The sequence below is a fragment of the Hermetia illucens genome, chromosome 4 (genome assembly GCF_905115235.1).
Source record: "Hermetia illucens chromosome 4, iHerIll2.2.curated.20191125, whole genome shotgun sequence".
NCBI lineage: Eukaryota > Metazoa > Arthropoda > Insecta > Diptera > Stratiomyidae > Hermetia > Hermetia illucens.
In genome coordinates, this window is record NC_051852.1 from 66,276,784 (window position 1) to 66,420,962 (window position 144,179).

Here is a 144,179-nt window from a genome sequence, read left to right on the forward strand (position 1 = left end):
AAGGGACTTCATCAACTTGTCGTTGATCTTACTCCCACCCAATTCCTTCATTTCGCGCAGCAGTTGGCTGGGAGTCCGATCTTCCAACGTTAGGCCTGGCAGCAAGTGATCCAGTTTCGCTGACTCACTTACTGACAGGCACCTGATTAATTCGGTCTTGAGCAGTGAATATGAAGCCGATGTCACTACGTCAGACATCAGCACGATGGACTCCTCGTCCAGGCCGACCACCGCGTGATTAAAACGGGTCGCGTCCACTGTGATCCCGAACATCTGGAACGGTGCTTCCAAATGCACGAACCACAGTTCGGGGTTCCGCCGCCAAAGCGGAGGGACGCGCACGGCGAGGGCGGTCACTTGCGGGTCCGATGGACCTGCCGCGTCTTTGCCGTCAACCGAAATTTCAAAAGACTAACTATTACGTGAACTTGTGGGAAGGTAATACTGGCTTAGCCAAATCCCTAAACGACACAAATGACCGGACGAGCGAAAAAGGAAAGCGACACCAACGACGTACCCCAAAGTGGAAAGCTCGCTAAAAGAGCGGAGAGCAAGCGAAAAGATGCCGATGCAAACGCCTCGACGCCGTCTCTTGTGGCGATTTTGTTTTTATTCTTACCACCTTTTTAAAACAAAAAATTTTAATGAAATTATGAATAATAATAACGCGGCGCTGTGTGTTTTGTTGATGGTTGTGGCGGCGGCTACGGCGGTGACGCTGGTCTTGACGGCGGCGGCTTCGAACCCTGCGGCGATGGTTGTTTCCGATAGTACCACAGGTTTTGTGATTGGAACTGAATTACATTCTGATGTAGTGACCGTACATGTTTTTTTGACGTTAGAACGGAAATATGGGTCGTTTTCGAAAGAGGCGTCATAAATTTGGTTAATTATATCCAATGACAGTGGGGGAAAGTTGGGAATGCTTCTCCCACTTCGGAGTTTCCTTCCAAGATGGAGAAAGTGCACATTTAATACGTTTGCAATGATTCGATCAGCACCGTGCGCGATCACGTCGGGGTCACCAATTTAAGAGCTTGTATTCTTTTCCTTTTGACAAATTTAAGAGCTTCTATTCTTCGAAATAGGTTTCTGACAAATTTAAGAGCTTCTATTCTTCGAAATAGGTTTCTGACATGTTTTTCGTATTTTACGAAGTTCAATACAAAATTTCAAGAAAGTACTCTTATTATAACTCCGAGATATTAGAAATTAAACTGATTTCCGTCTCTAACTATTTTCTTTCTACACGAAACTCTTTTTTCTCACAATGACGGCAAACTATCGTTCTTCTTATTATTATTATTTTTTTATCTGACGTTTCTCGTCACCTACTCTGTTCTTCACTCTTGTAGCGAGGTCTGAACTGAGTGGAGAGTGCCGGTGACGTCATCTGTCCGCTGGTGTTCGCGATATTCGAAATAAATTTCCTGCCGCGCCACAGCTCTGATCGAATTAGCCTATGAACTGCTCTCATTGAAGTACTTTGAAGAAATATATGTAGGGGTTGCGCACTGAGTAATGACTTTGGGCGCACTCGACGTCCCTCTACACCGCGAGGCTCGCTGGAATTCTGTTGAATTTGGTGGCGCCCCTTGGGTCGTGATTATTGGGTAGTCTTTTGTGATTTTAATTTTTCTGCCAATTGTGTTTAAGATAAGTTATTGTGCGCGATAAATGATTGTGGTAGTTATCAAGTTGAAAGAGATATGACACCTTGATCTTCTTTCGTTTTCCGAAGAATGAAACAATTTGCGAAAAGTAGAGAAAATATCGTGAAAAGTATACGAAGATCGGTTTCAAAAACGCTTGCGTGTCCTCAAAATATTCAAACAAGATGGCTAAAGGCCGTTCTCTATACAAATGAAAAATCTCAAAAAAATCACAGTGGTGCATCTTTACGAAATGTAGGCCTCAAAATACATCCGGTTCCGATATCTTCACAAGTAAAGTTAATAATAGTATATTCCCACATTTTAGAAATTTGCCCGCCAATCCCCCTTATGTTCATCCCAGAGTGGCATGGGTGCAATGGATAACATAATGCACAACTTGATCAAGTTTGAAGAAAGTCCAACTATTATTAACAAAGTTATAGGCGGTGAAACTTTACCTTTTTTCGTGAATTTCGTGCATTCTACAACGTGTATGGCGTCATCATCACATATCAATTCATCAATACCATAACGAAGTGAGTTCTTATGAATGGGGTCGAAAAGAATTATTTTGTTTTAGTTCCTTAGTCATTTGTTTATGAATTTAAATTACTCCAAACAGACTTGTGTGTAAGTAGGTATATAGTACATACGCGCTAATGAAGTTTCCGAGTAGTGTCTAATTCAGATAGATATATTTGTACATTAAACGAACCGTATTTAATATACGTATATATATGTACATTTGTATGCTGTAATATGTACGTATGGCTTGTAGTTTGGAAAAATATGAAGGATTACGTTGGATTTGTAGCTATATAGGGATAGAAAAATGTGCGTTGAAGTTTCTTATATAAGATAAACACAAAACCTTTATACTCGAAGCGCGAGCTTCCGGCATTCCGACTTGTTTGTTATTTAATTTGAAGATGAAATTTAAGAAATAAAAAAAGGGTAGACTTTTTTTTCCACAATGGAGGCATGATACTTCAGACACTACCTGGCCTGCATCGTGGCAACAGCGTGACCGAGAAGCAGTGGCCAGGTATTGTTTTTTGCTTATACAGTGCAACTCGATTATAATGGACTTCAGGGGACCGACAAATTTAGTCCAGTATAGCCGAGTGTCCATTATATCCGAATGTATAAAAACCTAAATGAAGTTCTAGTTCTTAGTTGAAAAAGTATATGTAACTTTAGATAAAAAAAAAGAAGAAAATGTGCAAATATGACAATACTAAACTAACCCAAGACGGAGATTTTGGAGAAAATTATATTCGCAGTGCCGAAAATATTTTGAACACAATTTTTAGCACAGAAGTGCACCGAAGTCCAAGGCATTCTAGCCTAATACTAGTATCGGGCCAACCGTCAGAGTGAAGACCTCACTGACTAGATGTGAGCCATAGTCTAGAATCCGGCACCAAACGCAAAGCAAAAAACATCAGATCATATCTACATTTATTAGTAATAATCACATCACGTCATTGTCAGGAAGTAAAGTTTTCGAAAAGTTTCTTAAATAGATTTCGAAAAATTTGCTTTTTTCATTTGAACTGAATGCTTATTTGAAATTTGAATTTCTAGATCGTTTTCAATTTCATTTATCTTCGATACAATATGTGCAAACATGGCCAAACCATATGAATTATCGGAATTCCTTGAAAGGGATGCATCATCGGAATCCGATGGAATAATTGTTATTAAACCGGCGTGAGCGAAACAATTTCGAAAGTTGAAACGTCATGTCATGTTAAGCTTAAGAAATTTTCCCCATCTAATAAAGTATCTTGCATATCTAGTATTCTAAGTAACAATGTCTTTCTATAATTAACTTTGAAGCTATGAAAGACTCTTGATCCATGGTTGCATTGTTGTATTTGGACGCAAAAAAGCCAACTTTATGCTAGAAACCGTAATATCGGGATGACTTGGATAATTATCGATCAGCAATGAAATTTTGCACGTTTGTTTGACTAGTTTTAGATTCCATCTCCTCAGATACTTTTCGAACATAGAAGAAGTCATCCATGCCTTTTTATTAAAATCGTAATCAACTGGGAAGTTCTCAATGTGTTTGAAACATATTGGGTTTGAAATGTTCCTAAAAAGAATTAAAAAATTAAAATTTGTTTCGAAAGCATTGCAAGGAAGGTGCCTATAGCTAGCAACCGGCGGTTTTCAGTACCAATCAGATTTGTGCAAACCATAGCAGTAATGTGATTTTTCGACAGTTTTCCACCAGTAAAAACTTCGTCCCTAAATTTTAACATGGCTCTCTTTTGTTGAAACCATTGAAAGCATGTGGATGTAAGGCTGTCCTCAATTTTGTTGTTGCTAATTTGTGAGTTTAACTCAGTTTTAGGTGTCTTCAATTTGTTTGTTGCTAATTTTTGAGTTTAACTCAGTTTTAGTTTTCTCTCAATTGTTCCAAATTTTGGAGACTGTTGATTTTGGTAAATTTTTCTCTGTGCAAATGTTTCCCTGATTTTCTCTATAGCCGAAATTATTTTCAGTATCGCTTTGATTGTTAAAGCCTTCTTTCTTACCATTTTTTCACTTTTTACAAAACAATCTGATTCACAGCCGAAAGCTAAAGTAAAATCGGAAACGTCGGAAATACCAGGCAAGAAATGAGATTGTCGGAACGTCAGTTAAGATAAAGATATTTCAGATGTCAAAGTGTCGGTAAAAATATGTTTTAAACTAGTCCATTATAGCCGAGTGTTCATAGTAACCGAGTTCATCTTAAGCGAAGATTTTTCATAATTTCAAACAGATTTTTTCGGGATCAAGAAAAGACTCTATTATATACGGAAATCTATCTATCTTAGTATTAACAAATCTGTGGTCATCTTACCAAATTGGAATTTTGAAATCGAATATCTTTGATAATCTCTGAGACTTTTCTACCTATTTTCATAGATATGAATTTTATTCGTAGATAACGATGTTACCTAAAAATCACAATTCATAACTTTCCTTCAGCGATAATAGGTCCATACATACAAGATGTTTATTAAATTTTACCACACATTGTACCGGTTAAAGTGACGTCATCAGTAATTTGATGTTTCGTATTGATATTACCTTGTCTAGGCCAAGTTAAATGAAAATTCGGTACTATGTAGTTCTTGGAGAGACGGAATCATAGAAGAGATGGTAGCTTGAAGGATTCTCAACCCGAAACTTCCCGCTGAGTTCCCTAAAAGCATTTTGAACATGCCGTGACAGTTAAACGCCCGGGTTAAACCCGTTCGATTTGAAACGTGAATCAAAACGCTAAGAAGCAAATGGAACGGCATTCATCACGTTAGTGGTAGTAATCCTTCCGAGCGCCTAGTACTACGGGTGAAGCGAACCTGACGTTGATTGACAATTTGCTTGTGTTTATCACTGACGTTCGCCGTTGAACGATGTATCTCCCGCCGGTAACGAGTCGCGCGTTTATTGCGATGCAGAATTTAGATATTCAAATGCTAGCAACATGCAATCAACATGAAATTCGCCCATTTTTGCCTTCGCTTGTTAGAATGAGCCTACTTTTCCCAATGGAGACAACACGCGGAATGATGGAATGCCGGAAGCAAATACTTGTTCTTCTTGTCGGAATAGAAATAGTAAATAATATCGTTGCACTTTTGCAAGTGGACTATCATGAGTTGGAGGTAGAAGTGAAAAAAGAGCAAATGCTCAGACAAAAAATTGGTGTTACTCAACAGGATAGCGCCCATTTCCATGGATTACAAAATGGAATAGCTTTGGGATTCGAACGTGCGGATACCACTCGCAAAGTGCGAGTTGTACTCTCGGAGTTATTTTACTTGCAGTCACAGATTGCAGAGCAAAATCTACTTGGTCCGCGTGGTTTAAGTGAAAATATTATCAAACAGTCCGAGCTATTCGATAACGAGATTTATCTAGAAGAAATCACCGATATTATCTGCGTCGCGTTGGCAGAACTTCCATCATTGATAACCGTTCAGGAGCTTGTAGACACTCTATTATATGTAAACAATGGTGCAGCAATTATATGTTGGATTGTGGCGAATGCACCAGATACATATAAGGATGTCGTGGCGGCATTAATTTCAACTGGTGATGAAGACACAGCAGAAGGAAAACTCAAATTAACTGCGTTGTATGCATTGAGTGAAATGAACCCTGGTCAGGCGTTGGCTACAAGGTTCTTATGTATGGAGTTGATGCGAATGCCATCACTTATGCTCAAATTGAGTTTAAAAGACCCAAACGACTTGGTAATTTTATTCAGATAAGTTAGAAAAACCTGGAATTTTTTTTTTTTTTTTAGATTGCGTTTGTGTCGGGTTTACTTCTAGGAAATGATTCAAACGTAAGGTCATGGTTTGGAGTTTTCGTGAGGACTAGCCAGAAAAGAAAGGGCGACGCGTTGCAAATGGTTCGTGATGAGCTGCTGAAACAACTTCAGAATTTGGTTGTTTTTTCTCACAATGCAAAACTACCGGAGGATTACACCGTTCAGGCTGCCGCAATTTTACGTTTATATTCGGCGTTGAGGGGGATTGCAGGGATAAAGTAAGTTTACATTTTTCTTAAATTAAATTTATTCTCTTTAGTAAAGTCTCACTATATTCTGGAAATTGACTGCGAAATTTGGCAATGCTATTACGTGATGTATTCGGATTGTTTGCATCGATTATAACACAAGTCGTAAACCAGAATTACACCGGCTTATCATTTACTGGTTTATTCTGTTGGCAAGGTCGCAACAGTTGAAAGTAACACCTTTAAAGGGAAATCATTTAAATTGAAAACACGATAAATCATAGCACGATAATATTGTAGAAAACTGGTATTATGATCTATCAAAAGAAAGTATGTTATTACTTTCCTGTTGCTCCGTATTCTGGAAAACTGTATTGATTAATCTCAGTGCATTTCGATGGTAAAATTATATTACAAAACCTAACGTGACATGATCAATTTTCCTCAGGGGTATTAGGTTTAGTCCAGGTTCGAGGCATTTTATCAGCGTCCCAGGCAAGTTATTAGACCAGGCGTTCACCTTTGCACTGGAAGCAGGATGACCGTAAGTAGCAGACGGATGTTTATCTGAAATAATTAGACTGTTTTTGCTTTCTCGCTTGTGCTAATTATTTTAATTGCATATACCGATCTCCCTGGACTTGGAGCAATATCGAAATGTGGGTATATGCAAATAAAATAAATAATACTAGCGAAAATGCAGCAACAGTAATTATTTCAAATAATTTAGATGCTAAAAACATTAAGGGTGTTTATCGTTTCACTTTAGTAATCTGAAAATAACGTGAACGCGATTTTTAGCCAGAACGAAAGCACTTGGTTTGCAACTATTACACTCATTCTCGGCTGCCTTAGGAAGTCGTCAGTTATTCGTGATCCAGCGTCCAGGTGATGACGGATCGTATCGATTGGAGGAGTGTTCTTGATCAAAATACCCTACTTTTTTCAATATAGCCAGCAAAAAAAGGAGATGTTAACGAACTCCGGCGCTACAAGTTATCATCTAGTTGTACCTATACTTTCGTCAGCCGCTCCTTAAGTTTATCGTGGCATGATGTTGACAGAATGTCGTAGTATCCTCTAACGTTGACTCATTCCATATATCGTAGTTTGGGTTCTATGTTCCAGTTTACATGCATACATTTTTTCCCATATCTCCCAACAATTTTGGATTTACAATTTATTTCAACTGCTGATCTTTTATTAGAACCTTCTATTTATCTTCCGGGTTGTGACAATTTCGTCAGATGCCGGATTTTCCCTAATACTAACACTAAGTACCAACTATTTAGGTTCGGACGACTCTACCTACTTAAAATATAAAGGGGCACTAGTGGTGGTGGCCGGTGGTAAGTCAGTAAGAGAATCCTTCGAGAACTCCCCGCAACATTGATCACGTATGCAGAATGGTATGTAACCGACAATATTATGAGAACAACAACCACTTTCTCGAGACGTCAAACTTCTTTGATTTCCCGAGCCATTGGCTCAGTTCACCTGCGTATTTCTGTTCAATGTTACTAATATGGAGGATAGCAACATCAATAATATACGAGGAGCGACCTTTCTCGTTAGCTAACACATTAGGCTGTTGTGCAGTATGTGACGATCAATTAGAATTTGATGTATGCAAGGTTTTGATGAATTATTTTACACACAGCATTATGCCTGTTTGTGTATTGCACCGGTGCAGTTACAATGCAGCCAGAAATGAGATGGTCCAAAGTCTCTAACGCAGAACCACACACTCTGCACTGGTCGTTCTCCACCCGCTTTCTCATTATGAGCTTTTTATAAGCTCGGGTGGCGATCACGCCGGCTTTAATAGTACACATGAATTCCTTCGTTTCAGCAAACAGCTCTCCAGCGTATAGCCATCTGTTTGACAAATGCAAATCGACAAATGGCTGCCAAAGACAATTCACGTGTTTACCGCAGTGTTTTGTATTCGTAAATACGAATAAATTCATACGATGATTTTCTATGAATATGAATTCGAATGCATTGTTAGTTGCCTGGATAGCGAATATTAGCGCCTTAGTGATCGTACGTATTTATGGTGGAGACGGGTTCCTTGCAGAATTCTGAGGTATTTGTAGAAGTCTGTCTCGGTCATAGCTAGGATGTGGAGGTCACCAATACTATGTGCGGCACACAGCTGGATGGCTTGGATTCGACCCTTGTCTAGTCCAAATTCCATCCGAATATCGCGGTTGAAGATGTCTACTGTTCGCAGCAAACTTTTAAGGTGATCGTCAGTACCAGGATACAACTTGTCATCTAAGCACATCCAGTTTGTCAGCTCGCACTTAGCACATAGGCCATATTTTATTGCAAAACCATGCCCTCTATTATCATTCAGTAGTTATGAAAGGGGGTTCAGTGCCATGCAAAATCAAAGGGGACTCAACGAATCCTCCTGGAAGATGTCTCTCCGTATATGGATAGGTTCTGAGATATTAGCACTCTTAGATGAACCCATTGATAAGGTGGTATTTCACCCTTCGATGACTGTCGTCAAAAATTTTATTATAGACGTAGGACGTCGATTAGCCAGGTATGCGGTACGCTGTCGAAAGCTTTGGCATAATCGATATAGCAACTAAAGAGGTTTCTTTGGCCCCTGGTGGTGGAAATTCGTCTGGCCGACTAATGACCTGATTTATGCTTTGTGCTAACCGACTGTTATACTGGTAAATTTCTTATACCAGAAATTTAGCACCCGATCCAGATGAGGACACCTCCATTTCTTCGTACTGTTTATGATTCATCGAACTTCCTCTTCGGTAACATCCGCAAAATGCATGCCTGGCGTCTTCGTCGCCAATCCACTCAGTATGCCGGGTGGGTAACCCCCAAAGTCCACCCCAATATTGTTTCGTTTCCGTCACCGAAAACTACTATCTGGACGCTCTGTTGGGACTTTGAGTGATCTGAAAAAACTCCACTGGTTCCTCCTGTACGTTGCAATACGGTCGCAACCGACTGCATATGACAGAAAGTGTCTGCTTATGACAGAAAGGGCCTGCACACCAGTGCCCAGAATTTCAAATAGGGGTGTTTCACTGGGGATGGCCTAGTTTCTGTAAACCCTCTGCACTTTATTTGTCGTCCGTCTGCTGGCATTGCCAGAGCTGATTTGAATCAGTCTAGCAATACTAGCATACGAATTTTCCATGATGGATCTCTTCGGTGACTCAAAACAATAACGCGATAGTGAATCTTCTGATCGTGCAATCTGGCAGCCGCAACTGCACCACAACACACAAGTTATTGTAGTTGCCGCAGCGACATATCAGCATACAGTCGGAGTTGCTGGAGATTCATAGAGCCTGGGAATATCTGGTCTATGCAACGGATCCATTTCCATTTGGAATTCGTGCCGAACCTGAGCGGAGACTTTTGCTGGGCGGTGGAGAAGGGTGTTTTGGCAATTACTGAAACTGGTTCCTGCGGTATGGCGTGGTGTTGTTGATGCCGCCGCCTCTTCCCAATCGACCCTTGGTCACCAGTTTCCGCGATGATCTCGAGACGAACACGCTCCTTGATGGCCGGGATTGTGCCGCTGCGTGTAATAAAGTGTAATAAAACGGTACTGGTTTGCGCTGCACAGTCATGTGCGCGAATTACAGGAAACGATCGACGAATCTCTAATACAACGAAAGGTGGTACGATGTGGTTACCGCACCGCCGATATTTCGTATTAAGAGCGAATGCTGAATAGATTCGTTTCCTCAGTCTACTTCATCCATTGCCTATGCGGACCTGCTGTATTGGTTGCCACAGATTGTGGCGAAACAGCTGCAGCTGGCTCCTGGTCATCGTGGCGCCTAGACGTCGAACCGCCCCACGATTAGTGGTTTGGACGCCGTGCTGTCCATTATGGTAGCTCGACCCAGTCACTAAATCAGGCGACTTCCGACGGTAATCCGTACCGGACTTTCAAATTCTCCTTCTTATTTTCGGAAGTAGTTATACCTAACTAGCAGGTGTGATGATAGCTTCCTCAGTGAGTAATCTGCAAGATTGCAAGTTGCTGCACTTTCCTCACTTTCCCCCTGAGAAGCTGCATATTTGTTATTATTATTTAAAAAAAAACCAACTTCGAATTTCATAATTAATTTTACATAATTATAGTACGCTTCATATTTCAATAGTTTACAAAATTTTTCTTTTACTTTTTATGAGCATTCTGTATCATATTTTATGTACTATTATTATTCGTTTGTTTGGCAAATATTTGTTTCTAGGTTTTCTAAGGTCATGTTGGAACATACTTATATCATATATTTTATTAATTGTTTAATTTGATTCAACCGCCGCGGTGGCATCTTTATTTCGTCAATACCTGGCGCTATTGACCTCAATACGGAATCTGGTCCCCGATGAACGACCCACAAATTCAACATGTTTTATTTACAACTTTTTCTAGACCACAGCGCTTATCTCATGTAGAAATCGGATCCTTGGCAGAAACAAAGATTGCTGCCGGCAAAATGAGAATACGCTGTCATGGCATTACGTGGTCGAAGGTTTTGCTATTGACCTTTCACGTCGACAATATGAGGAAGCATGCTGCTAGAAGTATTTGCCTTATTTTTACATCATCATCAACGGCGCAACAACCGGTATCCGGTCTAGACTTGCTTTAATAAGGAACTCCAGACACCCCGGTTTTGCGTTGAGGTCCACCCATTTGATATCCCTAAAAGCTGCCTGGCGTCCTCGCCTTCGCCATTGCTCCATCTCAGGCAGGGTCTGCCTCGTCTTCTTTTTCTACCATAGATATTGCCTTTATAGACGGGCTGGATCTTCCTCATCCAAACGGATTAAGTGACCTGCCCACCGTAACCTATTGAGCTGGATTTGATCCACAACCTGACGGTCATGCTATCGCTCATAGATTTCGTCGTTATGTAGTCTACGGAATCGTTCATCCTCATGTAGGGTACTAAAAATTCTTCGGAGGATTCTTCTCTCGAACGCGGCCAAGAGTTCGCAATTCTTCTTGCTAAGAACCCAAGTCTCCGAGGAAAACATGAGGACTGGCAAGATCATTGTCTTGTACAGTAAGAGCTTTGACCCTATGGTGAGACGTTTCGAGCGGAACAGTTTTTGGAAGTTGAAATAGGCTCTGTGGGCTGCCAACAACCGTGCGCCAATTTCATCATTGTAGCTGTTATCGGTTGTAATTTTCGACCCTAGATAGGAGAAATTATCAACGGTCTCAACTTTGTAGTCTCCTATCTTTATTCTTCCCGCTTGACCAGTGCGGTTTGATGTTGTTGATTGGTTTGTTTTCAGTGCTGACGTTGCCACCATATACTTTGTCTTGCCTTTGTTGATGTGCAGCCCAAGATCTCGCGCCACCTGCTCGATCTGGATTAAGGCAGTTTGTACGTCTCGGGTGGTTCTTCCCATGATGGCGATATCGTCAGCATAGACCAGTAGTTGGGTGGACTTAAAGAGAATCGTACCTCTTGCATTTACCTTAGCATCACGGATCACTTTCTCCAGTTAAAGTGGACGCATAATAGGGCATCCCCTTGTCGTAGACCGTTGTTGATGTCGAATGGTGTTGAGAGTGATCCTGCAGATTTTATCTGGCCTCGCACATTGGTCAGGGTCAGCCTAGTCAGTCGTATTAATTTCGTTGGGATACCGAATTCTCTCATGGCCGTGTACAATTTTACCCTGGCTATGCTATCATAGGCGGCTTTAAATTCGATGAACAGATGGTGCATCTGTTGTCCATATTCCAACAGTTTTCCCATCGTTTGCCGCAGAGAGAAAATCTGATCTGTTGCTGATTTGCCTGGAGTGAAGCCTCTTTGGTATGGGCTAATGATGTTCTGGGCGTATGGGGCTATCCGGCCTAGCAAGATAGTGGAGAATAACTTATAGATGGTACTCAGCAACGTGATACCTCTATAATTGCTGCACTGTGTGATATCTCCCTTTTTATGTATGAGACAGATAATGCCTCGTTGCCAATCGTCAGGCATTGATTCGCTGTTCCATACCTTGAGCACAAGTTGATGAACCACTTGGTGTAACTGGTCGCCTCCATATTTAACCAATTCGGCTGTAATTCCATCGGCTCCTGGCGACTTATGATTTTTTAGCCGATGAATTGCACGGACTTTTTCTCCTAAACTTGGTGGTGGCAATATTTGTCCGTCGTCTTAAGTTGGCGGGACCTCCAACTCGCCGATGTTCTGGTAGTTCAGTAGGTCATCAAAGTACTCAACCCATCGCTCTAATATGCCCATTCTGTCGGAAATCAGATTTCCCTCTTTGTCTCGGCAGGATGAACATCGAGGTGTATAAGGCTTCATCCTGCTGACTTGTTGGTAAAACTTCCGCGCCTGGTGCGGTTCCTCCCTGTACTTTTCTAGTTCACAGACCTGTTGTTTCTCCCAGGCTTCCTTTTTAAGGTTTTGTGTAAACACAAAACCTTATTAGAATCGATTCGATGTCTGTCTATCTGTCTGTCTGTCTGTCACACCCGATTAATTCGGAAACCGCTGGACCGATTGTCACGAAAATTGGTAGGAGTATGTGATCTACCGTTCCCTTTACATGCAGCAACTGACGCCATTTTGTGTTAAGTTTAAGGGGGGCTCCCCATACATGTGAAAAGAGGGTGCAACATTTTTTTTCATAAAATGCGGCCATGTGGGGTATCAAATGAAAGGTCTCTGTTTCGGCGATATCCTAAACGGCCTCTTCCAGTGGACTACCCTGCTTTTGCGTTGGCCAAGCTCGCGCACTAGCTCCTGGATGTTTAATTAGAGGACCGTGGTTGCTCTCGTTCCGGGTTGCCGAAACTTAACTTCGGAACGATGGGGTAATCAAACACTACTGAAACAGAAAAGGCTAAAAGGTTAGGAATTATACTTACGTTGATTGGCTTGGATTAAGTTAAAGAAAACACTCGCGACTCCACTTCAACAAAGCTTTTATTTCTAAACACAATATTCCATTTTTTTCTTTTTAACAATTTTACTAATTAATTTCATAAGCGAGTTAAAGAAATTACCGCGCGAAATAATGTGTTCTCGGTTAGAACACTTTAGCTCTGTTCAGAGGCTTTTTGACTACTCAAAATTAAAAGTAATGCTATTCTTTAAGTCACCTATGTTTGACCCTTCCGTGTTCACACATTGCTTTGAAAGTGTTCTTGTACACAACACAATAACACTTGTTTATGATTATAAATTTGGTTGTTGGCGGCAAATCGACACCTGCTGTTGCGCTGCGAATTGCTGACACGGAAGAAAGTCATGTCGAGGCCAAATATACCATTTGGTAAGTAACATGCTGATGCAATGGCGGAAAAGAATCTCGTGATGTCCAAACATGCCATTTGCATAGCATGTGATGTAAAGACGGAAGAGGTTAAATGCGCAGGCAGACTGGGTTTCATGGGGCTAGCTCCAAAGATGCGGCTGCTGGAGAAAATCCGGTGAAATCGCTTAAACAGTCTCAATTAGTACTTTTTGAAACTGGTTCAATATTTGATATTGGGTGAAACATAGTGGAGTGAGGGCTCAAAATATGACCATCAAAAAGTGTAACAGGTCTCGTTCTCAGAACCTATCCAACCGAAAAATCTGAAAAAAATCGCAGTAGTGCATCTCTACGAAATCTAGGCCTCAAAATATATCCGGTTCCGATATCTGCAGAAATAAAGTCAATAATAGTATATTTCCACATTTTAGAAATTTATCCGGCACCCCCCTTATGTTCATCGCAGAAGTACAAAATTTAGCATAGGTATAATGAAGAATATGGTGCACAATTTGGTCAAGTTTGAAGAAAATCAAACTATTATTAACAAAGTTATAGGGGGTAAAACTTTACAATTTTTCGTGAATTTCGTGCCCTCTTCAACCTACATGACGTCATCATCACATATTAATTCGTCAATACCACAACGAAGTAAGTTCGTATGAATTGGGTGGAAAAGGATTATTTTGTTTTAGTTTTTTAGTCATTTGTATATGAATATCAATTATTCCAACGAGACATGTGTGTATGCAGGTATATAGTATATGCGTGCTAATGGACTTTGCGGGTAGTGCCTAATTCAGATAGATATAAGAAGTAAATCGGAAATATGGGTACGATCAATTTATATACGTGCCTATATGTGTACAGTATTCGAAAATAGGCAGTTTGTTTGTTTAGGGTGAACGTAACATCTACGGCTGTAATATGTACGTATGTCTCGTAGTTTTGTAGCTGTATACGGATAGAAAAATGTGCGTTGAAATTTCTTAGATAAGATGAACACAAAACCTTTATACCCGAAGCGCGAGCTTCCGGTATTCCGACTTGTTTCGTTTGTGAAGTCGCTTCTCCGCTCGATGGAGTTCGTGATAAGTCTCTGCGGGTGCCCGCGTTCTTTGAGAATGCAACATTACTCGGTATGCGACATTCTTCCGTTCCGACTCCTTTTGCGGCTGGGGCCAAGTATGTTTGTGGCCGTATCCATGATAACGTTCTTCAGGTGGTTGTGAAGATCATTTGTTGATGCTTCATCTCCAGGTCCTCTGTTGACTGCGGTTATTGCGGCATCCATTTCCCTCTTATAGGTGTCGCGGAAAACTGTGTTGTGGATGGCTTCAGTGTTCAATCTTACCTGATTGTCAGAGGGGATTCTAGGTGGTATTGTTATTCGAGCTTGGAGCACCATGCAAAGGAGATAGTGATCCGAGTCTATATTGGCCCCCCTATATGTTCTGACATTCATCAAGGCTGAGAGGTGGCGGCGTTCGATCAACACGTGGTCAATTCGGTTGAAAGCGGTCCCGTCTGGAGAGGCCCATGTATGTTTGTGGACCGCTTTCCGCGCAAACCAGGTACTTCCAACAACCATTTCGTGTGAATAATCTGCAGTCCGTTATCATTTGTTTTTTCGGGTAAGCTATGGGAGCCAACGTATCGCCTGAATACCGGCTCTTTCCCTACTTGGCTGTTAAAATCACCAAGTATGATTTTAATATCATATCTGGGACAGGCTTCGATGGTTCGTTCTACTGCCCCGTAGAAGATATCCTTCTCGGACTCTGCAGTCTCCTCTGTAGGGAACGTTAATGAGGCTTATATTTCTAAACTTGCCGCGCAAGCGCAGAGTGCATAGTCGTTCGCTTATGTTTTCAAAGCCGATAACAGCAGGTTTCATTTTTTGGTTGACTAAGAAACCTACTCCGAGCACATGGTTTACTGGATGACCGCTACAATATATGGTGCAGCGGCTCTTTTCCTGGCAACTGGTCTGTGTTCATCGCATCTCTTGTAACGCTGTTATATCAGCCCTGTATTGGGACAGGGTATCGGCTAGCTGCTCATCAGCTTTATCTCTGTACAGGGAGCGCATGTTCCATGAGAAAATGTGCAAATCCTTAATCCGTTGTCTTTGCCGGGTTCGTCTTTGTAAAGTCCATCCTGTCCGAGGCCCCTTTTGTGGCTTCGTAAGATCGGTTTTCCGTGTAGGATTGTCAGCCCTACCCAACCCCCAACCTGGAGGACCAGTTGGTACAGTTTGTCCCGTTTTTAGGCGCGGGAGACTCGCCTTCATCCTTCTCCGTCTGCAGCTTTTCGTCAAGAAAGAGCTCCCAGCGGTCACCACGTGGAGGTGGAGATAGGGTTTGGTAGTAGAGCTGTTGGTGTTGGTTCAGCGGGCATTTCTCAGGTTTTTTGCTCCTTCGTGGGTACCAATCCACGTTTCGCCCCGGGACCTATACTACCCTTTGACCACCATCACTTGTCGCAGAGCGAAAATCTGATCTGTTGCTGAGAAGCCTCTTTGTTCTGGGCGTATGGGGTGATCCGGCCTAACAAGATAACGGAGAATATCTTATAGATGCTCTCTCTATAATTGCTGCACTGTGTGCTATTTTCCTTTTAATGCATGGGACAGATAATGCCCCAGGCAGGCATTGATTTGCTGGATTGGAGTGGTGGTTTCGGCCATATGCAGTCAATGTGAGGAAGAGTCCGCCCTGCACTTCGTATGTAGCTGCCCGGCCTTCTCAGACGAGGATATCTTGGTAAGGTTTTTTTAAACGAATAGTCTACGCATTCTCTGTCTCTGGAGAAAGTTTTCGGATTCTCGAAAGCCTGCGAACGCCGTAGGCGAGGGTGTTGAATAGGTGGTTTCCGGGCATAGTACAGTGGGCCTAAGAAAGATTTAAGTGCTTGGAGCTGTGGCTTCCCCCATTAAACCAAACTAGATACATCTGTTCCGGTATCTATTAGGAACGATAAATGCCTATTTAATTTAAACATTGTTCTATTGTCAGTTTCTATTTGTTTTAATTCTGAAGGTTCTGTATGTCCTCTCCGGAACCTAAAACGTTTCCCTGGTTTTAATTTATACGAACGTTCTGTTTGTGATTATTTCCATTCTTCGATTTTTTAAGGGTTTGTGTCCGTCTGTTTGCTTGTCACATGCATTTTTCTCCGAGACGCGGGGTTTTCTCGAATACACACGGTGTGTCCAAGTCGTATGGTCTCCCAAGTTTCACCAGTGTATTCCAGGCGGCAGAACTGGCGATATTGGAAGTCTGTCGATGGTTGGAACGAGATTCGAGCCCCAAGCGTAACATAGCCATTCTGACCGACAGCCAAGCGGCCATCAAGGCCTTGTACTCAGCGACGGCATCTTCCAGGCTGGTGGGGCAGTGCAGAGACGCGCCGAACCGTCTGGGCGGCACGCTCAAAGTCATTCTCCTCTGGGTTCCCGGGCATAGAAACATAGAGAGGAATGAGCGGGCTGACGGATTGGCCAGGTAAGGCTCTGTTCTTGGCAGTCTTTCGGCGAATACAGTCGGTGTTCCGCTGGCAGCTGTTGGGGGCCAAGTCTGCTCGCACTACCTAGCAGCCGCGGGCCTGAGATGGCGAAGGCTTACGAGCTGTGCCAAGTCAATGAGAATTTGGCCTGTTTATAACATAGCTCGATCACGAGAGCTCCTGTGCCAGATGCGTGTCAATGCATTCAAAATTACGGCGGTCTGCACGGGGCACTGGCCCATAGGGGACCATGCCGCTAGGCTCGGCATACCCCACAATTCGCATTGCCGAAGCAGCGGAGAAGGAAGGGAAATCATCATGCACTTTCTTTGCGATTGTCCAGCTCTGGCTAGAGTCAGTCTGCGGACACTGGGTAAATCATTCTTTGGGGGCCTTATAGAGCTGCAATTGGCTGCAGAACCCTCCTTAAGTTCGCAGCACCACGAAATTGCAGTAATGTAGGCTATGATATAGAGCATGATCCTACCACATTTGCTAAAAATCGCACTATTAATGATAAAGTAAAAAAATAGGTCAAGGTTTTCACTTCTTTAAAAATTCAAGAATTCAAAGTGGATATAAGGTGCGACGTACTAATGGGACAAATGCACACTCAAATATCTTCATAAAAGAAATACAGAAAACCTTTCATACCTTAGGGGCCCAGCTTCCGGTTTCCTGACTTTTTTTGTCACCTTTATTTTCGTAATTTTTTGCTTGGTTATTTCGATACTTGTTAAAGTTGTATCTAGTATTATTATGGTCCCTATCATTTCTATTTTTCCTTTTCCAAGTGCCTTTGATTTGTAACATAGTGGATGTGGTTGTTTTTTCCGCATTTTCTATTTCTTGCACTAAGGACACAGCATCAATGAAAGTCTTTGGCCTAGCAGAAAATGCGGTATTTACGAGTTGTTCATTCAACTCTTTTCAAAGTTTTGTGTAAAACAGCACCTTATTAAAGTCGACTCACTGTATGTTTGCCTGCCGCGCACTTTTCTCCAAAACGGCTAAACCAATCCAAACGAAACTTTGTGGACATATGGGAACTATGAAATGCCGCGCATACAGTGGAGGCGCCCCATACATGGACATTTTTTTTCACTGAATATAGTGAAAAAATGTAAAATTTTTTTTCACTGAATATAGTGAAAAAAATGTAAAATTTTTTTTCACTGAATATAGTCATGTGGAGTATCAAATGAAAGGTCTCAAAATATATCCCATTCCGATATCTGTTCAAATAAACTTACTAATTGTATATTACCAACTATTAGAAATTGACTGAAAAACTCACCTTAAGTTCATCCTAGGAGTACTAAATGCAGTATGGATGAAATTATCGCGCACACGCGCGTAAAATTTCATGGAAATACAGTTCTTCGAAACTTCGATCTCTGACTTTGACCTTTCCTATTGAGGAATTTGCTGTCGCGAGTGTCAACGATTGCGGTGTAAAATTATGATGTCGGTATATCGGGAGAACCGAAACTTCAACGTCTGTATCGACTAGGTAGTTGCGTCGGCTCAAGGAGTCGTAGATTGCCGTGGTGCTGCATTTCGAGTAGCAGTCATCAGAACTCCCAACAAGTCTGCTTTATTTGGTGAAAAGTTGCAGGGGCTGGTACATTTTTAATGTTTTGTGTGAAACAAAACCTTATTAGAATCGAGTCGATGTCCATCTGTCTGTCACCCCCGATTTATTCGGAAACGGCTAGACCGATTGTCACGACAGTTGGTGAGAACGTGTGGTCTGTAAATCCCTTTACATATAGCGTGCAGGGTGAGGTATCAAATGCAAGGGTTTGATTAGTGATTTTCGTACCAGTCCCATATTTGATATCACGAGAAACCTAGGAGCGTTATGGCTTAAAATAAGACTCCCAAAAATTATAACAGATCTCATTCTCAAAACTTATTCAACCGAAAAATCTGAAAAAACCACGGTGGTGTATCTAAACGAAATCTAGGCCTCAAAATACATTCCGTTCCGATATTTGGACAAATAAAGTCAATAATTTTATATAAGGTGTCCGGATAGCTGAGTGGTTAGAGCACATGGCTGTCGTACGGAAGATCGCTGTTCAAATCTCACTGGTGGCAGTGGAATTTCTATCATGATTTGACGTCGGATATCAGTCGATTCAACTTTGAATGAGTACCTGAATCACATCAGGGTAATAACCTCGGGCAAGCGCAATGCCGACCACATTGCCTCCTATAGGGTCTTGCACTCCTGTATTGTACCGTTAAGGCTCTGATCCGCTATTAACATAGTATGCTGGTCCAAAGCCCAGGTAAAGGAGGAGGGTTTAGGCACTTTGTACTATCCTCAGTAAAAAATAAAATGTTGAGATCAGGGAAAGAGATAAATAGAGTATGGTTGGAGTTATTCCACTATGCTACATCCTACCTGACCTCATTTGGTGACAGGTCTTGCGACAGGCTGACCAAGGAAGTGCATACCATGTCATTAGAAACAACATGATCGCCCCGGTTCTATCGAGAAATGGGCAAGGGTTCTTGACGCATGGAAGGCGTCAGGTCGTAAGCAAGTTAGTCCAAACAAAACGAACAAAACAAATACGTGTCTGCACGCTAAATGTTGGTACCTTAACTGGAAAAACCGAGTAACTCGCAAGAGCCCTTCGGAAAAGGCGCATTGATATCTGCGCTCTGCAAGAAACCCGATGTTCTGGTGCCAAAAGCTGCGAAATTGAACGCGAACAGCGCCTATAGACTCAATATGGTGTTGGCATTGCCATCTCAGAGGGTTTTCGTGATGCCATTAAAGAAGTCGAACGATTTGATGATCGGCTGATGAAGCTATTCACTTCTTCATCGCGTACGCACCACAGGTCGACCTGATGCCGAGAAAGATGCCTTCTGTCAACTTCTCGATGGAAAGACTAGTCACGTGCCTGCTGACAACTATATCATCATTGCTGGCGACCTTAATGGTCGTGTGGGTGAAAAGGCAGACGGTAACAGGTGTCATGGGCGAAATGGGTACGGAGCGCGCAATGAGGATGGCGAGCGTATAATCGATTTTGCGGACACCCATGACCTTGTTTTTTCTTTTTTTTTGAATACATGGTTCATCAAACGATTTCCTACATTTTATAGTGGGGCAGTAAACCGCAAATCGACTATATTCTCATAAGACACCGACATTTTACCACTGTCACTGATTGCGAAGCCATCGGACCTCAACATCGACCGTTGATTGCCGTCCTGCGAATGAAGCCACCGATAAAACAGCGTGAGGAACGCACTGGCCCGCGACGCAATAAATGGTGGCGATTTGATGAGAAGAAAGAAGAAACGATCTCTCTCATACGATTGCCGACCATTACGAATGTGCAAGAATCGTGGAACCAAATGAAAGATACGATCCACAAAGCGGCCTCTGCAACCCTCGGAGTCACCAAGCCGGGTAACCGGTACATCAACCGAGATACTTGGCTTTGGAATGACGATGTTGAAATGAAGGTCCGTGAAAAGAAACGCCTCTACCATAAATTTCTCGACGATAAAACGCTGGCCAATTGGCAAATTTATAAAAATGCCAATCGGGAAGCAAAGAAACCAGTCGTTGTCACCCGAGCGGACCATTACAAAAATTTTTACGATATACTGCACACTCGGGATGGCGAGAGAGATCTGTATCGACTTGCCAAAAGTCGTAACGAATGCAGATATCGAATGCTTCTGTTGCGTTAATGACAAGAACGGCACTTTGCTTATCAACCGTCGAGCCGCAAGGGACAGATGGCGAGAATACTTCGAGCAGATTTCAACTGAAGGATTTGCTCATCCTCTACTTCCATAATCGTTGCCGACATATGGAGCACTTCCACCTGTCTGGGACTCATCTGAAATGGCAAATTGGTCACGAAACCTTACCAGGGGTATACTGGTACCATGGGAACCGGGATAGCCCCTGGACTCTCATACTTCCGGTGAACTCCTGTTGTATGTGAATACAGCTCGGTTGTTTGCGGTTGGCCCCCCTAGTGGGAGTTTCATGGTGGTTGTGGTTGTGCTCAAGCGAGAAGAGACCTTCGGGCCTCGGCGTGGTGTTGCGTTTCAACACGGGTGCCGTACTCCTTAGTTCGGTAGAGATTTAGGTAATTCTTGCATCCACCAGTATGAATGCTAAGCCATGCACTTGGTATAGACTGGCACCGTTGTCGCTTGTCTCAGCGGGGCTCTGATTGTGGTCACAAAATCAATCCGTGTTTGAAGAGGACCGTAGGATTAAGTCTCCACGGCAGGTACCTACGTGAAACACTCATGGACTTAACTGTTAGAGGTGGGACCCAACACTGTGGTTCAGTGAATTCTTTAATCGGGTTATTCAGCAAGGAAGAACACCATCTGATTGGCAAGAAAGTAAAACTGTTCCAATATGGAAAAAGAAAGTTAGTCCAGCAGAATGTTCAAATTACCGTCCGCTTCTGTTATTTTCGAATACCATGAAGATTTTTGAAGGCATTCTTGACAACCGTATTCGCGAAATCGTTGAAATAACCGTGAAGCCGGATTTGTCAACAACTGCGGAACTACTGAGGCAATACACGCTGCGTGGTTACTCACAGATAAACACCGTGAGAAGCATCGTCCTCTTTACATTGTATTTCTGGATCTAGAGAAAGCGTTTGACCGTATGCCAATGAACTCATCTGGTATGCTTTACGACAACACTTAGTGCCAGAAAAACTCGTGCGCTGGGTTCAATTGTTCTACCACGATCCGAAAAGTAAAGTTCGAAATATGGCGGGTGTATCAAAACCACTTCGTGTCTCTGTTGGTGTTCATCTTTTTATGGACACTGTCACACGTGATATCCAGCGCCCTACACATTGTTTTATGCAGATGATGTTTTCTAAGCATCTGATAGCAAAAATTATCGCTAGCAACTTGTCCAAAAAAGGAATGATCGCCTCATGCAACACGGTCTCAGATTGAATCTAAACAAAACAGAATTTTTGACAACCGATCCCCATGAAACAGGCACAATCACTGTCAGCAATTTAACTATCTCTGGTCAACGCTATCAGCCAATGGAGAACTGCGTTATGAAATTGCTTCACGCATTAACGCAACCTGGATGAAGTGGCGTTCCACAACTGGTGTTCTTTATGATCGACGTATCAACGAACGCCTCAAATAAAAAATTTACCGCAATGTTATCCGTCCTGTCGCTCTCTATGGGTCTGAGTGTTGACCAACTATAAAAGACAATGAACGGCGTTTTGCGGTAATGGAGACGAAGATGTTACGTTGGACTAGTGGTGTCACACGTTTTGATCACATCCGAAATGAGAATATCCGGGATCGTTATGGGGTTGTACCGATCGTGGAAAAGTTGCGAGAGAGGCGTCTTCGATGGTATGGTCACGCAATTCGTGCTAACGAGAATTCACTTACCAAGATTGGTCTGAACACCGAAGTCGATGGTAAACGACCAAAAGGCAGGCCGAAACAAGGCTGGATGGGATTTAAAAGCCTCGAGACTGTATCCAGAACAGGCATTTGATAAAATAAAATGGCGAAACAGATCACGACAAGCCAATCCCGCTTGTGAACGGCATAATTGTGGGAAGTTTGAAGAAAATTCAACTATTATTAACAAAGTTACAAAAGATGAAAATGTCATTTTATGTGACTTTCGTGCATTCTAAAACGTGTCTGGCGTCATCACTACATATCAATCGGTCAACACCACAATAAAGTGAAGGCATATGAATGGGGAGTCGCAGGGAAACAGTTCATTTTAAGTTTTTAATCATTTATATACCAATACCAATTACTCGAGACGTATGTGTTTACCTGTAAATATATGCTAATGACGTTTTGGGGTAGTGCCTAATTCAGATAGATATATTTGTACATTAAATGGTAGTCAATATACTTACTGTATATGTCATATGTTTGTTTTTGTGCATAAAGTAAATCGGAAATATGTATACGATCAATATACGTGCATGTATAAGTATAGTATTTGGTAATAGGCAATGTTTGTTTGTTTAGGGTGAGTATAATATTTACGTCTCTAATATGTACGTATATCTTGTAGTTAAAAAAAATAATATGAAGGAATATATCCGGTTTTCAGCCATATAGGATTGGAAAAATATGCGTGGAAACTTTCTTACCAAGCTTGACACAAAACTTTTATACCTGAAGCACGATCCTGCGATGGAACCAGCATCCTCCGGTACTTGCCGAAGGTCCCGACGACTAAGCGCCCTATGCTGGTGCGAAATTTAGCACTCCTATGGTGAACTTAAGGGGATTTCTTCAATTTCTAAAAGTTGGTGATATACAATTAGTAAGCTTATTTGAGCAGATATCGGATTCATCATCATCAACGGCGCAACAACCGGTATCCGGTCTAGGCCAGATATCGGATTAGAGCATATTTTAAAGCCTAGATTTCATATAAGTGCACCATCAGAAAATTAGTCATGTATCACTTTAAATGCAGTGCATATTTTAACTCCTTACTTGCGCATTTTACAATATACTAAACTAATATCAGCTTCGGAAAGTACTAATTAAGACCTTTCCAGTGATACCCCACATGACTATTTAAATTTATGTCATTCACTGTATGCGTGGGATTTCATAGTTCCAATCTGTCCACTAAATTTCGTCGGATGGGTTTAGCTGTTTGGGATAATAGTGCGTCTGACAGACAGACAGATGTTGATCGATTTTCATAAGGTTTCGTTTTACACAAAACTTCGAAAATATCATATACATAAAACGTAAGTGGCTTTAATAATTTTGTCACCTTCTGTAAGACGTGTATGACCACGTCATCATTTATAGTGTAGTCATATTTTCGTTTAGTTTTCTTTTTATTGGCTTTAGTTGTTTGTATATCAGTATCAGACGGACATACGTATATGTTAATGAAGTTTGTGGATAATGTCCAATTCCAAGGGATTACTATCTGACGTTTGCTTCCGTGTTGCGTATGTCCCTTCTCGCAGAGCTGGGAGCTGCGATCGCCGATTTCAACACGCTTTTTTCTCGGCTGTACAGGTCATCGGTCACGTTCCAAATGGGCATTATAAGATCTGACTGTACGCCGTGACAAAAAAGCAATTGTTATTGCGCTGGGCAGGGAAGCGGAAAATGCTGCAAAACGCAAGAGATTTCAGAAAGGTATAGATCATCACGAAAGAGCTTGCATGTGGTCGCAAATCTTCCAATGGTGTTGTAAAGGACGTCAACGGTCGACTTCTGATGCACGATGATGAGCAACTGAAGAGGTGGAAAGAACACTTCATCACGGTTCTTAACCGTATCACTTCCGGTCAAGTTCCTCCTCTCGTGGAGGAAATGACTAATAATGATAGCATGTGGATACGGACTGTTCTTCCAAGGAGAAGAGAAATCACTGAACTGAAGAGGTGGAAAGAACACTTCACCACGGTTCTTAACCGTATCACTTCCGGTCAAGTTCCTCCTCTCGTGGAGGAAATGACTAATAATGATAGCATGTGGATACGGACTGTTCTTCCAAGGAGAAGAGAAATCATTTCGGTCATCAATGCACTCAAAAGGAGCAAAGCCGCTGGACTGGACAGAGAGTGGAAGAAGGGGATGATGGTTAAGATCCCAAAGAAGGGGACCCGTTTTGAGTGTGATAATTCCGCGCGATCAATCTGCATATCTGGGAAGCATGGTTCCTGCTGACGATGGCAACGAACTGGATGTTGCCCGGTTAACCTCAGCAGGACAGTCAGTGTATCTTCACCGCCAGCAAATCGATCAGTCAGTTGATTAGCAGTGTTGATTTAGTAATTTATTCAAACGTTATCTTAGATATGTTTTTTGAATACCGATTGTCACGAAATTTGGTGAGAATATTTGGCATATGCGCCCCTTGATATGCAGTGAGTGGCGTCATTTTGTGCTTAGTTACATGCGAAAGGGGGGTGTACAATTTTTTCACAGTATATAGTCATGCGGGGTATTATATGAAAGGGTTCGATTAGTACTTTGAAACTGATCTTATTTCTGATATTGGGTGAATCGTTTTGAAGCGAGGGCTCGAAATGTGTGCTACCAAAAAAGCAAACAGGTCTCGCTCTCAGCACCTATCCAACCGAAAAATCTGTTGTCTGTCTGTTTCTCTGTCACATCTGATTTATTTGGAAACGGCTAGACCGATTATCACGAAAATTGGTGGGAGCATGTGATCTGTTGTTCTTTTATATGCAGCAAGTGGTGCCATTTTGTGTTAAGCGTGAATATGTGAATGGAGGGTGCGAAATTTAGCACTCCTATGGTGAACTTTAGCACTCCTATGGTGAACTTAAGGGGATTTCTTCAATTTCTAAAAGTTGGTGATATACAATTAGTAAGCTTATTTGAGCAGATATCGGATTCATCATCATCAACGGCGCAACAACCGGTATCCGGTCTAGGCCAGATATCGGATTAGAGCATATTTTAAAGCCTAGATTTCATATAAGTGCACCATCAGAAAATTAGTCATGTATCACTTTAAATGCAGTGCATATTTTAACTCCTTACTTGCGCATTTTACAATATACTAAACTAATATCAGCTTCGGAAAGTACTAATTAAGACCTTTCCAGACTTTAAATTTATGTCATTCACTGTATGCGTGGGATTTCATAGTTCCAATCTGTCCACTAAATTTCGTCGGATGGGTTTAGCTGTTTGGGATAATAGTGCAGACGACAGACAGACAGATGTTGATCGATTTTCATAAGGTTTCGTTTTACACAAAACTTCGAAAATATCATATACATAAAACGTAAGTGGCTTTAATAATTTTGTCACCTTCTGTAAGACGTGTATGACCACGTCATCATTTATAGTGTAGTCATATTTTCGTTTAGTTTTCTTTTTATTGGCTTTAGTTGTTTGTATGTCAGTATCAGACGGACATACGTATATGTTAATGAAGTTTGTGGATAATGTCCAATTCCAAGGGATTACTATCTGACGTTTGCTTCCGTGTTGCGTATGTCCCTTCTCGCAGAGCTGGGAGCTGCGATCGCCGACTTCAACACGCTTTTTTCTCGGCTGTACAGGTCATCGGTCACGTTCCAAATGGGCATTATAAGATCTGACTGTACGCCGTGACAAAAAAGCAATTGTTATTGCGCTGGGCAGGGAAGCGGAAAATGCTGCAAAACGCAAGAGATTTCAGAAAGGTATAGATCATCACGAAAGAGCTTGCATGTGGTCGCAAATCTTCCAATGGTGTTGTAAAGGACGTCAACGGTCGACTTCTGATGCACGATGATGAGCAACTGAAGAGGTGGAAAGAACACTTCATCACGGTTCTTAACCGTATCACTTCCGGTCAAGTTCCTCCTCTCGTGGAGGAAATGACTAATAATGATAGCATGTGGATACGGACTGTTCTTCCAAGGAGAAGAGAAATCACTGAACTGAAGAGGTGGAAAGAACACTTCACCACGGTTCTTAACCGTATCACTTCCGGTCAAGTTCCTCCTCTCGTGGAGGAAATGACTAATAATGATAGCATGTGGATACGGACGGTTCTTCCAAGGAGAAGAGAAATCATTTCGGTCATCAATGCACTCAAACGGAGCAAAGCCGCTGGACTGGACAGAGAGTGGAAGAAGGGGATGATGGTTAAGATCCCAAAGAAGGGGACCCGTTTTGAGTGTGATAATTCCGCGCGTTCAATCTGCATATCTGGGAAGCATGGTTCCTGCTGACGATGGCAACGAACTGGATGTTGCCCGGTTAACCTCAGCAGGACAGTCAGTGTATCTTCACCGCCAGCAAATCGATCAGTCAGTTGATTAGCAGTGTTGATTTAGTAATTTATTCAAACGTTATCTTAGATATGTTTTTTGAATACCGATTGTCACGAAATTTGGTGAGAATATTTGGCATATGCGCCCCTTGATATGCAGTGAGTGGCGTCATTTTGTGCTTAGTTACATGCGAAAGGGGGGTGTACAATTTTTTCACAGTATATAGTCATGCGGGGTATTATATGAAAGGGCTCGATTAGCACTTTGAAACTGATCTTATTTCTGATATTGGGTGAATCGTTTTGAAGCGAGGGCTCGAAATGTGTGCTACCAAAAAAGCAAACAGGTCTCGCTCTCAGCACCTATCCAACCGAAAAATCTGTTGTTTGTCTGTTTCTCTGTCACATCTGATTTATTTGGAAACGGCTAGACCGATTATCACGAAAATTGGTGGGAGCATGTGATCTGTTGTTCTTTTATATGCAGCAAGTGGTGCCATTTTGTGTTAAGCGTGAATATGTGAATGGAGGGTCCAACATTTTTTTTCATAAAATGTGGTCATGTGGGGTATCAAATTAAAGGGCTCAATTAGTACTTTTCGAAACTGGTTCCATATTTGATATCGGGTGAAACATAGGGGAGTGAGGGCTCAAAATATGACCCTCAAAAAGTGTAGCAGGTCTCGTTCTCAGAATCTATCCAACCGAAACGCGAAATCTAGGCCTCAAAATACATCCGGTTCCGATATCTGTACAAATAGATTTAATAATAGTTATTCCCACAAAAAAGTGAAGCGATGGCGGCTTTACGCTTTCTTACCAGGGCAGAGGCAAATCGTCAGACGCTGCCTCACCTCTGCCCTGGAAGCAGCGTGACCGTAGCGGCTCGCAGATGTTGAGTGCTCCTTTATATAATTCGTAGAACACGACATGACTACGAATTATATTGAGCGCAAATCCGCCTTATTGACCAGAGCTTGCCCAGAGCCATATTCGTTTTAGGAATGATGTCGTGCACTACGAATTATATAAAGGAGCACTCAACATCTGCGAGCCGCTACGGTTACGCTGCTCCCAGGGCAGAGGTGAGGCAGCGTCTGACGATTTGCCTCTGCCCTGGTAAGAAACCGTAAAGCCGCCATCGCTTCACTTTTTTGAGAAGTTTGGGTGCAAGCCCTAAGCGAGGGGTCCGTGGACCAGGAAAGAGGGAGTAAGTCGCTTCCCATTTGGTCCGGTCCTGCATTAAGTTGATGCGGACTTAGGACCCCATCATTCCTAAAACGAAGTTATTCCCACATTTTAGAAATTTACCTGGCAACCCCCCTTATGTCCATTCTAGAAGTAGAAGGGATAATATAATGCATAATTCGACCAAGTTTGAAGAAAATACAATTATCATTAACAAAGTTATAGGGGATGAAACTTTTCCATTTTTCGTGAATTTCGTGCATTCTACATAATCTACATCATCCCATATCAATTCGTCAATACGACAACGAAGTGAATTCATATGAATGGGATCACAAAGAATTATTTTGTTTTAGTTTTTTAGCGATTTGTATATTTTTCTATATTTGAATATCAATTATTTCAAACAGACATGTGTGTATGTAGGTTTGTAGTATATGAGTGCTAATGAAGTTTGCGATTAGTGTCTAATTCATATATATATATTTTTACATTAAACATATATACATATGTATGCTTTTGTGCGCGAAATAAACGGGAAATATGGGTACGTCCAATTTACATACGTGCATATATGATGTAGATAACAGAAGTTAAATGAAATCCGTGTTTATATATTTGACCTGTTTATTTGAATCCAATATTAATCCTGCTTCTTATTATGGTGCTCACAATGGGAGAGTAGATTGACTTTTCCACCGAGTAACTGCTCTACTTAATCCTCTAGCAATTAGCTAACATTTAGGGAGTAGATCACCTCAGTAGAAAAGAAAGTTAAATAAAATAAGTTTCGATTGCAGAGAGGTGTCTGGAAGTAATTAGTTCCACCACAGCACTCCTCTGCTAGTGATTGAGTGCAAGGAGATTATGTTTATTTAACTAGTCATATTGTAACCTCAACTGTGAATTTGTGGTGTTATTATTGTTGAACGTTGGCATACGGAATTAATGAATTCCTGCCTGGTAACAGTCAGCAAATCTAACTCGTCTGTATGACTTCGAAATATTGCTGTTGTGGGTCTTTTATGTTACACCTCACAAAGCTTGCCTCCACTATTTCGAACCAAATTTCGGGTTCCTGGGGATTAAAGTCGGAAAATCTTGGAATGTAGTTTACCGCGGTCGGAGTATTACACGTATCTGCAGGCGTGTTACGTGCTCTCGGGATTCTGGTTGCCACTGCTTCCCTGCTTATCTTCAACCCGGAAATTCTCCTTTTGAACTCGGGGTCACTAGTTTGGGAATCACCAGGTGAGGTTGATAGCAGAAATTAAATGAAAGTCGTGTTTGTATATTTGACCTGTTTTGTTGTTTATTTAAAGCCAATATCGATTCTGCTTCTCATTGTTGTGTTCACTAAGTGAGAGCTTTGAGTAGACTGACTTTTCTACCGAGTGACTGCTCTACGTCACCCCCTAGCAATTAGCTAACATTTAGGGAGCAGATCACTCCAGATGAAAAGAAAGGTAATTAAAGTTCTAATTACAGACAAATGTCTTAGAAGTAATATGCATTGTCATAATTTAAAATGTAATCCATCTAAAATAGTCGTCATTTTTTTGATTATTGCACCTTGCCTTACCCACTCCGAGTATTCTATTTTCCCGGATCTAACAGCAGCAGTTGGGTTGGTTTTACATGGTTTAGTTTGTCGTTTTTCGGGAGCAGCTAAATTTGGTGGAAGCGGTATTTTATGTCTTAGCTTCTGTAATTCTTTCGCAACTTCACAGTCTCTGTAATTGTCTCGGTGTTGGCCCCTACAATTACATATTTTGCTGGGAAAGTTCTGTTTTTTGAAAATTTGGATGGATTCATGTTCACCAACGCATTTCACACAGTTTGGATTTGGGGGAGTGTGAGTCCTAGCTTACTGATTATTGTTTCTCCCTTTTCATTTTTCTTTTTTTCAATATATTCACAACGTCTATCTATCTTAAACCCCTTTTTCTTTTGGTTTTCTACAATGGCATTGGCATTGGCACGTTGGGTAGAATAACCTGGAGAGACCGATTTTTCGTACGTGTACCATTGGATTTTTTTCATTTTCAGCTCGTTCGAGAGGACTGTAATCATTTGTGCTTACAGTATGTACTTTCCAAACATTGTTATTTAGAGCTATTATTGAGTGCTCCTTTATTATGACTGCCGATAGGAGGCTTTTAATTTTCTGGTGCTTATCGATTCCGCTAATATTAATCGGCGGAGGAAGTTTCTCTTTCAATTTCGTTAGATTTTTCACTTTATCACTTTTCGCGGGACTTTGCCTAATGATTTCCGGTGACGAGCCTGCCAGTCAGGACGACCCTGTTTAAGTCCATCCAAATACTCACCTACGCTGACGATATCGACATCATGGGAAGAACGACCCGAGACGTACAAACTGCCTTAATCCAGATGGAGCAGGCGGCGCGAGATCTTGGGCTGCACATCAATGGAGACAAGACAAAATACATGGTGGCAAGTCAGCACCAAAAACCAACCAATCAACAACATCAAACCGCACTGGTCAAACGGAAAGAATGAAGATAGGACTTTGAGGAACTTTGAGACCTATCGAGGGTCGAACATTACAACCGGTAACAGCTACGATGATGAAATCCGCGCACGGTTGTTGGCAGCCAACAGAGCCTATTTCAACTTCCAAAAACTGTTCCGCTCGAAACGTCTCACCATAGGGTCAAAGCTCTTGCTGTACAAGACAATGATCTTGCCAGTCCTCATGTATTCTTCGGAGACTTGGGTTCTTAGCAAGAAGAATTGCGAACTCTTGGCCGCGTTCGAGAGAAGAATCCTCCAAAGAATTTTTGGCCCCCTACATGAGGATGGACGATTCCGTAGCCTACATTTGTGGATAAAATCCGGCTCAATAAGTTACAGTGGGATGGATGAGGATGATCCCACCCGGAAAGTCTATAAGGGCAATATCTATAGTAGAAAAAGAAGACGAGGCATATCCTGCCTGAGATGGAGCGATAGCTTTGGAAAGGTATATCCTGCCCAGCACATGTCCCTTCCATTCTGGAAATTTAGGGACTATACTTGTAAGCCAGTTCGCCGTGTCCTCCGTCGCGCAGTATAAGACCTGGTTCAATGTTTTTGCCGGTGGACACGAGCTCCTTATTCCATCCGTCACACATCTTCTGGCGATGAGGTCCTCAATTATTTCCTGCTCCCCTCGAGTGAGTATTTGTTCCAGAAATAGTTTCGACAATATGGCCACTTGAATGCTCTTCATCGCATTTGCATAGTTGATGGCGGGTCTCCTCTTGCATTCACCCCTGATCGCCCCTGATCAGGTTTGGTCACATGGGAGCATTTCCCTCTTGCGGGCTGAGTTCGGCTGCTCCTCGCTTGCTTGGCTCTAACGCTGAAAGCTTAGGTCTGTCTTGAGCATTATTAAGGACCTCCTATGGTTTCAGGCCGTATTTCAGATAATGCAGATACCATTTGGGGCCTGCACTACTGAGACCTGTTTCCTTCTTAACGTTTGATATGGTCACCTCAAACGTAGTTTTGCTGGTCCCTCCTTTTTGAGCGGGACCCTTGTCGGTTGTGCTCTCTGCTGTAGGCCAATATTAACCTCGAACTACTCAATGGCTACGACCCGCATAACATCCTGGATTGAGGGAGGTGTTTTTCGACTCCTCGATCTAGATTCATAACGTTTTGTTAATAGTATGGTCACCTCGTACAGAGTTTGCCTATCGCCACCCACTAACGGTCTTAGTAGACGAGGGGCTGGAGAGGAACACATCAACCCCGAGAGCGAAAGGTTGGCTCCCAAAAGGCTGTACTCCGCATCAGTCTATTCTGTCCTCCATTTTTCTTCAGGCTTGCGCCAGTTTTGGTTTTTCTAGAATCAATTTAAGGGCCCTTTTGATAAAGCTCTAAAATATAATAATATACCATTATTAACTTTATTTGAGTAGATAACGGAATGAGATGTATTTTGAGCTCGAAATTTGATATAGATGCTTCTTAGTGATTATTTTCAGATTTTTCGGCTGGGTCATAGTTTCCAATTAAGTCGCTTTTCAAAAGTACTAATTGAGTCCCTTCATTTGTACCCTACATTGCCATATTCTGATTAAACAATTTCACTAGCCTTTCACATGTATTGGGAGTCGTCTTCTTCTTCAGCCTTTGTCCCGTTCACAAGCGGGGTCGGCTCGTCGTGATAGGTTTCGCCATTTAGCTCTATCGAATGCCTGTACTGGGTGCAATCTCGAGACTTTCAAATCCCCATCCAGCGTATCAAGCCACCCTTGTTTAGGCCTGCCTTTTGGTCGTTTACCATCGACTTCGATGTTCAGACCAATCTTGGTAAGTGAATTCTCGTTAGCACGAATTGCGTGACCATACCATCGAAGACGCCTCTCTCGCAACTTTTCCTCGACCGGTACAACCCCATAACGATCCCGGATATTCTCATTTCGGATGTGATCAAAACGTGTGACACCACTAGTCCAACGTAACATCTTTGGTTCCATTACCGCAAAACGCCGTTCATTGTCTTTTATATAATAGTTGGCCAACACTCAGAACCATAGAGAGCGACAGAACGGACAATATTACTGTAAATTTTTGATTTGAGACGTTCGTTGATACTTCGATCACAAAGAACACCAGTTGTGGAACGCCACTTCATCCAGGTTGCGTTAATGCGTGAAGCAATTTCATAACGCAGTTCTCCATTGGCTGATAGCGTTGACCCGAGGTATTTAAATCGCTCAGTTCTAGGCAGATCACTGCCGCTGACAGTGATAGTGCCTGTTTCATGGGGATCAGTCGTCAAAAATTCAGTTTTATTTAGATTCAATCCGAGACCGTGTTGCATGAGGCGATCATTCCATTTTTGGACAAGTTACTCGAGATCATTTTTGTTATTAGATGCTAGGAAAACATCGTCTGCGTAAAGCAGTGTATAGGAGGCTGGACGTTGGATGTCCCGTGTGACGGTGTCCATAACAAGGACAAAGAGGAATGGTGAGAGGGCGCTTCTTTGATGAATACCAACAGAGACACGAAGCGGTTTTGATACACCCGCCATACTTCGAACTTTACTTTTCGGATCGTGGTAGAACAATTGAACCCAGCGCACGAGTTCTTCTGGCACGAAGTGTTGTTGTAAAGCATACCAGATGAGTTCGTGTGGTACACGGTCAAACGCTTTCTCTAGATCCAGAAAGGCAATTTAAAGAGGGCGATGTTTCTCACGGTGTTTCTCTGTGAGTAACCGCGCAGCGTGTATTGCGTCAGTAGTTCCGCAGTTCTTGACAAATCCGGCTTGAGTCACGGTTATTTCAACGATTTCACGAATACGGTTGTCAAGAATGCATTCAAAAATCTTCATTGTATGGGAAAGTAACCGGATTGGACGGTAATTTGAACATTCTGCTGGACTAATTTTCTTTTTCCATATTGGAACAGTGATAATTTCCTGCCAGTCAGATGGTGTTTTTTCTTACTGAATAATCCGGTTAAAGAATTCACTGAGCTACCGTGTTGGGTCCCAGCTCTTCGTTTTCCACAGTTCAGATGCGATGTCGTCAGGTCCTGTGGCTTTTCCCGATTTCATTCGTTTTATTGCCTTTTCGACTTCAGTTGCACTGACAGTTAACCCCTTCAGTGTTTAACGTATTTACCTGTCGTGGAGTCTTAATCCTACGGTCCTCTTCAGACACGGATTGATTTTGTGACCACAATCAGAGCCCCGCTGGGACAAGCAAAAACGGTACCAGTCTATACCAAGTGCATGGCGTAGCATTCATACTGGTGGATGCAAGAATTACCTAAATCTCTACCGAACTAAGGAGTGCTGCACCCGTGTTGAAAAGCAACACCATGCCGAGGCCAGAAGGTCTCTTCTCGCTTGAGCACAACCACCATGAATCTCCCACTAGGGGAGCCAACCGCAAACAACCGAACTCTACTCACATACAACAGGAGTTCACCGAAAGTATGAGAGTCCAGGGGCTATCCCGGTTCCCATGGTACCAGTATACCCTTGGTAAGGTTTCGTGACCAATTTGCCATTTCAGATGAGTCCCCGTGCAGACGCGGGTCTGATCGCCCTAATTAGCCTTTGGAGCATTCGCCTACTGCATGACGACCGGCAAATCAAAGTGAGTACAGCGTCTCCCATTGCCACTACTATGGAGGTTCTCCTCGGCCACTTGGTTTTGGTTTGACCGACAGGGTTGCCGCCCTGCCTTCCTCACCGCCACCTCTGAGCACCAATTGCGCTGACAGATGGAACTGCTCCAAATGTCGGCAATGATTATGGAAGTGGAGGATGGGCAAATTCTTCAGTTGAAATCTGCTCGAAATATTCTCGCCATCTGTCCCTTGCGGCTCGACGGTTGATAAGCAAAGTACCGTTCTTGTCATTAACGTAACAGAAGCATTCGATATCTGCATTCGTTACGACTTTTGGCAAGTCGATCCCAAGTGTCCAGTATATCGTAAAAATTTTTGTAATGGTCCGCTCGGGTGACAACGACTGCTTTCTTTGCTTCACGGTTGGCATTCTTATAAATTTGCCAATTGGCCAGCGTTTTATCGTCGAGAAATTTGTGGTAGAGGCGTTTCTTTTCACGGACCTTCATTTCAACATCATCATTCCAAAGTCAAGTATATCGGTTGATGTACCGTTTACCCGGCTTGGTGACCCTGAGGGTTGCAGAGGCCGCTTTGTGGATCGTGTCTTTCATTTGGTTCCACGATTCTTGCAAATTCGTAATGGTCGGCAATCGTATGAGTGAGATCGTTTCTTCTTTCTTCTCACTAAATCGCCACCATTTAAGGCGTCGCGGGCCAGTGCGTTCCTCACGCTGTTTTATCGGTGGCTTTATTCGCAGGACGGCAATCAACGGTCAATGTTGAGGTGCAATGGTCTCATAGAGAACGGCTTTGCAATCAGTGACAGTGATAAAATGTTGGCGTCTTATGAGAATATAGTCGATTTCCGTTTTACTGTTCCCACTGTTAAATGTAGGAAGATGAGACAATCGTTTGATGAATCATGTATTCATAAGTACAAGGTCATGGGTGTCTGCAAAATCGATTATACGCTCGCCAACCTCATTGCGCACTCTGAACCCCTTTCCCCCATGGCATCTGTTACCGTCTGCCTTTTCACCCACATGACCATTAAGATCGCTGGCAATGATTATATAGTCGTCAGCAGGCACGTAACAAGTCTTTTCATCAAGAAGTTGCCAGAAGGCATCTTTCTCGACATCAGGTCGACCTGTCTGTGGTGCGTATGCGATGAAGAAGTGAATAGTGTGATCAGCTGATATAATGGTGAGCTTCATCAGCCGATCATCAAATCGTTCGACTGCTTTAATGGCATCATGGAAACCCTCTGAGATGGCAATGCCAACACTATATTGAGTGTGTGGGTTACCAAAATAGAAAAGTTTGTAGCCATTTTTACCGTGTTCGCGTTCAATGTCGCAGCTTTTGACACCAGACCATCGGGTTTCTTGCAGAGCGCAGATATCAATGCGCCTTTTCCGAAGGGCTCTTGCGATTTCCGCTTAGGATACCAACATTAAACAGTTAGGGGACCAACATTTAACGTGCAGACACGTATTTGTTTTGTTCGTTGTGTTCGGACTAACTTGCTTACGTCCTGACGCCGTCCATGCATCGGCCCATTTCTCAACAGGACCGGGGCCCGTCCTGCCGCGTCGACTGAGGTGGACGCCCTAACATTTCTCCGAGGTTTGCGACTCAATCCGATCATCATGTTTGTAACGACATTGTATGCATTTTCTTGGTCGCCCTGTCGCGGGGCCAGTCACCAGAAGAGATCAGGTAGGATTTAGCATAGTAGAATAACTCCAACTATACTCTATTTATCTCTTTTCCTGATCTAATCATTTTATTTTTGTTTTACTGAGGATAGTACAGAGTACGTTGCCTCAAACCCTCCTCCTTTACCTGAGCTTGGGACCAGCATACTATGTTAATAGCATGGCGGAGTTTTCACATGTATTGGGAGTAACAACATAAAATTATGTCACCACTGCATATGAAGGGATTCACAGAGTGCATATTCTCACCAAATTTTGTGACTATAAGTTCGACCGTTTCCGAGTAAATTGAGTGTAATAGACAGACATACAATGACCCAAAACTAATAACTTACACAAAACTTTAACAAGGAAATTCGCTAGTACACACGCGAACGTGTGAAATAAAACCTTATTGAAATCGATTCGACGTCTGTCACTCACTGCAGAGTCGGAGAAGGATACCTTCTACGGGGCAGTAGAACGAACCCTCGAAGCCTGTCCAAGATATATCAAAATCATACTTGGGGATTTTAACAGCCAAGTAGGGAAGGAGCCCATATTCAGGCGATACGTTGGCTCCCATAGCTTACACCAAAATACAAATGATAATGGACTGCGGATTATCCAATTAGCAGTGTCACACGAAATGGTTGTTGGAAGTACCTGGTTTGCGCGGAAAGCGGTCAACAAACATACATGGGCCTCTCCAGACGGGACCACTTTCAATCAAATTGACACGTGTTGATTGAACGCCGCCACCCCCCAGCCTTGATGAATGTCAGAACATATAGGAGGGCCAATATCGACTCGGATCACTATCTCCTTGGCATGGTGCTTCGAGCTCGAATAACAACACCATCCAAAATCCCCTTTGACAATTAGGTAAGAGTTAACACTGAAGCCATCCACGACACAGCCCTCGGCGACACCTATAAGAGGGAAATGGATGCCGCAATAACCGCAGTCAACAGAGGACCTGGACATGAAGCATCAACAAATGATCTTCACAAGCACCTGCAGAACGTTATCATGGATACGACCACAAAAGTATTTGGCCCCAGCCGCAAAAGAAGTCAGAACGGCTAGTTTGACGATGTAAGCTAGCAACGGAACGGAAGGATGCCGCATACTGAGTAATGTTGCATTCTTAAAGAACGAAGAAGCGACTTCACACACGGAAAAAGGAAGCCTGGGAGAACCAACAAGTCTGCGAACTCGAAAAGTACAGGGAGCAACCGCACCAGGCGCGGAAGTTTTACCAACAAGTCAGCAGGATGAAGCCTTATACACCTCGATGCTCATCCTGCCGAGACAAAGAGGGAAATCTGATTTCCGACAAAATGGGCATATTGGAGCGATGGGTTGAGTACGTTGATGAACTACTGAACAACCAGAACTTCGGCGAGTTGCAGGATCCGCCGACTGAAAACGACGAACAAATACTGCCACCACCAAGTATAGGAAAAACAGTCCGTGCAATTCATCGGCTTAAAAACCATAAGTCGCCAGAAGCCGAATTGGTTAAATATGGAGGCGACCAGTTACACCAAGTGGTTCATCAACTGATGCTCAAGGTATGGGACAGCGAATCAATGCCTGTCTCATACATAAAAAGGGAGATATCACACAGTGCAGCAATTATGGAAGTATCACGTTGCTGAGTACGATCTATAAGAAATTCTCCGCTATCTTGCTAGGCCGGATAGCAACATACGCCCGGAACATCATTGACCCATCCTAAGAGGCCTCACTCCAGGCAAATAAGCAACAGATCAGATTTTCTCTCTGCGGCAAACGATGGGAAAACTGTTGGAATATGGACAACAGATGCACCATCTGTTCATCGAATTTAAAGCCGCCTATGATAGCATAGCCAGGGTAAAATTGTATACGGCCATGAGAGAATTCGGTATCCAGATGAAACTGATAAGACTGACTAGGCTGACCCTGACCAATGTGCGAGGCCAGATAAAAGCAGCAAGATCACTCTCAAGACCATTTGACATCAACAACGGTGTACGACAAGGGGATGCCCTATTATGCGTCCACTTTAACTTGGCCCTCGAGAAATTGATTCGTGATGCGGAGGTAAATGCAAGAGGTACGATCCTCTTTAAGTCCACCCAACTACTGGTCTATGCTGACGATATCGCCATCATGGGAAGAACCACCCGAGACGTACAAACTGCCTTAATCCAGATCGAGCAGACGGCGCGAGATCTTGGGCTGCACACCAACAAAGGCAAGACAAAATATATGGTGGCAACGTCAGCACTGAAAACCAACCAATCAAGAACATCAAACCGCACTGGTCAAGCGGGAAGAATAAAGATAGGAGACTACAAATTTGAGACCGTTGATAATTTCTCCTATCTAGGGTCGAAAATTACAACCGATAACAGCTACAATGATGAAATTGGCGCACGGTTGTTGGCAGCCAGTCAAAGGGGAGGAATAAAGATAGGAGAATACAACTTTGAGACCGTTGATAATTTCTCCTATCTACAGTCGAAAATCACAACTGATAACGGCTACGATGATGAAATCCGTGCACGGTTATTGTCAGCCTATTTCAGCTTACAAAAACTGTTCCACTCAAAACGTCTTACCATAGGGTCAAAGCTCTTACTGTACAAGACAATGATTTTGCCAGCCCTCATGTATTCCTCGGAGACTCGAGTTCCTAACAAGAAGGATTGCGAACTCTTGGCCGCGTTCGAGAGAAGAATCCTCCGAAGGATTTTTGTCTCCCTATATGAGGATGGACGATTCCGTAGCCTACATAACAACGAAATCTATGAGTGATACCAAGAGCGTCCGGTTGTGGATAAAATCCGGCTGAATAGGTTACGGTGGGCGGGTCAATTAATCCGTATGGATGAGGATGATCCCACCCGGAAAGTGTATAAGGGCAATATCTATTGTAGAAAAAGAAGACGAGGCAGACCCTGCCTAAGATGGAGCAATGGCGTAGGTCAGGACGCCAGACAGCTTTTAGGGATATCGAATTGGTGTACCTCGGCGCAAAACCGGGATGTCTGGAGGTCCTTATTAAGGCAGGCCTAGACCGGATATCGGTTGTTGCGCCGTTGATGATGATGATGAATGTCTGTCTGTCTTATCACATCCAATTTACTGGGAAACAGCTTAACCTATTATCACGAATTTTGGTAGGTAGCAACATTTAAGTTTTCCTTTTCTAGGTTTTGTGTAAAATAAAAACATTAAATCGATTCACTGTCTGTCCGTTACATGAACTTTTCTTCAAAATGGCTAAACCGAAACTTGGTGGAAATATGCGAACAATGAGTAACATAAATTTACTTGCTGTTTACATGCAAAGGGAGAATGTAAACTTTTTTCACCGTATATAGTCATGTCCAATGGAAGGCCTCGATGAGCACTTTCCGAAATTGATAATAGTTTTGACTACCCAACTCAAAAATCTAAAAAAAAATCAGGATGAGCTTATATGAAATCTAGGTCCTAAAATATGCCGCATACTGAGATCTGCTCAAATAAACTTACTAATAGTATATTACTAACTTTTTGAAGTTGCCTGCAAACCCCCCTTAAGTTCACCATAGGAGTACCAAATCAGTGCCAACAGCATAGAGAACAGCTTTACACAAAATATTGAATTTCATGAAAATCCAGCTATTACTATCAATCAAACTTATCAATTTCACGCGAATTTACTGCATTTTACGCCATGTAAATAAAATGGCGTGATAATTAACGAAGATAATTGACATTCGAGTGAAATACTAAAATTCCGTTTATGAAGAATCTACTTCTTGCCAGGCCTTTTACAGAAAACCTTATTAAAATCGATTCAATGTGTGTCTGTCTCACGCACTTCTCTCCAAAACTGTTAAGCCGATCCGAACGATCCGAAATCTCACGCATACAGTGAGTGACACAAATTGACTTTGAATTTAAAGGGGGCTGCGCATATATGTAAAAATGTAAAAAAAAATTTCACCGAATATAGTCATATCAAATGAAAGGTTTCAATTAATATTTTCCGAAACTGATATTAATTTTTGGAAAATTGCCCAACCCAAAAATCTTAAATACAAGTCGGGAAACCGGAAGCTGGACGCTTCAGGTACGAACGGTTTTGTGTATTTCTTAGTATGTAGCACGTAATATATGTATATATTATGTGAGAGTATCCACTTTAGGGTGATATTGACATTCATAGTCTTGAATTTACCAAGAAACTACAGCTTTGCCGTTTTATAACTGTGTTAGCAATAGTGCGATTTCCACCAAACTTGGTAAGATCATGCTCTATGTTATAGCCTACATCACTGCAATGGTGCTAGGTGCTAGGTGGTGCTAGGATGAACTTAAGGGGGGTTTTGCAACCAATTACTAAAAATTATAGTAATATACTATTATTACCCTTATTTGAACAGATATCGGTATGGAAGGTATTTCGTAGCCCAGGTACCATACAGTGGCAGCCTCCTGATTTTTTTTCAGATTTTTCAGTTGGGTAGTTTCTGAAAATGGAGCCGTTAAAGAAATGATCACTTTCAACTCCCCGCACCCTCCACCTTCCCAACAAATTTCAAAACTAAGACCGGCTTCGGAAAGTACTAACTGAGTCCTTTAATTTGATAAGCCACATGACTATATTTAAAAAAAAAATCACTGCAACTAAATATAAATATCACATTAAAGTGGGTAGTCAAATATGCTAAATGAAAATACATAACGGGCTACGTACAAATGGGATAGTTGTATACTCCAATATATTCACAGAAGAAGCAAACAAAACCTTTCATACCTGAAGCGCCCAGCTTCCGGTTTCCCGACTTGTTAAAATTTTGTGAAAAACAAAACCTTATTAAAATTTGTTTATTTTCTGTCTGTCACACGCACTTTTCTCGGAAAAGCTTATAGTGATTGATACCAAACTTGGAGAAAAGTTAGGAACTGTGAATGCTCACACATACAGTTACGTCATTCTCCATCGATTTTAAGGAGGGGTCCCCGTACATGCAATAGGGGGTGTACATTTTTTCACCAAATATAGTTATGTGGGGTATCAAATGGGAGGTCCCGATTAGTATTTTTTGAAACCGGCATTTAATAAAAAGGTAGGGAGTGCGTTAGGTCGAAATTTTTCACGGACCCATTCTCAGAAACACAAATCAAGAAGCTGCTATATGGTGCTTAGGCTCCGAAATACCCTCCATACCAATATATTTTCAAATAAGGCTAATAGTATATTACTATAATTTTTAGTAATTGAATGAATGAATGGCAATGTAGGTTATAACATAGACAATGATCCTACTAGTTTGGTGGTAATCGCACTATTACTAACAAAGTTATAGTAAATCAAAATTGTCGCTTCTGGTCCAATTTAAGACTTTGAATGTCAGTATCACGCGTAAGTGCATATTCTCACCCAATATATGCATATACATTACGTGCTAGGAACTAATGGGACAAATGTCTACTCAAATGTTTTTATAAAATAAATACGGAACACTTTGATACCTGAAGCGTTAAGCTTCCGGTTTCCCGACGTGTTTCCAATTTTCATTCGTTATTCAACCCTTGCAACTGGCAATTACAAATCGGAAAAATTAATTACTCACTTATAATTACGACTAATCAATTGTTATTCGTTAATGGAAATTGACAATTAGCCTTTCAACTAGTTTTGTAGAAATCGGACGCACGAAAATTATACCAGTTGAAGATCAAGGTTTTGTATAAAACAAAAAGTTTCTAAGGGCTGGTAATTTTTATCCGAAAACGACTCAATTTGTTATTTCGAAATATAACGGGCGGTGCGTGGTCTATGAAGTGGTTCACAAGTATTCAACGAAATGATTTTATGTTAACTTTCTTTCTGTGCGTTCTTTGCATGGCTCTTATTTCGTTTAATAGGTGCTTCAAAGACAATGTTGGAATATTGTTGCCGGCGTTTTTTATCTACGGTTTGTAAATAGGATTGCCGTCTTTGGATTTAAAATGTGTTTTTTGGAATGAGATGCGGAACGCATTTTTGACGAAGAAAAATAGTAAATTGTTGAGTTGTCGAATGTGAAAATTTCTCACCTTTTGTGTTAATGTGTGAAAATGAATAAAAGTTTTCGTAGCACCGGGAGAACTTAAATAGCTTGCTAAAATCCAACTGCAAAAAATGTCTTCAAACAACACTAAACATGAAAATTTCGCACGTTCGACAACAGTATTTTTGTCTGAATTTTACTCCGCCAGAAACACTAAAACGGCGACCCTTTTTAAGGTTTTGTGTGAAATACTGAATATGGTGTATCAAATTAAAGAGCTCGATTAGTACTTTTCGAAACTGATTTCATTTCTGTAATTGGGGAGATAGGCCTCAAAAAGTGAAACAGGTCTCGTTTTCAGAACCTAAAAATCTAGGCTCCAAAATACACCCCATTCCGATATCTGCACAAATAAAGTTAATAAAAGTCTATTATCATGTTTTTTAAATTTACTGGAAAACCGTCCTTAAGTTTATCCCAGGAGACATCGGCATAAGCGGTAATATAGGAAATAATTCTGAAAAGTTTGAAAGCAATTCGACTATAAGTAAGAAAGTTATAGACGGTGAAAGTTTCGCATTGCAGGGAAATTTATTGCACCGTAAGACGTACAGTACTGGGCAAAAAAATCCGATCAGTGAGAAAATCTGATTTTTGATAAAAAATATCGAGCTGATAAAAAAAGTAAATGTGAGGGTTTTTATGTATTGATATTTTGCACTAAAAATAGATGGAAAAAAAAACTATGTAAAATTTTTCAGGAGGGACTTTTATTCACAATTATTCTACTTTAAGAAAAATAGGTAAATTTGGTTTATGTTTCATATTAATCACAAAACTCGCATCACAATAATTTTTTTTTGTTTACTTAATAACTAAACAATAAACTCATAAATATTGAATTAGTATTTCGTTGCACGTCCTTTTTTCTTAATTACGGCTCTAATCCTCGCTGGTATTGGTATTGGTATTGGTCTTATAAAACAGGTGGAGCAAATAAAAAAAAAATATTACTTACAATATGGGACCTGTGAAAGGTCGCAGAATCGTCCTGAAAGATGACCCCACTTAAATACTGATATTGCTCTTCAATGCAAGGTGTCAGATGCTCCTCCAAGATTCGTTTATAGGCTGCACCATTGACTGTTTCATTAATTAATGAAAGTCCTTTCACACCATAAAACGAAAAGCAGCCCTAGATCATCCTGCTCATCCGCTGGTGTACTGTGATCTGAATACACCCCCCACTGAATTGCTCACCTGATCTTCTCCATACGTGGTGGATCCCATCCGACCCAAAAATATTAAATTGGGATTCATCGGAGAATATTACAGTTTGCCATTGTTCCAGGGTCCAATTGTCGTGGTCCTTTGCCCATAAATAGCGTAGCTTCCGCATTATTCCATTTAAAAAAGTGTTCTTTACGAGACGTCGGCCATGAAATCCGCCCTTTCTGAGTCTCCGAAGAACTGTTGATGCATCAATTTCTGTCCCAAAGGAATCCTTGAGCTCTTTTTTAAGGTCCAATGAGTTTCTGAACTGATCCCGCAGACAGAATTTCCGCGTCAGTCTGTCTTGGGCTGATGTAGTCTTTCTCGACTTTCCAGAACACTGTTTCTGGGCAGTACACCCAGTGGCCCGGAATTTTTTAAAAAGTCAGCTACACAACAAAGCCCACAACGACCGGTATTTGTCGTGTGCTATATTTTTTATGAAATAAGGCAGTTATTACTCCTTGGTCGATATTACGTTTTTACGTGTTTTTGCTATTTTTTTCAATTAGCGCATTTCAAAAACTTACCACTGCAAGAAACTACAATCTAACGGTACAAATACTTTCTTCACATTTGTATTTATACAACAAAAAAAAACTGCTTGCAAATCAAATTAAAGTAACGAACGAATCAGTGTCAAATACTCGAGGTAAACATATGCTAATAAAGCTTGCGGGTAGTAACTAATATAATAGACATATACACATAATATAATAGACTTAGACCCCAGCAGTTTTTAATTTATGCATATAACGGACATATGTATGCTTTTGTGCACGGAGTAAAGTGGAAATACATGAATATGCGTTAGATCAATTGAGCTGCGCGCATACATATATATGTATGCATCGTCAAGCGATAATAGACAATGCTTATTTATTTAGGATGGACACAGTATTTATGTCATTGATATAATATGTATATATGTGTATCTTGGGGTTTGGCAAAATATGGCGGAATATTTTGTATTCTTAGCTATGTACGAATGGAAAATCGTGCATAGAGAGTTTCTCACAAAAGATGAACACAAAATCTTTATGCACGAAGCGCAAAGCTTCCGGTATTCCGACTTGTTTTAAAAATGTGATGCTTCTAAAATCCGGAACGGTAACCATAAACTATCCTATCGAAAACGATCTGTGATCCGCACCCATTAACGTAAAAGAAATCTAATAAGTGCAAACGCGGCAATGCCATTCACAAAGTACCTATAGAATAACAATGGTAACAAATTTCAGAACATTTCCTAGTCCCAAAACATCTATGCTAATTTCTACACAATTTATAAGAAAATGACAAAAGCTTTAAAATATGCGCTTACTTTCAGTCAAATTCAACTTTTAATTATCAATCATTATCGCTGAATAATTCGTTAGTTAACTGGTTTTTCAATTAATTAATTTCCATGCAACTAACCGTCAATCAATTGAAATTGTTCGAACGGGTGAAAATAAAAAAAAAGTAGCACATATTCGAATAACAATTGAATTTTCAAACTTCCCAAAGTTATGCCTTACGTTATCCCTGATGCAAGTCCTAGTGTACTACGCTACACATGTCCCCCTAATATGTAGCGTATGAGGTTGACTCTTATGAATTCTTTCCATCAAATTATTTGTGTAAATGGCTTTTTAAAAAGTAGAGGGCCATCGAATTTTTCACTCTCTATACAGGGAACTTTGGCGTTAATGGCCAGATTTCCATGAAATTTGGCATGTGTATATATATTGCCCTCTATGCCAATTTCTAAAAGTTGGTAATATACTATTAGTAAGTCTATTTGGGCAGATATCGGAATGGGACCTATTTTGAGACTTAGATTTCATCTAAGCGCATCCTCCTGGTTTTTTCGAATTTTTGGGTTGGGTACTTTCCGAAAATGAATCTTGTCTCATCTTAAATCGTACAATAGATTTTGTTTTACACAAAACTTGAAAAAGATGAAATTAAAGTAGTTCCATAATTATAACCTAACTATTAACAAATTGATCCTTAAGTAATAAATCATAAGTTGCAACGATCAGTTAAATTGCTATGATTATTACAAACTTATTTAAGAAGGTCAAAGTTACTGTTAGCCAAATTATCACCTCCAACTTTTTTTTTAAGTGGAAACTATTCCGTTATCTCTTAGTTCCCTTCAGTAATAATTATGATTCGTCCAGATTAAACTTTTTGTTTCATTATTGAAAATGACCTAAAACGTTTTTTAAGTTTTTGTGAAACAATCCCCATGTCTGCGAAAGAGGGAACAATATTTTTTTTCATTTTTGTGGGGTATCAAATGAAAGCGCTCGTTGAAATATAGAGAAACATATCAAGGAATATTTTGAATGTTTAGCAGCGTACGATTGGAGAAAAGTGCATAGCAAGCAAAAATATACCCGCAGTGTCCCGCTTTTAGTATTCCGAGTTATTTTCACTTATCTAACTTTTAATCTTTCTGTAAATAAGTAAACCTCTTTTCACATGGCTCCAATTTCGCCAGTACTAATTGTAGCAAATTGCTTTTGGTTAGTATAAACCTATTACCACGTCAGCTGCTCCAACTTAGGGTAAATCCGCTATCGGGGACGACTATCACGAACTGAGCAAACAAACTGTTGCTTGTTGTATGAGAAAAACCCACGTTCTGTGTGTACTGTTGCTTGCCAGTTTGTACTTCACGTTTATTTAGACTTCTTCTGTATTCTCTTGCCTAAGAATGGTTATAGTCGTCACAATGAATAATAAGCGTATTATATGCTGTAGTATATTAAAAGAAAACTTTAACAAATTTGACTGACGCCGGCCACTTCCGACCTCTGAGGTGGTTGAGACAGAAGAGACTGGTTTATTTCCATGCGGTCTTTTCTGTCCCAACCAACGGCACTTTCTCACCGCTAATCCTCCACTCCCGTGGGGAGTTCTAAAATGAGTGGAGAGTTCCGCGCCATCTACTTGTCCGCATACACAACATTCGAAATAAATTTCGAATGCTGCGAATCCTGCCGCGCCACATCACTCCGCCCCCAGATGAAAGCTAGGGGGTTTCGGCAACCGACCCCGGAACTTTGTTCCCCGTTAATCCACAAAGCGGACACAACGCTGCTTCGGGGCGCACACGGGTTTCAGTCTGGACAAAGAGGCCGCCTTTTTATGCCCATTTCTTTCCTTACATGCCTGGAGACTTTACGCTTCTGGCATGCGTGGCACTCTCTGGCCCAGGAATTGATATCCTTGTTCATGGAGGGCCAGAAGTATTTTCCGGTGACTAACCGATTTGTTGTCCTGGTGCCTGGATGCGCCAAGTCGTGAACTGCGTGGAACACTTCCTGCCGAAATGTGACCGGAATGTATGGCCGAGGTCCCTTTTCCGAGTCTTCGCAGCAGAGAGAGAGGTTTGAGCCGAAGATGGACAACTCCCGAAATTTGTATTTGGGGTTGGATTTGAGGCTCTGAAGTGCTGCGTCATCCTCCTGCGCTTTGGCAATAACCGAGAAATCGAGTGAGGCGGGGATGTTAACCTCGGAGACCCGAGACAAAGCGTCACAACTATGTTGTCCTTGCCGGACACGTGCTGGATATCTGACGTAAACTGGCTTATAAAGTTCAGGTGTCGAAGCTAACGAGGGGACGCTTTGTCGGGCTTTTGTTTCAAAGCATACGTGAGAGGCTTATGGTCCGTGGACACTGTGAACGGCCTGCTCAAATACGCGGCGAGCAGTTCGCGATCGTAGGTACTGTAGTTCCGTTGAGCGGGATTCAACTGTTTCGAGAAGAAGCTTAACGGCTGCCAAACTTGATCCACCTTTTGGTGAAGGGCAGCACCTACTGCGATGTCAGAGGCATCAACAAAAACGGCTAGGGGTGCATCTTGCAGAGGAAATGCCAAGAGTGTAGCACCAGCCAGTTGCTGTCGGGATTTATCGAACGCGCGGACAGCCTCTTCAGACCACACAATCTCTCGTGTGTCTTTTGTTTTGGGTCCAGACAAGTACGCGTTCAAAACGGACTGGTGATGGGCGGCCTTGGGCAGGAAACGACGGTAGAAGTTTAGCATGCCCAAGAACCTCCTCAACTCCCTCACTGTCTTCGGACGCGGGAAGCTTGTGATTGCTTGCACCTTGTCTGGGTCGGGCTGTATTCCTTCAGGGGAAATGGAGTGGCCGAGAAATCTCACCTGTTTTTGAAGGAATTTGCATTTCTCAACGTTTAGGACTAAACCGGCCTCAAGGAGACGTTGAAAAATGCACTCGAGATGGGCTAAGTGCTCAGACTCAGTGGAAGAAGCGACCAAAACATCATCCAAATACACGAAATAGAAATCGAGGTTTCGCAGGACTGAGTGAATGAACCTTTGAAAGGTTTGCGCCGCATTGCACAATTCGAAAGTCATTCAGGTGAACTCGAAGAGTCCAAAGGGTGTGCATATTGCCGTCTTTGGAATGTCTTCAGGAGCTATTGGGATTAGGTGGTAAGCCTTGGTAAGGTCGAAAAGATGCGGCAATTCGTGAGGTGATGCGCAAAGTCGTGGATGAGTGGAATTGGATATCGGTCAGGAATAGTCTGTGCATTTAGCCTTCTGTAATCCCCACAGGGGCGCCATTCGCCATTTGGCTTAGGGACCATATGCAGTGGGGAAGACCAACAGCTGTTTGAGGGCCTGCAGAACAAGTTGCCTGTTGAACTAGTTGTTCAAATTCTTTCCGCGCAATAGCCAGTTTCTGGGGTGGTAGAGGACGCACCTTCGAGAAGATCGGGGAACCAGTAGTGTTAATGTGGTGCTGCACATTATGCTTCACTGGTCTTGGGAGACTACACTCAGTAGTAATCTGGCTGAACTTTTGGAGGAGTGTCCGAACACGAGAGTCGGTGATGTCTTCCAAAAAAAACGAAAGGTTATTGTCACCGTGAGATACCATTTGGCCCGACGAATTAAGGTTGGTCGTGGGGTTTATAAGGGACTTATTTTGCAAGTCCACCAGCAACCCATAGTGACACAAGAAGTCTGCGCCTAATATGGGGAAGCTGACATCCGCCAGGATGAAACGCCACGAAAACGTCCTACGCAAGCCAAGACTCACGTCCACTTGCCCCGTATGTATTGATGCGGGAGGAATTTGCTGCCGCCAGTTTGAGTGGCTGTGGATAAAGTCGATGATGCCGGGGTACGAGAAGAACCGAAACCTCCTGAGGAGGTCGAAAATAGTTAGGCGACGTGGCGCTGCGCTCTGGGTGGCCGTCGCCAAGACCCCCCGCGGACCTAGTTTTTTGCGAATTTACAAGGTAGCGTACATCTTTTCGCTTTATCTCCGAAGTTACGATGGTACCAGCAAATACCTTTGTCCGCAGGCTGTCTTGACGACCTGCTACCCGAACGCCCTTTTCGTGTGGCAGACCGCGAGACCGTCCAACGTCATCCGCATCTCGGCCACGCTGGCTGTTAAAGCGGCTATCTCGCGCCTTAAGTCGCTCACCTCATCCGACGGTGGTTGAACGGCCGCTATGGTTGGGCGTACGTATACCTCCTGCACCTGGTCGGCCGTCGCTGCCAGTTCCTCCAAGGAACCGGAGACGCAAGCTAGGATCGCCTGGGTGCCCTCTGGGAGCCGTCGCAGCCAGAGCGACTTGATCAGGTCATCGCCAATCGCCATCGCATCGACTCGCTTGCTGTCGGCAAGCGCCTGATCAACTCGCTCTTGAGCTGCGAGTATGATGCCGACTTCACTACGTCGGACACCAGAAGAATCGACTCTTCATCCAGGCCGACCACCGCATAGTTGAAGCGGGTCGCGTCCGATGTGATCCCGAACATTTGGAACTGCGCTTCCAAATGTATGAACCACAGCTCCGGGTTCCGTCGCCAAAACGGAGGAACGCGTACGGCGAGGGCGGTCACTTGCGGGTCCTGCCGCGTCTTTGTTGTTGAACGACATCTTGAGTAACAAAAAGTGTGTACTGTTGCTTGCCAGTTTGTACTTCACGTTGATTTAGACTTCTTTTGTATTCTCTTGTTTAAGAATGGTTATAGTCGTCACAATGAATAATAGGCGTATTATATGCTGTATTATATTAAAAGAAAACTTTAACAAATTTGACTGACGCCGGCCACTTCCGACCTCTGAGGTGGTTGAGACAGAAGAGACCGGCTTATTTCCATGCGGTCTTTTCTGTACCAACCAACGGCACTTTCTCACCGCTAATCCTCCACTCCCGTGGGGAATTCTAAAATGAGTGGAGAGTTCCGCGCCATCTACTTGTCCGCATACACAACATTCGAAATAAATTTCGAATGCTGCGGATCCTACCGCGCCACAAACCCTCTCTCTAACGCCTGCTGCTGGATCGTATGAATACTCTCATAGTAAATGCATGGAACAATTCTTCTGTGTCTTACACATTAGGTGCATGACACGCTAGCTGGTGGATCGTATGAATACTTTCGTCTGTGTTCTGCTGGATTAGCTGCTGTCGTATGAATAGAGCTGAAGACGTGGATGACGTCATCATCATATAAATTGAATTCGTGTGAACGGTGGGGTGCATGGAAACATTTTAGTTTTCCTTTTTCAAGTTTTTGTGTCTGTTGGTCTGTCTGCCTGTCATTTCCGATTTATTTGGAGACGGCTAAACTTATTGTCACGAAATTTGATGAGAATATGTGTTGGGATTAGGGGGCGCTCCCCATATATGGGAATGGGGTGCAAATTTGTTACTCTCAGAATACCGCCACGTGAGGTACCAAATGAAAGGGCTCGATCAAAAGGGAAGGGTTTGAAATACAGAGCAGTGAGGATTCAAAATGTGAGCCCCAAAAAAGGGAAACTTAAAAAAGTGGTAGTCGGTTGGCGAAACCGCAATTCGTTCAACTTTTGAACCGTTGTTCTGGATACTAGTGATCGTGCATTGTCGTGAAGGCGTATCACACCATCTCTGTTGACTAATCTCGGACGTTGAATACTCAATTGTTCGTGCATTTCCTCGAGTTGGACACAGTATTTCTGTGCATTTATCGTTTCTCCAGGTGACTAAAAAGAATAGTGGATAACTCCAGCTGTAGACCACCAAAAAGTCACCATTACCTTCTTCGGATGGAAGCTCGGTTTCGGCTATGCTTCGGTGGCTCATCAGCATCTAGCTATTGTGCTGATCGACGACGATTGTCGTATAATATGCACTTTTCATCACATGTCACCATTCTGTGCAAGAAGTGATCACTTCTGTTGCGGGCGAGTAAAGAACTGCAAATTTCCATTCGAAGCGCCATGTTTTGCTCAGTAAAGGCATGCGGAAACCATTTGTCGAGCTTTTCCACCTTTCCAAGTTGTTGCAAGTGCCGGGAAACTATCGAATAGTGTATGCCCAGTTTTTCTGCAATGTCTCTCACAGACTGACGTGTGTGAGATTCGACTAGCAAACGTAGCTCGTCGTTGTCAATCGATGGTCCTGGATGTCCACGTGGCTCACTTTGAAGGTTTACGTCGCCTGACTGGAATTTTTCGAACCACCGCCGTAAAACAAAACCTTATTAAAATCGGTTTACTGTCTGTCTGTCTGTCCGTCTGTCTGTCTGTCTGTCTGTCCGTCACACGCATTTTTCTCGGAGACGGTTATAGCGATTGACATCAAATTTGGTAGAAAGGTGGGAACTGTGAACGCTCACGTATATAGTGAGTTATATCCTCTTATGAAGAATTTAAGGGGGGGTCCCCATACATGCAAAAAGGGGCTGTAAATTTTTTTTTCATCAAATAGAGTCGTGTGGGGTATCAAATTAAAGGTCTCGGTTAGTACTTTTCGAAGCCGGTATTAGTTTTGACTTTTGCTGAAAAGCTGGGGAGTGCGGGGGGTTGAAAGTGGTCATTTTTTTAATGAACCCATTCTCAGGAACTACCCAAGCGAAAAATCTGAAAAAAATCGGGGGGCTGCCACTATATGGTGCCTAGGCTCCGAAATACCCTCCATATCGATACCTGTTCAAATAAAGTTAATAATAGTATATTACTATAATTTTTAGTAATTGACAGGAAAACCCCTCTTAAGTTCACCATAGAACCACAAAATTTTGCAGCAATGTAGACTACAGTATAGATCATAATCCTGCCAAATTTAGTGAAAATCGCACTATTACTAACAAAGTTATACTAGGTCAAATCTGTCGCTCCTCTGCAAATTCAAGACTATGAATGTCAATATCACTTGAAAGTGGCTATTTTCACATAATATATGCTAATGGGACAAATGCACACCCAAATCTCTTTATAAAACAAATACACAAAACCTTTCATACCTGAAGCGTCTAGCTTCCGGTTTCCCGACTTGTTTACCTTTTATTGACTGTTATAACAGCGATGGTCAAAACTGAAATGGCTCCTTAATTAAATGTAGGAGTATTTATACTTCATTAGCTGACACCAACAGCTCCAGCTGGTGGTGGTTTGATACAGCAAAATCGCAACTAACTTCACTTGATTGCCAAATCGGCCATTTCATGTGCAACAACCTAATACTAGACACATACGTGCACATAAGATGAACATAAAGCCGTTATACCCGAAGTGCTCAGCCGTTCCATATACTTTGCCTAATTTACATATCATCAATTGGAGCGAGTGCAGTTCGATACTTTTGAAATGAATAATTTATACTTGTTCAATTGGAACAAGTGCGGACAATGTAGTTTTGCTAGCAAGTGTTCCAAAGTTCTTTAGGGTGCAATGCACTCAACGCACGTTATGAGAAAGATGCTAGATTATATTTGTAGTTGCTCCTGGGGGCGCCGTAACTGCAAATCTCGTACCTAGTGTATCGTTTTTGCTTAGGGAGAATTGTAGATAAATTCCTTGGGAAGCACTTGCTGTTCCGGCGTGGAATCGGAACATCTTGCACACTCCCAAGATGACCGGAAAATGAAGGCTTTGAATTCTCAACTGACTATTAATTGTTTATTTACAGATTTTTATGAATTAATTTTGATTATTAAGTAAATACACTTTTTATGAATTGTCATGAAAAAAGCAAATTCTGTAACTTTGCTTATATTTTTGGTTGAATGGCCAAGTAGGTATATGTACTTACAGATACTAATAAATTCATTACCCCGGAAAATATGCATTGCGGGAATTCCAATAATTGTAATTTACAGTTCAATGCTCTTACATCTCATCATCATAGACTTTCCTTCGCTTGGTTTGTATTATGTAATCCTGACATAATCATCATTTGGCAGCTAAATGTCATGTTGAAGGTTGATTCGATTCATTTTCTGGTTGTGTACAAACGGTAAGCTGCACTGTCGGCCGCTTTGTAATCTTATCTAAGTAAAGTTCAGGGCCGTCTCTTCCTCCTCCTCACACTGGCTGCACATAGCCGAAACCACCACTCTAATCTCTTCCATATGGCAGTTTAAGGAGCAGTGTCCTGTTAAAAGCCCTACGAGGGTATTCATGTCACATTTCTTAAGGGACAACCAAAAAGCTGTTCTTGCGACCCCAGGTCTTTCACAAGGATTTTCACCTGCCAGAAAGCGTTCAAATTTATCCACTCGGTTGCGTGAATCCCTGCATTTTTACATCCCAGAGTAGACTTAACAGTGGATGGCCGGATGTCAAAAGCTGATTCTAGTCCCACCATTGTGGATCCAGACCGTCAGCGAATCAAACTGTCAGCCTCCTCATTATCAGCGATGGCTGAGTACCTCGACACCTACATCAGGAATGTTTTGTTCAGTCGGCCAAGTTTTAGCAGCACCTGATGCCAACTCCACACCAACTGGCTCGATATGTCGTTGCAGTTTAGTGCTGATAATGCTGCCCGACTGTCGGAGCAGATTCGAATGGAGCAACCCCTCCATTTTTGTCGCAGAGATTCGTTTGCTGCCAATGAAATTACATACAACTCCGCCTGGAATATGGTCGTCATTTTTCCGAAGGTTTGGATTCTCCGTGAAGACGTCGCCTTTCCACGCGCCAAATGAATGGGGGGTAGAATTACGATAGCTTCGAGTACTGCGGTCGGCGTACTACTCGTTGCTCTAGTAATACTGAGGCAACCGAGCATCTGTGTCTGCGTTAACAGCTTCTTCCTGTTAGCAAAGTTTAGTTTCGGCCACCAAAATGGGTTTGGTTATAGATGTATACATCCAATGTATCTCCACAATCCAATGTAACTCGCCGGTAATTATTACGGCTAGATATTGACTTTTTATGCTTAATTTAGCCGATGTGGTGTCGCTATCATATAGGTCGTTAACCAAATTAGCCTGAAAGTCTTTTGAGACTAATATGCAGGAGCGGGGTCCATCAGTTCCATTGGCATACAACAGGTCAGCATGTTGGAAGTTTACCCCCTTGAACATCCCACCAACAACCCACGTTTGTTGAATGAGGTATATAAATGTCTTGCAGCTATTGATCCAACGGCTGATAAGTGCAGTCGCCGCTTTACAATTCTGCAAATTTATTTGGGAAATATGGCACCTCATCTATGCTTCAGATGAAGATACTGATGGCTGTGCGTCCTCTTCAATGGTTTTAGGAGCTGACACTTGTAATTTCACGGTCCCTAGCCCAGCCCGTAGTGGACTCGACAGCTCGTTTGTTCCCGAACCTTCTTAACTTCGGGCTCCGGAAGGCCGATTGGCTCTCTCTCCTGTTTTGCTGCCTAACAGCATCCAGGTGGAGGTGTTGAGGTTATTCTGGACACCAAGTTGTTCCAGAACCGTAGCATTGCGCTCTTTTTCTGGGAGCCAGAATCTTTCAGGGTTAATCGCGCACCCTCCCACACTTTCTTGAGGGAGGAGCAATACTGCCTGAGCCATTCGTTCGGGGCTTCGTCGCCAAAGTTTGGCTGTAACATTTTACGGTGGACACCAATCGACTCAAAGCGCAGCTTAATGCCTTGCAAGGATGCAGTCCTTACAGCTAGGAGGAGTTTCCTCTTAAGCTGTTCACACTGTTCGGTATCGTAATCGGATGGATTAGTTTCATCATACAAGACCCATTCACCGTTTTTGATAACCTTGGCTGCAAATGAATGCCTATTCCTTGCCAGCCGAGCAATCTCTGCTGCCTTTTGTGCTGAAGAAGTGGGATCATCCGAGGACCGCTGCCGTTTCGGTTTTCCCTTAGCCGCAAGTGCACCGAACGTTCCTTTCCCCTCTACCTTGGCATAGCCCGTAGGCTGTAATTTGCCCGAAAGCGGTTTGTACGAAGGCGGCTTGACCGAAGGTTCTTTGCCTGAAGGCGGCTTGACCGAAGAACTGTTTGTTGTCCGCGGATAGGTGCTTCCCCATGGGCAAGACTTTACCCTCAGCACGTGGCAATGTTTAGGGGAAGTTGCTTTTCTCTACAGGAACGCTTAGGATGATTTGATGTCCACTTAGGTATGTGGAAGTCTCCTCTTTAGCTAAAATTTCAGCTGCTTTCGGAAATTTAGATTGTTTATCGACTGCCAATTGCCGTATCGTAGGTAATCGTATTGAATTGACAATGCTGAATGGGTTCACTTGCGCCAAAGTATTCTTTGGTAGGCACGATTTGCTTCATTCGACCGGGTTTGCCTATACATTCCTTTGATGTCTGCTGCCAGAACATAGCGATGTTGCCTCCATCGAATAAGCAAATGTACAATGTTTTGTTGAATGGTTGGCCTCATTCAATAATTTTCCACTAGAACTACCTTACGACGTATTGAACACAACGCATAGTTTAGTTGTAGAGCTGCTTTTTTCGTGACCGCATGATGTGGTAGATAATAAGCTGGTTCTTTGTCAAATTGAAGTGTTGTATTTATTTTCTGCATGTGCTCCATGTTGACATATTCATTTATGAAAGTTTTATATTGTTCATCAAGACCAGGATCTTGTGTGAATGCGAGAGGTTTCAGCGTCCTTTTCCTTTGACGGTTCATGAAGTAGTTGACGGTGGTTCTTCAGCGTGACAGAATTTTCGTAATGTCTCTTCTAAGATGCCTAATTAACTTAACGAAATCAATGTGCTGCGCGAGACAATCTGCACAAAAATAGTACACATGTTCGACACCAGCTGCTCAGCGTCTTTTTCAGTTGTGAAACAATTGATTTTTACTAATATGGCCTAATTATAATAACTTAACTAATGGGATGGTGGCCATAAAAAAACCTTGGATTTCGAAGAAAAATATGAAAGATAAAAAATTTACGGAATCTCATACAGATTGATCAGTCGCGATTTGTGTGGCAACGAAAGCAAGCTTAATCGGTTTAGTACTGATGGAATTAGATATGTTTGCCATCCAGGTGGAGCCTGCAACGATACCAAGTACCCATAAAGAAGCATAGGGATGGAAGCGTAACGAACTGGGGCTGATATCACTTTTGTGTGAAGTTTTCGGCCTAACAACATTTATTATAGGCTGCTTTTCTTGTAATGGTGTTAGTCCATTGATTCAAGTTGAAGTAGTTATGAGATCGCCAATGTATTGTGACTTTTTGGGAAAGCACATGTTATTATATGCTCATGAAAAGACGGGAAAATACTGGGTCTTCTCACAGAATAGCGGTTTTAAGTACACTTCCAAGTTTGTTCAGAATTGGCCAAATGACAACCAAGTTGCAAAAATAACTTGGTCTTCCTAAAGTCCTGGCTTGAATCTTATTGAGCATGTTTGAGAAAAGTTAGATTGACGTATTTGAGATCAAAACTTTTCTAAAACAGCTGAACTAATGGCTGCTCTCCAATAAATAGTCTAAAAATCTAGTTGATGTAATAATGAACCTAGTTCAATCTATTCCGCGAAGATGTGAAGCAGTAAGGAAGACTAAAGCCTATTTAACAAAATGTTACAAAAAATTACTGCTTTTTTTATATTGTTGTTGTAATCTGCTTCTAAAACAAAAGTTTCCAAGGAAAGATTTTTGTTTTTATTTTAAATTAACAGTAATCATATTTACTTTTAAAAGGATTAAATAGAGGCCTACTATAAAAAAATGTTGAAAAGAAGCGAAAAATACAAATATATTACGAGTGTTTGATTCATTTTAAATGAAAGTTTCCAAAGTTTTGACCATTATTGTACGTAATATGTGTGTACATATGTACATAAATCGGAAATATTTGAACGAATCAACTTATTTCAAGTATAGTGTTCGGTAATAGGCAATGTGTGTTTGTTTAGGGTGAGTATAATATATATGTCTGTAATACGTACGTATATCTTGTAGTTTGAAAAAAATATGAAAAAGTACTTTGGGATTTTAGCCATATACGAATGGGAAAATTTACGCAGAAAGTTTCTCACATAAGGGCATCTGTTACTAAGAACGTTTTGTTATTTTCTTAAAATATTTAATTTATTCGAACTATAAATCAGAAAGGAACAAATACATTTAAATAAATATCTTTAATGTAATAAAAAAAAACTAATAGTAATGTAACACTCCAACGCGATCAATTTTGTGACTTTACATGGCTGTGGAAAAATTAAAACTAATATTTTTTATACACTCCTCTGACGTGCTTATGTTCATAGTCATATTACAAACTAGGTTTTCACATATTTCCTACAATATTCCGTTCCATGAACCCTCCACATTCGGCCACGATTCGACTAGTATACTCGACTCCCATGTGACCGAACCTTTTAAAACACTCCAGAGGTGTTTGGTGGGGTTAGGCCTGGATATTGGATAGGCCGGTTTTTGTTCCGCACGCTTTGAGCCATTTGGTGGTCGATTTTGCTGTGCGCTGCGGATCATTGTCCTCTTGAAAGAATGTTCGGAGCATTATTCCTAAAACTTTCCATGGTGCCAAACAATTGATCTTGTAGAACCTTAATATAAGAGTCCGCTGACGTTCCATCTTCTTCAACCTCGCAGCACCTTTTCTTGTCATACATACCATACCATAATTGAACCTCATGCAAACTTCAGTGTGGGCTCTGGGTGATATGATTGTATTTTCCTTCAACAATTCCTCTACACTCATTCGCGGCTGTTATTTTGGTCCCATCTATAGCCTTCGCCCAGTCATTTTTTGGCGAAGTTTTGTATTTTTTCCGCGAACTTCTTCTTTTTCTTCAGTTTTTGCCCCGTTCACAAGCGGCGTGGGCTCGTCGTGATGAGTTTGGCCATTTTATTTTATCAAGGCTTTCAAGGCTTTCAAATCCCTATCCAGCGTATCAAGCCATTGTTGTTTCGGCCGGCCTTTTGGTCGCTTACCACCGATTCCCATGTTCAGACCAATCTTGGCAAGTGAATTCACTTTAGCGCGAATTGCGTGACCATAACATCGAAGACGCCTCTCGTAATTTTTCCACGATCGGTACAACCCCATAACGACCGCGGATATCCTTATTTCGGATGTGATCAAATGTCCAACGCAACATCTTCATCTCCATTACCGCAAAACGCCGTCCATTGCCTTTTATATTCGGCCAACACTCAGAACCATAGAGAGCGACAGGACGGACAACATTGTGGTAAATTTTCGATTTGAGACTTTCGTTGATATGTCGATCACAAAGAACAACAGTTGTGGAACACCATTTCATCCAGGTTGCTTTAATGCGTGAAGCAATTTCATAACGCAGTTCTCCATTGGCTGATAGCGTTGACCCGAGGCATTTAAATCGCTCAGTTCTTGGCAGGCTACTGCCGCTGAGAGTAAGTGTGCCTGTTTCATGGGGATCGGTCGTCAAAAACTCAGTTTTATTCAGATTCAATCTGAGATCATGTTATGTGAGGCGATCATTCCATTTTTGGACAGCTTGCTCGAGATCATTTTTGCTATTAGATGCTAGGAAATAATCATCTGCATAAAGCGGTGTATAGGACGCTGGATGTTGGATATCCCAACTTATCCCATAACAAGAACAAAGAGGAGTGGTGAGAGGGCGCTTCTTTGATGAAGGCCAACAGAGACACGAAGCGATTTTGATACACCTGCCACACTTCGATCTTTACTTTTCGAATCGTAGTAGAGCAATTGAACCCAGCGCACGAGATGCAATGTAAAGAGGGCGATGCTTCTCACGGTGTTTCTCCATGAGTAACCGCTCAGCATGTATTGCGTTAGTAGTTCCGCAGTTCTTGATATCTCCGGCTTGATTTACGGTTATTTCAACGATTCCACGAATACGTTGTGATGGTGTTGTACCATCCTGAATATCCCGATTAAAGAATTCACTGAGCCACAGTGTTGAGTCGCAGCTCTTCGCTTTCCAGAGCTCAGATGCGATGTCGTCAGGTCCTGTGGCTTTCCCTGATTTCATTCGTTTTATTGCCTCCTTGACTTGAGTTGCGCTGACAGGTGGAACTGCTCCGAATGTCGGTAATAATTGTAGAAGTGGATGATGAAGAAAACAAAAGCCAGATAAGGCGAGATGACCCCGAGGGTTGCAGAGGCTGCTTTGTGGATCGTGTCTTTCATTTGATTGCAAGATTCTTCCGTATTCGCAATGGTTAGTAATCGCGTGAGATCATTTCTTTTTTCTTCTTACGTAATAGCCACCATTTAATGCGTGGGGGCCAGTGCGTTCCTCACGCTGTTTTATCGGTGGCTTAATTCGCAGGACGGCAATCAACGGCCGATGTTAAGGTGCGATGGTCTCATAGGAAACGGCCTCGCAATCAGTGATGGTGGTAAAATGTCGGCGTGTTATGAGAATATAGTCGATTTGCGTTTTAGTGTTTCCACTATAAAATGTAGGAAGATAAGACAATGATTTGATGAACCATGTATTCATAAGTACAGGGTCATGGATGTTTGTAAAATCGATTATTATTATACGTTCAATGTCGCATTTTTGGCACCAGATTATCATGTTTCATGCAGAGCACAGATATCAATGCGCCTTTTCCGAAGGGTTCTTGCGAGTTCCTCGGTCTTTCCAGTTAGGGTGCCAACATTTAGCGTGCAGACACGTATTAGTTTTGTTCGGACTAACTTACTTACGTTCTGATGCCGTCCATGCCTTAAGAACCCTTGCCTATTTCTCGACAGGACAGGGCCCGTCCTGCCGCGGCGACTGAAGTGGATGTCCTAGCATTTTTCCGAAGCTTGTTACTCGATCCGATCATCATCTAATGACATTGAATGCCTTTTCTTGGTCGGACTGGTGCGATACCTATCACCAAGAGAGATCAGGCAGGATTCAGGACAGTGGAATAGCTCCAATTATACTTTATTGATCCCTGTTCCCTGTTCTGAGCATTTTATTTATATATCATATTACTGAGGATAGTACAAAGTATGTTGCCTCAAAACATCCTCCTTTACCTGGGCTTGGGATCAGCATACTATGTTAATAGCATGGCGAACGCCAATCGCAATCTCCCAACAGAGATTCCAGTCCCCATTGAAATCTGCAAATGCCTTTCACTACTACGCAGCATATCCTCTGTTTTCTTGGGAATATTGTGAATTACGATCTCCTATTCTTCAGTGCCTAGCGACGATAACAACCACCTGAATGATTAATCTTGAATTTAATTTATCCTTATCTTTATATTTATTTGATATTTTTAATTTGACACCTTTTACAAAGCGAACAGAATTGCTTGTATTTACCCCACGCGAGAAATTCACAAAGTTGTTCACGCGATCATTTGTCACAAAATACAAAATTAATATGTTTTTAGTTGTGGCTTAACTCAAGAATATGTTGATAATGGAAGTTCAAACACTACTAAGCAACAAAAATGTAATCTGTTATTTGTAGATTTGAACACATTGAAGCTACAACATTAGATAAAAATCATAACTAATTCGAAGGTGATCACTGGACGAAAGAAGTAACATCGATCTTACTTTGATTATGTCAATATGTAGATTTTGGTTAATATACCAAAATCTACCTTGCAAACTAAAAACAAATGGACACAATAAATATAATTTAACGTTAAGATCATGATAATATATTCTGTTAAGTTTAATTATCAATTTGAAATTTACATCCAGGTTTTTTTTTTATTTTTAGAGGGTTAACCCCTCTATTAAAACAAATCGGGAAAACGGAAGCTTGACGCTTCAGGTATAAAAGGTTTTGTGTTTCCCTATGTGAGGAGCATAACGTAGTTCTCCATTGGCTTATCGCATTGACCCGAGATATTTAAATCGGTCAGCTCTGGGCAGGTTACCACCATTGCCAGAACTCAGTGATTTAAATACATGGAGGGGCAGATTACTGCAGTTGAAAGAACTGAGCGATTTAAATATCTCGAGTCAATGCTACCAGCCAATGGAGAACTGCGTAATGAAATGTTTCAAGCATTAACGCCACCTGGATGAAGTGACATTTCGCAACTGGTGTTCTTTGTGATCGATGTATCAGCGCACATCCCAAATCTAAAATTTACTGCAATGTCGTCCGTCTGTCGCTCTCTATAGTTTGAGTGTTGACTATAAAGGACAATGAACGGCGTCTTGCAGTAATGGGGACAAAGATATTGCATTGCACTGGTGGCGTGACACGTTTTGATCACGTCTGAAATGAGAATATCCGCGATCGATATGGGTCTACACCGATCGTGGAAAAACTGCAAGAGAGGCGTTTTCGATGGTGTGGTCACGTAATTCACGCTAACGGGAATTCAACAACCAGTATTGGTGAGAACATCGAAGTCAATGGTAAGCAACCAAAAAGCCGGCGAAAACAATGGTCGCATGGTACACTGGATGGGGATTTGAAGGTCTCGCGATTACATCCTGATCAGGCATTTGATAAAATAAAATGACGAAACCGATCACGACGAGCCGACCCCGCTTGTGAACTGAAGGCTGAAGAAACAGAAGATGTGAGGAGCGGTGAGCCTGACAGTTCCGTGTCACATAGTTAAAAATTCTATTGGCATCTATTTTTTAGAAAGTAATTTAAATAAATCATTTGATGGAAAGCCCTGTATTGAAATAGTCAACCTCATACGCTTCACACTCTGAGTTTAATATTATTAGCAAATGCCAACAATTTAACCAACATCAAATATAAAAAGGGGCTAGGGAGAATTAGATTCTTCTTGAATGAAATTTTAATATTTCACTCGAATTTCAATTATTCTCGTTAATTATGACGTCAGCATCTTATTTGTATGGCTTGGGATGCTGTTAATTAGCACGAAATTGATAAGTTTGAACTGCTATAACTTTCCCAATAATAGTTGGATTTTCATGAAACTTGGCATGTGTATGCACGAGGCTGTTCTCTATGCCGGTGCAAAATTTAGTACACTTAGGAGTAACTTACGGGCAGTTTTTTAGTCAATTTCTAAAAGTTGATAATATACTATTAGTAAATTTTTTGAGCAGATACCGGAATAGGACATCTCTTGAAGATTAGATTTCACATAAGTGTTTTACACAAAATCTTAAAAAGTGCTGCAAATAAGTCGATTCTTCATAAATGCGACTTTAATATTTCACGCGAATGTCAATTATTCCGGGTAATTATGACGTCAGCATCTGATTTGCATGGCTTTGGAAGCAGTAAATTCGCGCGAAATTGCTAAGTTTGAGCTGCTATAACTTTGACGTTAATAGCCAGATTTCTATGAAATTTTGCATGTATATACAAAATATTGTCTTCTATGCTGGTACAAAATTCGGGAGTCCTAGGATGAATTTAAGGGGGGTTTTTCAGTAAATTTCTATAAAGCAGTAATATACTATTAGTAAGTTTATTTAAGCAGATATCGGAATGGAACATATTTTGAGGCCTAGATTTCATCTAGGCGCACCACTCCGATTTTTTCCGGATTTTTAGGTTGGGTAGTTTCCGAAAATGAGTCCTGTCTCACTTCAAGTGCGTACATTTTGACTCATTACTCATGTACTTTGCAATTTATGCCTAATATCAGTTTCGGAAAGTACAAATCGAGACCTTTCATTTGATACCCTACACAACTATATCCAGTGAAAAAAATTTTTGAATCCCCCCTTTGCATGTATGGGGAGCCCCCCTTTAAACTCCACCTAAATTTATGCCACTGTATGCATGGGATTTCATAGTTCCCATCTGTCCACCAAATTTCGTTCGGATTGGTTTAGCCGTTTTGGAGAAAAATGCGTGTGACAGACAGACAGACAGACATTGAATCGATTTTAATAAGGTTTTGTTTTACACAAAACCTTAAAAGGAACTAAGTTTTCTTCCTTATTTTGTAAATTTTTTATTTTCCTTTTGCATAATTGATTCGGGGATCACGTGCCTCCTTCATCAGTGCTAATACCTAATTAGTTGATCTGTCTTAAACTACCCTTATTTATACGGTAACTTTGAACTCTACTAATTACTTCATAATTGTTTGCCATTTTCCCCATCCTTTCTAGTTTTCCCCCTATTTTTTTTATTACCTACTGCACACCTTTTTTACCAAGCTGGTTTCACATTTTCCTTCATCGTGATTTAAGGTTATCTGTCTCCTTTCTTGGCGATTCATATGCTTTCTGCTGCATCCAAAAGGTGGATATATTATATTATAATATTTCCACAGTGTCCATCGTTACGGTATGTCTCTCTTACAGAATAGAGAAGAAAACCTACTTCTTTTCTTAATATTGAATCCCGCTCAACGGAACTACAGCACCTACGATCGCGAACTGCTCGCTGCATACCTGTCCATCAAATACTTCCGTTTCTCCCTAGAAGGCCGGCCGTTCACAGTGTTCACGGACCATAAGCCTCTCACGTTCGCTTTGAAACAGAAGCCCGACAAAGCGTCCCCTCGTCAGCTTCGACACCTGAGCTTCATAAGCCAGTTCACGTCAGACATCCAGCACGTGTCCGGCAAGGACAACATTGTTGCTGACGCTTTGTCTCGTGTCTCCGAAGTTAACATCCCCGCCTCACTCGATTTCTCGGCTATTGCCAAGGCGCAAGTGGATGACGCAGCACTTCAGAGCCTCAAGTCCAACCCCAAATACAAATTTCGGGAGTTGCCCATCTTCGGCTCAAACCTCTCGCTCTGCTGCGAAGACTCGGAAAAGGGACCTCGGCCATACATTCCGGCCACATTTCGCAAGGAAGTGTTCCACGCAGTTCACGACTTGGCGCACCCCGGCATCAGGACAACAAACCGGTTAGTCACCGGAAAATACTTCTGGCCCTCCATGAACAAGGATATCAATTCCTGGGCCAGAGAGTGCATCGCATGCCAAAAGTGTAAAGTCTCCAGGCATGTAAGGAAAGAAGTGGGCTCATTCCCCCGCACTACCAAGCGTTTCCACACCATACACCTCGACATAATAGGGCCTTTGCGAGACTCGCACGGTTATAAGTATTGCCTCACAATCATCGACAGGTTCACGCGGTGGCCTGAGGCAATACCTCTGAAAGACATTACGGCGCAATCATGTGCTGAAGCCCTCTGTCGAGAGTGGATACCTCGCTTTGGCGTCCCTGCAGTGGTTATCACTGACCAGGGAATGCAATTTGAGTCCACTCTTTTCTCCGAGTTAGGCAAACTCCTTGGTTTTAAACGCCAGCGGACTACGGCATACCACCCACAATCCAATGGGATGCTGGAACGTTGGCACCGGACGCTGAAAGCCGCCATTATGGCACGCGACGACCCGTCCTGGACGCAAGTCTTGCCTCTCGTCCTACTCGGCCTTCGTACAACCCGCCGAGAGGAATTTGCTGCCAGCCCCGCGGAGCTGGTTTACGGGGAGAACCCAAGACTCCCAAGCGATCCGGTCTTCGACAAGAGATCGGGTCTCACGGAGTCGGGGTTGGTGCGTCTGCTGAGGGACAATCTCCGACGCATCAAAGCGCCACCACCCTCTCGACACTCGTCCATACCTGCCAGTTCGCCCAAGGAGCTGGACACTTGCACGCACGTGCTGATCAGGACGGATGCCGTCCGGAAGCCGCTGCAGCCTCCATATGAGGGCCCGTACCGCGTTCTCGAGCGGGGAGAACATTTCTTCCAGCTCGAGATCGGTGGTCACAAAAAGGCGGTCTCTTTGTCCAGGCTGAAACCCGCGTGCGCCCCGAAGCAACGTCGTGTCCGCTTTGCGGATTAACGGCGAACGAAGTTCGGGGATCAGTCGCTGAAACCCCTAGGTTTCATCTGGGGGCGGAGTGATGTGGCGCGGCAGGATTCGCAGCATTCGAAATTTATTTCGAATGTTGCGAGTGCGAGCAATATAGATGGCGCGGATCTATCCACTTTGCGTAGCACGCCAAGGGAGTGGAAGATCGCAGTAATTATGTTTTTCAGACCTGTCACTGATTTTTTAAAATATTAAGTTTGGAATTGAAAAAAGAACACTGAAGTCTTTTTGATTTGGAAAATAGAATTGGAGTTGAGTTCGCTGACTAGAATTGATGTTGAGTTCGCTGATTAGAATTAGGACTAATAATATGTAAAACCATTAATATTAAATGTTCTAATTCTAATCAGCGAACTCAACATCAATTCTAGTCAGCGAACTCAACTCCAATTCTATTTTCCAAATCAAAAAGACTTCAGTGTTCTTTTTTCAATTCCAAACTTAATATTTTAAAAAATCAGTGACAGGTCTGAAAAACATAATTACTGCGATCTTCCACTCCCTTGGCGTGCTACGCAAAGTGGATAGATCCGCGCCATCTATATTGCTCGCACTCGCAACATTCGAAATAAATTTCGAATGCTGCGAATCCTGCCGCGCCACAATATATAACCACTGTAAAAAATAAAAAAAAACATGTCGGAAAATCGGAAGCTGGGCGCTTCAGGTATGAAAAGTTTTGTTTGTTTCTTGTGTGAGTATATTTGAGTGTAGAACTATCCCATTTGTACGTAGCCCGTTAAGAATATGCATTTAGCATATCAGATTCAGTACTTCGGATTTTAAATTTACACGGTAAGACAACTTTGAGCTACTGTAACTTTGTTACTAATAGTAAGATTTTGATCAAACTTGGAGATAATATGCTTCATATTATATTTTATACTACTACCCACTTTTATAACTCTGACATAAACTTAAGGGGGGTTTTACTAAATTTTCCCAAAAATACGGTAATATACTGTTATTAATTTAATTTGAACAGATATCGATATGGAGAGTATTTTGAGGCCTGGGTGCCGTATAGAGGCAGCTTCGTGATTTTTTTCAGATTTTTCGGTTTCTAAGAATGACCCCGTTAAAAAAATCATCACCTTGCAACTCTCCCACTCCCTGCCTTTTTAACAAATCTCAATACTAAGACCGGGTACTAATCGAGACCTTTCATTTGATACCCCACATTACTATATTTGGTGAAAAAAAATTGTACACTCCCCTTTTACATGTATGGGGACCCCCCCTAAATCTCAATGTAGGAGGATATTGCTCACAGCATGTCTGGGGGTCCACAGTTCCCACCTTCTCACCAAATTTCGTGGCAATTGGTATAGCCGTTTCTGAGAAAAGTGCCTGTGACAGACAGACAGACATTGAACCGATTTTAATAAGGTTTTGTTTTACAAACAAAACCTTTGTTTTACAAACAAAACCTTGTTTTACAAACAAAACCTTAAAAACAAGGACATAAGTTTCAACTTAGTATGGATAACCAAGTCTCCGTCCGTGTTTAATCAACTCTTAAAAGCGAAGAAGAATATTGCGGCGAAAATCGAAGATATTAGGTTTCTGAAAAAATATTTAAAAGAGCAGCCTACACCGCCATCACACCGGGTAAAACTACACGCAGGATTATATAGTGCAAAGAATCAGACAACCAAAATGGAGCGATTACTTTTGAAAAGATATTATAGTATCGATTAAAAGTACAAAAAATTTAACAAATTCAACCTAGTCGCCTACAATGCACACCTAAGGCTCGCAAAGTACCTAACAATGGAAGAAATTTGGCTAGGACCAATGATATTTAAACTGGATAGAACATTCGAATGTTAAAAAAGGCGAAAACAGGATTTGCTCTACGAAAAATTATATAGAATGAAAATAAAATCACCCAGCAATGATAAAAGCCTCTGCCCTAGAACTTCAACAAATACCGAACTTCGTCATCAACAAATCGGGGGATACATTTACAAAAAGTGAGCTGGAACTACTCAACAACGGAATCAATTTCGCAACCAACACAAAGCTCCAAAGACTCTGAATCAAAGGAAATCATTTGTAAAGAAGTGACGGATATTATGGACAAGAGAACAACAAGCGAAGAAAAGTACAGATATGACCCAGTAGTTAAGAAATTACGAGAAAGGAGACACAAAACCGACAAATTGAAAAATGGGAATTTTTTTCAAGTTGAGAAACAATCCTCTTCCCGGCTGTATAAAAAGGGTAGAAAAGGCGTTCAACGAAAGTAGGAAAATGCTAGGAAAGGAGGATGCCAAACCCGTCTTTATCGAGAATGAGGATCCAGCAAAAAATCCACAAGCAAGGCAATGAGACACGAGAAATCATAGTGGACACCAACTCTCCAACCTATAATATTGCAAAGGGCTTATGAAAGAAATCAGCACCCTCGGAAATTATCTATTATAATTATATTAGTTTTGCGTTCATCTTATGTAACAAACCTCAACGCACATTTGGTTATCCCTATATAGCTACAAATCCAACATAATCCTTCATAATTTTCCCAACTACAAGCCATACGTACATATTACAACCATAGATATTATCCTCACCCTACACAAACAAACTGCCTATTTCCGAATACTGTACATATATATGCGCGTACCTAAATTGATGGTACCCAAATTTTCGATTTACTTCGTGCACAAAATCATACATATGTATATATATAGTACACATATTAAATACGGCTGGTTTAATGTACAAATATATCTATTTGAATTACATAGATACTATCCGCAAACTTTATTAGCACGCATATATAGTGTATACGTACATACACACACGTCTTTTTGGAGTAATTGATATTCATATATAAATGACTAAAAAACTAAAGCAAAATTTATTTATATAATTTATTTATACGAACTCCCTTGGGTGTGGTATTGATGAATTGATATGTGATGATGACGTCATGCATGTTTTAGAATGCACGAAATTCACCAAAAATGGTAAAGTTTCACCCCCTATAACTTTGTTAATAATAGTTGGATTTTCTTTAAACTTGGCCAAGTTGTGCGATATGTTATCCATTACACCCATGCCATTCTGTGATGAACATAAGGGGGATTGCCGGGTAAATTTCTAAAGTGTGGAAATATACTATTATTAACTTTATTTGTGTAGATATCGGAACCGGATGTATTTTGAAGCCTAGAATTAGTAGAGATGCACCACTGTGTTTTTTTTCAGATTTTTCGGTTGGATAGGTTCTGAGAACGAGACCTGTTACACTTTTTGTGGTCATATTTTGAGCCCTCACTCCACTATGTTTCACCCAATATCAAATATGGAACCAGTTTCAGTTTTCAAGTAGGGTGGTTTAATGCGTTTACACATAGTGTGGTGGAATCCCGCAATGGTACGCCATTGGATTCCCGATTGAACACCTCTCTGTCATCAGAGAACTGGCCTGGAACATTTTGACAGTACTGCGGGCTAGCGTTTCCGGCTTAGGGAACCTTCAAGTCAGGGAATTCCTTTCACCAGCGGAAGGTGAGAGGAGGAAGGGAACTGTTAGTTCAAGGGACCCCTTGCTATCCGGTCTATCCACGGGTTAAGCTCAATCTTCGCAACAAGAAGCACCCGAGCATAATGCGCCACACGCTTCCACCTGCCAGCACTGCTCAGAATCACTCTGACAATGTTTTCTGGGCACAGCTCCCCTGTGTCTGCATAAGGTTGCTAGCGAAAGCCATCCCAACTTCCGCAAGAGAAAAAGGTGTGTTCGGCGTCGTCTGCAAATCCATTGCAGAACACACGATCAGGAGATCGTACCGTCTCAATCTTGTGCAGAGGACTGAAAATATTCATGCGCACTTAGAATTTAGGTAAGGAAATAATCATTGCGTTCGATTCAGCTACGGATCTAAATTGTCGATGAAGTACGCAGTCCATCTGTCTCTAGGTTCATTTTACCAAGGAAGTTGCTACTCGGTAAGTGTGCGTTGACGTTCTTCACGGGCAACCACGTCTTTTAAATCTTTGCCTTTGCGCCCGTAGATCGCTTTAGGTTCCTTAGCAAAAAAAGCAAAGTGGATCACTCCCGCAATCACCATCAAATTCGGTACTGAGGCAGTGCGAAAAACAGACGTCACCCGCAAAGCTCCCCGTCTCTGCACTTGGGCAGGACGCTCACGGTACACCTCCTTGCTCTACTTACACGGCGTAGAGCAGAAAGAACTGCGTTATTTCCATAAGAAGACGTCTTCTGATAGATATGTGTCCCTCAACATTCGTCATTAACTGACTCAAGGTCGAGACATCAGCTGCAGCCTTGTCCACTGTTGCTTTGATTTGTTCAAAGAAGCTCATCTCTAAGTCGAACATTAAACAAAGGTATTTAACCATTGGTTTTGACTCTATAGTCAACTCGTCGATCGATATAGGACGCAGAGTCGGGAGTCTCTTTTTAGCCAAGATGACTGCTTCAGTTTTTTCCTCTCACGGAATTGAAAGTATTTCTGACATCAGGAGTTATGAGGAGCACTATCCGTGGAGGTCGGCGGCTGTGTGTCTCCATCCACTGTGGATTTGTCTGCTCGGAACCGGAATTGCATTGGAGATAAATCCCTGACAGCGCAGATGGCTTCAGTGAGTCTACTCCTGATGGGTTTTTTGAGCACTTTCCCGGCTGTGTGAAGCAAACATAGCAGTCGGTGTGCAGACGGTTGCGCTGATTAACGCGAGGCTTTCCACCGGAAGGTCGCGTTTCAAATCTCACTGGTAGCAGTAGGATTTGTATCGTGATTTGACGTCGGATACCAGTCGACTCATCTGTGAATGAGTACCTGAGTCAATTCAGGGTAATAATCTCGGGCGAACGCAATGCTGACCACATTGCTACCTACGTGGTGCTCTAGCACATTTCAAGGCGCTGACCCAATATGGATTGTTGCGCCAACGATTATTATTATTACCACGCAACATCAAGGTCCTGCGGATTTAATTTGATTACCTGCCCTGTAGACATAATCCCACGGTCCCCTTCGAACACGGACTGACTCGGAGACCATAATCAGAGCCCCGCCATGATTCGCAAAGAGGTACTAGTCTATATTGAGTGCAGGTTCAGCATTTATACCAGTGGATGCAAGGCCAATTTAACACTTCTGCCGCAACTAAAGGATACGGCACCCGAGTTGTGCAGCGCAACTTCACGCTTGTAGGCACTCCACGATGTAAACATAACGAACCATCACGAAACTCGTACAAAGAGGCCAATCGCAAATAACCGGGCCGAGAACAGATTCTCCAGGAATTCTACTGGAGCATATGCTCTCAAAGGGCCATCCCGGCTCTGATGGTATCAGATAACCGCCGAATCCGATATGAGTCCCTTGCAGACTCGAACCTAATCGCCTTGCTCGAGTAATGGGGGGTGGGGTGGGTTAACTGGAAGTAGCTCGAAGCGGAAAACCGCATCGAAACCTTTCCACGAATCAACTACCGCTCTGCGTACAATACAACACGAAAGACATCACAAGACAACACTAACAGAAAACACCACGGCCACTATGGCTATTCGCCCATGATACTGCAGGTGAAGCAGCGTCGAGGAACTTCCTCCTTCGTTGGAAGGCAGCACACGCGAATACATTAGCGCATTGAAGTGTATCACTGCTAGCAAGGCACTGGTTAAAATCAAAGAACCGTTCACCACGTGAACGCCCATGTCATCTAGATTACGGATGTCACAGTACGCTGGACAAACACAGAGGACATAGAACCAGTCCACTGAGTCTGCCTCACACAAAACACAACTCTGACTGGAGGCAAGGTTCCGCGAAAAGAGAAACTCATTCAAGCTACCATGCCGCGTCAGGAGGAAGCCCATCTCAAGCCCGAAGCCCAAGACGGAGCTTCCCCTGGCAGCCATATTTCTGAAGTACTCATACGTAACCCGACTTTTCCCACATTCATTCCATCTAAGCTGTCACTTAGATGTTACACTCTCATCTAACACCCTTTTGTGGTTTGACGATTGCCCACCGATATAATTCGGCGTTCCAGCCACACTTTTTGGTTTTCCAATTGTAAGATAGTCCAGTGCAATGTTTTAATATCCAGCGTTCGGAGCCCATGCATTTTTTCATGGCTTCCGACGAGTATTTGAGCCACATTAGGGCTCCGTAACACATGATTCGTTGTATTAGGGTTTTATATATCATAGAATCAGTTTGCTTTTGGTGATTAGACCTGCCTTCTTACGAAGAGGAAAGTAAGCTTTACTTAATGTACAGCGTGCCTTATGATAGCGAACTTAAGGTGAGGATTGAACCTTAGGAATTCATTGAATTGAATCGATTCTAATTTGCTCACTGTGGTACTTCCGACTTCGAGCGTTAAGCGTCTACCATTCTTGTGGATAGATTTAGAATCAGGGTATCTACATCTTCTCCGAAAATGCAGATTTGCTTCTTTGTCATTTATAGTAGTATTTGCAGAGAAGTACGAGGTAGAGATCGGTTTCCAATGCTGACATAGAAAAAACTGATGGCAAATTTTATGGTCGGGATAGGGATTTTCAATGAATTTATAAATGAGTCCGTTAACCCACACGGAACCAAAGACCTTTTCTAGGTCGAAGGCATAGACTACTGTAGGTTTGTTAATGACGTTTAGTCAGGTACTCACGGTTTCGTGGACGTAGCTTAGAACGTGCTGGATAGTGTTTGGATCGTCATCCAAACGGATGGTTAGGAATTATGTCGTTGAGATCGCAATGCTGGACCAATTCGAATGTCCATGCTCTTTGCAATGTTTGGGCCAAATTAGATAGTAACGAAATGGGCTTATAATACTCTCGTTCCCTAGAGCCACCCTTTTTTCTAATGGCAATAACATTGGCTATTTTTCAGGTGGGTTGAAAATAACCGTTACTTCTATAGTTGTTGACTACAAATAGTAACATGATTAAGATCGTGTGAAGGTTTCTTATAACGAAGTTTGGAATTTTGCCAGGCCCGGTTGACGTTTAGATTCTTCGCCAAAAAGGTGAGTTGCGGTAAACTTTGAAAATTTCGCGAATCTGTGGGTTTGGGGTGAGTTTGTAGAAATTTCTCGAGTTGAATTCTTTGACTGTTGATTGAACAGTCACAGTGAGGGGTTGAGTCTGTCCATGAAAGAGATACATTGAACTGTCACTCAAAAAATTCCGCAAGGACTGTTGCTTTTCCAGTATCAGGTCAGATAGGTTTCCGTTCTTAATCAGACCGAAGTTGCGGTATTTGTGCCTGCCGGTTAGTCTATTTATGTCTTGGGACATATTTGGCAAGGGCTTGATATTTGCTAATTTGCTTGTCAGGTCTTTGTTACGGAAATTCGCCATTTCCCGGATTGACGTTCTGAGACAGTAGATTGGAGAGAGCAATGCTTTATATTTAGCATTAACTCTATTAACTTTCTCTCTCTCTGTTTCCGTCTCAAATCTAAAATGCAGCAATATTGTTTCCTCTGCCGCCCTTTATGGTTCTGGCCGACTATAAAAGAATGAACGGCGTCTTGCGACGATGGAGGCAAAGATATTGCTTTGGATCAGTGTCCACTTTCATCACATCCAAGATAAGGCTATGCGCGATCGATATGGGGTTGCACCGATTGTGGAAAAGTTGTGAGAGGTGCGTCTTCGATGGTGAGGTAATGTAATTCGCACTAACGTGAATTCACTTGCCAAGATTGGTTTGAACGTCGAAGTTGATGGCAAGCGACCAAATGGCGCAACGGATCACGTCAAGCCAACCCCGCTTCTGAACGGGAAAAATTCTAAATAAAAAAAAAACTCACTTCGCTTTAGACATATTCTTAATGGAAGATTCTTCAAGTAATATGCAATACCCACATTCAATGGTCTTGCGAATTTATAGATGAAGCTTATCCGTACTAGTGTCCGGATAGCCGAGTGGTTAGAGCACAAGGCTGTCGTACGGAAGGTCGCGGTTCAAATCTCACTGGAGACAGTGGGATTTGTATTGTGATATGACGTCGGATACCAAGCGACTCAACTGTGAATGAGTACCTAAGTCAAATCAGGGTAATAATCTCGGGCGAGTGCAATGCTGACCACATTGCCTCCTATAGGGTACTATAATCCTGTAGTGTACTGTTACGGTCTTGAATGAAGTGCTTTTACACACTTCAAGGCCCTGATCCAATTGGATTGTTACGCCAACCATTATTACTTCCGAGTTATCACAATCTCGGCAGATGCCGGATTTTACCTAATACTAGCACTAAGTGCCAAGCATTTAGGCTCGGACGACCCTACCTACTTAAAAACTAAAGGGGCACTGGTCGTGGTGGCCGGTGGTAGGTCAGTGGGAGAATCCGTCGAGTACCCCCCGCAACATCGAGCACGTATGCAGAATGGTGTACTTCTGCATGGTTTGAACCAGACTGTGCGAAAGTCCCAGGACATCAAGGGAAGCCGTCAGGGATTTAGGTACAATACCTGTAGCTGACAATATTATGGGAACTACAACCACCCGCTCGAGACGCCAAATTTCTTTGATTTCACGAGCCAATGGCTCATAGTTCACCTTCTTCTCCACGTATTTCCGTTCAATGTTGCTATTATGGGGGATAGCAACATCAATAATATACGCGGAGCGACCCGTCTTGTCAACTAGCAGTACGTCAGGCTTGTTGTGTGCGGTATGGCGATCAGTCAGAACTTGCCGGTCCCAATACATGCTGTAAGCAGAACTATCAAGTACTGCTTGCGGCTCATATCGGTAAACCGGACATGTCCCCGTGATCAGCCCATGCTTATATGCACGGTTTTGATGGATAACCTTACATACAGCATTATGCCTGGTGATGTACTGCACCGGTGCCATAACAGTACAGCCAGAAATGAGATGGTCCAAAGTCTCTAACGCCGAACCACACATTCTGCACTGGTCGTTCTCCACCCGTTCTTTCATGATGAGCTTTTTATAAGCTCGGGTGGCGACCACGCCATCCTGAATGGCACACATGAACCCCTCCGTCTCAGCAAAGAGCTCCCCAGCACACAGCCACCTGTTCGACAGATGCAAATCGACAAATGGCTGCCAAAGACAATTCACGTGTTTACCGTGCATTGCCTTCGACTTCCATTCCTCGATCCGCTCCTGGTCCGACTTCACCCCACTCAGAGGATTGAAAGATCGATCCTTCAAGTTAAGTGGAGTCAGTCCACAGTCTGCCTTACAGACAGCCGCATGCAAGGGGCTCGCCTGCTCTTTACTGTAAAAATAAGCGCGCAGCGAGTCGACTTGGCGATGATGTTGTGCCGCCACGTCAACCACGCCCCTACCTCCGATGTCACGAGGCAGGTTCATCCGCTCCACGGCAGACTTTGGGTGATGCATTCGGAATTTGGACATAGTTGTCCGTATCCGCCGCTGGACGTTTTCCAGGTCGGTCTTCGTCCACGGCAATATTCCGAATGCATAAGCCAGTGAAGGGATAGCGAATACATTCAACGCGCTTATTTTATTCTTCCCCGAGAGATGCGATTTCAGCACCAGCTTTACACGTCGCAGGAATTCGGACAGCAGAGCTTCCTTCAGATCACCAACTCGAGCATGGGTTCCTTGCAGAATTCCTAGGTACTTGTAGAAGTCTGTCTCGGTCATAGCTTCGATGTGGAGGTCACCAATGCTATGTCCGGCATGCGGCTCGTGATGACCTTTGCGAATGGCTTGGATTCGACATTTGTCTAATCCAAACTCCATCCGAATATCACGGCTGAACATGTCTATTATTCGCAACAGACTTCTAAGATGGTTGTCAGTACCAGCATACAGCTTGATGTCATCTAGGTACATCAAGTGTGTCAGTTCGCACTTAGCACGTAGGCCATATTTTATTGCAAAACCATGCCCTCTAGCATCATTCAGTAGCCATGAAAGGGGGTTCAGTGCCATACAAAACCAAAGAGGACTCAATGAATCCCCCTGGGATGGACTCTGAGGTATTAGCACCCTCAGATGTACGGACTGACAAGGTGGTATGCCACCCTTCCATGACTGTCGCCAAATACTTTATTAGTTTCGGATCAATGTGATACAGATGTAGGATGTGGATTAGCCAGGTATGCGGAACGCTATCAAAAGCCTTGGCATAATCGATATAGCAACTGAAGAGGTTTCTTTGGCCTCTAGTTGCTTGTCCTACAACTACCGAGTCGATAATGAGTTGCTCTTTGCAACCCCTTGACCCAACTCGGCAGCCCTTCTGCTCCTCGGACAGAATGTTGTTGGTCTCGAGGTGCGCATTGATCCTTCCACTAATAATGGACGTGATGAATTTGTAGAGGGTTGGTAAGCAAGTGATCGGTCTTGTCTGCGGGGTCCTGCACCGTGTCCTTCTTAGGGATAAGGTAGGTAATCCCCGCAGTGAGGAAAGGTGGTAATTCCTCCGGCCGACTCATGACCTCATTTATACTGCGTGCCAACCGACTGTGTACGCTGGTAAATTTCTTATACCAGAAATTCTGCACCCGATCCAGACCTGGACCCCTCCAGTTCTTCGAGTTGTTTATAGCTCGTCGAACTTCCTCTTCGGTAACATCCGCGAAATTCATGCCAGGTGTATTGGCATGGCGGGTGCCTTCGGCGGTGATCCACTCAGCATGCTCAGCATGCTGGGCAGGTAACCCCCAAAGTCCACCCCAATACTCTTTCGCTTCCGTCACCGAGAACTGTATTGTCTGGGCGCTCTGTTGGGATTCGTTGAGAGATCTGAAAAAGCTCCGCTGGTTCCTCGCGTATGTTGCATTCTGGACACGTCTGGAATAACTTTCGCCATACCGTCGTAACCGACTGCATATGACAGAAAGTTTCTGTTTTAGTGTGTCCAGAATTTCAACTACGGGTGTCTCACAGGGGATGGCATAGTTCCGGTAAACCCTCTGCACTTTATTTCTCACCCGTCGGCTGGCATTGCCAGTGCTGATCTGAATCAGTCTAGCAATGTCCTGCCTTAGTGAGTCCCGCCGACGTTCCAGACAAATTTTCCATGGTGGATCTCTTTTGTCACTCAAACCAATAAGGCGAAAGCGAATCTTCTGACCGTGCAATCTGATAGCCGCAACTGCACCACAATACACAAGTGATTGTAGTTGCAGCAGCGACATATCAGCACACAGTCGAGATGCAATCTCATCATTGATTTGAGATAGAATTCCCGGAGTTGCTGGAGATGCATAGAGCCTGGGAATACCTGGTCTATGCAAAGGATCCATATCCGAGAATTCTATACACGCTCTTTGGAATTCCTCCCGAACTTCAGCGGAAACCTCAGCTGGACGGTGGAGAAGAGTGCTTCGGCGAGTACTGAACCTGTTGCCTGCAGTGCAGCGTGGTGTTGTTGATGCCGCCGCCTCTGCCCCCATCGACTCTCGGTCACCAGTTTCCCCGATGACTTCAAGTCGAACACGTTCCCTGATGGTGGCCGGGATTGTGTCACTGCGAGTGATGAAGCGGTACTGGTCTGCGACTCGCTGCGCAGTCACGTGCGCGAATTGCGGGAAACGCTCGACGAATCTCTGGTGCAACAAGGGGCGGTAAGATGTTATACCCGCCCCCGCCGTTATTTCGTAGTAGGAGCGGATGATGAAGAGGTTCATTTCTTCAGTCCATTTCATCCGCTTCCTACGCGAACCTGCTGAAGTGGTCGCCACAGATTGTGGCGAAACAGCTGCAGCAGGCGGAGCTGTGCTCCTGATCGTCGTGGCGCCTAGACGTCGAACCGCCCCACGACTAGCGGTTTCGACGCCGTGCTGTCCATTACGAGAGCCCGACCCAGTCACCAAGTCAGACGACTCCCGCCGGTTATCCGTACCGGACCTTAAATTTCTCCTTCTTCTCATTTTTTGGTGGTGCATTTTATCCCTAGCTGCCAGGTGTGTAGATAGCTTCCTTAGTGAGTAATCTGCAAGACTGCAAAGTTCCTGCACTTTCCTCACCTACCCCCTGAGACGCTGCGGTGGCGTACAGCCATTCAGACTGAAGCTATCCATCCCTCCTCCTTTCACAACCGGGCTTGGGACCGGCTTCGACGGAGTTACTATTATTATCATTATCATTATTATCATAGGCCCTCATATCTAACAGTATTTTTTTTTTTTTTTTTTTTTGTGCGTACACGGAGGTGGAAAATCTTAGAAAGACACGTCCGCCGCAGCTCCGCCGCCCGAACGGCGGAACAACAGTGGGCGCGTGTGGGATTCACACCCACTAAAAACCACCCCCGGTCTCTCCAGCCCCAGCCCCGCGGGACCACCATTGAGGTATTACTTCGCGGGGTAGGTTTGCCCTTAGGCACTCATCCTTCTCCTATTTGCAGCTTTCCTCCTTCTTTGTTCTTTCAGCAACTCCTCCTGCATTTGGATGATTGCGGAGCTAACCGCAAGCCACTTCTCCTCGGACTCCAGCATCTCAGTAACCAAACTCTCCGGGGTCACGCTCCTGCCCAGCACTTGGTTTAAGCTCCTTCTCTCCATCGCAAATCGTGGGCAGTGAAACATCACATGCTTTGGATCCTCCGGTATGCCATCGCATCTGGGACAGTTCGGAAAATCATCCAACCCAAAGCGGTGCAGATACTGCCTGTAGCAACCACCGTGTTCCGTGAGGAACTGGGTAATGTGGTAGTTGGTATCCCCATGTTTTCGCTCAAGCCACACCCTAATGTTGGGAATGAGCCTGTGCGTCCACCGACCTTTCGCAGACTCGTCCCATCTGCGTTGCCAGAGATCAAGCGACTCTGACCTTGCCGCATTTCTACGCTGTGCATGCCCCTCCATATGTCTTGCATTCTACAGGACACTCATTTCTTTGGCCAGAATGTCAACCGGGATCATGCCTGCCACCACCAATACTGCCTCATCTGATGTGGTTCTAAAAGCACTGCAAACCCTGAAAGCCATCCGCCGGTAAACCGAGTTCACCTGCTTCCGTCTCTGAGAGTTTGTAAGCGCCTCTGCCCACACAGGCGACGAGTAGAGCAGGATGGAGCGCACCACTCCGGCTAGCACCAACCTCCGGCAATGTTTCGGCCCACCAATATTTGGCAACATTTTTGCAAGTGCCGTGGTGGCACTGGCTGCCTTTTGGCATGCATACTCTAGGTGTTCCCTAAAACTCAATTTGGTGTCAATTATTATCCCCAGGTATTTGATAGCCGGCTTTGATACGACCGTATGTCCACCGACCTCCACTTTTACAGTATTATTTTTCCTGCGTTTCGTTATCAAGACCGCTTCCGTTTTCGCGTCCGCCAAGGTCAGCCCGGCCTTTTCTAGCCAGGACTTTACCGCTCTCACTGTTTCCGTTGCGTAAACCTCCACATCTTCTGGGTGTTTTGCTGCAACAACCACAGCTAGGTCATCAGCAAAGCCGACAATCGTAGTCCCCTCTGGGACGGGAAGAGCAAGCACCCCATTATACATGGTATTCCACAACAGGGGACCAAGTACCGATCCCTGTGGTACCCCGGCTGTGACAATGTACTCTTTGGGGCCCTCATCCGTCCCGTACCAGAGAGGTAGTTTTCCACCAAATTCGCTAAGTATCCGGGGACACCTATGTCAGCCAACGCCCCTTTAATTCTATTCCAGTTGGCCGAGTTGAATGCGTTTTTGACATCCAACGCCACCACGGCACAGCAGCCGCCAGAAATCAGTGCACCTTTTGCCAGGTTTACCACCATGCCAATTGCGTCCACCGTAGAGTGGGCGCGTCGGAAACCAAACTGGCGTTCCGACAAACCATTGCTGGCTTCGACGATGGGCAGAAGTCTGTTGTAGATGACTCTCTCCATCATCTTCCCCATTGTATCCAACAGGTAGATAGGACGATACGACGCTGGGTTTCCAGGTTGCTTGCCAGGCTTCGGCTGGCAACAACAACAACGCGAATGCTTCGAGGAGAACACGTCCCCTGACATTAGTTATCCGGCTGCCCCATTCAAGAGCCCACGCATTGAAATCGCCTCCTATTATGATCGGCCAACGTCCTCTTGCATCCAAAACAAGAGCAGCAAGCATCCGCTAATACTCGACGAGTGTAGCGCTGGGTGGAGCATAGCAGCTGTAGATGTGGATGCCCTTCACCTTCGCTCTGATGAAGCCCTCCTCCGGGTGCTCCATTATTTCCTGGAAGGCTTGTTCTCCACAAGTCCACAGCGCTGCTTGGCGCGGTTGGTCTTTGACCCAAACGCTACCACCGCGGTTTCGGTATGGTTCACTTAGTATGGCCAGATCGATGTTTTTCTCGCGGATGGTTTGCGCGAGTAGATCCTGCGCCGCCTCGCAGTGGTTGAGGTTGATTTGTAACAACCTCATCTGCGATTTGTGCTAAGTGCTCTCCTGTATTCCGGGCACCTGCTGCTGCCTGCAATGTGCCGATGGTCCACACCCTCCTTTCCTTTGCACAGTAGACAATTTGGGTCAGCTCCGCAGTCCTTGCTGATGTGGCCTTCCACTCCGCATCTCCTGCATTGCTTTGACCTGTCATTTGGGTTAGTGCATGACTTCGCAATGTGACCAAAGCCAAGGCATCTAAAGCACCGTTTTAACGCCACCTGTTCCCTAAGGCGACACATAACCCAGCCTATTCTCACTCTCCCTGCTGCTAACAGTTTGAGTGCGTTCTCCACCGGCTGATGATGGCGGTTTGTGTTCCCCCATAGGCTTTCCTTAGCGTTTTCACCGCTGACTCTTGTAGTCCGGCAAGATCGAACTGTTTCTCCAACGCTTCGCGAACCTCCTCCTTCGTCGTGATTTCATCTATATCTTTGCAGATTATAGTGATCTCCGGCCTGCTAGCTCTTATGTCGGCGTCCTGCCATAAAGTCTTCCCGATTTGGCTTAAGAATTTTTCCGCGGTTACATCCTTGGATTTCTTAAGTTCCAACATAAGATCTCCCTTCTGCGACCGTCTAATACGGCTGACGTTGTCTCCCAAATTGGTGAGTTCAGGGTCTGCCTTCACTTTCCTGAGAATGTCGGCGTATGACCCTTCGCCTCGTTTGGAAATGAAAATCACCTCCGGTCTTATCTTCCTCCGATAATTTCTTTTCCGCGGTTCTACCTTCCTCCAAGCTTCCGCATCCGCCTTTGAAGGTTCGATCCCTTTTCTCGAGGTAGCCACTGCAGTATTTTCCCTGGTAGCTTCAGACGTACTTTTCATGAACTCCGCCTTTTTGGGAGTTGAGTCCTTTTTTCTTTTCGGGGTTTGCTGGCCTGTTGAGTCATTCAACTTCTCGCGCAGCCTCTTCCCCGGTTTCTCCCCTTTTGTGTTTTGAACCGGCGTTACTTGAGTTGCCTGGTTCATTTTTCCAATCGGCGACTTCTCTACTCGTTCATCCTGGGCCTTGCCGTACGTTAAACGGATGCCTCTTATCATGGCCCTTATATTTTGGTGAATGTTCCTGCGCTCCTTTATAAACTCACACAGCTCCATGATCTTTTTACCGAGGGCAGTAAAGGCAGCTCCAGACTGATCATTGCCCAAAACATCGCTCGGGTGAATCGGCGTTAGCGATTCTTCCTCATCGAAGACTCCCGCTATACGCTTCCCACTGGGGGTAGCGATCGTGGGGGCTTGTGCCCGTGTGGGAGGGGATCTGCGAAAAATCGAGCTCCTTCTGAACGGATCCATCACTGGAGTCAGTTCAAGTTCCTCCCGTACGCTTGTAACATTAGATGCCACAGTAGCCAAGGTTCCCACTACTGAGGCACTGCGGTCGTTGGATATCGACGGCCGGGAGCCCGCTTGCTCACTCCCAAAAACCGCCGGCACTGGGTTTCCGAAGCCCTGCACCGTAACTTCATTCTTCTTCTGCTCCTCCATGTTTGGTTTTATTTCTGGGTATCCTTCCCATAGCCAATTTTTATCCACGGGTGGGCGTTTACTTCTCACCTACCCGGCCTGCGCATAAACATGCCCATACACGCACATCTCCGGAAGCGTGCATGTGCATGGCCATGACACATTCGCCGAGCATTCCCTTATCCGCACGAAGGGACGCGCCTGATGGGAGATTTGGCAACTCCACACAGGATATCTAACAGTATTTGCCTGTGGTTTAGTGCTTATGATGTGATGTGAACAGAGAAGGTCCCAAATTAATTCGCAAGTCCTGTATCATTTAGTGTGGATACTATCTATTAGATCAAGAAGACAATATAAAGGAGGAGGTTCGGGTAGGGACGAGGTAGGTAGGTGGCTCGTGTGGTTAATGTATTGGTGGTTCAATGTCGCCTAGATGGTTTTCATGTTTATGGAGAGCAAAAAGCTTTGCCTTTGGTTCCCGCTGGCATGTGGGAAGTCATAAACAGCTGTGCAATATCTTTAGTTATGACAAATACTGCTACATACTCGCAGCAACTGCCAGCCGTGGCACTAACACCAGCCCTTACGCGCGGAATTTTGGATATGCAACTCCCATCGCAGTCAAAGTTGTGCAATGATTTTCCGTTGGGGGTTGAATCTGTATATAGTGTCTTTGTATTAGATGTACTATTCGTACGATATCAGAAAAGTGATCGCACTCTCGTCTGCATGCTTAGTTGTTGTCTGCTGTGCACCGTTGAGCATTACCTTTCACATAATCGTGCTCATCACGCGATTTACTGTAGTCGCACATCTCAATAGAATTATTGTGTTACATGCGAATTAAATTGTTTTAGCTGTCCTTATTTAATAAAAGAAAAAATAGATCAGCATATGATTAATAATAATAATCGTTGGGACAACAATCCATATGGGATCAGGGCCTTGAAGTGTGTTAGGGCACTTCATTCAAGACCGTAACGGTGTACTACAGTACACTGTGGGAGGCAATATGGTCAGCATTGCGTTCGCCCGAGATTATTTATTACCCTGATTTGACTCAGATACTCATTCACAGCTGAGTCGACTGATATCCGACGTCAAATCACGATACAAATCCCACTGTCACCAGTGAGATTTGAACCGCGACCTTTCGTACGACAGCCTTGGGCTCTAACCACTCAGCTATCTGGACAGCATATGATTGATCGAAGTTTATCCTTCGTGACAAACATGTTCATAAATTAATTCCTATCATCAAATCAAATTCTTTTCCTGATCAGTTATTTTCCATGCAGTGAAACTATCCTTGTGTAGTTCTAAATGTAACATCATGTTTTATAGTTGTAAAGCCATTAATAATTCTTACTAAAGCATTTTCGTAAATAAACTTCTTGTTCGCCACTGAAATAGTGGAACATTTCCAAATTTCGTGTCAATAGACGTAATCGCTTCTGAGGAAATGGCTATGGCAAACAGACAGTAAACCGATTTAATAAGGACTGGCGAGAAGTATCTTTTTCATATATGGGTTTCTGAAATTTCATTCGTATGTATGTGGTAACTTTGAACTACTATAACTTTGACTGCGCAATATTGCAAGAATCGGTGCTCCTGTATGAACTTAAGGGGACTTTCCGGGCAATTGCTCGAAGTACACTATTATTAAGTTTATTTGAATAGATATTGGAATGGCCTAGATTTCATATAGGCGCATCAACCGAAATTGAATGAATTTTCCCATATTTTTGAGTTGGGTAGTTTCCGAAAGTGTGACCTGCTTCACTTTAAACTGAAACATTTTGGTTCCTTTCTTGCCCATTTTGCAATTTACGTCAAAGTTAAAATCTCCTGCTGAAAGTAGTAATTCAGACCTTTCATTGAAATAAATCATAGTTAGTTCTAGTTCTTCTATATTAAAAGTAACTCTTTCTTTTCAGGTTTAATGATGATGAACTACATCTTCTCGTGCAACTGGTTACCACTAAGCCGTCACCCACGTCAGCTGGAATACGTTTTGTTTCACTAGGCCTTTGCATGCTTATCGCGTGTCCTTCTCTTATCTCACAGTCGTCTTTAGAATCAAGAGCGATTGAATGGATGCAGTGGCTCGTCAAAGAGGAGGCTTACTTTGAAAATAAGTGCGGTATGGCTGGGTCATTCGGTGAAATGCTTCTCCTAATGGCTATCCACTTTCATAGCAATCAAATATCTGCGATTAGTGATCTTGTCTGTTCGACCCTCGCAATGAAAATTCCAATCAGAGCGAACAATACAATCCGAATAAAGCAAATTTTTACACAGGAGATTTTTACAGAGCAAATAGTTACCTCACACGCAGTGAAGGTTCCGGTAACAGTAAATTTGAATGCTAATATTCCCGGCTGCCTTCCTGTGCACTGTATTCATCAGTTATTAAAATCGAGAGCTTTTTCGAAGCATAAAGTTACTATTAAAAATTGGATATATAAGCAGATATGTAGTTGTACCATTCCACTCCATCCTGTAATGCCTGCTTTAATTGAAGTGTATGTTAATTCTTTAATAACACCGAATATGCTTAAAAATAGTGTCGATCATATGCATAAGCCGTTATCGGAAAACGAAATTCTTCGAGTATTTCGAAATTCATTTGTTGGAAATCATTTGGATACAAGTAAAAAAATGTTTTCCCTTGATTCTGTCGAAATATCTGAAACTGGAATAGACAAAGTTTTGGAGGACGATACTACTAAGCCAGCGAACATTACTTCACAGCTTTTAATTCTTTACTACCTCGTACTTTATGAAGACTTGCGATTAGCAAACATGTCGACAATTGTACAAAACGGTCGGAAAGTGAAATCATATTCAACTGAATTTCTTTCTGAGCTGCCTATCAAATACCTATTGCAGCAAGCGCAAAGAAACCAGCACGAATACAGTGGTTTATTTCATCCATTATTGAGACTTTTAATAACTCATTTTCCACATTTAAGTTTAGTTGATGATTGGATTGAAGAGGACAGAATATTCGCCACTTCTCAAGGATGGTCATCTAACTTACTCATTCAGGACATGCAGTTAGTACAAATGTTTGATGAAATCAAGCTCTGCCCTTCGAAATTGATTAAGGTTTTGCGTCACATGTTGAGAAAATCACCGACTGACATATGGGCTCACTCAAAAATAGTTATCGGAAACATTAAAAAAATTTTAGATCCCAAGGTCCCACGTTTAGTCCAAGAATTATATCGTAAAGTTTGGATGCGGTTAAATACCGTTCTCCCGCGGCGCCTGTGGATGATGACAATAAACGCCCTTATGATGCCTGATTCTATTACCTCAAAATTCACTTTAACACACGAGCGTGTTCTTATAGATCCACTTCAAGTGTTACGTTGTGATGGTCGTGTGTTCCACTGCCCAGAGGTCCTTATGATTGTGTTGAGAATTTTGCAAGCTAGCCTTGCAGCTTCAAAATGCCAATTAACAAGGCATATTCAGGATAAACCGTTAGTAGATAAAACAGGACAGATCCAAAATGATACTGAACGAGAAGAGCTGAGAACTGCTCTAGTTGCTTCACAGGAATCTGCAGCTGTGCATATTTTGTTGGAAGCGTGTCTTGATTCAAGTAAAAATAATAATTGGGCATTACGTGAAATTCGTGGCATTGTATGTTCCTTCATCCACCAGATTTTCATCTCCGAACCTTCACTGGCGAAATTGGTTCATTTCCAAACATATCCGCGTCAGTTGCTGAAAATGACTGTACAAGGTGTGCCTTCAATGCATATCTGTTTAGATTTTCTGCCAGAAATATTGGTTATGCCTGAAATGGAAAAGCAGGTCTTTGCTATCGATCTAACCTCACATGTTTCCCTTCAATATGCTTTGCCACGATCGCTTAGTGTTGCTAAACTCTGTCTTAACACTCTCTCTACGCTTCTTGGACTTTTATCAGCGGATTCTCGAATCGAAATGTTCCGCGCGACGTTACCCTGCACAGTACGGCTTGCTGAAGCCTTTCCACCACTTTTGGATGATTGTATCACCTTTTTAATACAGTTAGGTCGAATAGCTCATTCACAAGTAACACTTGGTAGAGGTGCAATGTCAATACCAGTTCTAGCGCTCGCGCCAGGATCCAAGGTAAAAACGAAATCGAAAAGAACGCGATATGCAGATAGGTTACTTGAGGAAATCAAGGAAACATTTTTAATATTACTTTCTGTTGCGGTATTAAGTCCAAGAATTTATTAGTCTTTATTAAAACAAAGAACTTGAAATAATTTTTGTGGAGATTGTAGTTGTTTAATCTCTTGTTTGTTTGGAAATAAAATATTGTTTCTTTAAATGAAAAGATAAATCATTTTTAAAAAAAAATATATATTCCGGAGAATAGTCCTGTTGACAGTTTATTTTGTGATAGTTTGATATAAAGGTAATATTGTTTTACTGCAGTTTGAATTTTGTTGGAAGGCCTGTGGTTACTCTCGTCAAATTTGACTCTGTGTGAATGTAATACGCAGAATGGTATATCGTTCTCTAGAAATATCATTTTGCAAGTTATTTAAAAAAAATGCTTTGGAAACGGTTGATGTTATAGGATTTTCTATTCAGTTCGCAAAATAATGAATTTATAAAATCAAAATAAGTCCTGTGTTATTAATATATATGACTGTGAAGTGTTGACAAATAAGTCAAAGAAGTCTACTGCGTTCGAACCAATTCTTGGACCGATGAAAGACAAGAACGACGCAAATTCGAATTGTATAATTTCCATTACATTCCAGTGACACCAATAATTGTTAATTATCACGAATAATGAACGGACCATGAGGGAATACTTAAAACATTTATCTAGGGCAACATTTTGGACAATCGACTTACACACTCCAGAGGAATTTGTTGGTGATTTTCTAAAAAGCCTGTTGAAGCGATTTAGCCAAGTTTTCTCCAGCAGCCGCATCTTTGGACCCAACCCAATAATAACAAATCTGTCATAATCGGCTTGGGCATTTAGCCTCTTCCGTCGTTGCATTCCATTTTATGTTGCTTTCCGATTGTTGTGTAAACACGGAAGGGTCAACAGATAAATGAATTAAAGAGTCATATTACATTGTAAGGCTCCGCATGGGTCTGAAGCTGTGACTTAACGTGGTATCGGTTTGCATGCACGGTGACTCTTTAATTCGCTATCAAAAAAGATAAAAGTTGATAATATTGTATAGGAAATTAGTTAAAAGCTACAAGTTGCTAATATTGTATAGAAATGTAGCAGTGATAATTTAAATTCGTTTGAAAATAAAAAGATATAGTGAAAGTGGAAATGCGTGTGTTTTAGTTACTGGATACCCGGAAGTTCGCTATGGAGTCACAACGTAAGTGGTAGAATTAAGCTTAACAACTTAACCTTTGCAGAAGTAAGACACCCAGTCGTTCCCGAGGTAAGTTTCTGCACCCCGGAACGAGTGTAACCACGCCCATCGAAACAAAATCCAGGGGTTAGTGCGCGAGCTTGGCCAGTGCCCAAGCAGAGTATCCCTTGGACGAGGTTGTCTAGAACATCACCGAAACAAAGCCGCTTAATTTTTTGGCCGCGGTTGGAGGACCAAGTTGGCTGGGGTAGCCGTATCTACATGAAGGCGATTTCATAAGTTGTTTCGTCTATTTAAAATTATTTTAATCAACGGACAACTGAATCCTGTAGTAGTTTAGGGATTTACAGTCGCCATGTATTTCCGACATTCACAGTCGCCATATAGCGTTTGCACCAGTATCGAAGAATTCCCTTTTTACATGGAGCAACTAAAGAGGTCACCTACGGACTAAATGGAAGAGGTGAGCAGCGAGGCTTAACTCCACTTACTAAAATTGCTTTAGCGGAATAGCTCAACTCACAGACAAGGAAAAATGAGCAGCATCGCTTAACTCTACTCCACTGACTAAAAAGAAAAGGTAAAAAGGTGGAGCGGCTAAAAGCTCACCTCCAGACAAAAGAAAGAAGAGGGAGTCGCACTTACGACAGTTTTGTTTAATAAATGTATATTTTCTAAATTTTATTCTGTAGGAATTTCTTAATTTCCCATTTTTTTAAATATTCTTCGAATTGCTACTCAACGAGTTGAAAGTGCCTAAATTCCCGCTAATAAATACTCGATACACAAAATTTCATACCATTTTGATGATTTTTATTAAAACGGTTAATTATTTTTATTTAAACTAAATTGCATAATCATTCAATGGCACATCCAACAAACACTTTTGCTCACGTCAAGCGAGTCGACACGATTTTTTCCACACGATAGCTGACTGTGAGCTAGTTCCGCTTGTTTCAACCGCCCTCGCGGCCGGCCAATGGCGCCTCCGACTTGCAAGCCACACATTCACCTAGCCTGTCTCACACAAGACTGTGAAGCGGGTGCTTGGTATCGCCCCGCCCCAGCTGATACCTAAGCAGGAGAACTCGTGGCGGAGCTACTCGACCGCTATCGACTGCAGACGTCAAAACGAAGGCGGTGCTCTCGTTTCCTTCCAGTGCCATCTGCCTCCTGGAAGAAAGGCTTCAGCCTGTTCAAGGAGATTGGCTTGGGCTTGCCGTCGACGTCCAGACTAAACGCGTGCTCTTCCCGCTCGAAGACCCTATAAGACCCCTTGTACGATGGTTGCAGCGGCTTCCGCGGGCCATCAGTACGTGGGTGCAAACTTAAACTTCCAAGTTCCCTAGGTGTGAGGACCGCTGGTGGTGTGTGACGGGATGGGGGACGTGGCTTTAAGGGGGTCATCCCATGTGTCGGATCCGCGGAATCGATCTTTTTTCTTGGCACCAATTGTATCTAGATATAGTGCAGAATATATGTGTGTGTGATGATTTTTTGATATTCGGAGTCATTCGGAAATTATAGTGTTAAATACGTAATGAGTCACATACCAGATTTATGTCGACTGCCGTAATAAAGGGCGTATTTATCAGTCCGAATGATTCTCGAATGACTTGGCTAAAAGGACAAGAACTGAAGTTAAGGTTTTACATGTGTTTCTTGAAGAAAGCGAAGATTTATGGATTAGGTATAACAAATTAATGATCAGATAAGATTTTATGGCTAAAAATCACATTCTACTTCATAAATGCGTTTTTCTCGAAACCCCATATTGAAAATCTGCTGCCACCATAGCCCAAAAATCTATCCAACGGAATTCTTTGAAATTTTCACAACTTATTCAGAACATATTTCTACGGTCCGCAAACTAGGATAATTGCGATTCATTCAGTAGTTTTTTTTTTATTCATTAAAGAAGCCGTAAAAAACACCAAAAATTACAAAAAAATTTAGCCTAGTTTGCCTAATTAAGTCTGTACGTTAAAATGCCGTCTACTTTTTTCTTTAAGATGACCAAAGCGCCCTCTAGCGTGACAGCATAAAAACGCCTTTTTTGGAAATGGGTGTATAAATTGCTCTGCATTTCAATAATGAAGTGTGCCATCGGGCTGGAAAAATTACTACGCATGCTCAATATATTAATAAATATACAGTGAAAAATCCGTATTTGTATCTTTATCCAGTACTTCACAAAAAAGCGAAAAAAAAACGGTCTTCACATGGGGTGATCCCCTTAATTTGGGAACGGTGTCCCGTAGTAGACGCGACAATCCGGTCTCTCCAAATCCGTCTCTTCTGTCGGGGACCGGGCGCCAGGGAATTGATGTTTCTCCCTATACACCAGTTCAGCAAAGCAGTCAGCAAATTGCTCGTGGACGGCTGTACGAAAGGCAAGACCGTCCTTGTTAACGGACGGCTTGGAAACTAGACGATTCGTTGTCCGAATGCCAGGGTACGCAAGATCGTGCATCGAGCGAAATTCTCCGTTTAGAAAAGCGGTCGGAATATATGGCCTAAGTCCCTTTTCAGAGATCTCGCAGTAGATAGAGAAATGTGACCCGAGGATAGGGAACTCCTTGAACTTGTATTTGGAGTCCGACTACAGGCTCTCGAGAACTGCGCCATCCTTCTGGGCGACAGCGATTGCCATTAAATCGATATCGGCTGGAATGTTGACCTTGGAGACGGGCAAAGCGTCAGCAACTGGGTTATTAAATAAAAATAAAACTAGGTAGCTTTCTCTTACTACAATATATTTTAATAGTTAGTAAATACGTATTTCGAGAGCTAGGTATATATATATATATTTACTACAATACTACAATATATTTTAGCTAGGTATATATATATATATTTTAATAGTAAATGCGTATTTTAGCTGCCTAGCTAGGTAGCTTAAGTACTGAGGAAGAGAGTAAGTAGCTCTCAAAATACGTATTTACTAACTAATAAAATATATTGTAGTAGGAGAAAGCTACCTAATTTTATTTTTATTTACCTACCTAGCTAGGTAGCTTAAGTACTGAGGAAAGGAGTAAGTAGCTCTCGACATATTTACTAACTATTAAAATATATTGTAGCAGGAGAAAGATAATAATAATAATCATTGGCGCAACAATCCATGTTGGATCAGGGCCTTGAAGTGTGTTAGAGCACTTCATTCAAGACCGTAACGGTACACTAGAAGGCAATGTGGTCAGTACTGCGCTCGCCCGAGATTATTACCCTGACTTGACTCAGGTACTCATTCACAGCTGAGTCGACTGGTATCCGACGTCAAATCACGATACAAATTCCACTGCCACCAGTGAGATTTGATCCGCGACCTTCCGTACGACAGCCTTGCGCTCTAACCACTCAGCTATCCGGACAGGAGAAAGATACCCAGTTTTATTTTTATTTAGAGGAACTACAAGCAACGGAACGATATCTATTTTAAACTAAGTTGCTTTTTCTAGTTTCTTTTTCTCATATCGAATGTTCGATGTGAACTGCCTGATGTAGGCTAAGTATCGCAGCTGGCGAGGGGGCGCTTTGTCGGTCCGTGAACAAGATGAACAGTAATTCACGATCCTACGTGCTGTTGAGCGGGTTCCAACTGGAGAGAATCCCAACGATTGCCATGTTTGATTCACCTTCTGATGAAGAACAGCGGCTACTGTCATATCTGAGGCATCGACGAACACAACTAGGGGTGCACCCTGTCGAGGGAATGTCAGAAGTGTAGTGCCCATACAATTGTTGCTTGGACGGTTTCTCGAGACCACATAACCTCCTAAGAATCTCTAGTCTTTGGACCAGACAGGAAGGCGTTAGGTAATACCTGCTGGTGAGCGGCTTTGGGTAGGAAACGACGGTAGAAATTTAGCATGACCAAGAACCTTCTAAGGCCTTTGATCATTTTTGGTACCGCGTATTTGTCAACGATCAAGCAGTGTACTGCAGGATAGACTGATGCGGAACATAGCTCCCTGAGGCCAACCTATCTTTGTCTAAGGATGAGTTGTCTCTCCTCTGGGACGGTGTGTGCCTTTTCAGGGGCCAAGCCTCTCGTCTACCAAGACCGTTAGTGAGTGGTGATAGCCACACCCTGTACGAGGTGACCCTACTATTAACAAAACGCTACGGATCTAGACTGGGGAGTCGAAAAACACCTCCCCCAATCCAGGGTGTCATGCGAACCGTGCCCATTGGATAGTTTGCAGTCGGGGGTAACTGACTGTATTCGAACGGAGCCTCACTGATACCTGGTCGCCTCAGTGAGTAAGTTAGATCTTACCGTGCTACGGGGGGCTATGGCACGGCGGACCTCTTAACCCCCATACTCGTGGGAATCAAATGAGTACTAAATTGGAAAAAAAAAACAAAAACCAAAAAAGCGGGGCCCCGTACCGCACCAAAACTGGTTAATCAGGTGGAGGCACGTCTCCGAATTACTGAAAGCCAGGTGACTACACCCAAGAAGGGAGAAGTTGGGACGTCAAGCAGTGGATCCAAGGTGAGCATTGGTATACTGCATGGACTACAGCCAACGAACACCACTGCTCAAAGAGCAGGGACCAGCAAAAGCACGTCTGAGATAAACATAACAGACGTCAGGAAGGAGACAGGTCTCAGTGGCGCCGGGGTTAAATGGTACCTGCGCTATCTGAAGGAAGGCCTGAAACCAGAAGAGGCCCTTAAGAAGGCTCAGGACAGACCTAAGCCATCTCTACCGGAGCCGAGAAAGTGAGGAGCAGCAGAGATCAGCCCGCATGAAGGGAATGCCCCCAAAAAACCCAGACCTGAACCCACGGGAGGAGAAAACCCGGGCAGGTCAGGAGTGAAGGCAGGACCCAGGAAGCCCGGCATTAGCTATGCTAGTGCGGTCAAGGGCATTCGGCTGGCCATACTGCCAAAAAGGTTTCCCGAGCAAATACTCACTCGGGAGGAACAGGAAACCATTGAAGAACTGGTCGTCAAGCAGATGATCAAGGGATGGACGTCGAAACTGGTGTTCACCGGGATACGCTTTCGACCAGGCCTTATACTGGTGGACTGCGCGACGGAAGGTACCGCAGAATGGGTCAGAACCATAATTCCTAGATTGCCAGGCTGGGAAGGGGCGGAACTGTCAACATGTGCTGGAGATGATATACCAGGAGCCCACATGGTGACAGTTTTTCTCCCAAAGGCCGCGGCAATAGTAACAGAAGACCTCATGAGACTCCTAATTGCTCAGAACGAAGATCTCCATACTCGACTATGGAGAGTCTTCAGAAGCAAGGTGGAGGGAAAGGGTAAACTCCTCACGATCGGGGTAGATGACCGATCACTAGAGGCAATTAAACGTCGGAGTTGTCATATCAACTACCGATTTGGCAACATACCCGTGCATGTGCACAAGGAAAAGCCAAGGAAAGAAACCTCGGAGGAGGCATCGGGTGGAAAACTTACCGAGGTCCCTGAAGAAGTCGCGGAAGCCATAGAGGCAGAAAGAACGGGATCAACCAGGGAAATAGACCTGCTGCCCAGTGAAGAGCAGAAGCTGGACGACCTAGACCTAGGACTGCTAGGGCTCGGGGTGGACAGCGACGCGCAGGAAAGCGCCATGTCGGAGGAGGAGGGTGACACTCCGACAGTGGAGAAGAGCTCCAAACAATAACGGAGCCAATGGCCAGCACTAGGATAGCCCAGATAAACCTCCACCATGCGAGAGCTGCATCTGCAGTGATTGCAAGGGCAAATTCCAAGGAGAACATTGGAATAGTGCTGGCTCAGGAGCCCTGGGTGTACCGGGGGCAGATTCGCGGTCTGCAAGGAGGAGACATGCAGGTAATTTGGGACTCGTCTTGTGAAAAACCAAGAGCTTGCATAATTCTCAAACGTAATTTAAAATACATATGTCTTTCAGAGTTCTTAACCGGGGACCTTGTGGCTATCCAAGTCTCATTGGAAGCCGGGAGGAGCACTCGAAAGGTAGTGGTAGCATCGGGATACTTCCCAGGAGACGAGAGCCGGGCTCCACCGGAACAAGTCGCAAAGCTGACGGAGTATTGCGAGGAGAGGGCGTTACCACTTCTTCTCGGCTGCGATGCCAACACCCACCACGTAGTGTGGGGAAGCAGTGACACTAATCGTAGAGGTGAGTACCTTCTCGAATTTATTCTTAGTAATAAGTTAGAAATATACAACGTAGGGAACACTCCAACATTTGTGACCAGCACCAGACAAGAGGTACTAGATATAACTCTAGGAAATACCCTAATGAACGGGATGGTCAGGAATTGGAGGGTGTCGGATGAACCCTCAATGTCTGATCACAGGATAATCAGATTCGACATTGAGGGTAACTCCGAAATAAAAAGAATAATAAGGAATCCCAAGAGAACGGATTGGGAATCCTACACAATGCACCTGAGCAACAACATTGCCCACCTTCAAGGGAGCGGGGACATCAGGAGCGAATTAGAATTAGAAACGGTGGTGGAAGACCTCAACACAATCGTCATTGACGCATATGAGGCCAGCTGTCCGGCCAAGACAGTCAAGTCATCAAGGGATGTACCATGGTGGAACAGAAACTTAGCCAGAATGAGAACGGAGGTACGAAAACTCTTTAACCGGGCAAAACGAACCGGGGACTGGCGGAGGTATAAAAATGCACTGACTGCGTATAGCAACGCCATCAGGGAAGCGAAACGGAACAGCTTTAGGGAATTCTGTGAAGGGATTGAACAGATCACAGAAGCAACTAGGCTGTACAAGGCTGTAGCCAAAGACGGGAGAATATCCTCTGTCTGCTTGAAAAAGGAAGATGGGACATTCACCGAGAATGAGGAGGACAGGGTACACCTGCTTCTCAGAACTCATTTCCCGGGGTCCTACCCCTCGGCGGCAGGCGACATTAATCTGCCTGACACCCATACAACGAATAAAAGGGGAAGGAAAGAGAGCTGGAAACTAGCAAAAGAGGTATGCTCAGAAGCTAGGCTAAGATGGGCAGTGGGAACCTTTCAACCAATGAAATCTCCCGGAGCAGATGGCATTTTCCCTGCATTTATCCAGAGGGGCCTAGGAGTTATCCTAGAGTCTCTTCTGAGGGTGGTAAGGGGGAGGTTACATACCAAGGGCATGGAGACGGGCAAAAGTGGTCTTTATTCCGAAGGCGGGTAAAAAGGATCCTTTTCACCCTAAATCTTTCAGACCAATCTGCCTAACATCGTTCGTACTCAAAACGGTGGAGAAGGTCATAGACAACTATATTAGAACTAACGTTCTAAAGCGTAATCCCTTACATCACTGTCAACACGCTTACCGGGCAGGAAGGTCAGCTGAAACTGCTCTGTATCAGCTGACAGAGGTACTACGGGACGCCATTGAAACAAAAGAAATTGCACTGTGCGCGTTTTTGGATATCGAAGGAGCATTCGACAACACATCGCACACAGAGATACAGGATGCCCTGAGCCGCAAAGGAGTGGGAAACACCCTGGCACTCTGGATGGGCAAAATGCTAGAAAGCAGACAAATAGAGGTACAAACAGGTACAAACTCTATTATCATGAACACCACTCAAGGCTGTCCACAGGGCGGAGTACTATCGCCGCTGATGTGGAGTATGGTAGTGGATGAACTCCTGGACGTGTTAACTAATACTGGAATACAAGTCCAGGGCTACGCGGACGACATTGTTCTAATCTGTAGGGGCAAATATGAAGATACCCTATGTGATAGAATCCAAACTGGATTAAGGGTTACTAGTGCCTGGTGCAGGAAGGTGGGATTGCGGATCAACCCAACCAAAACCACCATAGTACCATTCACTAGGAGGCGTAAACTGGATCACCTGAAAGCCATAACATTACATGATATGGAGGTGAAACGAGAAACAGAGGTCAAATACTTGGGAATCACGCTAGACCAAAAATTACTCTGGAAGACACATGTCGGAAACACTTGTCGGAAAGCCACGAGGGCTCTGATGACTTGCAGATCCATAGCAGGAAAAAAATGGGGTTGTAGCCCGAAGATACTACTTTGGATATATACTGCAATAGTAAGACCAATGATTACCTATGGAGCGGTAATCTGGGCAGAAAGAACCCAACTCAGCACACAAGCCAGGGAATTACATAAGCTCCAAAGGCTGGCTTGCGTGTGTATCAGTGGGGCAATGAGGACATGCCCAACGGCATCCCTGGAGGTCCTTCTGGGGTTAACCCCTCTCCATCTGCACATACAGATGCAGGCAAGGAGATCAATATTCAGGATGGCCGGTAGCATGAATGAGGCGGGGAGCTGCCTAAATCGAAGGAAGATTGATATCCTTTCTAGGCGGTATCCCGAATTACTGATACCGAGGGACAACATGACAACGAGGTTTCACTTCGATAAGAAGTTTGAAACACGTTGGAGTAACAAGACAAACTGGGAAAGCGTGGCTGTGACATACGGCTTAAACCAGCAACTGATTACTTGGTACACTGACGGATCCCTCACAGCAGAGGGAGCGGGTGCCGGTGTCATTGGTCCAAGGAAAATGTACTTTGAGCCAATGGGCAGGTACACTAGCATATTCCAGGCGGAAATTTACGCCATAGACAAATGTGCCTCCTTTAATCTGCAAAGGAACTACAGGGGGCAGAACATAGCTATTCTCACCGATAGCCAAGCAGCGATCAAGGCACTTAGGTCCAACCAGGTGAACTCTAAACTGGTATGGGAATGCCTTGAGAGACTGAATACACTCGGCTCGTCCAACAAGGTCTGGATACTTTGGGTTCCAGGCCATGCTGGGCTGGAAGGCAATGAGGCAGCGGATGAACTAGTCAAGAAGGGAGCAGGGATGCCTTTATACGGGCCAGAACCCTTCTGTGGAATCGGAAACGGTTTCATGGCTATGAATCTAAGAAACGAAGAAAAACGGTTGAGGGAGCTATATTGGGCGGGCCTACCAGGGATGGAGCAGTCCAGGGTGCTTATTGGGGGATACGAACCCATGCGCACAAAGGATTGCTTAAACCTCACCAAAAAGAACCTCCGAATCATAGTGGGAATTCTCACTGGTCATTGTCGGCTGAACTACCACCTAGGGAAGCTAGGGATATCTACGGACACTGCCTGCAGGTTCTGTGAGGAGGAGGACGAAACCTCTATGCACGTCCTGGGACAGTGTCCAGCACTTGTGCAAAGTAGGTCGATACATCTGGGAGAACACTTAATACCAGATGCAAAGCTGAAACTTCTGGAAGTGGGGAACATACTAAAGTTCCTAACGGTTACTGGCCTGCTTGAGATACTATGATCAACAGGTACACTATAACCAGTAAAAGGGGCACAATAGTTCTTCAAGGACGCGGTGCGACTTTCCCTTAACAAAATAATAATAATAATAATTTGTCAACGATGAAAATTAGGTGATTATGAACGAGCCATTGAAAATGCACTAGAGATATGCCAAACGCTCAGACTCGGTAGAAAATGCGACCAGAACGTCTTTCAAGTAAAGAAACAAAAGTCCAAGTTTCGTAGAACAGATTGGATTATTCTCTGGAAGGTCTGGTCCGCATTGCACAGATCAAAAGTCATCCGTGTGAACTCGAAGAGTTTAAAAGTTATGCAAATTGCTGTCTTTGGAATATCATCGGAGTGATAGGGATTTGGTGGAAAGCCTTGGCGAGATCCAAGTGGAGAAAACGCGACACTTTGCTAAATAATGCGCAACGTCTTAGATGAGTGGAATGAGGCACCAGTCCGGAATCGTCTAAGCATTCAGGCGTCTATCTTTTTTTTCTTCAGCCTTTGTAACGTTCAGAAGCAGGTCAGCTCGTCGTGATTGGTTTCGCGAGCTTCTGGGGTGGAGGACGCAGTGTTGATATGGACATCATGCTTAACTTGCTGAGAGATACTACATTCGGTACCAATGTTACGATATTTTTGAAGGAGTATACGAATGCGTGGATGGTGTTGTTGTTCTAGTAGGTATAAGTTTTCCCCGACGACTTACGACAAGTTGTAGGATCTATCAGGGACCTATGTGGCATATCTACCGGCAGTCCATAGGGACATAGAAAGTCTGTACATAAAATAGGGACACTGATATCAGCCAAAATGAAGTTCCACGGAAAGGTCTCACGCAAGCCAAGACTCTCGTCTCACCTGCTGAGGAAATTGTTGAGTCTGGAGACGGGAAGGATAGAAACTTTCGCGCCTGTGTTTCCCAGCAAATTCCACCCACTAAGAGTGTTATAACGTAAGGTGATGTGTTTCAATTCGGGTAAATGCCGCGGTGCTCCCCAGAAAGCTGTTTTTTGGGCCACGAGAAAATTGGATGAACTGGTTAATTTCGTAGCCTAATTTGCAAACCTAGGATGGTACCAGCACAGGTCGGTGTTCTATGTGGACCGCGGTGTGCGGCTATCCGAAAACCCGTTTCTCGAGGTGGCCGCTGAACGATTTCGCGAGCGCTCTCTCGAACCCAAAGCATTCCTCGCCTCCGTCAGTGTGGTCACATTGGTTGTAAACGCGGCTAATTGCGTCTGCAGTTCCAACACGTCGGTAGACCCTCGAGACACCTTCGCGACAACGGGGCGTGCGGGTACCTCGTGTATTTCATCCGCAGTCGCTGCATCACCTTCAGATTACCGCATGTGCCGACATGCTAGAATGGCCGGCGTGCCCTCCGGCAGTCGTTGACGCCACAAGGACTTCAGAAGCCTCGCGCCAACCTTGTCCTCAACCAGCTGCTCAATTTCCAGAAGCAACTGGTTGAGCGTTAGATCCGTTCGCAAGTGGTTCAGCTTGGCTTCATTTACCGACAGGCATCTGATGAGCTGCTCCTTGAGTTGCGTATAGAGGCCTTCGCTCAGCGAGACATTATTGACCAATTTTTCAGTGGAGTACTGCAGCGGAGTAACACCTACTAATTCGCACCAGGAGAAAGCGAAAAGAGGGCGGACTCAATAACAATCTAGTCCACGAACCGGCCAAAAGAGAGAGGCAGTGCTGACTTTTGCGGCCAGACGTGTTTTATTATAATAACATAATAGTGAATAAATGAAATAATGGAAAAATGAAGTTCAAACTATGACTATGCTTAAATTGCTGCGGTGTACAAGTTTATTGTCAGAGCTAGACTGATTGTTTCATGTGATTCGGGTTTTTATTTTTATTAATTGGCGCCTGGTGTATCATTCCTATATTCAGATATCCAATTTAACGGGAAAGAAAAATAAATTTTTTTCGAAAAAGGATATAATCAAATTTCCAAGTTTAAAGAAAAAAGGAATTAAGAACAAGTGTATGTATATATGTAAACTGATTCTAAACCTCTAGCAGATGGTATACTAACATTTATTAAAATTTTACCATTTCTTTACTGTTGCATAATTTTAATTCAATTTATTTGAGTCTTATTTTCTACTTTGTATATCTTATTGGTATTACCTTTTAATTTCCTCATTTCTTTTTACTTCATTTTTCAATTTGATTGTGTTTCGAAAATTTATAGTAGCTTTTGGGTTCCTTGAAATTACGTTTACTTTTGTTTAGTGCTGAATAAATTATACAGATGAATTTCAACTAATCTCTTTTTCATTCGATGACTTCCGCCTCCCCTCATCTTCTTGTAACCCGCAAACGTTAAATAGGGGCATCCTCGAATATGATGGCCTGAAAATGCCATAGCAGGACGGGAAGCTCAAATGCCTTACCACGTAGCGTATCTGAAGCAGGAGAAGTATACATTGAGGATGCGATCGGTGGTTCCGCGGATTTTCCCCATCGATCGTAGCGCTCAGGTCCGGGTCCCATCGCTCGGTCAAGCCGTTATTTTTTTTTCTTTTTAATCTTTCGATAGGATCGCGCGAATTACGGTGCGGATCGCTGAATCGATAAAGGATACGTTAGGTTTTGTGTTATGATACGTGAGGGATCGAAGTGTTCAAAGGACCCCCTACATTCCCGAGCCTTGCTGTAGTGTCCGCAGCTTTGAGACATGTGCAGTACTTCATTCACCTTTTCCAGAGAATCTTGGGAGGAAATTCATTTAATAGTATGTAATAATTTCGCTTTCTCTTCTAACCCCTTCAGCTTTTTCAGTATACTCCTTCAATTTCTTAATTCCCGCTCCTACATTCACTTACATCATCATCATCAACGGCGCAACAACCGGCATCCGGTCTAGGCCTGCCTTAAGAAAGAACTCCAGATATCCAGGTTTTGCGCCGAGGTCCACCAATTGGATATCCCTAAAAGCTGTCTGGCGTCCTGACCTACGCCATCGCTCCATTTTAGGCAGGGACTGCCTCATCTTCTTTTTCTACCATAGACATTGCCCTTATAGACTTTCTCGGCTGGATCATCCTCATCCATACGGATTAAGTGACCCACCCACCGTAACCTATTGAGCCGGATTTTATCCACAACCGGACGGTCATGGTATCGCTCATAGATTTCGTCGTTATGTAGGCTACGGATTCTTCTGTGGCGCAGCGGGGTTATCAACATTTGAAATTTATTTTAAGTTTTAAAAATATTAAAAGATTTTAAAGAAGAAGTCTAGAGATTTCTTTAGTGGTGACCCCAATAAAATTTGAATGAAAAGCTGTTCTGAGTAGCGTTTCAGATCGTTATCAATTATTCCCACATTTCTTTGGTTTGCCATTTTCAACCTGCATTTACCTTGGAACGGATTTGGCATCGACTTTCGATCAGTTTTGGTGCTTATAACCGATTAGAAGTACATAATTCTGCGGGAAAGGAAATCGAAACCGGAGATCCGAGAAGTCGGCCATTAATAGGCTGAAAACCCTTTCAAGAGCCTACAGGCGCGCGACAAGCAGTCCTAAAGGAGCTCAAGATGCATTCCGTCGTTGACATCACCCATCCACGGCAATAGTAATGAGCATCATCCAAATTATTATATCTCGTTACAAATGATTGCGTGTACATCTTTCAGGTATCTTAGGAACGAATTTTAGTCCCAGGCTAATTATATTTTATGTTATATTTATTCTATTGATATTACATGTCAAAAGGACTTTTTACACTTTGCATATACGTTCGTCAGTGGAGTTTCGCCTTTGGTGGCGGGTTCTTTCCATTTTTGTGCAGGGCCTTGTTAGAATCCGGTACAACCGCGCCTTCGACAACATTCGCGTCGTTAACTTAGCCCTCGCTGTCCGCGTCCCTCCATTTTGGCGACGGAATCCGGAACTGTGGTTCGTTCATTTGGAGGCGCAGTTCCACATGTGCGGAATAACGGCGGACACAACCAAATTTAACCACGCGATTGTAAGTCTGGATGAGGGGTCCATCCTCATGGTAGCCGACATTGTGAAATCGGTCTCTTACACACTGTTGAAGACCGAGTTAATCAAACGCCAGTCGGTAAGTGAGTCAGCTAAGCTGGCACGTTTGTCGTTGGGCGATCGAACTCCCAGCCAATTGCTTCGCGAAATGAGGCAAGTGGGTGGGAGCAAGATCGACGACAACTTGTTAAAATCACTCTGGCTGCGACGGCTCCCGGAGGGCACCCAGGCAGTCCTCGCGTGCGTCTCTAGTTCTTTGGAGGCGCTGGCGGCTGCGGCCGATAAGGTGCATGCGGTGCACGCGCGTCCAACAGTAGCGGCCGTTCAGCAGCCTTCTGATGAAGTTGGCGAGCTGAAGCGTGAAATAGCCGTGCTAGTGGCCACTATGGCTGAAATGAGGGCGACTCTAGATGCTCAGCGTTCAGGCGCCAGGTCGCGAGCTCGCTCGCGGTCTTCTAGTCGAAAAGGGCGATCGGGTATCAGTTGGCTAGAACAACCTACGGACCGAAGTATTTGTTGGTACCATCGCAGATTCGGCGAAAAAGCCACCAGATCTACGATCCCGTGTGATTTCGCGTCTACCTCTAAAAACTAGGTCCACGGGGGGTCCTGGCGACGGCCACCCAGAACGTAGCGCCACGTCGCCTAACAATTTAGGCGCAGTTATCTTGTAGATACTGGTGCGGAGATTTCGGTTCTTCTTCTTCTTCCCGTACCCCGACACCATCGGCTATTTTCTCAACCGTTGAAACTGGCGGCAGCAAATTCCTCGTGCATTAACACCTACGGGTGCAGGCAAGTGGACGGGAGTCTTGGCTTGCGTAGGACGTTCCCGTGGCGATTTATCCTGGCGTTGTGTTGATGAATACAATTGCAAACGCCTGGCTGACGAGCAGAAGGCAAAGCCCATCGCTCTAAAACGCAATCGGTCTCAAGACGAGGTCGAGCAAGATAAGAAGAAGATTGGGTAAGAGCGCAGACGCTAAGCAACATCTGAAGGAAATTGCACAGCAACCGTCAGCCGACGGGTCAAGTACTGCGAAGCCCTTCAGCGACGTGGCTAGGAGCCACTTACGTGTAGCGCTGGCGGATGGCAATTCTGCTAGCGGCAAACTAACGCTGGAGGTGTGGACCAGTGTTGAGGCCAGCCTGTCGGGCATGGTCTATGAGCATCTCCGGGACACCGGAAGCAAACACCCGGGACTCATCCCCCACTTTGATTGATCTCAGGTGTGCCGTGGGTTCTACGTAATAGCTTGCATGGACCAGTTCTCTAAGGACTTTCTCGGTTCGTGTGTCGCTAAGATCAGCGATGCCTGAGAGAGCGTTAAGCTCAAGACCCTTACGACGAGATTCCCAGGAGACTGGTCGCTCGCATCTGGTTGCCAAAGATCCGCATGGATAAGGACAAGCTCGTCCAATTCCTGCGCCATCACAATCCCAGGATTCCCATGGACGACTGGGTCGTTATCAAGGGGAGGAACCTCAGACAAACAGCCAGCCTGTACTACTCCGTATAAACGAGGAGTGCCTGGAGGCACTGAAAAAGGCCGACTATAAAGTGTGGTTCGGAGTCAGGAATGCAAAGGTAAAATTGTTCCGCTCTGCAAAACCGGACGACGACCTAGACTCAATCGACGCCGCCAACGAGCTGTTGAAGGAGATGACGATCGACGGTCCGACGGAAACTGACGAAGCTCCCACGCAAGCAGGTCATGCTGAGGGTAACGCAGATAAATCTGCAGCACTCGAAGTGCCCCTCCGCTAATCTGCTTGTCTTCCTCTTAGAGGAACACATGGACCTCGCATTAATACAGGAGCCCTGGGTCAGAAGCGACCAAACCATCAAAGGGCTCCAAAGCAAATATTTTAATTTATTCCACAGCGCAGGAGACGCTGATCAGGATAGACCTAGAGCATGTATTCTTACGAGGAAGAGTCTAGAGCATGTATTCTTGCGAGGAAGAGTCTGCACGCTTTTCTGTGCCCAGACCTGAGTTCCAGTGACCTAGTCGTGGTCAAGCTGGAGCAGGCGGGGGCAGGGATCGTGTATATTTCCTCGGCTTACATGGCTCATGACCGATCAGCTCCGCCAGAAGAACTACAACATCTGACGAACACCATAGCAACAAAGAAAGCCAACCTGCTGATAGGCTGCGACGCTAATGCAAGGCATACGCTTTGGGGCAGCTCGGAAATCAACGAAAGAGGTGGCTTTGATTTTATTATTACTTTAAATCTATCGGTGTGTAACAGGGGCAGTACACCAACCTTCTATTTCCCTTGCTCGGTGAACTGTGACAGTTGGGAGGAGGTCCTTGATATCATGATTCTTAGGGTGGAGGACTGGAGAGTGTCTGACCAGAGATTCATCTCTGGCCACAGTTGGATACTCTTCAGTCTAGATCTCGCCGTAGAGGTCTCCAAGCCCTTTAGAGACCCCAGGAGGATCGACTGGAGAAAGTTTGGTCAGGTAATTAAGAACAAACTCTCCGGTGGGCAAATTGGTAGGATTGGCACGACAGACGAATTTGGAGTCAAAGGCCGGGGCTCTGGAGAAGGCATTCGATACCGCCTTTAAAGTCTCGTGCCCTGCTAAGTACAGCAAAAAGACCCTGCCACCGTGATGGAATGAAGATCTCTCTAGCCTCAGGAAGCTGACCAGAAAAATCTTCAACATCTGCTACAGGCAACTATACCGGCAGCCATACAAGAACTGCCTGAAGAAGTACAAGTCGGCCATCAGGACCGCCAAGAGGCGGTCTCGGTTGGACTATTGTCAGAACATCGAAAACACAAGTGAATCTGCGAGGCTCAGTAAGATTCTGTCCAAGGCACATAAGAGTCCATCCTTTCTTAAAAAGTCGGAATCTTCTAGCGAGGAGGACGGTGAGTCAGAACCCTGGTTGGAGAGTTTGCAGCAACCCCAGCTGTGCGAGACTACCAAATCGGTAATTACCGAGGGTAGGATCGGCTGGGCTATAAACAGCTTCTCCGCATACAAGCCTCCAGGCCCAAATGGCATAATGCCAGTCATGCTACAGAAGCAGCAGAACTCCGCCATGCTATTAACATAGTATGCTGGTCCCAAGCCCAGGTAAAGGAGGAGGGTTTGAGGCAACGTACTCTGTACTATCCTCAGTAAAACAAAAATAAAATGCTGAGATCAGGGAAAGAGATAAATAGAGTATAGTTGGAGTTATTCTACTATGCTAAATCCTACCTGATCTCTCTTGGTGACAGGCCCCGCGACAGGTCGACCAAGAAAATGCATAGAATGTCGTTACAAACATGATGATCGGATTAAGTCAGAGGCCTCGGAGAAATGCTAGGGCGTCCACCTCAGTCGACGCGGCAGGACGGGCCCCGGTCCTGTCGAGAAATGGGCAAGGGTTCTTGACGCATGGACGGCGTCAGGACGTAAGCAAGTTAGTCCGCACACAACGAACAAAACAAATACGTGTCTGCACGCTAAATGTTGGTACCCTAACTGGACAGACCGAGGAACTCGCAAGAGCCCTTCGGAAAAGGTGCATTGACATATGCGCTCTGCAAGAAACCCGATGGTCTGGTTCCAAAAGCTGCGACATTGAACGCGAACGCGGTAAAAATGGCTACAAACTTCTCTATTTTGGTAACCCACACACTCAATATGGTGTTGGCATTGCCATCTCAGAGGGTTTCCGTGATGCCATTAAAGAAGTCCAACGATTTGATGATCGGCTGATGAAGCTCACTATTATATCAGCTGATCGCACTATTCACTTCTTCACCGCGTATGCACCACAGACAGGCCGACCTGATGCCGAGAAAGATGCCTTCTGGCAACTTCTCGATGAAAAGACTTGTCACGTGCCTGCTGACGATTACATAATCATTGCCGGCGACCTTAATGGTCATGTGGGTGAAAAGGCAGACGGTAACAGATGCCATGGGGGAAAGGGGTTTGGAGCGCGCAACGAAGGTGGCGAGCGTATAATCGATTTTGCGGACACCCATGACCTTGTACTTATGAATACATGGTTCATCAAACGATTGTCTCATCTTCCCACATTTTATAGTGGGAACAACAAAACGCAAATCGACTATATTCTCATAAGACGCCAACATTTTACCACTGTCACTGATTGCAAAGTCGTTCCCTATGAGACCATCGCACCTCAACATCGGCCGTTGATTGCTGTCCTGCGAATTAAGCCACCGATAAAATGGCGTGAGCGACGCACTGGCCCGCCGCGCATTAAATGGTGGCGATTTGGTGAGAAGAACGAAGAAACGGTCTCACTCATACGATTGCCAACCATTACGAATGTGGAAGAATCATGGAACCAAATGAAAGACACGATCCACAAAGCGGCCTCTGCAACCCTCAGGGTCACCAAGCCGGGTAAGCGGTACATCAACCGAGATACTTGGCTTTGGAATGATGATGTTGAAATGAAGGTCCGTGAAAAGAAACGCCTCTACCACAAATTTCTCGACGATAAAACGCCTGCTAATTGGCAAATTTATAAGAATGCCAACCGGGAAGCAAAGAAAGCGGTCGCTGTCACCCGAGCGAACCATTTCAAAAATCTTTACGATAAACTGGACACTCGGGATGGCGAGAGAGATCTGTACCGACTTGCTAAAAGCCGTGATGAACGCACACAGGATATCGAACACTTCTGTTGTGTTCATGACAACAACGGTACTTTGCTTACTGATCGTCGAGCCGCGACGGATAGATGGCGAGAATACTTCGAGCAGATTTCAACTGAAAAATTTGCTCATCCTCCACTTCCACAATCATTGCCGACATTTGGAGCAGTTCCACCAGTCAGCGCAACTGAAGTCGAGGAGGCAATAAAACAAATGAAATCGGGGAAAGCAACAGGACCTGACGACATCGCATCTGAGCTCTGGAAAGCAAAGAGCTGGGACCCAACACCGTGGCTGAGTGAATTCTTTAACCGGGTTATTCAGGAAGGAAGAACACCATCTGACTGGCAAGAAAGTACCACTGTTCCAATATGGAAAAAAAGGTAGTCCAGCAGAATGTTCAAATTACCGTCCGATCCGGTTACTTTCCCATACCATGAAGATTTTTGAACGCATTCTTGACAACCGTATTCGCGAAATCGTTGAAATAACCGTGAATCAAGCCGGATTTGTCAAGAACTGCGGAACTACTGACGCAATACACGCTGCGCGGTTACTCATGGAGAAACACCGTGAGAAGCATCGCCCTCTTTACATTGCCTTTCTGGATCTAGAGAAAGCGTTTGACCGTGTACCACACGAACTCATCTGGTATGCTTTACGACAATACTTCGTGCCAGAAGAACTCGTGCGCTGGGTTCAATTGCTCTACGACGATCCGAAAAGTAAAGTTCGAAGTATGGCGGGTGTATCAAAACCGCTTCGTGTCTCTGTTGGAGTTCATCAAGGAAGTGCCCTCTCACCACTCCTCTTTGTCCTTGTTATGGACACCGTCACACGGGATATCCAACGTCCAGCACCCTACACACTGCTTTATGCAGATGATGATGTTTTCCTAGCTTCTGATAGCAAAAATGATCTCGAGCAACTTGTTCAAAAATGGAATGATCGCCTCATGCAACACGGTCTCAGATTGAATTTAAACAAAACTGAATTTTTGACGACCGATCCCATGAAACAGGCACAATCACTGTCAGCGGCAGTGATCTGCCCAGATCTGAGCGATTTAAATACCTCGGGTCAACGCTATCAGCCAATGGAGAGCTGCGTTATGAAATCGCTTCACGCATTAACGCAACCTGGATGAAGTGGCGTTCCACAACTGGTGTCCTTTGTGATCGACGTATCAACGAACGTCTCAAATCTAAAATTTACCACAATGTCGTCCGTCCAGTCGCTCTCTATGGTTCTGAGTGTTGGCCGACCATAAAAGACAATGAACGGCGTCTCGCGGTAATGGAGACGAAGATGCTACGTTGGACTAGTGGCGTCACACGTTTAGATCACATCCGAAATGAGGATATCCGCGATCGTTATGGGGTTGCACCGGTCGTGGAAAAGTTGCGAGAGAGGCGTCTTCGATGCAATTCGTGCAAACGAGAATTCACTTGTAAAGATTGGTCTGAACATCGAAGTCGATGGTAAACGACCAAAAGGCAGACCTAAGCAACGGTGGCTTGATACGCTGGATGGGGATTTGAAAGCCTCGAGATTGCACCCAGATCAGGCATTCGATAGAGCCAAATGGCGAAGCCGATCACGACGAGCCGACCCCGCTTGTGAACGGGACAAAGGCTGAAGAAAAAGAAGAAGGAAAGAAGATGCTACAGAAGCAGCAGGAAAGGGTTGTGCCGCGGCTTGTTGAGATTTACCGGAGCTGCATCTCTTTACGTACCGCAGTCCTGGAAGCGCGCACGAGTGGTTTTCATACTGAAAGCGGGCAGGCCCGGTCATGAGTCTGCGAAGGACTTTCGACCAATCAGCCTGACCTCTTTCGTGCTGAAGACCCTAGAACGCGTCCTGGACATTCACTTAAAGACGATTATGGAGATAATGCCTTTCTCTAAGTCCCAGCATGCTTACCTCAAAGGAAAATGCACAGAAACCGCCCTCCACGAGGTAGTTGGTACGGTTGAGCGGTCTCTGCAGTACAAGCAGTATACCTTTGCTGTCTTCTAGGATATAGAGGGAGCTTTTCACAACGTCAGTACCAACGCCATCAAGGAAGCCTTGACCGGTTTGGGATTGGAGGGGTATCTCACGCATTGGATTATATCCATGCTGAGTAGCAGGATAATCCAGTCGGAGCTGGGAGGCAACCACTTGACCAGAGCTGTGAACAGAGCACGTCTCAGGTTGGCGCCATCTCACCGGTGCTCTGATAATGGACAAAATTTTACGTACATTGGATAGCAGCGGGGTGAAGGTGGTGACGTATGCCGACGACTTCGTGATTTTAGTATCAGGGATGTTTCTGTCCATTATGAGCGACATCATTGAAGGAGCGTTGCGAAAGGTGTGCCTGTGGTCCGCAAGATGCGGGCTCAGCATAAACCCAATCAAAACGCAACTCATGCTATTCACCACCAAGACAAGGATACCTGAAGTCCATCTACCACGACTGAATGAACAAAGATTGGTTCTTTCCTCTAATGTAAAGTATCTGGATGTAATCCTGGATCCTAAGCTAAATTGGAGGTTGAACATAGAACTGAGGGTTAAGAAGGCCTGTATAGCCTTCTATGCCTGAACTTTTACAAAGAAATGGGGCCAAGGATGGTCCTCTGGATGTACACCACTGTAGTACGTCCGATTCTAATGTACGGCTCTATTGTATGGTGGCAGGCTTTGAAGAAGAAATACAATAGAACGAAGTTTAATAGGATTCAAAGAATCGCGTGTGCGGGTGCTACTGGGGCTCTGCAGTCCTGCCCGGTGGATGCTCTCAATGTACTCCTGCATCTCCTCCACCTAGACCTTCACATTAAATATGTTGCAGCGTGCAGTGCCGTCAGATGAAATGCCTCGGGAAATCTGGGGATCCCCCACGGACTATGTCACACGCAAGCTGAACTTCACGAGAAACTTTGCTGTGGACCTTCCAGGGTAAAGTGGAAGACCGGCGGCGTGTTGCAAGACTATGACACGGCATTCTTTACGGACGGATCAAAGATGGCCTATGGAGTTGGCGCGGGGGTTTTCTCGAATACACACGGTGTATCCAAGTCGTATGGTCTCCTAGGTCTCACCAGTGTATTCCAGGCGGAGTACTGGCGATATTGGAAGTCTGTCGATGGCTGGAGCGTGATTCGAGCCCCAAGCGTAACATAGCCATTCTGACCGACAGCCTAGCGGCCATCAAGGCCTTGTACTCAACGACGACATCTTCCCGGTTGGTGGGGCAGTGCAGAGACACGCTCAATCATCTGGGCGGCACGCTCAAGATCACTCTCCTCTGGGTTCCCGGGCATGGGAACATAGAAGGGAATGAGCGGGCTGACGGATTGGCCAGGCAAGGCTCTGCTCTTGGCAGTCCCTCGGGGAATACAGTCGGTGTTCCGCTGACGGCTGTCGGGGGCCGAGTCTACTCGCACTACCTAGCAGCCGCGGGCCTGAGATGGCGAAGGCACACAAGCTGTGCCAAGTCAAGGAGAATTTGGCCCGTTTATAACACAGTCCGGTCACGAGAGCTCCTGTGCCAGGCGCGCGCAAATGCTTTCAAGATTACGGCGGTCTGCACGGGACACTGGCCCATAGGGGACCATACCGCTAGGCTCGCCATACGCTACAATCGCATTGCCGAGGCTGCGGAGAAGGAAGGGAAACCCTCATGTACTTTCTCTGCGATTGCCCAGCTCTGGCTAGAGTCAGGCTGCGGACACTGGGTAAACCATTCTTTGGGGACCTCACAGAGATTTCTAGCTGCAGGATGGGAGAGCTGCTTTCCTTCGTGAATGTTACGGGCGGGTCCCATAACAACAGTCACGGTCTTAGGAGTATGTGGCATCAAAACGGCGCACCAAAGTGCTAATTGGGCTCCTCGGAGCGGCCACTGATACCTAACTACCTACCCACCATGGCGGATGTCAGCTTCCCCATACGAGGCGCAGACTTCTTGTGTCACTATCGGTTGCTGGTGGACTTGCAAAACAAGTCTCTTATAGATCCCACGACCAACCTTAATTCGTCGGGCCAAATGGCATCTCACCCAAGATACAATCTTTCCGTACTTTTAGAAGACATTACCGACTTTTGTGTTCGGGTACTTCTCCAAAAGTTCAGTCGGATTATTACCGAGTGTAGTCTCTCTAAACCAGTGAAGCACGATTGCAGCACCACATTACACCACTGCTTCCCCGATCTTCTCGAAGATGCGTCCCCTACCACCTCAGAAGCTATTGCACGGAAAGAGTTTGAACAACTTATGCAACAGGGTATCTACAGACTTTCGGACAGCTGTTGGTCTTCCCCACTCCATATGGTCTCTAATCCAAACGGCGAATGGCGCCCCTGTGGGGATTACACTCATCCACGACTTTGTGCATCATCCCGCAAGTTGCCGCATCTTGGATTTAACCAAGGCGTATCACTAAATCCCTGTAGCTCCAGAAGACATTCCAAAGACGGCAATATGCACACCCTTCGGACTCTTCAAGTTCACACGGATGAGTTTCGGGTTGTGCAATGCGGCGCAAAGCTTTCAAAGGTTCATCCACTCGGTGCTGCGAAACCTCGACTTCTGTTTCGTATATTTGGATGATGTTTTGGTAGCTTTTTCCTCAGAGTCTGAGCTCCTAGTCCATCTCGAGTGCATTTTTCAACGTCTCCTTCAGGCCGGTTTAGTCCTAAACGTTGAGAAGTGCAAGCTCCTCCAGATACAGGTGAGATTCCTCGGCCACTTTATTTCCCCTGACGGAATACAGCCCGACCCAGACAAGGTGCAAGCGATCTCAAGCTTCCCGCGTCCGAAAACCGTGAAGGATTTGCGGAGGTTCTTGGGCATGCTAAATTTCTATCGTTGTTTCCTGCCCAACACCAAAGCCCCCCTGCCCCCCGGAAAGCTCGACAAAGCGTCCCCTCGTCAGCTTCGACAACTGAGCATTATAAGCCAGTTTACGTTAGACATCCAGCACGCGTCCGGCAGGGACAACATAGTTGCTGACAGTTTGTCACGTATCTCCGAGGTTAAGATCCCTGCCGCATTCGACTTCTCGACTATTGCCAAGGCGCAGGAGGATGACGCAGCACTTCAGAGCCTCAAATCCAACCCCAAATACAAATTTCGGGAGTTGCCCATCTTCGGCTCGAACCTCTTTCTCTGCTACGAAGTCTCGGAAAAGGGACCTCGGCCATACATTCTGGCCACCTTTCGCAAGGAAGCGTTCCACGCGGTTCACGACAACAAATCGGTTAGTCACCGAGAAATACTTCCGGCCCTCCATGAACAAGGATGTCAACTCCTGGGCCAGAGAGTGCATCGCATGCCAGAAGCCACCAGGCATGTAAGGTAGGAGGTGGGCTCATTCCCCCGCTCTACCAAGCGGTTCCACACCATACACCTGGACATAGTAGGACCTTTCCTAGATTCGCAGGGTTACAAGTATTGCCTTACAATCATCGACATGTTTACGCGGTGGCCTGAGGCAATACATCTGAAAGACATTACGGCGCAATCTTGTGCTAAAGTCCTCTGTCGGGAGTAGATCCCTCGTTTTGGCATTCCTGCAGTGGTCATCACCGACCAGGAAATGCAATTTGAGTTCGCCCTTTTCTCGGAGTTAGGCAAACTCCTGGGTTTCAAACGCCAGCGGACTACGGCATACTAACCACAATCCAATAGGATGGTAGAACGTTGGCACCGGACACTGAAAGCCGCCATTATGGCACGAGGCGATCCGTCCTGGGCTCAAGTCTTGCCTCTCGTCCTACTCGGCCTACGAACAACCCGCCGAGAGGAATTTGCTGCTAGCCCCGCGGAGCTGGTATACGGGGAGAACCCAAGGCTCCCAGGTGATCCGTCCGTCCGTCCGTTCTGGTCAGGACGGATGCTGTCCGGAAGCCGCTGCAGCCTCCATACGAAGGCCCGAATTGTGTTCTCGAGCGGGGAGAACATTTCTTCCAGGTCGAGATCGGGAGACAGAAAAAGGTTGCCTCCTTATCCAGGCTGAAGCCCGTTTGCGGTGTACGATGGGGAACGCAGTTCTGGAGTCGGTCGTTGAAAACTCTAGGTTTCATCTGGGGGCGGAGTGATGTGGTACAGCGGGTTAACAACACGGTTAATTTGATTGACGGTGTTCTCCGTGGCAGAGTAGGCCATGATAAAATCATAAATTTCAAAAAGGAAAAATGAATGTTTTTTAAAAGTCAGTGCAGAATTGGAGTTGAACAGATGGACATCTATTCCTATTATTCTTCTTTAAGCATGTATATTAATTTATATTTTAAAAATATGAAAAGATTCTAGAGAAGAAGTCTAGAGATTTCCTTACTTCTCTCGAACGAGGCCAGGAGTTCGCAGTTAAGAAGTCAAGAATCCAAGTCTCCGCTAAGAACCCAAGTTTCCGAGGAATACATGAGGACTGGCAAGATCATTGTCTTGCACCGTAAGAGCTTTGACCATATGGCGAAACGTTCCGCACGGAGTTAGCTGAAATAGGCTCTGTTGGCTGACAACAACCGTGCGTGGATTTCATCATCGTAGCTGTTATCGGCTGTGATTTTCGACCCTAGATAGGAAAAATTATCAACGGTCTCAAAGTTGTATTCTCCTATCTTTATTCTTTCCATTTGACCAGTGCGGTTTAATGTTGCTGGTTGGTTGGTTTTCGGTGCTGACGTGGCCACCATATATCTTGTCTTGCCTTCATTGATGTGCAGCCTAAGATCTCGCGCCGCCTGCTCGATCTGGATGAAGGCAGTTGGTACGTCTCGGGTGGTTCTTCCATGATGTCGATATCGTCAGCATAGGTCGGTAGTTGGGTGGAGTTAATGAGAATCGTACCTCTAGCATTTACCTCAGCATCACGGATCACTTTCTCGAGGGTCAGGTTAAAGAGGACGCATGATAGGGCATCCTCTTGTCGTAGACCGCTGTTGATGTCGAACGGTCTTGAGGGTGATCCTGCTGCTTTTATCTGGCTTCGCACATTGGTCAGGGCCAGCCTGGTCAGTCTTATTAATTTCGTCGGGATACCGAATTCTCTCATGGCCGATGTTCTGGGCGTATGGGGCTATCCGGCCTATCAAGATAGTGGATAATATCTTATAACTCAGCAACGCGATACCTGTATAATTACTGCACTGTGTGATATCTCCCTTTTTATGTATGAGACAGATAAAGCCCCGTTGCCAATCGTCAGGAATTGATTTGCTTTCCCATACCTTGAGCACAAATTGATGAACCACTTGGTGTAACTGGTTGCCTCAATATTTAACTAATTCGGCTGTAATTCCATCGGCTCCTGGCGACTTATGATTTTTAAACCGATAAATTGCACGGACTTCAGTTGGCGGGATCTCCAACTCGCCGATGTTCTAGTCGTTCAGTAGTTCATCAAAGTACTCAACCCATCGTTCCAATAATGCCCACTCTGCTGGAAATCAGATTCACCTCTTGCGCCCCTAGTGCGGTTGGTCCCTGTACTTTTCTAGTTCACAGACTTGTTGCTTCTCCCAGGCTTCCTTTTTCCGTCTGTGAAGTCGCTTCTCCGCTCTACAGAGTTTGTAATAAGTCTCTGCGCGTGCCCGCGTTATTTGAGATTGCAACATTACTCGGTATGCATCATTCTTCCGTTCCGTTGCTAGCTTACATTCATCGTCAAACCTATATGCATGTGTATAAATTGATGGTACACTTATTTTGGATTTACTTCGTGCATAAAAGCGTACTAAATTTTGTACTACTAGCATGGACTTAAGATGGGTTTTCGGCTAAATTTATAAAATTTCCCTATGTACTATTCTTAACTATATTTGCGCAGATATTGAAACGTGATTTTTTTTTAGGTTTTTCGGTTTAATAGGCTTTGAGAACGAGACCTGTTACACTTTTTGGGGGTCATGTTTTGAGCCCTCACTCTCCTAAATTTCACCCGAGATCAATAGTTTCGAAAAGTTCTAATTAAGCCATTTCATTTGATACTCCACATGACGACATTCTGTGAAAGAATGTTACACCCTCCTTTCCTATGTATGGAGAGCCCTCCTTTAAACTTAACACAATATGGCGTCACTTGCCGTATGTAAACGGATTCCCAGAAATCATGCTTTCTCCAACTTTCATGACAATCAAATTTCCGAATAAATCGGGTGTGACAGATACTCGGAGAGACATCGACTTGATTGTAAAAAGGTTTTGTTTCATACAAAACTTGTCCAGGTCGCATCTTATTGGATGCAGGTCTAACGTTTTGTTTCTGGATGAGGCGACTGTAAATGTCTTTTGCGACGAGAAAATTTTGAATATGAAGTTCATGGTCGGGGTCACTGATAGCTAAAGTGAAGGGCACCGGCTGAAGGAATAGACAGTTGATCAGCTGGGCATGGGGGAGATCGTTTTCATTAAAAATGGAAAATGATTATTTCTTTAGCGGACCCATTCTCAGTTACTACCTAACCGAAAAATCTGAAAAAAATCATGAAGTTGCCTCTACATGGTGCCCAGGCCTCAAAATACTCTCTATATCGATATCTGTTCAAATTAAGTCAATAATAGTGTATTACCATATTTTTGGGGAAATTGAGTAAAACCCATCTCTCATCTCAAAGTTATTAAAGTTGGTAGTAGTATAAAATATAATATGAAGCATATCCCCAAGTTTGATCAAAATCATACTATTATTAACAAAGTTACAGTAGCTCAAAGGTGACTTTACCGTGTAAATTTACTGCAACTAAACATCAATATCACACTAAAGTGGGCAGTCAGATATGTTAAATGCATATACATAACGGGCTACGTACAAATGAGATAGTTTTACACTCAAATATACTCACAGAAGAAGCAAACAAAACCTTTCATACCTGAAGCTTCCATCTTCCGGTTTCCCGACTTGTTGCTTTTCGAGGTGGGTGGTTACGAGGGAGTTCGGTTATGGTGACGTGACGACTGCATTCGAATTAATTGGCTATTGTTGGCATCAAGGTGTTAAGGTTTTGATTTGAAATTGTAACGATTATCGGTAAATTTTTGATCCTTAAAATTAAAATAATTCCATTTTTACAATTATTCGCCGGGAATAAGTGTTGCGCACAGGAGTTTTCTTTGGATTATTTCGGTAAGACCTATACTCACCTAATTGGAATAGTGTTCGGCTCCCAGCGGACTCAGTGGCAGAACTTGATTTTTTGCTAATTTGTGGAAATATGAAAATAATTGAGTACTAGCTGATCCTGGTGTATTGACATTCGTGGTCATCGAATCAACCGTTGTTTTTAAGGTTTTGTTTGTAAAACAAAACCTTATTAAAATCGGTTTACTGTCTGTCTGTCTGTCCGTCTGTCTGTCTGTCTGTCCGTCACACGCACTTTTCTCGGAGGCGGTTGTAGCGATTGGCACCAAATTTGGTAGAAAGGTGGGAACTGTGAACGCTCACGCATATAGTGAGTTACATCCTTTTACATCGAACTTAAAGAGGGGTCCCCATACATGCAAAGGGAGGGTGTAAATTTTTTTTTCATCAAATATAGTCATGTGGGGTATCAAATTAAAGGTCTCGATTAGTACTTTTCGAAGCTGGTCTTAGTTTTGACATTTGTCGAAAAGGTGGGGGGTGCGGGGGGTTGAAAGTGGTCATTTTTTTAAGGAACCCATTCTCAGAAACTACCCAACCGAAAAATCTGAAAAAAATCAGGGGGCTGTCACTATATGGTGCCTAGGCTCCGAAATACCCTCCATATCGATACCTGTTCAAATAAAGTTAATAATAGTACATTACTATAATTTTTAGTAATTGACAAGAAAACCCTCCTTAAGTTCACCCTAGAATCACAAAATTTTGCAACAATATAGGCTACAGCATAGAGCATAATCCTGCCAAATTTGGTGAAAATCGCACCATTACTAACAAAGTAATACTAAGTCAAAGCTGTCGCTCCTCTGCAAATTCGAGACTATGAATGTCAATATCACTTGAAACGCTATTTTCACATAATATATGCATATTTTACGTACTACATGCTAATGGGACAAATGCACACCCAAATCTCTTTACAAAAGAAATAAACAAAACCTTTCATACCTGAAGCGTTTAGCTTCCGGTTTCCCGACTTGTTTTAACTTGCAACTATCGTTCCGGCTGCGCATCTTATTTACTTTCTTCCCTGAAAGAGGCCGAAAAATTGTGGAACATTTCTTGCGAGCCGACATTGGCGGCGGCATCAAGTTAATTTGAGTGACAAGTGCATTGGTTGCTACCTTTTAACAAGGGGAATTCTGAAGATTTATTAATGTTCTACATCAATTGAAGCCTGCAAATTGAACATTTACGTCCAAAAATGAGCCGAAAATCGATCTATAATTTGTAAATTTCTGGGTGATGTTAATTATTTGATTGAATATCTGAATATTATGGGAATTACAACCACCCGCTCGAGGCGACAAATTTCTTTGATTTCCCGAGCCAGTGACTCAGAGATTATCGTCTTCTCCACGTATTTCCGCTCCATTGAGCGGCTATTATGGGGGATACCAATGTCAATAATATACGGAGCGCGACACGTCTTGTCAACTAATAGCACGTCAGGCTTCTTGTGTAGTATGTGACGATCAGTTAGAATTTGTCGGTCCCAACACATGTTATAAACGGAACTATCAAGTACTGCTTGCGGCTCAAACCCATGATACTAGACAGCTACCACACTCCCCCTTGCCCCTCAAAGGGGGAAATCAGTGCGAGTACACACGATTTCAAATTGTTTTGCCCTTGAGCATGAGCGAGATGTAACGAAATTCCGATCAGCTGTGTTTGACATACCGCCCGGACTTGCCAATGTATTGGTGAGATTGGCAAGTTTTTGCTTATGTATAAGTGAATACGTGAAACAACTTTTTGCTATGTGGGTGAGCACGCCGTAGTACCAGAATAGCGAAAGCTCACCGATCTCTCTCTTACCAATACGATTTGACGAAATTATGCCTTTTCCTTGTTTAGCGTCTCTGATGTGTACAGATACGCTTCTGCAAGCACATTCGCAAATGAGGTCATTTTGGTAAGGGTGCTGCCTATAGTAGATATACTCTGCACTCAGCCTCAGCGAAACTACACTATCACTGACCAGTAATGTTTGGCATTGGAGGAGGCAGTGCGCAAATTTAGAGCATACATAGAAGGCACAACGTTCGAAGTGGTAACTGACCAAGTTTTGCCCAAATGTGTTGCAGCGCGAAAGTTGGATTTGTTGAAAGTTGTTTTCTTGTGTTTGGTGCGGTGGGTAATTGCAATTGTGTTTCAGGTTAGTTGTTGAAATATGTCTGTTTGGGTTGTGCTGCGGGCTTTAAAGATGTTTACGTGTGGTCTGTGGTTCCGCTTAAAGTTTGCAGTTATGTTGATTTCGTGTACGTACGTTCTCGTGACGGCAAAACTTTTCATTTGATAATTTATGGGGGCATATAGACTGAATTGGTAAAATATTTTTTGAAATGTATTTTGTTTGCTAGTGGCCCCCCTAAGTATCGTTGCATTTAGCTTTGTAGTGATGAAGAGGGTAAGTTGCTCTCGAAATATATATATATAGTTCAAAAAGCCCACGGACCCTCTTCCCGCCCAACCGGACCGAGGGGCGACCAACCTAAGGATGGGCTGAAGGCAACATCCAAAGGCCCGCATCACAGCGATGATGCGTTTTAACGCAAAGTGTGTGCGACCATGCGAAAATGTATTACTACATCCCGATTGTCGCAAACACTTCAGCCAATGACGCGGAGGTTCTACACTACAGAGACATGGATCTTATATTGAAGACAGTGCGGATAAAGACTGAAACCCATTAGGTCAGATTGTTACCGGACAGGACTCTTCGGACTATAGCACAGGTTGCAAGGATAACTGCTTTTTGCATCTCCATGTATAGTCCAGCCCTAAGATCGAGCGTTTTCAGCGCTTTATGTAAGTTCTGCGGGACTAATCCCGTCGCTGAAATTATTACTGGGACTACTTGGATCTTTTGTAGTCTCCAAGTCTGCTTCATATCGTCTGCCAAGGGGCCGTAGTTCCGGATTTTTCGTGCTGTTTTTCAACAGTGTTCCGGTCCAACGGTACGGCAACATCGATTATAAAGCACGCTCGTTCTTCCTTCAGAAGCAGAACTAGATCGGGTCTGTTATGATTAACACTGTGGTCGGTGGCAATAGTGTGATCCCACAGTAGTTTGACCCGATCATTTTCCAAGATTCTCTGCGGAGTATACTTATAGTAAGGATGGTAGGTTGCCACTAAGTTATACTTCAACACAAGGTTTTGATGGAGAATCTTGCAGACGGAGTTATGACGATTGGTGTACTCGGTACCGCTCAACATCCTGCACGCAGATGTTATGTGCTGGATGGTCTCCTCTTCACAGTTGCATAACCTACAACTGGAGTTGGTGATTGAGGAGTCGTGAAGAATGTACCGTTTATAATTTTTTGTTGGGAGCGAAGCATCCTGAATTGAGGTTAGAAATGCTTCGGTCTCATAGAAAAGTACACCATTTGTCAACCATTTGTTGGAGGCTTCGATGTCAATGCCTGACAACAACAAATTTTTTATATGACCTCCGTGAATGGGTTTCTCTTTCCACATGTCGATCTTCTGTTGGACTGAAGTAACATTCGACTTGGGATCCCATTCTCTGCTTCTCAAGTTCAAAGGAGATAATTTATTATCTGCCATGACGGTAGCCTGATGTATTTGCTAGAGGATTGTTTCTCATAGAAAAACTCACGAAGAGAATGCACTTGATTGTAGTGCAACGTTTTTAAATCAAGTACCCTCCTTCCTCCCTGATGACGTGGGATAGTGTTCCTCAATTTTTCGGCAGCTCTATTGTGCATGTTGTTGTTTGCAAGAACTACCCTTACCCGTCTATTGACAAATTCTAAATCAGTATTACTCCACTGTATCACACCGAAAGTGTATAGAAGGACGGGAATGGCAAAGGTGTTAATTGCCATGATTTTATTTTTCCCGTACAGCTCAGTTTTAAGGACAAGATCCAGACGCCGCTCAAATTCCCCCAGCAACTTAGATTTAATTATTGCCACAGCAGGTGTTGTTGTTTGCAATATGCCGAGGTATTTGTAGACGTCGTCCGAATCCATGCCCTCAATTCGGATATTATTTTGGCTGTATCCTTCGTTGTCGGTGTGTTTTCCCCGAACAATTGTTTTTATGCGACATTTCTCCAAACCCAACTGCATGCCGATATCCCTGCTGAACTGGATGGTGATGTCCAGCAAGGAGCGAAGTTGGTTCTCGTCTTTGGCATACAATTTGATGTCGTCAATGTACATTAAATGGCTTAATGTACATTTCGACAATATGCCATGCTTGACTTGGAACCCGTATTTGCTTTCATGCAAAAGATGGGATAGTGGATTCAAAGCCAAACAAAACCACAGTGGGCTTAGAGAGTCGCCTTGGAAAATGCCACGCCTGATTGGTATCTCTCTTGATGTTTGCGAAGATACCGATAGCTTCGTGCCCCAATTCTTCATTACTGTTCTCAGTAGAAGAACGACATTCGTGTTGCACACACTGTAATTGTGTTTACCGGTTTAGTCCGACGCTGAACCTTAAAGTTTAAAAAAAATCACAGTTTTATGTAATGTAATTTATAATAAACTGCAATTGTGCGGAAGTGATAAGCTGTAGATTAAACTTGTGGTTTTCGGACGCATCATCTCGTAGTTAAAGGTAGGTGATGAAAAAATAGTAAGACCAATTTGCTTCTTCCAGGATAATACTAAACTTGGTAATATGTGTTAAGTCATTTTCGGCAAGCAGGCACTTTTTTAATTTTAATTTTGATTTAAACTTAAATTTAATTTAATGAAACAATATTAATGTAGGTCATGGTCGCGTAAAATGCGTATAAAGCACGAGGTTTGTATGCACTTTTGTTATGTAATCGTGTATGCAACCGAAAATGCAACAAATCAAACGAAATAATGTTCAGGTCGATCATAGTTGCTTCTGTTGTTGCTTACGAAAGGTCAGTGCAAGTTTTTGTTATGTAATTATGATACTTGCACTGGCTTCCGGAAGCAAAGTTGCTGGCGGAATAGATGAAGTGATGCGTTGATTCGATCAATTGAGGGAAGTGTATTTTGGAACGGTCGCGCGCGCAGACTCAAGTCTTCAGGCAGGCGAAGAATTTAACGTAAATAGTGTAATAGGAAATAAGATTTTAAATAAAGTGTTTTCTTTTATCGGACGTGAGAAGTGGGAAGTGTTTTGAAATTGAGGAGCTGAGGAAGTGCAGGTAAGCGATAGGGTAAAAGGGTTTTCATTTTACCGCCTGAACCGAAGGATTCCTGAATATGAGGCGAGCTTGCTAGGAAGCAAGTAGAACTTCTGGCGCGGAGGAGAAGCAGACTACTCTTTTAAACAGTTCGGGTATACGTTGTCGTTTGCGTTTCTAACACTAATTACCTTTCATCTCCATTGTCTATTATATAATATAATATTATTTTATAGCTTAATTGTATCACCCTTCTTTAAAAAATAAAGGTCCCGTATCATCATCAACGGCGCAGCAACCGGTATATGGTCTAGGCCTGCCTTAATGAGAAACTCCAGACATTCCGGTTTTGCGCCGAGGTCCACCAATTCGATATCTCTAAAAGCTGTCTGGCGTCCTGGCATACGCCATCGCTCCATCTCAGGCAGCGTTTGCCTTGTCTTCATTTTCTACCATAGATATTGTCCTTACAGACTTTTCGGGCTGGATCATTCCATAACCCACCGACTGTAACCTATTGAGCCGGATTTTATCCACAACCTGGTCGTAGTATCGTTCATAGATTTCGTCGTTATGTAGGCTACGGAATCGTCCATCCTTATGTAGGGGGCCAAAAATTCTTCGGAGGATTCTTCTCTCGAACGGGGCCAAGATTTCATAGTTTTTTTGCTAAGAACCCAAGTCTCCGAGGAAGACATGAGGACTGGCAAGATCATTGTCTTGCACAGTAAGAGTCTAGACCCTATGGTGAAACGTGTTGAACGGAATAGTTTTTGTAAGCTGAAAAAGACTCTGTTGGCTGCCAACAACCATGCGCGGACTTTATGGTCGTAGCTGTTATTGTGATTTTCGACCCGAGATATCCTTCTTGTTTGACCAGTGCGTTTAGATGTTGTTGGTTGGTTGGTTTTTGGTACTGACGTTGCCACCAAATATTTCTGCTTGCCTTCATTGATGTGCAGCCCAAGATTTCGCGCCGCCTGTTCGGTCTGGATGAAGGCAGTTTGTACGTCTCGGGTTGTTCTTCCCATGATGTCAACATCGTCAGCGTAGGCCAACAGTTGGATGGACTTGAAGAGGATGGTTCCTCTCGCATTTACCTTGTGGCGCTGCATTTCGAATTTTGTTAATACGAACGGATAGATGACTTAACAGCGTTAATGCGGCGGCACTCTCCATGGTTTATTCCAACTAGCAACGAGAGGGGAGAGCCAGCGGTGGAAAGATTCGTTGGTTGCGAGCAAAGGGACCGAATGGAAAACCAACCGGTTCCTTCTGCTCCAATCGTCATGGATGGTGCACGCGACTTTGGCTTGAAAATAAAAATAGAAAAAAATAAAATAACAAGTCGGGAAACCGGAAGCTGGACGCTTCAGGTACTAAAGGTTTTGTGTATTTCTTAGTACGTAGCACGTAATATATGCATATATTATGTGGGAATATCATCACTTTCGGATGATATTGACATTTATAGTCTTGAATTTGCGAAGAAGCGACAACTTTGACGTATTATAACTTTGTTAATAATAGTGCGATTTCCACCAAACTTGATAGGATCATGCTCTATGTTATACCCTATATTGTTGCGAAATTTCGTGGTCGTAGCATGAATTTAAGGGGGGTTCCGCAGCGAATTACTAAAAATTATAGTAATATACTATTATTAACTTTATTTATGCAGATATCAGTGTGGAAGGTATTTCGGAGCCCAGGCACCATATAGTGGCAGCCTCTTGATTTTTTTCAGATTTTTCGGTTTGGTACTTTCTGAGAATGGCCCCCTTAAAGGAATGATGACTTTCAACCTCCCGCACTCCCCACCTTTCCAACAAATCTCAAAACTAAGACCAGCTTCGAAAAGTACTGACTGAGACCTTTAATTTGATACCCCACATGACTATATTTGATAAAAAAAAAATTTACATCCCCCTTTTGCATGTATGGGGACCCCCCCTTAAATTCGTTGTAAAAGGATGTAATTCACTGTATGCGTGAGCGTTCACAGTTCCCAGCTTTCCACCAAATTTGGTGTCAATCGCTGCAACCGTCTCCGAGAAAAATGCGTGTGACGGACAGACATACAGACAGACAGACAGACAGTAAACCGATTTTAATAAGGTTTTGTGTTTACACAAAACCTTAAAAAAGGGGCGGTTTAATGTGTCGCAGCAGGGTTAACAACATTGGAAATTCATTTCGAATGTTTTTTGCCCTGCTGCGCCGAAACTTCAGCAACGCGGATCATTTTTAAGGTTTTGTTTGTAAAACAAAACCTTATTAAAATCGGTTTACTGTCTGTCTGTCTGTCCGTCTGTCTGTCTGTCTGTCTGTCTGTCTGTCCGTCACACGCATTTTTCTCGGAGACGGTTATAGCGATTGACACAAAATTTGGTAGAAACGTGGGAACTGTGAACGCTCACGCATATAGTGAGTTACATCCTCTTACGACGAATTTAAGGGGGGGGTTCCCATACATGCAAAAGGGGGGTGTAAATTTTTTTTTCATCAAATATAGTCATGTGGGGTATCAAATTAAAGATCTCGATTAGTACTTTTCGAAGCCGGTATTAGTTTTGACTTTTGCTGAAAAGGTGGGGAGTGCGGGGGGTTGAAAGTGGTCATTTTTTTAACGAACCCATTCTCAGGAACTACCAAACCGAAAAATCTGGAAAAAATCAGGGGGCTGCCACTATATGGTGCCTAGGCTCCGAAATACCCTCCATATCGATAACTGTTCAAATAAAGTTAATAATAGTATATTACTAGAATTTTTAGTAATTGACAGGAAAACCCCCCTTAAGTTCACCCTAGAATCACAAAATTTTGCAGCAATGTAGGCTACAGTATAAATCATAATCCTGCCAAATTTAGTGAAAATCGCACTATTACTAACAAAGTTATACTAGGTCAAATCTGTGCTCCTCTGCAAATTCAAGACTATGAATGTCAATATCACTTGAAAGTGGCTATTTTCACATAATATATGCATATTTTACATGCTACATGCTAATGGGACAAATGCACACCCAAATCTCTTTATAAAAGAAATACACAAAACCTTTCATACCTGAAGCGTCTAGCTTCCGGTTTCCCGACTTGTTTCCTTTCCTTTTACTCTGGTTATGCGGTATTAAAGTCGATGAAAACATGGTGAAACTGATGTTCATATTCCAACATTTTTTTCCACCGCTTGTCGCAGAGAAAATCTGATCTGTTGCTTATTTGCCTGGAGTGAAGCCTCTTTGGTGTGGGCCGATGATATTCTGGGCATATGGAGCAATTCGACCTAGCAAAATAGGGGAGAAGATCTTATAGGTGGTCTGAGTGTGATTATGCGGTGTTTCCAGCGATTAATTATTTGAAAATAAAAAAGATTGTTTTTTCTTCTGGTATTGATGTTTCTATTTTTGCAAATGCCGATATTTTCGGAACCACTTGTTCCCTTCATCAATGCTATTATAGGTGGTATTCTGCAACGGGATACCTGTATATTTGCTGCACTGCGTGATATCGTCCTCTTTATGTTCTTTTTTTTCTTCAGCCTTTGTCCCTTTCGCAAGCGGGATCGGCTCGTCGTGATCGGTTTCGCCATTCTATCTATCTGTCTATCGAACGCCTAATCTGGGTGTAATCTCAAGGCTGTTAAATCCCCATCCAGCGTATCAAGCCACCGTTGTTTAGGCCTGCCTTTTGGTCGTTTACCTTCGACTTCGATATTCAGACCAGTCTTGGCAAGTGAATTCTCATTAGCACGAATTGCGTGACCATACCATCGAAGACGCCTCTCTCGCAACTTTTCCACGATTGGTGCAATCCCATAACGATCGTGGATATCCTCATTTCGGATGTGATCAAAACATATGACGCCATATGAGTCCAACGTAACATCTTCGTGTCCATTACCGCAAAACGCCGTTCATTGTCTTTTATAGTTGGCCAACACTCAGAACCATAGAGGGCGACAGGACGGACAACATTGCGGTACATTTTTGATTTGAGACGTTCGTTGATACGTCGATCACAAAGAACACCAGTTGTGGAACGCTACTTCATCCAGGTTGCGTTAATGCGTGAAGCAATTTCATAACGCAGTTCTCCATTGGCTGATAGCGTTGACCTGAGGTATTTAAATCGCTGAGTTCTGGGCAGATCACTGCCGCTGACAGTGATAGTGCCTGTTTCATGGGGATCGGTCGTCAAAAATTCAGTTTTATTTAGATTCAATCTGAGACCATGTTGTATGAGGCGATCATTCCATTTTTGGACAAGTTGTTGGAGATCATGTTTGCTATCAGATGCTAGGAAAACATCGTCTGCATAAAGCAGTGTATAGGCTCTGGACGTTGGATATCCCGTGTGACGGTGTCCATAACAAGAACAAAGAGGAGTGGTGAGATGGCGGTTTCTTGATGAATACCAACAGAGACACGAAGCGGTTTTGATACACTCGCCACATTTCGAACTTTACTTTTCGGATCGTGGTAGAATAATTGAACCCAGCGCACGAGTTCTTCTGGTACTAAGTGTTGTTCGTCCGTAAGGGTAAAGGAGATCCGGAGCTCCCGTCTGCATACCGACCGCTGTGTATGCTTGACACGGCCGGAAAAGTGCTCGAGAAGCTCATCAGGGGTAGACTCGCTGAAGCGATCCGTGCTGCCGGGGACTTATCCGCAAGGCAGTTCGGGTTTAGAACAGGGAAATCTACAGTGGATGCTGTTATGGAGGTCGTAGATGCGTTTAATCAAGCCGGGGCACACAGCCGCCGATCTCGACGGATAGTGCTCCTCATAACGCTTGATGTCAGAAATGCCTTCAATTCCGTAAGATGGACAGATATGCTGGGCACACTAGAGAACTCCTTTCACGTGCCAAGCTATCTCTTGCGGATATTGAGGGATTATCTGAAAGACCGCTCCCTGTTCTATGAGACGCTAGAGGGCCAGAGGAGGATGGAAATCACGTCAGGAGTAGCGCAGGGATCCATCCTAGGGCCGGACCTCTGGAACGCTTCCTACGATAGTCTGCTGAGACTCGATATGCCTGAAGAGTCGCGCCTGGTCGGTTATGCAGACGACGTTGCGGCACTTGTTGCCGGACGCACTGTTGAACAGGCGCAAAGCAGACTTGGCATATTGATGCGACGGGTAAGCGGATGGATGACTGCTCACGGTTTCAACCTTGCGCTGGAAAAAACCGAAGTAGTCATCCTGACCAGAAGAAGAATCCCGACCTTGCGTCCCATATCGATCGGCGAGTTGACTATAGAGTCAAAACCAACGGTTAAATACCTTGGTTTAATGCTCGACTCGAAGATGAGCTTCTTCGAGCAAATCAAAGCAGCAGCGGACAGGGCTGCAGCAGGAGTCGCGGCCTTGAGTCGGCTAATGGCGAATGTCGGCGGCCCTATATCAACTAGGAGACGTCTCCTCATGGGAGCAACGCAGTCCGTCCTTCTCTATGGTGCGGAGGTATGGGCTGATGCCCTTGACAAGGAGGTGCATCGTAAACGCCTCGCTCAAGTGCAGAGGCGGGGAGCTTTGCGAGTGGCGTCTGCTTATCGCACTGTCTCCGAACCGGCTGTGATGGTGATTGCAGGAGTGATCCCCGTTGCCCTCCTTGCCAAGGAGCGCAAAGCTATCTATCGCCGTAAGGGCGAAAATTTAAGAGAAGTGGTTGCCCGTGAAGAACGTCAACGCACCCTTAACGAGTGGCAACTTTCTTGGCAAAATGAGCCAAGGGGCAAGTGGACTGCGCGGCTCATCGACAAATTAGACCCGTGGCTGAACAGAAAGCACGGTGAGATTGATTACTTCCTTACCCAACTTCTAAGTGGGCATGGAGGTTTTCAGTCTTACCTGCACAGGGTTGGGAAGGCGCGATCTCCTGACTGTGTGTTCTGCAATAGAGTGGCGGATGACGCTGAACACACCTTTTTCTCTTGCGAGAGGTGGGACGGCCTCCGCCAGCAGCTTTATGCAGACACAGGGGAGCTCTCTCCAGACAACATTGTCAGAGAGATGCTGAAGAGCGCTGGCAGCTGGAATCGTATTGCGCATTATGTTCGGGCTCTTCTTACTACGAAGAAGATTGAACTCGACCGGCGGAGGGATCGGACGGTAAGGGGTTCCCTGAACTAACAACTCCCTTCCTCCCCTCCCCTCCCGTTGGTGAAAGGAATTCCCTGACTTGATGGCTCCCAAAGCCGGGAGAGCGGGAGGGCTAGCCCGAAGTAATGTGTCAAACGGTTCCAGGCTAGTTCTCTGATGACAGGGAGGTGTTTAGTTGGTAGTCCGCCAGCGTGCTGTTGCGGGAGTCCAACACTCTGTGCGTAAACGCATTCACCTACCCTACTCCCAAAAAAAAAAAAAAAAAAAAAAAAAACTAAGTGTTGTTGTAAAGCATACCAGATGAGTTCGTGTGGCACACAGTCAACCGCTTTCTCTAGATCCAGAAATGCAATGTAAAGAGGGCGATGCTTCTCACGGTGTTTTTCCATGAGTAACCGCGCAGCGTGTATTGCCTCAGTGGTTCCGCAGTTTTTGACAAATCCGGTTATTTCAACGATTTCGCGAATACGGTTGTCAAGAATGCATTCAAAAATCTTCATGGTATGGGAAAGTAACCGGATCGGACGGTAATTTGAACATTCTGCTAGACTACCTTTCTTTTTCCATATTGGAACAGTCAGGCATTGATTCGCTGTACCACACCTTGACCATAAGTTGATGAACCACTTGTTGTAATTTGTCGCCTCCATATTGAACCAATTCGGCTATTGGCTCCTGGCGACTTATGATTTTTAAGACGATGAATTGCGCAGATTGTTTCTTCTATACTTGGTGGTGGTAGTGTTTGTCCGTCGTCTTCAGTTGGCGGGACCTCCAAAGTTCTTGTACTTTTCGAGTTCACAGATCAATTGATTCTCCCAAACTTCCTTTTTCCGTCTGTGAAATCGCTTCTCCGCTCGACGGAGTTCGTGATAAGTCTCTGCGCGTGCTCGCGTCCTTTGAAAATAAAACATTACCCGATATGCGGAACTCTTCCGTTCCATTGCTAGCTTACATTTATCGTCGAACCAACCGTTCCGAGTTTTTTTGCCATCGTGGCCGCATCAATGATGACGTTCTTGAGGTGATTGTGAAGATCATTTGTTCACGCTTCACGTTCCAAATCTCTGTTGACTGCGGTTATTGCGGTACCCATTTCCCCTTGATAGGTGTTGCGGAGGGCTGTGCTGTGGGTTGCTTCAGTGTTAACTCGCACCTGATTGTCAGAGGGAATTCTAGGTGGTGTTGTTATACGAGCCCGGAGCACCATGCCAACGAGATAGTGTTCTGAGTCTATACTGGCCCGCCTATATGTTCTGACATTCATCAAGGCTGAGAGGTGGCGGCATACAATTAACACGTGGTCAATTTGGGTGAAAGTGGTCTCGTCTGGAAAGGCCTACGTTTGTTTGTGGATCGCTGTCCGTGCAAACCAGGCACTTCTAACAACTATTTCGTGTGCTAATTGGATAATCCGCAGTTCGTTATCATTTGTATTTTGATGTAAGTTATGGGAGCCAACCTATCGCAAAGTATTATTCCGTTTTCATTGCCGGTTTTGGCCTTGTGGTATCAGTCCATTCCGAGGCTCCTTTTGTGACTTCGTAACAAGTTGTTTTCCATGTAAGGTTGTCAGCCTTACCCAACTTCCAACCTGGAGGACCAGTTGGTACAATTTATCCCGTTCTTAAGCGCGGGAATTTCGCCTTCATCCTTCTCGGTCTGTAGCTTTTCATTAAGAAAGAGCTCCCAGCGGTCACTACGTGGAGGTGGAGGTAGGGTTTGGCAGTAGAACTGTTGGTGTTGATTCAGAAGGCGTTTCCCAAATTTTATGCTCCATCGTGAGTACGAATCCACGTTTCGCCTTGGGTCCTATACTATCTTTTGCTTCTATCGATCACCTAAAAAGTGCTCTGTCTTTAGGTTTTGAATTGTTTATATCAACCTTACTCATTTTAATTAGACAGTTGCATTGGGGGGAAGTATTGCTTTCTCGGGAGGAGTAATATGTTCTTTAAAATGTTTTGAGTAAAATATGGTGTTTTCTTTTTAGCTGAGGCCCTAAAGAAAGCATACACCTTCCTCATTAATAATAATATGTCGATACGGGAGGATTCTCAAAGTGTTCCATGTTGCGATAATGAACTTACCATGTGTTTATACTTTTTATGAGATTCTGGCTAGGGAGAAAAGCTCTCTTAAAAGATTCAATGTTAAAGTGTATAGTTGAAAGACCGCATAAAAGACTTCGGAAATATTGACGAAAAATCTATGGAGGCATTAGAAGTAAAGTCAGTTTTACCATAACAGTTTCAAACTCCCCTGAAATAAAACCAATATGGTCCAGTTTGATGCCTGTCAGTGAGTTAAGTGGGAAGTATATTCTCGACTTAATATCAAATGAAATTCAATCAAATGGCGTTTGTCTTTCAGAGAATATGTAAATGGAAGCCCACATTGTTAATTATCCTTTCGGCGGTGGGGATGTAAATTGAACCATTGATCCTAGAACGGAAGATGAGATTATGGTTTTGAGTAGGAAAAGAAGTGTGGTAGATGATGGTAAAAGCAATGATTTTTATTGCCTTCCACGCAGCATATGTTATGCAATGAAGATGACTCTTGAAGATTTCAGCCACTTATCTGTGATGAAATTGTTGGATGGATTAGTCAAAAGCGTGTGCAAAAAGGCTAATGTCATTGCTTGTGAACAAGGATGTATTAATTCAGCTGATATCTATAAATTTCGAAAAATTTTAGATAGTTTCCAAATAGTTGTGTTTGACAATCTGAAGGATTCAAATTCTATTTTCTTCAGAATTCCAGTGGAAAATCAGTCCATATATATCTTTATTAGTCTAAATTATTGCAGCATTTTTATCAAGTCGATGACCGCCTTTTTTGACAGGAAATATTTGTGTTCCTTTTGTGACAGAGTGATGCATCACAGATCCCACAAGTGTGAAATGAAGTATACATATTGCCTCACATCACCCGCATATGTATTTCGAAATCGTGCATTCAAGGGCGAGAACTATTTCAGTAACCATCAGAACAAACTTGCTGAAAAAATAGTTTCGGATACATTTGAAATATGGACTATTTGCTCAAAATTCTGAAACCTCGAGAAAATAGAGTGAGATGATTACAAATGTGATGAGTTTTTTTCCCAGGCCTACTCGAGGATTGTTCCGCCAGAACATTTATACTACATAAAACGGTACAAGGCACTGCTGAAAAAAAATCTTAATCATATGTTCCGATTGTGAAGCCACTCAAGATATGCATAACGCGTATGCCGTTCGTACAGCAGTAGTTTTCTGTAAACACAAAACCTTATTAAAATCGGTTTCTGTCTGTGTCTGTCTGTTTGTCTTTTGTTTTTTTTTTGTTGAGGAGGTGGAAATCTTAAAAAAGACACTGGTCTGGACACACCAGCGTGTGGGATTTTTACCCTCTAAAACCACCCCCGACTCCCTCCCTGCCCCGCGGAACCACCATAAGGTATTACATAACGGGGCGGACTCAGCTCACTCTAGCTTTGTCACCTTTCTTCTATACGTGGCGCACGTGACCGCGTTTTTCTCCTCTCCTCTGCTTTTCGCAGTTTATTTTGGATAGATGCGATCATGGGGTTTACCGCATCCCAATTTTCTTGATGTGCTAGCATTTTCGGCACCAGATTTTCTGGTACCAGCACCTCCCCAAGAGTCTCCTCTAGATTCCTCCTTTCTTCCACAAATCTCGGACAGTGGAAGAATACATGCTCTGGGTCCTCTGGGACTCCATTGCAATTTGGACAATCGGGTGAGGTCTCCAATTTAAACCTGTGAAGGTATTGGAGATATCCTCCGTGTCCCGTGAGAAACTGGGTGAGATTATAATTAATCTCACCGTGTCGTCTCTCCAACCACTCCTTGATGGCAGGAATGAGCCTGTGCGTCCACCGGCCCTTTCCCGAGCGTTCCCACCGCTCTTGCCATCTATTTATGGATCTCTCCCTTTCCGTCTTCCTCGTCCGCGATGAGGAAGAGGTTGGCTTTGCTTTGTATATGTTCGCCATCTCATCTGCCAAGATATCAATCGGCATCATTCCAGAGATGACGAATGCTGCATCATCTGAGACAGTCCTGAAGGCAGAGCATACCCTCAGGGCTGTCCTCCTGTAGACTGAACTCAGTTTGGTAGCGTTCCCTGACATCCACAACGCCTCCCTCCAAACTGGGGTTGCATAGAGCATGATCGAGGTCACCACCCTGGCTATAAGCAACCTAGAGGTATGCCGTGGCCCTCCAATGTTCGGCATCATCCTTGCCAGGGCCATACTTGCAGTGGATGATTTGTCGCAAACATACCGCACATGTTGCTTATAGCTAAGCTTCCTGTCTATCACCACTCCCAAGTATTTGATGGTCGGCTTGGAAGTGATGATATGATTCCCGATTCTAACACAGGCGTAATTTCTCTTCCGGCGTTTAGTGATGAGGACCGCTTCCGTTTTTTCCTCCGCAAGTGTCAGACCAGAGCTCTTTAGCCAACTTTTAACAGCACCGATTGCTTCACTTGTGTGTAACTCAGCATCTTCGAGATGCTTTGCGACAACAACCAGTGCTATGTCGTCAGCGTAACCCACCACTGTGGCTTCCCCCGGAAGGGGAAGATTAAATACATCGTTGTACATGATGTTCCACAGTAGTGGGCCCAATACGGAGCCCTGCCGGACACCCGCGGAAACAACGTACTGCTGGGGTCCGTCATCGGTGTCATACCATAGCCTCCTTTCAGTTAAATAACTATTGACGATAGCAGCGAGATAGGCGGGAATACCAACCTTCGCTAAAGATTTCCGTATTAGATTCCAATTGGCCGAATTGAATGCATTTTTCACATCCAGGGTTACTACCACGCAATATTTGCTGGTACTACCCTTTCCGTGAAATGCATCTTCGGCCAAGTCAGTAACCAATTTGATGGCATCAATGGTTGATCTGGCTTTATGGAACCCATACTGCCGATCCGAAAGGCCGCCTTGGCTCTCAACAACCGGGAGTAATCTATTACAGATTACCCGCTCCAGCATTTTCCCCACCGTGTCCAGGAGACATAAGGGTCGACATGAGGATGGTTCATCTGGAGGTTTACCTGGTTTAAGCAGAAGTACCAACTTCTGCCGCTTCCATGCCACTGGAAATATCCCCTCGGACATGCACGCTTCGAACAACTCAGCGAAAATATCCGGTCTGGATTTCATGGCAAGCTTAAGGGCCTTATTCGGTACTCCGTCCAGGCCCGGCGCTTTGTTGTCTCCTATTCTACCGCAGATATCCAACAGCTCGTCTCTGGTGATTGGCGGAATTGCCGCCGCATTCAGAGGTGGTTGGAATGCGTCGGTGCTCTCCTCTTGCTGGGGGAATAACCCCTGGATGATCTTTAGCAAGAGTCCCATAACGATTCTGTAGGCATTCCCCCACGGGTTTATGTTCGCTTCTGAGCAGAGCTCCTTAAAGCACTCCCTCTTGCTTCGCTGGATGGCGAGCTTGAGGTTTTGGGGGCTGCCTTATAGGCGCGCTCTTTTTGTCCCTGTTCGACTTTACCTACCGCCCTCTGAGCCACTCTTCTGGCTCGGTGGCAGGCTGATCGAAGGCCGGTCAGTTCATCATTCCACCAGTAATTTGGGCTTCTACGGGGGAATGAACACCTTCTAGGCATAGACGCGTCACACGCTTTGGCAATGCAATGAGCCAGATGGACGGCTCTTTCCGTAGAGGTGCCTGTTTTATCAGGCTGATCTAACCACACCTCTATGAAGGTCTCCTCATCCAAAGATTTTGCAGACCAGCCTGAAATCTTTCTCGGTTTCGGGCATGATAGCTCTTTGGCTTGTGGCTCGACACATGTCTCAAAGAAGATTGCCTGGTGGTCGCTATGGGTGTAGCGTTCACTGATGCACCAGGACATACCACGCGCCAGCGAAGGGCTGACAAAGGTCAGGTCTACAACCGAGCCTGACCCCCCTTTCTGGAAGGTGTTTACGGCACCTTCGTTGGCCAAAACTATGTCCATCTGCGCAACAGCTTCTAATAAACTGCGCCCCCTAGCATTTGATTCCCTACTACCCCACTCTAGGGCCCAAGCATTGAAATCACCAGCAATCACCTTTGGACTACGTCTCCTCGCGTCGAGAACAAGATTATCAAGCATTTGCTCGAATTCAGACAGTGTCAAACTTGGCGGGGCGTAGCAGCTGTATATATATACACCACTTATTTTCGCCCACACGAAGCCACTGCCTGTTTGACTTGCAGTACATTGTATGGCCTGTCGACCGCAAGCCCATATCGCCGTTCCACCAGTCGAATCTTTGACCCATATGCCACCGTCACGGTGTCTATACGGTTCGCTTATGATGGCGATTTCTATCTCAGATTCGAACGTGGCTTGCTCAAGTAAATCTTGAGCGACCCTGCAATGATTCAGGTTTATTTGGATAAACCTCATTTTCTCATTGCAGTGAGCGCCTTCCTAAATTCCGGACATTTACCACTTCCGGCAATATGCCGGTTATCCTGTCCCTCTTTTACTTCGCACAATAGGCATCTGGGCTTCCTATTGCACTCTCTGGCAATATGGCCTTTCTCCCCACACCTTCTGCATCGATCGCATCGATCAATGCTGCTGGTGCATGCCTTCGCGAAGTGCCCAAACATAAGGCATTTAAAGCACCTCTTCACTCCTCGGTGAGTTCTTCCAACTTGAATTGCTCCTTCAGAGCAGTACAAATTTCTCCTTTCGATGTTACTTCATCGATATCCTCACATTGTATATAGATCTCATGTTTTTGGGCACGCACTGCGGCATTCTCCCCAAGTGAGTTTTTCACTTGAGTGCGAAAGTAATCAGTTTTGCCCATGCTGGATCTTTTCAGCTCGAACATGAGGTCCCCTTTCTGGGTTCTTCGGATTCGGTTTAGATTTCCGCTCAGATCTTTTAGGTCGGGATCCGCTTTGACCTTTTTGAGTATCTCCGCGTAGGACAGATTGCCCTTACTGGAGATAACAATTACATCTGGACGAGTTCGCACTTTTGCTTTTCGTTCCACTTTTTTGTTGGTAACTTTAGTCCATCCATCGTTTTCGCTGGTCTTGGGCTTCACAACGCTGGTCGAGTTTCCTAGATTCGCTGTACGGTTTCCTCCTTCTGGCCTGTTGGTGTGGGTTTTCAGGATGTCCTGTCCGCCTATTTTTCTCATAGGCGCCTGCTAATTATTTACAGGATCCCCCTCTTTTACACGTACTCGCTTATTTCGCTTGAATTCGATGGTACGGTTAGGCGTCACTTGGGTCGCTTGTAATACTGTTGGCACAGCGGGGTTCGACGTATCCTTATTATTCTTTTCCTCCGCCTGTGATCTATTGTAGAGCACTCTAATAGTCCTCACCATAATCTTTATGGCTTGGTGCACGTTGTGCTTGTCCTTGATAAACTCGGACAGCTCAACTATTTTTACCCCAAGCTGGGTGAAGGGTAACTCCTCCAGATCGGGACTCTGTTCCCTATAAGTCCCGGCAGGGTTACCCCTTTTACACGGTCTTTCACTTTTGGCGTTTATTGACCTTGCCTGTACTTTGTCCTTCATCGTCTTTGGCATTGGTGGAGATCTCAAAGTTGATGAGCTTCTTTTGAATGGGTCTCTTCCTTGTTCCTGGAGCACCTCCTGCTGTCGGGTTGAACATATGCGGTGAGTGTTGTCACGGTTTTTATCGTCCAAGAATCTGCCTTCAGTTCTTCTTTGTTTGGTTTTGTTATTGGTGTTCTCGGTAAGGTCGTACTTCGCTTGAATACCTCCTTCTCCAGATCCAAATCACTTGTAACATTATATGCCACGGTGGCCAAGTTGTCCACCACCGAGGCACTGCGGTCAAGGGATATCGACGACCGGGAGCCCGCTTGCTCACTCCCAAAAGCCGCCGGTACTGGGGTTCCGAGCCCCTGCACCGTAAGTTTCCTCCTTCTCTCGTCTTCCATGGTGGTTTTATATTGTGGGTATCCTTCCCATAGCCATTTTGGTCCGCGCACCAGAGATGAGCAAACACTAGCCCATGCACAGTCAGAAAAGAAAAGTTCATGAACACATATTTACATATCAATAGGTATGCCCCAATCCGCCAGCTGGGGTCGCGCCTGATGGGAGATCTGGCCACTCCTCACAGGGCTGTCTGTCGGTCTGTCTGTCCGTCACACGCATTTTTCTTGGAGACGGTTATAGCGATTGACACCAAATTTGGTAGAAAGGTGGGAACTGTGAACGCTCACGCATACAGTGAATTACATCCTTTTACGTCGAATCTAAGGGGGGTGGGTCCCCATACATGCAAAACGGGGGTGTAAATTTTTTTTTCATCAAATATAGTCATGTGGGGTATCAAATTAAAGGTCTCGATTAGTACTTTTAAAAGCCGATCTTAGTTTTGGCATTCGTTGGAAGGGTGGGGGACGCGGTGGGCTGAAAGTGATCACTTCTTTAAGGGGGCCATTCTCAAAAACTACCAAACCGAAAAATCTGAAAGAAATCAGGAGGCTGCCACTATATGGTGCCTGGGCTCCGAAATACCTTCCATGCCGATATCTGTTTAAATAAAGTTAATAATAGTATATTACTACAATTTTTTGTAATTGGTTAGAAACCCCCCTTAAGTTCATCCTAGTACCATGAAATGCAGTGATATAAGCTATAATATAGAGCATGCTCTTACCAAGTTTGGTGGAAATCGCAGTATTACTAACAAAGTTATAATACCTCAAATTTGTTGCTTCTTTGAAAATTGAAGACTATGAATGTCAATATCACCCGAAAGTGGATACTCTCACATAATATATGGATGTATTACGTGCTACGTACTAAGAAATACACAAAACCTTTCGTACCTGAAGCGTCCAGCTTCCGGTTTCCCGACTTGTTTATTCTTTTTATGAGAATTTTAATGTTCAGCAGCAGTGTAACGTGTGTGGGATCAGGGATTGTGTTGTATGTATTTGAATACAGCAAAATGAAACAAATGCAGTTTGGAGCTTTTTGGATTACCGTTTAATGAATATTCCGTTTTTCACCAATATTTATTGTATCGCGTTTACAAGACTATGATGGGCACTTTATAATTTCCGAATTACTAGCCAGGAAATAATGAATGGTACTAAGATAATGAGGTTGACTTGTGGACGACTAGCATTTATGGATTCTTTGAACTGCTTGTCATTTCCTCTCTCAAAATTTCCCAGTGTCTTTGACATCAAAGACTATTCCAAGGGATACTACCTTACGATTTTAATACGCTAGATAATATTGATTATGTTGGTAAATTTCCTTCTGTAGAAATGTACGGGCATAATACTGTGAAGCTAAAGGCATGAGATGACTTCCTCCTGTGGTATAATATTGTATAGTACCTTAAGGAGTCTTTGATAATAAGAAAGAGATGCTAATGTCTTGTAAAACTGACCTCAATATTTTGCGTTTGGGCTGTAATAAGTTCATGCGAGAATTTCTTAATATAACCGGTATAAATCCTTGAATTGAATCGCTAACAATTACAATAGCGTGTATGCTAGTATTTTGACGTAATTTTCTCAAAGAAAATACCCTAGGTATAATACCGAGATGGTGTTATTATTTTTTAATCCCAATTTCTTTGGAAAGCTCGAAAACCAGTGTTGAAATTGTTTCAGTAAATAACAAGGGCGAGGTGAGTATATTAATTTTTTGGGTGTTTCTACTATGGATGTAGAGAATGCTTCAAAATATTAGAAACGTCAACAAATGTAACTAGAAAAGTTGGTACTTCATCGCAGTGGCGCAGTGGCTACAATTTAATATATTCTTGGGAATGTAAGTTTTAATTTAATTAATTTTTAAAGAAAAGTATTGAGATGCGGCGGCAATTGGATGAAAATTTTGCTTCTGTTTAATCCACATGACGCTGGTATTGGAGGACGAACTGAAGTTTTTAAGCTGCATCACAAAGTTGAAGATGATGAGACAATACGATATCTTTTTTTTTTTTTTTTTTTTTTTTTTATGGATGGAGGTGGAAATCTTAGAAAGACGCTGCTGCGCCAGGTTGCAGCAGTGTGTGGGATTCACACCCACTAAAACCACCCCCACTCTTCCGCCCCTCCCCGCGGGACCACCGTGAAGTATTACTTCGCGGGGAAGGCTCTGGTTCGTTATACCAGCTCGTCCATGTCACGTCTCCGTCGCGCCGCCTTCCGAGCTCGATCCAACTCCAGGAGTTTTGTCTGCACCACGGCTACTGCCTCATTTACCGCCATCCAGTTTTCCTCCGACTTCAACATCTCTTCCACCAGGTTGGAGGGCTCGATGTCCGCCCCTAAGATGCTGTTCAACCTCCTTTTCTGCTGTAGAAATCTGGGACAATAGAACATAACGTGCTCCGGGTCCTCGAGTGTAGCACCGCATTCAGGACAGTTGGGAGACTCGTCCAACTCGAAGCGATGCAAGTACTTCCTATAGCCACCGTGTCCCGTAAGGAACTGTGTCAGGTGGTAATTCAATTCTCCGTGCTTTCGGTTGACCCATTTCTCGATGCACGGGATCAATGTATGGGTCCACCTGCCATTGTCGGAGTTATCCCATCGTTGTTGCCACTTGCCACACAACTCTCTCCTGATGGCTTTTCGGAAATCCGCATTCACCTCGGCTGGATTTGCCTTCCGTTTTTCGTAGAGCCAGTGTGCCTCGCTCGCTAGAAGATCTATAGGGATCATTCCTGCGATAACACACACTGCCTCCGTCGACGCCGTCCTAAATGCGCTGCACACTCTTAGCGCAATTGGCCGGTATGCCGAACATATCTTCCTTCGGTTGACCGCGTGGTTCAACGCTCCCGCCCAGACAGGGGCCGCGTATAGCAGGATGGACCTCACCACTCCCGCGATGAGTAGCCTGCGACTATACTTCGGCCCTCCCACGTTAGGCATCATCCTTGCAAGGGATGAGCTGGCATTTGCTGCCTTTTCTCGCGCATAATCCAAGTGTCCCTTGAAACTCAGCTTGGCATCGATCATCACCCCCAGGTATTTGACAACCGATTTTGAGACGACCTCACGATTACCAACCCGGATGGTAACCGTGTTGTTCTTCCTACGGTTGGTAATGAGGACCGCCTCCGTCTTTTCGTCCGCCAGGTCCAGCTTGGCCATTCGTAACCATGACTTGATGGTATGAATGGCTTCATTTGCATAAAGCTCCACGTCCTCGGGATGCTTTGCAATTGCAATTACCGCCAAGTCGTCCGCAAAACCAATCAGCGTTGTCTCCTTCGGCACGCGAAGGCCAAGCACTCCGTCGTACATTATGTTCCACAGCAGCGGTCCCAATACAGAACCTTGAGGCACACCTGCTGTCACAATGTACTCCTTCGGCCCGTCGTCCGTCTCGTACCAGAGAAGTCTATCCGAAAAGTAACTCTCGATGAGCCGAGCCAAGTAGCTAGGAACACCCAGTTTGGCCAAAACGCCCTTAATCCAGCCCCAGTTGGCTGAGTTAAAAGCATTTTTGACGTCCAGCGTCACCAGAGCACAGCATTTGCCCATGGCCATCGCATTTCGAGCCAATTCCACGACCTTTGCTACTGCATCGACCGTAGAACGGGCTCGCCGAAACCCATATTGCCGCTCTGAAAGACCACCCGCAAGCTCGATGAACGGGAGCAGCCTGTTGTATATCACCCTCTCCAACATCTTCCCCATGGTGTCTAAGAGACAAATAGGGCGATATGAAGAGGGCACGCCGGGTGGTTTTCGAGGCTTCGGTAGCAAGACCAGTTTCTGCCTCTTCCACTGGGCGGGAAACACTCCTTCCGCCATGCACGATTCGAATGTGCTTGCGAACCACCTTGGTCTGGCCTTGACTGCCACCTTCAGAGCCCTGTTCGGAATTCCGTCCAATCCCGGAGCCTTGCTGTCCCCAATACGTCTGCAGATTCCCCAAAGTTCCTCTTCAGTAACATCAGGGATCGAGAAGACGTCCTGCTGGGCTGCCAGTTGGGGTTCTCTTTCGTCCTGCTCCTGCTGCGGGAAAAGAGTTGTAATTATTTGCAACAAGAGCCGTGGGCATGTCACCTGAGGTGATTTTCGCCCGCGGATCTTCTTCATTACAACTTGGTAGGCTGTACCCCACGGATTCTTATTAGCCTCCATGCAGAGCTTCTGGTAGCATTCCCGCTTGCTTCTCCGAATGGCCTTCTTAAGGTTGCTTCGCAGATCCCTGTATTCCTCCTCACGCTCCTGGTGCTCCGGCCTTCCTCTTGTCCTGTGGGAAAGTCTCCTCGCTCGGAGACAAGAGGATCTCAAGGCAGCGATCTCCGAGTTCCACCAGTAGTTTGGCCTCTTGCCGTGGTGCAAACGTCGTCGTGGCATCGTAGCGTCGCATGCTTCGGTTACACGCTGAGACAGCTGTGTGACCCTTTCCACCGCTGTTCCATCCGGATCATGGGCTCCCTCCAATGCGGCCAGGAATGTCTCCTCGTCGAAAGCTCCGATAGACCAGCCAACCGCCTTAGCCTTTCCACCTCCAGAGCGTCGTTGACTGCTTCCCCGGTTCCCAATGTGGAGGAAGATGGCCTGGTGGTCACTGTGGGTGTAGTGTTCACTCACTTGCCAAGCCATCCCCCTCACCAGTGAAGTGCTAACAAATGTTAGGTCAACGATCGAACCCGACCCTCTTCCTCGAAAGGTGGGCACGCATCCAACGTTGGCCAGCACGATGTCCAGCTCCGCAAATGACTCCAACAGAATTTGACCTCTGGTGTTCGTCGATCGGCTTCCCCACTCCAGGGCCCACGCGTTGAAATCGCCCGCAATGATTTTAGGGCTGCGGCCTCTAGCATCCAACACCAGACTGTCTAACATCTCCTCATATTGTGCTAAGGTTGCACTAGGAGGAGCGTAGCAGCTGTAAATATGGACACCGTTGACCTTCGTCCTTATAAAACCGGCTGCCGGGGGGGCCATGACTTCCTGAATGGCCTGTCTTCCGCACGCCCAGATTGCGGCGTTGCCAGACGCATCCACCGCCCAAGTCGCACCGCCGTAGTTTCTGTATGGCTCGCAAATAACCGCGACATCGACATTCGACTCTCGAATGGTTTGTGAGAGCAGGTCCTGAGCTGCCTCACAGTGATTGAGATTGATTTGTATCAATCTCATTTTCCTGTGCGGTTCAGCTCCCTCCTATATACCGGACATCTGCTGCTTCCCGCAATATGCCGGCCGTCCACGCCCTCTTTCCCACTACATAACATACACCGTGGATCTCCGGTGCAATCTTTGATGAGGTGGCCCTCTTCCCCACACTTCCTGCAACTCCTCGACCTATCATGCTGGCTAGTGCATGCCGCCGCAAAATGGCCGAAATCGAGGCATCTGAAGCATCTCTTTAGAGAGATTTGTTCCCTGAGCCTGCACACGACCCAACCTACTCTTACCTTGCCCGCGGTAATCAACTTAATAGCTGATTCCGCCGGCAAACTAATAATAGCGGTCTGTGTGCCACCATATGCCTTCTTCATCCTTTTTATGGCACTCTGGTCTATATCGCCAAGGTTGAACTGCTGCTTTAGCGCAGCACAGATGTCCTCCCGTGAGGTGACTTCATCTAGGTCCTTGCACTCAACCACTATCTCCTGTTTCCGAGCTCTTACCTCAGCTTCCTCTCCAAGTATACTTTCCACCTTCCCGCGGAAGTTATCGGCCGACTTGTCGGCGGATTTACTTAACTCCAGCATCAGATCCCCTTTCTGTGTTCGCCTAATACGGCTCACATTATCCCCCAAATCCTTCAATTCCGGGTCTGACTTCACCTTTCGGAGGATGTCGGCATAGGACATATTTCCCTTCTTGGAAATAATTATTATTTCCGGGCGGAGCTTCTTTTTGTCCTTTTTCCTCTTGTTGCTCACCTTAGTCCATTGTTCGGGCCTCCGGGCGTTGGTTTCTTCCACTTTTGTAGGTGTTGTGGCTGCAATCGTGAGATTACCGACTTTCGCGGGTACTCTCGCCGACTCCGCCTTCTTTGGTGAAGAGGCTTTTTTCTTCTTAGGGGCTTGCTGTGGTCCAAGAGGCTCGCTGGTACCGTCTCTAGCCCGTTTTCCTGTCTTCCCGCCTGCTTTATCACGGGGAGGCGTCACCTGCGTTTCCCTTGTGACCTTGCCAACTGACGCTTGGGAATTCTTTTCTTCGAGTGCCCTGATATAAGACAATTTAATGCCTCTTATCAAGGCTCGAATATTTTGATGGATATTCCGCCTCTCCTTGATGAACTCACACAGTTCATTTATTCGTTCCCCAAGTGTAACGAACGCCATTCCGGTATGTTCCCGTTTGCTTTCGCGCCTTGCGCCACAAGGAATGATCTCGATTAAGGGACTATTCGTATTTCTTTCAGAGTCCCGCGACGAATCTCGACTACCAAAAAGAACCATTGTTCTCGGTGGTGATCTCCCAAGCTTCGAACTCCTCCTAAAGGGATCCGGTGTGGACCTAATTTCCACTCCACCATTATCTCTTGTAGCATTAGATGCCACAGTAGCCAAGTTTCCCACTACTGAGGCACTGCGGTCGTTGGATATCGACGGCCGGGAGCCCGCTTGCTCACTCCCAAAAACCGCCGGCACTGGGTTTCCGAAGCCCTGCACCGTAAAAAAACTACTTTTCTCCTCTTCCATATTTGGTTTAATTTCTGGGTGTCCTTCCCATAGCCAATTTTTATCCACGGGTGGGCGTTTACTTCCCACCTACCCGGCCTGCGCATAAGCATGCCCATACACGCACATCTCCGGATGCGTGCATATGCATGCCCATGACACATTCGCCGAGCATTCCCTTATCCGCACGAAGGGACGCGCCTGATGGGAGATTTGGCAACTCCGCACACACAATACGATATCTAGATTTGACTAGTTTATGTCTATATATAAGCAAATGTGCCCTACCTACTGGTCATCCTGAAATTTTTCGTTTTGGAAATATCCCCCCGTTTGAGGAAATTCAATCGGTGCATGGCTTGTAAAACAAAACCTTATTAAAATCTGTTCAATGTCTGTCTGTCTGTCCGTCTGTCAGTCGGTCAGTCTGTCTGTCTGTCTGTCTGTCCGTCTGTCCGTCTTTTTTTTTTCCGATGGAAGGTGGAAAGCTTCAAAACTTACCGGAGCCTCCTGCTACACGGTTATGTGGGACTCTTACCCACTAAAACCACCTCCTTCTCCTTCCATTCTCCCCGCGGGACTCCCATTTGGTATTACGTCGCGGGGCTGGATCAGAATTTATTCTGCGCTCATGTCAACATTCGTGTTCCTCTCGCGTTCATTCTTTCGGATGACTTCCTCCTGCCTAAGCTTCTTTCCGATGGCTGTGTTCACTTTTTCAACTTCGGTCCATATCCCCTTGACTTTCACTATAAGCTCCATGATATTTTCGGGTGTAAAGTGCTCCCCGGTTGTAGCTTCTAATGTAGCCCTTTGGGTTTCGAATCTGGGGCAGTGTAAAAGACGTGTTCTGCGTTCTCTGGAATGTTTGCACACTGTGGGCAATATGGCGAATCATCACGCCCAAATCGATACATATATGATCGATAGCCTCCGTGTCCGCTCAAGAATTGAGTTAGGTTGAAACCTACTTCGCAGTGAGGTCGCTCGATCCATTTCCGGATATCCCATATGATTTTGTGAGTCCAACGGCCTTTTTCTGACTCGTCCCACTTCTCTTGCCATTCCGCGACAGTTTCAGCTCGTGCGAACTGTCGCCGACGGGCAGGAGATTCTCCGCTGAAGTACGTTTGATCGTAAAGTCGTTGTATTTCTTTCGCCAGAATCTCAATTTTCTTATTTATTATATTTTCCAGTGCTGGGGCTGCATACAGTAGGATCGAACTGACCACCCTTGAAATAAGGAGTCGACGGCTCGGCCTTGGGCCACCTATATTTGGTAGCATTCTCGCAACCAGCGCTCCGATGTTATATGCCTTGGTTGCTGCACCCTCCACATGCAATCTGAAATTCAACCTTTGGTCAATCATTACACCTAAGTACTTAAGTGCAGGCTTGGAATAAATTGTTTGCGTTCCAACTTTGATCTTCATGGACGTGCACTTTCTCCGCTGGTAATAAGTACTAATTCCGTGTTATGCTCTGCGAGCTGTAGACCAGCATTCTCTAACCAGGATTTAATCTCATAGACAGCTTCATTTGCATAGAGCTCGGCTTTCTCGAGAAGGCGTGCAACAACCGTCACACCAATATCGTCCGCGAAACCAATGGAGGCCACACCAGTAGGAAGGTGTAGGGTCAGTACCCCGTTATACATAATAATCCACAAGAGTGGCCCTAGGATAGACCCTTGTGGAACTCCGCATGTCGTTTGGTAGGATTTCATTCCTTCATCTGATTCGCAGCACAGAGTCCTATCGATTAGGAAGTCTGCAACGATACGCACCAGGTACTTCGCCACGCCTAAGTTAATTAGGGACTCAAGTATCTTGCTCCATCTAGCGGAATTGAAGGCATTCTTCACATCAAGTGTAATCACTGCACAACATTTGCCCTCGTCAAGTGCGGTCTTAGCTGTGTTAGCTACTAGGACAAGTGCCCGTCTGTCCGTCTGTCCGTCTGTCTGTCTGTTTGCCTGTCCGTCTGTGTGTCTGTCTGTCACAGGCACTTTTCTCAGAAACGGCTATACCGATTGACACGAAATTTGGTGAGAAGGTGGAAACTGTGGACCCTCAGACATGCAGTGAGTAATGTCCTCCTACGTTGAGATTTAGGGGAGGTCCCCATACATGTAAAAGGGGGGTGTAAAATTTTTTTTTTTTATCTCCAAGTTCGATCAAAATCATACTATTAGTAACAAAGTTACAGTAGCTCAAAGTTGCCTTAGCGTGTCAATTTACAACCCGAAGTACTAAATCTGATATGCTAAATGCATATTCTTAACGGGCTACGTACAAATGAGATAGTTCTACACTCAAATATACTCACACAAGAAACAAACAAAACCTTTCATACCTGAAGCGCCCAGCTTCCGGTTTCCCGACTTGTTTACATGTGCAGTCATTCCACCTATTGATTGGTTATATGTGGTTGGTTGGTCAAAAGGTATATGCGCTATGGAAATATGACTTCACCCAATATGACCCCATCACCAAAAGTGGAGGCTTATTTGCCGATTATGTCAACACCTTTCTTAAGATTAAACAGGAGGTAAGAGGCTGGGAAAATAAATACGAAATTGAAGTTGGAAAAAAAAATCATTCATTCTTATCAGTCGAGAGAAGATATTCTACTCGATAAAGATCATATTTTCAAGAAACCGGGTAGGAGAAATGCAGTCAAAATCTTTCTGGGGTAAGTTTATACAAAGAGAAGTTCGAACGCAAACCAAAGCGTTCAACAGTTTTAAGGAGTTAAGCAACCTTCTACAATCACCCGCTATAGAGACATGTTCTTTAATTCTTATTGATGAGGAGACTATTTGGGTTACATGGAGATATCTCGAGGAAAATTAAATACGTTATTCTATGTCAACATACCTATCGCGGCTTATACAACAGCTTTTTCTCGTATGAAACTTTACGAGGCTCTAAAAAAGTATGGGGAAATACGGATAGTCTAATCTTCATAGGTAGCAAAAGTAGCCCTTTTAGTTTTCCGATATCCGGAATTCATCTTTTCTCATCTTTTCTTGGATGGTTTCATTAAATCTCTCGATATTGGAATCTCCGGTATGTGAATATGGTTTAGTGCATGGAAAGTTATACCCTTGGCCTGGTAAACTTCTTGTAATAACATGCTATTAAATTCGGCATCTCCTATCAAAAGTTTAGGTCGTCCTAGTGTCACTAATATACTTAACAATCCTGACCTAATGTCAATTTTATCTCGAGATGGGATCACTATTTCAGATGTAAATTTAGAGGATTTGTCAATCATGACCAAGATATTCAGATTTTTGAATAATAATAGATCTAGATGAGCAATCATCCTAATATCTTTTGGGGTTTCTGTGATCTGGAATTTAGGTTTTATGGGTTTCCTATCCACTTTATTTTCATTACATGCTTGACGGTGAATATATTTATGAAGATTTAGATAGTATATTTGGTGTTTCAATCCTGAGTAATTTTCGCGAATTCCGACATGACCGGTTTATTTTTCATGATAGTATTTAATACGGTCGATTAGATCGTCTTCATTAGTAATTTCTTTTACTATTTGAGTAACTTTAATGAACTTTGTTAGGGTATTGTCGAATCCTTGAAGGATTGTTTGTTGCAGTTTGTTATACTGATGATCATCGGCTTCACTATATATAGCTACGGTACATTTTGTTGTAGTCATATTTTTAGGAAGTTTGAAGCTTTATCTGGTGTATCCAGTTGTTTCGAAGTTATCACGGTTCTTCTTCTACTGGTAGAGGTTATTTGGTGTCGAGATTCTTCATTTTCTACTAGGAACAATTGTTGTTGGTACTTGTTCACTATATCTTCTCTGATAGGTATATGGTTATTAAAATTTTCTCCTTGTGAATGAATTGTTTGTAGATTCTCCTCCTTACACTGGAGTATTAAAATTAAATCTTGATTTTGACTCAATGGTGGTATCGGAGCTCCCTGAACTTTATTTGGTAACACCAGTATGTTTTGAATGGTAATCGGGTTTACTTCGTCCACTTCCTTTAATCTAGACAAGAAATTTGCAGGAAAGTTTTCTTTCCCTTTTATATAACTCAGATTAATGGTGTATTCTCCTAATTTGAGAATTCATCGTTGTGGACGTGGGGTTGTGTCTTTACTTTTGAATTTTTGATAGAGCCATTCGATGGGCTGAAGATCCGTTTGGAGGTCAAATTCCCTTCCATATTCATGCGGTCTCAAATAATTCACGGCCCACACAATAGCTAGCAATTCCTTCTCTATTGTGGCGTATTTCAATTCCTGTTCATTTAGGGTTCTACTGATGTGGCATATAGGACGATTATTTTGGCAAAGTACAGCCCCTATCGCATAGTTACTTGCGTCTGTAGTGATTACGGATTTCTTTTCAAAATCCGGGTTGCTGAGTACTGGAGAAGTAGTTAGAATAATTTTTAATTTCTCGATTGCATTAACATATTCAGCATTTGTAGTATCTATTTTCTGGTTCTTTTTCGGGTGATTGGCTGCGCTATCTTGGCGTAATTCTTTATGAACTTTCTATAGTATCCCGTTACTCCTAGGAATGATTTTATTTCTTTGACGGTTGTTGGTATAGTTATTGTCTGAATTTTCTCAACTTTATACCTGTTGGGCTGTATCCCATATTGATTAATTGTGTGTCCTAAAAATTGAGTTTGTCTGGCTAAGAAATGACACTTATCTACTTGGACTTTCAGGTGAGTTCTCCGCAACTTGGTGAATATATTTTGAACATTTTATAGCTGTTCTTTAAGCGATGTTCCGAAGATCAGAATATCGTCGAGATACACTACACATATTTTATTTATCTCTTTCTTAAACACTTGATTCATCAAGCGTTGGAAGGTGGCAGGCGCATGGCGCGGAATGGCTTGTGTAAATGTTCATAATGTCCCTGAGCTGTTGAAAATGCAGTTTTCGCTATATCGGCTGGGTTCATCATGATCTGATGGAATCCCTTGTCTAAGTCCAAAGTAGTGAAATATTGGGCACGACTCAATTTTTCCAGCATTCCTTCTATATTGGGTAGTAGGTGTTTATCATCCACTGTGGCAGCACTCAGTCGTCGATAGTCGATCGCTATACGCCATTTACAATTTTAGACTTGTCTAATTTCTTTTTAACCATCACTACGGGCGAATTGTATGGCGATTTACTTTGCCGTATTATGCCTTGACGAAGCATTTCTTTAATTTGTTTTTCGATCTCCTGATCATGTATCCTTGAATTGCGGTACATTTTGGAATATATCGGATCCTCTGTGGTAGTGTTTATCTCATGTCTCACTATGTCTGTTGCAGTTAGAGAGTCTCCTCATTTGAAAAAGATATCCTCGTTCTTCCGATCCATTGCAGAACACACAGTCAGGAGATCCAGCTTTCCCAGCCTTGTACAGGTAACACTCAAAACCTGCTATGCTGTGTGAGGAAATAGTTAATCTCAACATGCTTACGGTTGTGCCGTGGATTAAAATTGCCGATGAGCCGCAATATCCACCTGCTTCTTGGCTAATTTTACCAAAAGAGTTATCACTCACTGAGTGTGCGGTAACGTCCTTCACGGGTAACCACCTCTCTTAAATCTTCGCTGTTTCAGCTGTAGATGGTTTTACGTTCCTTTAAAGGATAGCAATGAGGATCTTTCCCGCAAATACCATCTCGGCCGGTTCTGAGAAAATGCGATAAGCTGACGCATTCGCAAGGCTCCCCTTTCGGCAAGGCGCTTACTGCCAAGAGCATTAGTCCATACCTCCGCGCCGAAGAGCTGAACGACAATAGCGTTAACCACCTCGAACGCGATGTACTGGTGATCACTTGCTGAGCAGTCTTCTAGAACTCGCCACTCATCCACCGGCAATACTAGAGATTTCAACGCAGAAGTTACGT

The 144,179-nt window shown here is 43.9% G+C and overlaps 1 protein-coding gene and 1 long non-coding RNA gene across 2 annotated transcripts; one reads left to right on the plus strand and one right to left on the minus strand.

Annotated features, from left to right (window-relative positions):
- Positions 1 to 3,194: 3,194 nt before the first annotated feature.
- On the minus strand, positions 3,195 to 4,290 carry LOC119654344. The gene is made up of 3 exons (XR_005249812.1): positions 4,205 to 4,290; positions 3,844 to 4,149; positions 3,195 to 3,759 (listed from the first exon to the last, which is right to left on the minus strand). It is a non-coding gene; the product is annotated as an uncharacterized LOC119654344 (long non-coding RNA).
- A 709-nt stretch (positions 4,291 to 4,999) lies between these two features.
- LOC119654343 (integrator complex subunit 2) lies at positions 5,000 to 85,256 on the plus strand. Its single transcript, XM_038059683.1, has 3 exons — positions 5,000 to 5,914; positions 5,968 to 6,212; positions 81,866 to 85,256. Exons 1-3 carry the CDS (start codon positions 5,072 to 5,074, stop codon positions 84,168 to 84,170), a joined length of 3,393 nt encoding a protein of 1,130 aa, XP_037915611.1. The 5' UTR covers positions 5,000 to 5,071; the 3' UTR covers positions 84,171 to 85,256.
- The last annotated feature ends 58,923 nt before the right edge of the window (positions 85,257 to 144,179 follow it).

Bases quoted from the DNA above. Each gene is read 5' to 3' on its own strand.
- LOC119654343 (XM_038059683.1), top strand. From the start codon at position 5,072: ATGTATCTCCCGCCGGTAACGAGTCGCGCGTTTATTGCGATGCAGAAT. The intron at 5,915-5,967 runs GTAATTTTATTC...TTTTTTTTTTAG, and splicing joins TAAAAGACCCAAACGACTTG to ATTGCGTTTGTGTCGGGTTT. The intron at 6,213-81,865 runs GTAAGTTTACAT...CTTTCTTTTCAG, and splicing joins AGGGGGATTGCAGGGATAAA to GTTTAATGATGATGAACTAC.